The sequence below is a fragment of the Aquarana catesbeiana genome, linkage group LG03, assembly GCF_042186555.1.
Source record: "Aquarana catesbeiana isolate 2022-GZ linkage group LG03, ASM4218655v1, whole genome shotgun sequence".
NCBI classification, from domain to species: Eukaryota; Metazoa; Chordata; class Amphibia; order Anura; family Ranidae; genus Aquarana; species Aquarana catesbeiana.
The window spans coordinates 710,056,354-710,200,532 of record NC_133326.1 but is presented as its reverse complement, the minus strand read 5'-3'; the positions used below and the strand labels follow the sequence as shown (position 1 = coordinate 710,200,532).

Genomic DNA, 144,179 nt, shown 5'->3' with positions numbered 1-144,179 from the left:
TATCTGTGGTTGCTCCTTAGTAAGTACGGTCCAACGGGTGGTTTTGTTGATCGGCTGAAAGTCTTGTATAAGGTTTCAGAAAGCTTTCCTCTAGTTAGTGGTTGAGCAATCCTTTGAGGTTGGCTCCAGGGTTGTCCCACAAGTCCCCTGCTCTGTGCGTTTGCAATCGACCCCTTCATTAGTAGGCTAGAGAACAGCATGTTGTGTGGGGTACCAGTGGGGCTCTTGGGTGAGCCGCCTTTAACGGTTGCTGCCTATGCGGATGATGTGTCGGTGATTGTCACTGGGATGGATGATGCCGAGGAGGTGGTCTCTAACATCATGGTAATCTGAAGCATCAGGCTCCAAGATCAATCAGGAAAAAAAGAGTGAAGTTTTCTGGATGGGAAAGGAAGGCGAGAGAGAAAAATAGGAAAGGCTGCACACAAACATGAACAATCCAACATGGTTTATTGTTCAACAAAGTCAAAATGACTGCCAACAAGACCCAGGAGAGGTGAAGCATTTCACACTGTCAATAGTGCTATGTTGGAGGAGGGAGCCCTTTTAAGGCTACATGCATCAGTTGCACCATAGGTTTGAAGAAGCACTATTGACAGTGTGAAACGCGTCACCTCTCCTGGGCCCTGCGATTTTGTCTTGTTGGCTGTCATTTGACTTTTTGTTGAACAATAAACCACGTTGGATCATTCATGTTGGTGTGCAACCTTTTCTATTTTTTTCACTGTCAGCGGTAGCGAGCCGATTCTTGCACCTAGAATATCCGAATCACACTGATTTGCTCACCTGAAACTGCGGTTTTCTCTTTGGAAGGAGGGTGAGGGGTTTGATCTCCCAAAATCCTTTCCAGTGCCCCAGAAAAAAAATAGGATACTAGGCATTGAATTTGGACCCGGCGATTATGGCCTCAAACTGTGAAGGCAGGCTGGAAAATTGCCAATACTAAGGTGGTCAGACTAAACAAAATAACTGCTCCATCTGAAGTCTGCTGCAAGTGAACCAGCATCAGGTGACTAAAGGTGGTCAGCTGGAAGAGATGGCAGTTATCTCTGAGAGAAAGGGTTGATCTGATTAAGACTTACCTGATTCCGATCTTGTATGTCAACTTTGTCTGCATCTTGCTAGGGTCAGTAGTGTGTTCTTCCGAATGCTGTGGGGGAACAGACAACCTCATCAAGAGGAATGTCACCTACTTAGCCAGGAGGGAGGCTAGCTTAGGTATGGTCAACCCCATTCTTTTAGTTTCACTGCTATTTCTCAAGTTTAACATTGGTAATATGCTTGCAGTGGAACCTCCTGAATGGGCAGGCATATTTAGATCTTAGTTTAGGCATTTTTTACCACTTTGCGAAGAAGGTGGCAAAGTGAAGAATCTCAGGGGTCATCGTGGTCAGCTTCCAGCCTATGTCATTCCGTGCCTGAAGTTAATGCGACAGTGGTGATTGTTGGCTGAAGATCTCAGATCAGTTCCCGTGAAATTCCTTATAAGCCAAGTCTTGAGCGAAGTCTTTCATGACCCACTTGCCTTAAGGGATTGCCCAGGCCCAATTTTGAGGGAAGGATTAAGACTGATTATTTTGATAGAGTCCCCCTTAAATTTATCTGGCCTGGTTGTGCTTTCACAGGAGGCTCTATGTTCGGGGCAATTTGAAATACTGCAGTGAGATGTGCAGGTGAGGAGGCAGCTATGGACCATTTTCTGCTTCGTTGCCCTTTTAACATAGGGGGTGTACAAACAGGTGAGCCCTCGGTGTTCCTTTCTGCTCTAGGCTGGGTTATGCCGAGTGAGTGTAGGGAGCATTCAATACTGGTGGGGTTTTTTGTTTGGATACACTTTATGTTAGCCTAGTAGTCCATTATTTCAACGCATGGTGTCAGGTCACCACTCGGCATAAAATCCTTTCTGTTCAGGTAGTGTTGTGTGACATTCTGCAAGAGGTGAGGAAGATTTGGGTGCTTGAGAGAGATAAGCGGTGGTCAGGAGGCTTGGCTTAAGGCGTGAAGGGGTTTCAAGCATCCCTGACTACCAGGAGTCTCTTTCCCAGGTGTGGCTGTCTGTCTCTTATCCTAGATTTTTTAATTTATGATGGTTTGCTAAATGGCTGCGTACATAGGTGATGGGCTGTGCCTCTTAGGCCCTCTCTGCTGCTTTATGTAAAATAGTTGTCAGAATTTTTTTTTTTTGGTAGTGGATCATGTATATATTCTGAATATGGATATGTATTTTTGATTTCTGTTGAAGTATTGTACTATGGTTTTGTTTTTTTACTTTTATATCAAATTTGTTGCTTGATTCTTTTTAAATAAAAGTTCAGCAGAGTTCTCCAGCAGTGCAGAGTATTTCAGGAGAGGCATTATAATGGACCAGGACGTGGCGTGAAATGAGCCGAGGGGCTCTTTGGGCTCATCCAAGCCAAATATGCACCAACTCCAAAAAAAGCAGTAGCCACACTCAGATTTCCGGTCTGACAATTAACTTTGATATAACACCATCTGCACAAACTCCTCCCACTGATGCATTTGCTCCCAATTGATCTTAAAAAGTAGAATGCCGGGATTTAAAAAAAAAAAAGAAAAAAAAAATCCTTCAATAGTAATGTCAGGGTATTTATAACTGAAATATTTAACAGTGTTATATTTATGGAAATAAGCAAAAATCTATGATTTAGGAGATTTCCACAAAGCATCCAAATGACTAAATTTGTTTGTTTATCTGCGCCACGTTGAAGATGAAGGAATACAATATTGTGCAAAAATATTTTATGTTTATTTCCTAAAATCAGTGCAAAATAATATCAAAATATAACTGGTGATAAACACAATATAATTCCAAAAATCAATATGGGTAGTACAGGTTCGAATAGCCACAAGCTCTAGTTTCAAAATGCCAACGTCTTAAAACTTGATAAATGGTTAACATTTTCTCAATGACTCCGCAACTTAAGAAAACAAACAAGTGTTGAAATCAACACGTGATCTCTCTCTCAAACAGATCTTGCCAGCTCAACTTAAAAAACAAAACAAAACAACACACACGGACAGAATGTTATATCGTATATCAACTTGGTACTTAACCAAGTCTATATTTAAAAGGTAAAAAAACAAATTCACTGATGAATATGTTTAAAGCTACATTATATTATTATTATTACTTCTTCAGGTACTTGTATATAGGGATGGGCGAATGGTTCGGCCTGCGCATAAGTTCGGGCCGAACTTTGGTTGTTCGGATGTTCTGCGAACACCGAATATGCAGTGTTCGGGGCAAATTCGAAAGCTGCCGGAACATCATTAAAGTTTATGGGACATTAACATGAAAAATCAAAAGTGTTCATCTTAAAGGCTTTTATGCAAGTTAGTCATAAAAAGTGTTTGGGGACACGGGTCCTGCCCCAGGGGACATGTATCAATGCAATTTTTTTTTTTTTTTTTAAACTGCTGTTTTTTTGGGAGCAGTGATTTTTTTTTTTTAGTGCTTAAAGAGAAATAAAAATGAAATACTCCTTTAAATATCATGCCTGGGGGGTGTCTATAGTATGCCTGTAAAGTGGCACATTTTTCCCATGTTTAGAACAGTACCACAGCAAAATGACATTTCTAAAAAGGAAAAATTGTCATTTAAAACTGATCGCAGCTGTAATGAATGGTTGGGTCTCGGCAATAAAGATAAAAAAAAAAAAAAAAAAAAAAAAAAAAAAGCGTAGGGGGTCCCCCTCAAAATCCATACCAGACCCTTATCCAAGCACGCAACCTGGCAGGCCACAGGAAAAAAAGAGGGGGGATGAGAGGGCGCCCCCCCCTCCTGAACCGTACCAGGCCACATGCCCTCAACATGGTGAGGGCACTTTGGGGTAGCCCCCCAAAGCACCTTGTCCCTATGTTGATGGGGACAAGGGCCTCATCCCCACAACCTTTGCCCAGTGGTTGTGTGGGTATCCGGGGGGCTTATCGGAATCTGGAAGCCCCCCTTTAACAAGGGGACCCCCGGATCTCAGCCTCCCCCCTGTGTGAATGTACCCCTACCATTTCACAAAAAAAAAAAAGTCAAAAGACTGGCTTTTGACAATTCCTTTAGTAATGTCTTCTTTCCCCTGCTCCTTCCATCTTCTTCTGGTCTTTGGTTTTCTCCATCTTCTTCCCCCGCTTCTTCCTCCATGTTCCTCTGGTTGCTTCTTCCTCGCTTCGTCCCCTGGACGGTCTGCCTCAATAGGAGGCTCCCGCCATGTGACGCTTCTGTGCTTGTGACAGTTCTTATGTAACTGAGGGTAGGGCCACCCGGTGACCTCGCCCCCTCTGAGGCCACGAGGATTTCCCTATAGCTTTCCCGTGGCGTCAGAGGGGGGTGGGGTCCCCCAATGGGTGGCCCCACCCTCAGTTACATAAGAACTGTCACAAGCACAGAAGCGTCACGTGGCGGGAGCCTCCCATTGAGGTGGATCGTCCGGGAGGACGAAGCGAGGAAGAAGAAGCAAACCTAAGAAAGACCAGAAGAAGATGGAGGAAGAAGCGGGGTGAAGAAGACATTATAATAAAGGAATTGTCAAAAGCCGGCTATTGTCTTTACCATTGGACACTTTTGTGAAATGGTACCCCATTACCAATTCACATGGGGGGAGAAGGCTGGGATCTAGGGGTCCCCTTGTTAAAGGGGGCTTCCAGATTCCGATAAGCTCCTGCCCACATACTCCCACAACCACTGGGCAAGGGTTGTGGGGATGAGGCCCTTGTCCCCATCAACATGGGGACAAGGTGCTTTGGGGGGCTACCCCAAAGCACCCTCCGCATGTTGTGGGTATGTGACCTGGTATGGTTCAGGAGGAGGGGGGCGCTCTCGTCCCCCCTCTTTTCCTGCGGCCTGCCAGGTTGCGTACTCGTATAGATTTTAGGGGGACCCCCACACAATTTTAAAATTTTGGTTCGGGGTTCCCCTTAATATTCATACCAGACCCAAAAGGGCCTGGTAATGGACTGGGGGGGCGGGGGGATTCCATGCTCTTTTTTTCAATGATTTTTTATTTATATTGCCGAGACCCGACAATTCATTACACCCGCGATCAGTTTTCAATGTCAATTTTTCCTTTAGAAATGTCACTTTGCTGTTGTATTGTTCTAAACACAGGAAAAATGTGCCACTTTACAGGCATACTATAGACACCCCCCAGGCATGATATTTAAAGGAATATTTCATTTTTATTTCACTTTAACATGAAAAAAAAAAAAAGGCAGTTTAAAATTTTTTTTTGCATTGATACATGTCCCCTGGGGCAGGACACGGGTCCCCAAACACAACTTGCATTCAAGCCTTTAAAATGAGCACTTTTGATTATTCATGTTCTTGTCCCATAGATTTTAACGCTGTTTGTGTGTTCTGCCGAATTTTTCGCCTGTTCAGTATGTTCTGGTGCGAACCAAACCGGGAGGTGTTCGGCCCATCCCTACTTGTATAGCGCTGTCAATTTATGCAGCGCTTTACACACACACACTAATATTTATTTATTTTACATTCACATCAGTCCCTACCCTCAAGGAGCTCACAATCTAAAAGGTCCCCAACTCACATTCATACAAACTAGGGCCAATTTAGACAGGAACCAATTAACCTACTAGCAGGTCTTTGGAGTGTGGGAGGAAATCCATGCAGACGCAGAGGACATGCAAACTCCAGGCAGGTGGTGTCGTGGTTGGGATTCAAACCAGCGAACCTTTTTACTGCTAGGAGAAAGTGCTAATGTTGGGAGAAGCTTAGATTTTCCCTATAAGAATATAATTTCTCTGCGCTTATAAGCGCAAAAAGCTCTTATATAATGCCGGGAAAGCGTGCTTTTCCTTTCTCTCCAAGTAACAAACAGATGCTGGTATCACCTCAAGCTCAGTATATTCTCTATGACTTCAGAATCAGCCAGACACTTGTATTCATTTCACAAGAACCAAAAACACACATGCATATATCCAAATAGAAATGCAGTAGTGACGTGTGCAAAACCATGCGGCAAGCACATGGTTTCGAACACAACCGTGCACACAGAGGCGGTTCTCTAATTAGGCGATGGCCTAAGGCCCCGCACTCTTAGGGGCCTCGCAATCACCTAATTTGCCTAATTGCAGAGCCACCTCTGCTGACAATGCCGCTGCGGTGGCGCTGCGCTCCGGCCACTCGGCCAGCAGAGCTGCCTGTGAGCTCCGTGGAGAGAGAAGACGGAGCCGTGGCTGTGTCTTGGGGAGAAGGCGTGGCAAGCACTGTGTTGTCCGGGGGAGGAGAAGGGGAGGCGACTCATTACAGCAGCCGGAGCAAAATGACAATACAAATATTCCCGCTGCTCCATAGCCGCAGATCGCCCCCCCTCACCTCCCACTCAAGTGCTCCACTGAGTGATCCCAGCACACCCGGAGGAGTCATCCGGCGCCTGACTGGTAAGCAGAGGGGGAGTGGAGGGTCCCGCCCGGGAGGAAGCCTCACCAGGGCTGTACTGGAGCCGATAGAAGGGGGAGGGAAGAGAGAAGAGCTGAAGAGGTGTCCAGGCCGCCCTGGGGCTGTCAGTCAGTGCGGGGGTGTCGGGATTCGGGGCTCCAGCTGCAGGGAGAGGCACATCTACCATGCCACAACCCCTTCTGCAGCCAGCCACCACTATCATTAGAGAGAGCCAACACCTCATCCCTGCTCCTCCAACATCCCTCAGCCACAGCCACTTGCCTTTATTTCCACCCCCTGCCCCATACCCTCCACTCCCTTCTTCCGGATAATCAGTGCCACAGTCAAGGCAGCTCAGTCCTGTGCCAGTGTGCCAACCTATGATTGACAGCCCCTGACCCCTCCCTCCACCCTGCCCTTACCCCACATATGCAGGGCTCCACTGCGGGTTTGGGACATCCCAGCCCAGTCCAGTGCTGATCCTCAGCCATGGTGGGCCGGGTGCTCTTCATCCTGCTCTGGCAATGCCTGCTGATTGGCTTCTCCGCTGCTATCTCCTTCACTGACACCAGCACCGAGATAGAGAGCACTGACATAGAGAACACTGACACCAGATAGAGAGCACTGACAGAGAACACTGACAGAGAACACTGACACCAGCACCGACATAGAGAACACTGACACCAGCACTGACAGAGAACACTGACACCAGCACCGACATAGAGAGCACTGACACCGGCACCGAGATAGAGAGCACTGACATAGAGAACACTGACACCAGCACTGACAAAGAACACTGACACCAGCACTTTAAAGTTCCTAATGCAATTTATACAGATAATTTTTTTATCGATGTAATTATTTTTCCCATTATGGGCGTGTTTGGGCCTCATGTCTAGGTTTTGCCTAAGGTCTCACAAAGCCTAGAGCCGCCTCTGTGTGCACATTCCCACTGCTACCATTGATGCAAGCCATACTCTATTATGGCCCAGTGAGCTAAAATTTTGTCTGGTTATACTATAGTTCGCATAGACGCAGACCTGCTTACTTAGGAGTTTGAATGCGATCGCCATGGAGTGGCCAGTTCCCTGGTGAGGCATAAACAAATATCCTTAAAAGAGCAAACAGATCCGCTGTGTCCACGGGAAGGTTTCCGCATCCAATGGTCTTCCACCAGTGTCTGTATGTGTGAATACCCTCACATGAGTGTATTACAGCAAAACTGACACTGGGGGACATCTGACAACATACAGTAATAAAAATTTCCACAACAGCTCCTCCTCTGTCATATGCTCCCATGTGTCCCTCGATGATTCTTGATCTTCTTACACCTGGAAAGAAATCCAGTCCTTACAGTCTATAAAAAAGGCAAACACGGCTTGACATGTAGACTCTGTTCTTCAGGAGGAATGACTTATAGGGAGGACACGACATGGTGAGCTGTACTAATCGCCGGTCGGTCTGGGATCCTCGGTCTTATACGTTGGCTGGGCTTCGGGTGTCTCATCTCGATGAGGAAGATGTGGTCATATGCTCAGGCTCTGTTCACTCGTCCAATCAGGCAACAGGAGCACCTCATCATGACATAGAAGGAATAGAAATAAAAAACATCATGAATATATATACCCCTACTTCCTTCGACCATGATCCGATGGAAAATAAAAAAAAAAAATCCTCCAAGTTTCCCAAGCCCTTCAAAGGATTCCAACCTTCACTAGCTATAGCTCTGGCTTTGCCTTGCAGGGATCTAACCTTATCCATATGGGCCTGAACTTTGTCACTGGTATCCTCAATCCAGGTACAACAATCTTTACTTATGAATTCCCAGAAACCCCCCCTTGGACTGTGGGAACTTCCTTGTAGCTTCAACAGTTACATGAAACATCCCATCCTCAATGGATGAGAAATTGTTCGATCATTTCATAAGCTCAAGCCCCCACCGTGTACAAGCAATTCCCTTCCAACTGTCCCTGCCATTCTTACCTTCTCTCGCACCATCAGATCCTCGCGACATAAGATACTGGGGCAAGTTTCACCAGCACACATGAACCTCTTGCCTTAGGGAAATTACCTTATAAGCTGTAGATCCGCATTAATACCAAACTAAAGTTGAAGCACACTTGTGGGCTATCTAGTTGTCCTGATACCAAAGCTGGCAAGAACCAGAGCCATTGTTAAAATAATAATTAATTTTACCCTCTAGAAATGTATTGTTAAGTTCTATTGACAAGTGTCTGGATTTTACTAGTTTGTCAAAACTCATACCAACATACATACATACATACATACATATACATATACATACATACATATATAGTATCTCTCATGTACTGCCGTCATTGCTGGGGCACTAGAGCTCTGTGGGAGACTCAGTAGACCCAACCATGTGTCCTGTTCGCTTTCTTAGCTAGTTGGAAAATACACTTTAAAAATTATAAATGAACAAAGATACTCCTCATCCTTTGGTGTAGTTGAGCAGCTTCTTTCAGTGGCTGGCCTGGTCTCGACCCACAAGCTTCTTTACAATGACCCAGTCACCTGGTTAGAAAGAATGTAAAGTGGCTATTGTGTCAGGGTCCAGGAGGGACTCATGAACCCTGTGGTGGACCTTTTGAAGTTCATATTACAGTGACTGCACCTACCCCATCAGCCGAGAATGTCGACAGCTGCTGAGGAAAGTATAACTCTGGTTTTGGTTGACCTCCAAACAAGCCTCATATGGCAATAACCCAGACATGTGGGAACTTAATGAATGTGGTCACTGCATCTTACCATCAGGGTGTAATACCTGGAACCATTGGAAAAAAAAAAAAAAAAAAAAAAAAAGACGTTTATGGGAGCGTCCTTCAGCGGACTGCTGATTCAAAATCCATCAAAGGAAAAAAAGTTGTGGAACCTGTCGTTCCTACTAGGTCACAAACTTGGCTAGAATTAGAGCTGTTACTATTATTGGTTTGAAAATTGTGATTCTAAACGTGCAGGGTTTAGAATGGTGCAAAAACAAAAACTCTATGAAAAACAGTGAAATAGCCTATGATACTTTTACCTTCTTATACACCTGCTTTCTATGTACATACACATTCAGAAACTCCTTGGACCTGAAAAGATACTTATAAACAAACGTTATTACTCTATCCTTCATATTTAACCTGCAAAGAATGGTAAGCAATACAACATCCGTGTACATTGGTAAATGGTCACTTGACATTCCTCAAAACCGATAATAACTAAACCCTCTGCAACCCTTACTTTCAGTGCTTACTAAAATACAACACCCGCGACATGTAAGAGTGCTATCGCAGTAGGTTCAAACATATTCTTGTTACCACACAAACATTTAAATACAAAATGTGGGGGGAGATATTTAATAGTTCCCAAAACAAAAATGGGGGAAAAAAAAAAAAAAAAAAACCCCACACAGATGGAATGCTCACTCTTTGATAGAAAAACAAAAAACAAACAAACACACACACACACATTGGGAGAAACATGAGAGCAGCTTGAAATCTTTGCATGGACCTGCCACAAAGTTCGAAAGCAGGCCTGAAAATTTTTAAACACAAATGTGTACTACACATCCATCAACTCTCTCATTACAGATTTCTGAAGCCACAGCTGAACTACTTCTAAGGTATTTTTATTCTGGGGTCTCGTACCTCCAGACATCAAAACTACTTTCCAAAAAGGAATACACCTTACTGTACCCTCTGACCATATCTGCCAATCTTTAAGGGGTCTAATGGCCTTAGCACCATACTCAGATTTCATGTATTGTGCAGCTGTCTGAGTGGGGTGCATGGATGACCCATGAACTCTGCGTCCAGAGAACCCTGCGCTTTATTTTCAGAGCGGTTATGGTTTGCGCCTTTATCACCATAATCGACCCCTGCATCCCGATTATTGTACACAGCCTGAGCGGGGCTCCTAGCGCACTACTCCTCACGTTTATGCTAATACAATCGTGCACTGGAATTCCGATTTAACACGGCCTCAACCGGTCTCACGATATACAGCCTTGTTTTGTCCGACAACTACAAAAAAACACCATGAAATCCTCCGCTATTCAAAACAATCTTATGGCTTCTATCTGTACCTAGATATTACAACAATAACTTGGATGCCTCCTGTTTGCTCTGTACTCAAAACTGCACAACATAAAATGTTAATTAAATTTAAAAATCAAAAATGATTGTCATTCCAAACACGAGTCAAAAGGGAACCAACACCCCCCCAGCTCCTCCCACCAACTTCCTGTTGCACACCTCCAAAGAACTTCCTTTTGTACATCACATCTTGTAAAGATCATCCTGTCTTCTCAGCTCTAAAAACCCATCTAACTGGTTTATTTACATATCAATGTACGGGGTGGGGGGAGCCTTGAATAGCTTCAATATTATAAACACCACACACACACACATATATATATATATATATATATATATATATATATATATATATATATATATATATATATATATCTCTCTTTTGTCCAGGAGAGGGTGGAATACACCCCCATATTGCAAATGGGAGGAAAACTCCATTGACTCACATATTCCCCTGGGAAATCAAACCACAAGTTGAGACCGAAATACCACACAACAGTGCAACAAAAGCCAAAACTGAAACTCCTCTGCAGGATATACAATACAAGCCTCAAAATAATGAATTGCCCTGGAAGGGACTCCAAAATATTTAAAAACACACATCACTAAAAAGTACAAAAAAAACTCAGTTAAAGCTATTACATTCAGTGCAAAGTAGACCGCATGGCTAACACACAAAGGAACTGGAGCAGCTGACTCACAGGCCAAACAGCACAAAATCCCCAAACCGTGCCTCCCAAAATGGCCGCTGATCACGGCCACAAACAAAATGGAATAGAAAATGGATAAAACAACATCAATAATAACCGATGACAAAAGGGCCACACTAAAACACCAACACTAGAAATGCAATTGTTGATCCCACCAAAATCAGGACTTCACTAGAATTTTTCCACAAAGACTGACTACACACTTGAGAATGCACACTTAACCATAGGCACACACTTTAGGCTACATCAACCAGGACCCATACTAATATAGACATATTTAACTAAACAATATATCCAAAAACACCAAAGTTACATAAAACATGAAATAACACGCCTCAAAACATACACTCTTGTTCCACATATAAACACAATACTTGGTTCTGAGAGTTAGCATGGGGGGGGGGGGTGGAGTTCTGTTGACCTTCTATTACCTAGAAGCCTGAGACCCCCCACAGGGTGTAAACAGCTCCTATTGTGATGTCCCAACAATGCATGACCGCTTGAATATGTGGCAGGCATGTCAACTTAAAACCAAAGCCTTTAAAAATATTACACTTATGGGGACATGCGTCTTGGCCCCATACAAAGGGGGGAAAAAAATTAATAAATAAACCCAAAAACACAATTCATACATTTCTATTTCTCATATACATCACAAACACAACATACAGTTACACAGCCTGCTCAGTCACACAGCATTCACTTTAGGTTTGTATTAAATGGGATCTATAGAGGATTTAAATATAGGTGCTTCCCCAATTAAATAGACCTACTTAAAATGACAAAAATATAACCTACAATAAAAGTTCCGTCATTATACAGAAAGCGACAAAAAAAAAAAAAAAAAACCCACACACCACATAATGTTCTTTGCCTTGCAGCTCTTACCTCATTCAGCGCACCGAGAATCAAGATCCTGAACACAGAACAGCAAAAATGTACAAAAAAAAAAAAAAAAAAAAATTTACTTGAAGTATGGTTGTCTTACCATAGGCCGACCTTTGCTGATCCGGAGGTATCTTCACCCTCGAGGTCCGCTGAATTAGGAAGATCTGTTGGCCTCCTACCTGGCTCGCCATGAATGTTAGGGAAAAAAAAAAAAAAAAGTCTAAGCTCCCTATGAGCATATAATTTCTCTGCGCTTAAAAGCACAAAAAGCTCTTATATAATGCTGGGAAAGCGCGCCTTACTTTCTCGCCAAGTAACACAAACAGATGCTGGTATCACCTCGAGCTCAGTATATCCTCCCCAGGTAGCCGAGCTGCTTTTATTTATACTAAAACACATCGATAACAAAAAGAGGCTGCCGACTTCAGAATCAGCCAGACACTTGTATTCATTCAAAAGAACCAATGACACGCATGCATATATTCAAATAGAAAACGCAGTAGTGACGTGTGCAGACAGTGGTGTGCAAAACCATGCTAACAATGACGCAAGCCACTCTATTATGGCCCAGTGGGCCATAATTTTGTCTGGTTATACTATAGTTCCCATAGACGCAGACCTGCTTACTTAGGAGTTTAAATGCGATCGCCAAGGAGTGGCCAGTTCCCTGGTGAGGCATAAACAAACATCCTTAAAAGAGCAAACAGATCCGCTGTGTCCACGGGAAGGTTTCCGCATCCAATGGTCTTCCACCAGCGTCTGTATGTGCGAATATCCTCACATGAGTGTATTACAGCAAAACTGACACTTAGGGACATCTGACAACATACATTAGTAAAAATTTCCACAACACTAACCACTACACCACTGTGCTGCCCATCACAAATAAACCATTGATAAGACTTAGAACTCAGCAGGTTGAGATATAGAAAATATGCATCTCTCTTTATTTGGAACTGAAGAATTTCATACTGCAGTTAGAAGAAAAAAAAAAAACACCACACACAAACACACTTTTCCAATAACTAGGCTATAAAGATTCAGTGGTTTAGCTATGTATAGGCTGAAATAATTCAATTACCAATAGGCAAAAGAAAATTATATACTTTACCAGAAATAAGACTATTCTGCTTGAGATATATCAACCGTGCATTTCTAGGACACCCTTTCCTTTCATCGACCTTTCCGTCCTCCTGCTCTATGTACATCCCTTTTATCCGCCCCAGAAAGTGGGTGTGTATTTGCCTTACACGTAACTAATGACATCAATTGATGTGTTATTTACCATGGTAACCCGGTCTAGGAGGCTATTTTGGACTTTTAACATAATTATCAACAGGGGGCAGTGTTGTATTAAAATTATCTTGGAAGGTATCTTAACCTGTCAAAAATCTGGTTGAATAACCTTTTGACTTTAAAAAAAAAAAAGGAACACAAACTATGATAAGATGTCATTAATATGTCAGGCTTCTCTGGACTTCTGTCTCCTCGTGGTATATATGGCCTTAGTAAGTCTGAGCAAAGCAATTAACTTTCCCTCTACATAACTTGAAAAATGAGAAAAATTTGTGACTGGATATATAATAGCCATTATATATGTAATTTCACACATATAATTCCTACTCATTTAAAACAATTAATCATGTTACAAATATGCCATCCTTCTCTAATATTATATTTCAATGGGTTATAACAAACAAAATAAAGAAATAATTGTGGTACATTATAAAAAGATATAAACCCTAAATGAGACACAAGTATGCATATACTTGCCCTATTATAATGTAATAATATAATAGGAATTATTGCTAATATAATTATTTGCAATGAATAAAGGCATTTCGTAAAAATTGCTTTAGAAAAACCCCTTCACTCAGTCATGAAAGGAGGAAAAAAAAAAAATTACCACACACACACATACTTGTTCATTTGAAATACAAGAGATCTACTTATTATAATGTAAGCATTTATCCCTTTTAGTCTCATCTCGTTTGGTTGACAGGAATTCAAAATTTACTAGAGAAACTAAGATTAAGCTCTAAAAAAAAAAAAAAAATCTTCTTGCAATAAGACCTTGTTTAAAACCATGCCTATAAAGTGAAAATTAAATTTAACCCCAATAGTACTGACAGTACACCCCCTACATAAAACACTAAAAACAGTTATTTGTGAAAGACCTTACCATTGAAGAGAAAAATCTGATTGAATTTGACGGCTTTTCAGCAAAATCCTCAGACTACTACAGAAGAACTACAGAGATCAAAAGAACATGGATGGCATAGTTAGTGAAGGTAGGCGATCAGCAACAAAGACATGGAAAAAAGTTTCCCCAGAGTTCTACTTTAATTGTAGAGACTAGAGGTGTGGTTCTTACTTCCTTGGCATTGGTGAATGTATTCTGTTAAACATAAAAGTCAGGATTGGGTAATCCACACAAATGTGACTATCAACCGTGCAGCGTGATAGTGTAATAACCAAATGTAGAAAAATAAAGACAATATTATGGTAAGTCCATGACCATATAAGTGTCCAATTACGTGGACATTATGGTCATATAAATGTCCAACAAAAGTGAACGGTATGGGTGTTAGACGGGTGAAAGAATTCTCAGGGGTGCTACGTGGTTCACAGAGGTGGTGTTCCAGTACTCAGTATCCACAGCAAAGAATATATGGAGCAAATACACTTACCGGAACAGGTGGACACGTTTGCCATACGGCTAGGTGTCATACAGGCTTATGGATCAATCAATCCAAATAGGTGCTCGATGAAGAGGCGTATACGGCCGGTTCCACTGGTTCCTTTGCAGCAATGGTAAACGGCCTGGGGGCAGCAGATGTTCCAAATCCAGTTGTAGACACTTCTCCAACAGGTGTATATTGAGGAGATACACCTTTCACATAACCACCATAGGGACATGGAAAAGGAAGAAAAGGCCCCACATAGTGCTTAAATCCGAGTAAAACAGGTTTATTTCAAACCAAACAGGGTAAAAATCCAAATAACAGCAGCCAGGATAAAAGTGATCACAATGAAAAATAGCGCGGTACCAGGAACAAATAGTCAATCGCAACCCAACATGTTTCGGACTAGAGGTCCTTCTACTGGGGCATATTGTCTTTTGTCTGGTATCACGCTTGTATTTATGGACACATAAATGGTTTAAAATCAGCATCAGCTGTCAAACTATAATCAGCTGTGAGAGACCGCTATAGAGCGGACCCCGCAGCCAATAAACATCCATGGAAATGGGAATGATATGCACTTGCTCAGCCACCCAATCACGAGTAGCCAAAGTACATCCTATCAGCTGTGAGGGACCGCTATAGGGCGGACCTCACAGCCAATGATAATCTAGGTGAAATAGGAGTGGCTTGTGGTAGTGCAGCAGCCCAATCACGAGCCGCCAAGCACACCACCTGACGCCACATTACAGGAAATCGTCACCGCGCTCTGGCTCTTGTGCTCCAAGCCTCAATTCCGTTCTAGGAAGAGGCAAGTGTGGATACATAGTGTGGAGCGGCGCAGCTCAGCCCACCTATCGCGCTCCAGCGTCATTGCATAGAGGAGCCGAGCACAGGTGACTGGACGGCTGAATGTGACACCGGAAATATTAAAAAGAGGCACGGATGTGCTGGCAAAAGCAAGATTGTTGTCAGGATCGAAATAAAAGGCATAAAAAACATATTAGAAACACAAGGACATAAATTTCTAAACTCATACACTCTTTGTCAAGACTTATAAGCATATAGAAAAAGGAACTTTTATCTCACATTGAGTGCACATCTTAACAGTATTTTAAAAAACAACTTTGGCTTGGGACATATAAGTCATCAATAATCGATCTATCTCAGCATCTAAAACCGATCTTGAGTAAAGTATAAATGTATAGAAAATTATGTATCTGATAACTATGTGAGACCCCAAAAAGGGGAAGAAGCTGAAATTGCTGAACCCGTAATCAATAAGGTGTATGTGAATCATGGCCTACTTATTCAAATTATGCTGAATAAGAATGGATGGGTAATATAATAAAGGGGGTTTCTCAACTTGAAACTTTTTGGATGTTCCAGCTAAAAAGTTATTTCCCTCATGGGTTGAACGTTGAATGGGACCTGAATGCTTTCATCAACAAATCATGATTTATTGTAGATTTGGCCCCCCCCTTTTCACGGTGCATTCAGGTTTAGTTACACTCACCTCCGTTGTTCCATTTTACACCCACTAATATTTACCTTTATTATATTACCCATCCATTCTTATTCAGCATAATTTGAATAAGTAAGCCATGATTCACATACACCTTATTGATTACGGGTTCAGCAATTTCAGCTTCTTCCCCTTTTTGGGGTCTCACATAGTTATCAGATACATAATTTTCTATACATTTATACTTTACTCAAGATCGGTTTTAGATGCTGAGATAGATCGATTATTGATGACTAGGGATGAGCTTCGTGTTCGAGTCGAACCCATGTTCGACTCGAACATCGGCTGTTCGATCGTTCGCCGAATTGCGAACGTTATGGGCCGTTCGCGCTAAATTCGTGTGGCGCGTCACGGCCCATAATTCACTGCGGCATCGCAGTGCATTGCTGGCTGATGATTGGCCAAGCATGCACTATGACCCGCATGCTTGGCCAATCACAGCGCCGTCAGTAGAGAGAGCTGTAATTGGCCAAAGCCAGGGTGGCTTTGGCCAATTATGGCTCAGGGGATTTAGTACACACCCCACACTATATAAGGCCGCCTGCACGGCGGCCCTGTGTAGTGTGTGTTCCGGTGTGCTGAGAGATAGAGAGAGAGAGAGACAGTGTCATTTGATTTGAGTTAGATAGATTAGGCAGAACAGTCAGTCAGTTAGCTGCACTTACAGTGTATTGTGTATATATATGCATCCCAGGTGTTGCATATATATATATACACTGTATTCAGTTTAGCTAGATCCGTTCCTGTTATCTTCTATCTAGACTATTTACATTTAATGCAGTGCGTCCTGCTCACAGTGTTCAGCTAGATCCGTTCCTGCTATTTACATTTAGTGCAGTGCGTCCTGCTCACAGTGTTCAGCTAGATCCGTTCCTGTTATCTTCTAGACTATTTACATTTAGTGCAGTGCGTCCTGCTCACAGTGTTCAGCTAGATCCGTTCCTGCAATTTACATTTAGTGCAGTGCGTCCTGCTCACAGTGTTCAGCTAGATCCGTTCCTGCTATTTACATTTAGTGCAGTGCGTCCTGCTCACAGTGTTCAGCTAGATCCGTTCCTGCTATTTACATTTAGTGCAGTGCGTCCTGCTCACAGTGTTCAGCTAGATCCGTTCCTGCTATTTACATTTAGTGCAGTGCGTCCTGCTCACAGTGTTCAGCTAGATCCGTTCCTGCTATTTACATTTAGTGCAGTGCGTCCTGCTCACAGTGTTCAGCTAGATCCGTTCCTGTTATCTTCCTACTGACAGGCAGGCTTGTCTGGTTACAGTATATAAAGCTACCTGAAGAAAATTACAGGTGTTCTATTTGATCCTATTAGTACCACGGTCAGGCAGCTAGACTATTTACATTTAGTACAGTGCGTCCTGCTCACAGTGTACAGCTAGATCCGTTCCTGTTATCTTCCTACTGACAGGCAGGCTTGTCTGGTTACAGTATATAAAGCTACCTGAAGAAAATTACAGGTGTTCTATTTGATCCTATTAGTACCACGGTCAGGCAGCTAGACTATTTACATTTAGTACAGTGCGTCCTGCTCACAGTGTACAGCTAGATCCGTTCCTGTTATCTTCCTACTGACAGGCAGGCTTGTCTGGTTACAGTATATAAAGCTACTTGAAGAAAATTACAGGTGTTCTATCCCAGCTTAGTGCAGCTACAGGCCATTAGTATGTCTGGAAGGCCAAGAAGGAGAGGCAGACAGTCACAAGCCAATAAGAGAGGGCAAGCAGGCTCTGTGTCTAGTGCTGGTCGTGGAGACGGTGCATCCTCATCAGCACGTGGCCATGGGACACGCTTGGCCTTTTTTTCGGCAGCTGGCCATGTTGAGCCGCAACATGCGGAAGACTTGGTCGAGTGGATGACCAAGCCGTCCTCATCCTCCTCATCCTCTCTCACCCATGCCAGGGTGCTTTGTCTGGCAAAGCAGCGGCCTCTTCCCTCAGCTCAATGTCATCAGTGACTCCTTCCCTAGCTCCACCATGTCCTCATGAGGATTCCCTCGAACTGTTTGACCACAGTGTTGGGTACATGCTCCAGGAGGATGCCCAGCGTTTGGAAGGCTCTGATGACGATACTGAGCTCGATGAAGGCAGTAACATGAGCGCGGACAGAGGGGGTGCCCAAGAAGGACAGCAATCTGGCAGTCATGCTCCCCCTGCTGCAGCATACTGCCAGGTTTGCTCCAGTGATGAGGAGGGAGGGGATGATGAGGTCACTGACTCAACGTGGGTGCCTGATAGGAGAGAGGAGGAGGAGGAGGAGGAGGAGGAGGAGGCGGCAGCACATCACCAACGAGGCAGGATGCCCTCCAGGGGCCAGCCTAAGGGCAGCACATTGACTGCATCACACCCCAAAGCTCCACATGTGCAGGGCGCTGCAGTCTCTGCGCGTTATTCAAAAAGTTCTTTGGTGTGGGCCTTTTTTGAGACGAGTGCATCAGATCGCACCGCTGCTATTTGCAACATATGTCTCAAGCGTATCTCGCGTGGCCAAAATATCTCCCGCTTGGGTACCACATGCTTGACCAGACATATGTTGACCTGCCATGCAGTTCGTTGGCAAGCGTATCTAAAAGACCCACACCAAAGAACAAAGAGGATCTCTCCTTGCTCCTCATCAGCTGAGATTTCCAACCCCACTAGACCTTCAGTCCTCTCTGAGACCTGCAGTGAGAGGAATGAAGGTGTAGAATTAGGTGTGTCACAGCCAAGTACTTGTGGGCAATCTGCTTTTGGTACACCGACGTCAGATTGTACCAGGCAAATTTCCCTGCCCCAGCTGCTGCACCGCCGAAAGAAGTTTGCTCCCAGCCATCCACATGCCCAGCGGTTGAATGCTAGCTTGGCAAAATTGCTAGCACTTCAACTGCTGCCTTTTCAGTTGGTAGACTCTGCCCCCTTCCGTGAGTTTGTGGAATGTGCGGTTCCTCAGTGGCAGGTACCCAAACGCCACTTTTTCTCACGGAAGGCGATTCCGGCTCTCTACCGGCATGTGGAAGGCAATGTCCATGCCTCGCTGGACAGGGCGGTCAGCGGTAAGGTGCATATTACCGCTGACTCATGGTCCAGCAGGCATGGACAGGGACGTTACCTAAGTTTCACGGCGCATTGGGTGACTCTGCTGGCAGCTGGGAAGGATGCAGGACAAGGTGCAGTAGTGTTGGAGGTTGTTCCGCCACCACGCCTCCAAAATGCTGATTGTGACACACCTCTCTCCTCCACCCCCTCCTCTTCTTCTTCCTCCATGGCCTCTTCCTCGGAACCAGCGGTGCTCCGTAGGCGTTCAAGGGGCTACGCAAGTACGCAGGCCAAAAGATGCCATGCGGTGCTTGAGCTGGTGTGCTTGGGGGACAGGAGCCACACTGGGGCAGAGGTTCTGTCAGCTCTGCAGGGGCAGGTTCAGAGGTGGTTGACGCCACGCCAACTTAAGGCAGGAATGGTGGTTTGCGACAATGGCACCAACCTCCTCTCTGCCCTCCGACAGGGACAAATGACCCATGTGCCCTGTTTGGCTCACGTCCTTAACTTGGTGGTGCAGCGGTTCTTGGGCAGGTACCCGGGCTTACAGGATGTCCTGAGGCAGGCCAGGAAAGTCTGTGTGCATTTCCGCCGGTCATATAATGCCAGTGCTCGGCTGACGGACCTCCAAAAGGAGTTTAACCTGCCCAAGAACCGCCTAATCTGTGACATGCCCACCAGGTGGAACTCAACGTTGGCCATGCTGCAGCGGCTGCACACGCAGCAGAGGGCCATCAATGAGTACCTGTGCGACTATGGCACCAGGACAGGGTCAGGGGAGCTTGGTTTTTTTTCCCCACGCCAGTGGGCCATGATCAGGGATGCATGCACTGTCCTGTCACCATTCGAGGAGGCCACGAGGATGGTGAGCAGTGACAGTGCATGCATCAGTGACACTGTCCCCCTTGTCCACCTGTTGGAGCACACGCTGCGTGGAATAATGGACAGGGCACTTGAGGCAGAACAGAGGCAGGAAGAGGAGGACTTCCTTAGCTCTCAAGGCCCCCTTTATCCAGACAGTGTTCCTGCGTGCCCGCCGATCACACAGGAAGAGGACGAGGAGGAAGAGGAGGAGGAGGAAGATTGTGTCAGTATGGAGGTGGAGCCTGGCACTCAGCATCAGCAGCAGTCTTTAAGGGATCAGTCCCAAGAAACACATGGACTTGTACGTGGCTGGGAGGAGGTGGCTGCGGACCATGTCGTTCTTAGTGACCCAGAGGACTCCGGACCGAATGCCTCAGCAAACCTACGCTGCATGGCCTCCCTGATCCTGCAAAGCCTGCGTAAGGATCCTCGTATTCGTGGTATCAAGGAGAAGGACCAATACTGGCTGGCAACCCTCCTTGATCCACGTTACAAGGGTAAGGTTGCGGACCTTATCTTGCCATCGCAGAGGGAGCAGAGGATGAAACATCTTCGGGAGGCCTTGCAGAAAGGTCTGTGCAACGCGTTCCCAGAGACTGGGAGGTTACAAACTCCTGTTTCTGGACAACGTGTTGCTGAGGCTTCGGTCAGTCAAAGAAGGAGCGGTGGAGAAGGTGGCCGTCTGACCGATGCGTTCAGACAATTTTTTGGTCCGCAGCCCCAAGGTATGATCGGTTCCAGCAACCATCGCCAGCGTCTGTTTTACATGGTGCAGGAATACCTAGGGGCAAGATCAGACTTGGACACCTTTCCCACCGAAAATCCTCTGGGTTACTGGGTCTTGAGGATGGATCACTGGCCAGAGCTTGCACAGTATGCAATTGAGCTACTGGCCTGTCCTGCATCCAGCGTTCTTTCGGAACGCACATTCAGTGCTGCTGGAGGCGTGGTAACCGATCACAGGGTGCGTCTGTCCACCGACTCGGTCGATCGGCTGACCTTCATAAAAATGAATGAGTCTTGGATCACCACCAGCTACCAAGCACCTGATGCTGATGTAACCGAATAATTTTTTTTTGAAATCTCAGATCCCTTCAAAGACTGCCTATGCTGATGCTGAGTGACTATCCCTGAGTAATTATCCTCTTCCTCCTCAATCATCACGCTGATAGCTTGTAAGAACATTTTTGGTTCTGGGCGCCACCACCAGTGCCTAAGGCACAATTTTTCAGCCCCTGTTTAACAGGGGCGTGTAATTACAATTTTTGATGTAATACTTTGCAGCAGGGCTCGTTCCTGCATTCCAACTAGAGTGTCTGTGAGGGGTTGCAGTGTTGTGGCACCAGCACCAGTGCCTAAGGCCCAATTTTTCTGCCCCTGTCTAACAGGGGCGTGTAATTACAATTTTTGAAGCAATAATTTGCAGCAGGGCTCGTTCCTGCGTTCCAACTAGAGTGTCTGTGAGGGGTTGCAGTGTTGTGGCACCAGCACCAGTGCCTAAGGCCTAATTTTTCAGCTCCTGTTCAACAGGGGCATGTAATTACAATTCTTGATCTAATATTTCACAGCAGGGCCCTGTGAGGGCTTACAGTGTTGTGGCCACAGCAACACCTAAGGCCCAAATTTCTGCTGAGTATATAGGGCAGGACCCTACTTTCAAACATCTAACTTACAAACGACTCCTACTTGCAAACGGAAGGAGACAACAGGAAGTGAGATGAAATCTACCCCTAGGAAGGGAAATTCTCTCCTGTAAGAGTTAATATGGGAAAACAATTTCTCCTTTCCACTGATGCTTTCCAATCCTTGTTCCACAAAAAAACCCAAATTTTCAAAAAACATTTTTCATTGGGACAAAAAAGTGAGGTGAAATCTTCTGAAGAGGAGGAAAGACAGCAAAACAAATGTCACAGGGGTGATAACCCTTCCCTATGTTTTCCAAAAAGCTTAGAAAAGATTTTTTGGCTGGAGCTAAACACGTTAAAAATGTTCAAAATTACAAACAGATTCTACTTAACAACAAACCTACAGTCCCTGTCTTGTTTGCACCGCCTGTATACTGCTGTTCAGAGTATATAGGGCCTGGTGGCCCCACACCTTTCCTTATTTTAATTTGGGTGCGGGGTTCCCCTTAATATCCATACAAGACCCAAAGGGCCTGGTAATGGACTGGGGGGTACCCATGCCGTTTGTCTCACTGATTTTCATCCATATTGCCATGACCCGACATGACATTAAACCCGCAAGCAGTTTTAAATGAGATTTTTTCCTTTAAAAATGACATTTGGTGCAGGGACTGTTCTAAACATGGGAAACACGCGTCACTTTACAGGCATACTATAGACACCCCCCAGGTACGATATTTAAAGGAATATTTCACTTTTTTTTTTTTACTTTAAGCATCATTAAAATCACTGCTCCCGAAAAAACGGCCGTTTTTAAAAGTTTTTTTTGCATTGATACATGTCCCCTGGGGTAGGACCCGGGTCCCCAAACCCTTTTTAGGACAATACCATGCAAATTAGCCTTTAAAATGAGCACTTTTGATTTCGAACGTTCGAGTCCCATAGACGTCAATGGGGTTCTAACGTTCGTGCGAACTTTCGGTCCGTTCGCGGGTTCTGGTGCGAACCGAACCGGGGGGTGTTCGGCTCATCCCTATTGATGACTTATATGTCCCAAGCCAAAGTTGTTTTTTAAAATACTGTTAAGATGTGCACTCAATGTGAGATAAAAGTTCCTTTTTCTATATGCTTATAAGTCTTGACAAAGAGTGTATGAGTTTAGCAATTTATGTCCTTGTGTTTCTAATATGTTTTTTATGCCTTTTATTTCGATCCTGACCACAGTCTTGCTTTGCCAGCACATCCGTGCCTCTTTTTATTATTTCCGGTGTCACATTCAGCCGTCCAGTCACCTGTGCTCGGCTCCTCTATGCAATGACGCTGGAGCACGATAGGTGGGTGGAGCTACGCCGCTCCACACTATGTATCCACACTTGCCTCTTCCTAGAACGGAATTGAGGCTTGGAGCACAAGAGCCAGAGCGCGGTGACGATTTCCTGTAATGTGGCGTCAGGTGGTCTGCTCGTGATTGGGCTGCTGCACTACCACAAGCCACTCCTCTTTTCACAGTAGCGCAACTACACTGTTGTTTTATATTTTGTCAATGTATTCTGTTGCTGAATGGAGGGAAGGAGAGAAGAGTTTGAGGAAAAAAAAAAAAAAAGGAGCAGAGTATTTCAGGAGAGGAGAGTTATAGAGGAAAGAGAGTTTAGGATAAAAATTCACTCATTAAAAAGGTGACAAAACCTGAGCACAAGGATAAGAAGTCATCCACAGCCAGCCCCTATCTCCCTCATTGTTCTCAGCTCCTCTCACACCACTTCCTGGTCACACTGATGAAACCTGGGTGGAGCTTGATGAGGTCACAGTGTGACCAGGAAGTAGTGAGAGTTGCTGAGAACAATGAGGGAGATAGAGGCTGGCTGTGGATGACTTCTTATCCTTGTGCTCAGGTTTTGTCACCTTTTTAATAGGAGTGAATTTTTATCCTAAACTCTTCTCCTTCCTCTACAACTCTCAGCACATTTGGTGATTTTATACCGGCACAATGGAGACAGCAGGTTGTAGAACAGTCCGTGCCGGCAGAGGTGGCAATCTTGTCATTGGTAATAGGGGGAGGTAACTTAAGGTTTCCACTTCTCAGACCAATTCATTTTTACCATCAATCTCTAGATACTTGTAACAATCTCATCATGCCATGCTCTAAGGCCCCTTTCACACTGGGCGCTTTCCAGGCACTATAGAGCCTGCAAAGTGCCCTGAAACAGTCGCTGCTGTCCTTCCAATATGAAAGCCCCGAGGGCTTTCACACTGGAGTGGCGTGCTTGCAGGACGGTAAAAAAATTCCTGCTAGCAGAATCTTTGGAGCGAGGTTTATCCTTTTTCGGCCTCTAGCAGGGGTTACAACCACCCCACTAGCAGCCGAATAGCACCAGTAAAATGGCGCTAAATATAGCGCCGTTTTACTGCCGACGCCCCCCACCGCCCCAGTGTGAAAGGGGCCTTAGAGAAGGACACCGGAGGATGGACAAGACAGCACTTAGAAGACAAACTGGGCCGAGTCAGGCTACTTGTCCAGTCTGAAGACAGAAAAAAAAAAACAAAAAAAAAAAACCCCAGCATGTCTTATAAACTGAGTGCCATGGATGTTCCCTTACATTTTTAAAATTAAGTTTTTTTTATACAAATGAAAACACACACATGGATCAGATTAAAAAAGGTTTCCATTTTTATTGTTAGATTATAAAACCATTGCACATTCTTTTGAACCATTAAAATCAGAACTGTTGATATGGTGGGGGGTAAAGGGGATATTTGGCTCATCCAAGCCGAATATGCGCCAACTCAAAAAAAAAAAAAACGCAAGCAATAGCCACACTTAGATTTCTGGTGTGACAAATAACTTATTGATACAACACCATCTGCACAAACTCCTCCCTCTGATGGGTTTGCTCCCAATAGAACTTCATTGTAGAGAATAAAGGTATAGTTACTGCCTTAGGGTTGGTGAATGTATTCTGTTGTTGATAGAGAGAAATATAAATATATATATATATATATATATACACACACACACACACACACTTTTTTTCCCACTGACCTGGTCAGTCAGCAGATGAAGAAATACAACTTCATTCAAAACTACCAATCTGAATACTTGTTCAATTATCTAGGGAGCATTGAATCAGAATGACAGCCAGGGAACTAGTATTCTTTAGAAGTAGTTAAAAATGGCGGCCACCATACTTCCTCCATACAGATTCCTAGAATACAATTGTGCAGGATGCAGACAGGTTAGTGTGTGATGATATATTAGCAGTATGTGTCTCCTTTTTATGTCCTGTACATCCTGGGGAAGGTGAGAGCTCTATGCTGCTCTGTACACACACACCGGGTTATACCACTCCTCTTCCCCTCCCCCAACCTGCTCTATTGTCACCCTTCTCCCGATCTCCATGAGTCCCCCCAGTACAGACGGAGCTCATCACCCTCCCCACCATCTACCAGACCTCACTTCTGTCCTTCCCAGTCCCCTCCCCCCACATGGAGTCATGTGACCTCTCCTAGACGTAGAGGTGACCACATGCTAACACGGCGGAGCTCATCCTTACTCTGTACTGATGGATCATCTCCACCCTCTGTCTGATCATGGCTGCACATAGCACCACCATGAGGCAGAGGGGGAAGAACATAGGTGGAAGGGGAATTGCTGATATATGGTAACTTCCTGGAAACTTCTTTGGCAAAATTAAAGTAGAAAAAAAAAGGCAATTTTTTTTCTCATTTTGGAGAGAGTAAGGGAGGGTATATTTCATTACCATCTGTTTTACATTGGGGAGACTTGCCCTTCCTCTCCAATAACCAAAACAGGAAATCCCTCCAAAGTGAGGAAATCCCTGGTTGTCACCAGAACTAGCGTCCCCATTTGAAGTTTTCCCTTCTATTCCAGTTCTTGTAGCAACTCGGAATTTGGGATTTTTTCACTTTGGGTGAGAACATTAACCAGGACAAATAGAGAGGGTGGCTTCCTCTAAATGGGATGGAGACAACAATAAAAATCCGACAGGGGCTCTAATCCCTCTCCTCTATTCAAAACTAAAAAGATGTGCCTTTAGTTAAACATACATACTCATGAAAATACTCGGTATCAGTATAGTCTCACCCCTTGCTATAATTAGTTATTCCAGCCAATCATAGTGATCTGAGAGGGAGTGATGGAGAAGTCTCCGAAATATATTTATCATAGAAAACCCTGTGGGACTATTAACATAATAGATGCTCTATCCCTTTAATAATAAATAAATAAAAAAATATTGCAATCAACATAGTAAAACAATTGCCTTAGAAATGAGGTTCCCTTTTATTGGTTGAACTAGATGGACTTGTGTCTTTTTTAAACCAGACTATGTAACTACATAAGTGCATATCCCTTTAAGTATGAAGCCATATGAATGGAAGGTCATTAGTGAAGCCAAAACAATTGTTTATCCAAGTAATGTGATGTGATGTGCCAAAATCACTCCACTCCAGGGCTATCCTCATTGTATTACACCCACCGAGTGCTCAGGCCTCCTTCTCATTCCCCCACATATCTTTATACAACCTCTCCATACACATATCCCAGCATGGAGGGGCTCAGTAAAGGTGGTGGTGAAGGTGTGGAGGTGTAGGATTGGGTCACACATATCATAAAAGGAGATCCGCCCGGCCTCATAATCCAGATATATCCGGACTCTGTTACTGGAGACATTGGGGGGTAAGGAGATCACTTCACTGTTATGCATCACTCCATACCGATCACCATTCCAGCCCAAACCCCAGGACTTGTTATTATATCCAATTACTGACTGCAATCCTCCTCTCCTGTCTATACTGGGGTAACACATCCCAACTATCCACCAATTTGAACCCCTGAAATCCACTTCCCAGTAATGTCTCCCTGAGCGAAAACTTCGAGTGCTCAACACCTGAGCACAACTCTGAAATCTCTCTGGTTTTTCTGGACGATTCTGGTGTCCATCTGTCCTGGATACAGTTTTCCTGTCACCTGATACATGTAGTTTATTATGAGCTGTGTTTACATCCAGTATTATGTCTGCAGCTTCCTGTATATAGAAGTATACATTTATCTCTGTTATTATATCAGATAAACCTGTGTGTAATGTGTGCGATATCCCAGCCAGATCCAGTCCCCCTCGAACATGGAGGAGCTTCTCATGTCTCTCTCTGTCCTCATTATCTCCATCCTCAGTATCACACAAGTCACCTGTGTTTGATTTCTGCAAGACAGTCAGTGGATCCGTCATGTTACACAGCTCCTCAATGTGACGCATCTTCCTGGACAGCTCCTCCTTCTTTATTTCCAGATCCTGGATGGAGACGGAGATTCGCTCTGCCGACCCGGAGATCTCCCTCAGGAATCTCTTCTCCAGTTCTTCCAGACGTCTCCTGAGATCTCTAAACTGGGCAGTGACCCTCTCGGTGTCACCAGCTGCTTTTTCTTCTACTTTCTTCCTGTGTTCCTGCAGACTCTGGACTCTTTCCTCCATCTCCTCTCTCTTCGTCAGAAGTTCCGCCAGAACATTCCTCAGGGTCTTCTTTTTCTTCTCAGAAGCCTCATCCAGTGACTCCATCTCATGTCCTTTATGCTTTCTAGTCACACAAAATTTACAGATAAAGGCATCATCCTTGGTGCAGTAATACTCCAGGATCTTCTTATGGACGGAGCATTTCCTGCTCTCCATGGACAAGGTGGGGTCAGTTAAGATGTGTTCTGGGGACTTTTTGTGGTCTCTCAGGTGTTTATCATACAGAGAAAACTCACAGGAGTAGACAGGATCTAACAGCAGGTACAGGAGAGTCAACACAGTAAGTACAGAAGACCCCGGACTCCTCCTGATCTGGCTGAGCAGACAGGAAATTCTCCACTATGTTACGTAATGTTATGTTCCTCTGCAGTGCAGGCCGATCCTGAAGCTTCTCTCTGCATTCAGGACAGGAATATCCTCCAGACCCCTTCTGTGTATCCAGCACACAATCAATACAGACCCGGCAGAAGTTGTGTCCACATTTCAGGTGCTGTATAAAATCTTCAGATGGAATGTTGCAGCTCAGCTTTCAGATCAGCAGACACCAGCACTGAAAGCAGAAGAGAAATTAAAGTGAAAGTCTGACACTTGGAAAGAACTCAGTTTAAGCGGAGTTCCACCCAAAAGTAGAACTTCCGCCCATTTGTCTCCCTCCCCCCCCTCCGGTGCCACATTTGGCACAGCTCGGCTTCCTACTCCTTCCCCCTCCGTCGAGCCAGTAGGAGAGCGCAGTGGTGCCTCGCATGTGCGCAGTAGGGACCCGGTGTGAAGCCTTACTACACTGCAGGGTCCTCTTACCCGCAATGGCGGCAGCAGCACCCGACAGCTTATGGAAACAGCTGCTCTGCCGACATCGCTGGACTCCAGGACAGGCAAGTGTCCTATTATTAAAAAAGGTCAGCAGCTGCAGTTGGTGTAGCTGCTGGCTTTTAAAATTTTTGCCGGGGTGGGCGGACCTACTCTAAGTCTTTAATATCTAAACAGGGTGAGGCTGATTTTTGACTTGTACTTTATTCCTAGGATTAGTTACATGGTAGATAATAAAAGTCTCTCATACAGAAAAGTTAACTTTCCAGGGAAAATAAATAAAATATACACTCTAATGGGGTGTAATCTAAAAAGCTTAATGCAGAGTGAGGCATGGAAGGGAAATTGCATTTGGCTGGGGGGCAGCAATTTTAATAACAAAGTGAAAATAAAGTGTGACATGGGGTAGTTAGCTCTCGTGGTAGAGGTGTTTATAAAGTGAATCCATGGCAGCCAGGAACTGTATTTAAGTGCCTGGTAACCCACTTTAATTAAAATGGGCAGAAAGCAAAACCACAGTCCAACATACATTTTCCAACGCTGGGGATCTTCTCTAGCTTCAGCAGAAAACACACTAGAAAATGCCAAGCCACCTGGCTCATAAGCTCACTCAGCCTCAACCAGTGGCGACGCCAGTAACACTAAAGAAATGACACTTTGATACAAAGTAAAGTAGTGAATGTACAGCTTGTATAACAGTGTAAATTTGCTTTACCCTCAAAATAACGCAACACACAGCCATTAATGTCTAAACCGCTGGCAACAAAAGTGAGTACACCCCTAAGTGAAAATGTCCAAATGGGACCCAAAGTGTCAATATTTTGTGTGGCCACCATTAATTTTCCAGCACTGCCTTAACCCTCTTTGGCATGGAGTTCACCAGAGCTTCACAGGTTGCCACTGGAGTCCTCTTCTACTCCTCCATGACAACATCACGGAGCTGGTGGATGTTAGAGACCTTGCGCTCCACCTTCCATTTCAGGATGCCCCACAGATGCTCAATAGGGTTTAGGTCTGGGGACATGCTTGGCCAATCCATCATCTTTACCCCCAGCTTTTTTAGCAAGGCAGTGGTCACCTTGGAGGTGTGGAAAGGAACACCTAGGGCTGCCCCAAACATGCCCCTGGTATATGAGGAGTTAGGACTAACTCAGTACCCAAGGATTGAGCCAAAGTTATGATAAAAACAAGAAAAAGACAGTTGATTTGTACATATAATTGCTAAACAGATGGTTACAACTGTGCATGATTGATACAAATGGTTCCAGAAAGATAAATAAACCCCATGGATGGTGTGGATAACTGGGATGTAGATCTGGACGCAGTCCTCTACATGTTTCGTGGCTACAGTCGCTTCTTCAGGAGGAACAAGGCAAGTACAGTCTCATAATTGTACTACTGTACTATCATAAGTAGTAACACAAAGGGGAAACAGGTATACACTGCTATAGAACACTTAATATCATGTATATGAATGAACGCGTTTCTTAGCAGTGAAACCAATGAAGCACAAAGCAGCACCTGTTGAGGTACCCGAAGGTAATCCCCCCCCACAGCGGACACGGGAAACACTTGAAGGAGCGGATGCTATGATTTTAAAAGGGTAGAATATAAGGGGGGGGGGCATTGGATATACAACCAATTCTGATGTATTCTTCATCCATACTCATTTCCTTTATTTGCGCTGCTACAGTGGATATGGTGGCAACCTCTGCAGCTTGAGGAGTTTTTTTTTCCCCCATGGCAGGCATGAGTCTCTCCAGGATGGGGACGGTCTCCGCTTGGTCAGGGAGCGCTCCCTCCCTCCTACCTGGATGATGGCCACACAGGCCGCCTTTTCTTTTTGGTCTCACACGTGCGCGGGTTCCCACGCATGTGCAATGTGGAGACGGACCTGGTGACGTCAGACGTGAGCCCGGTTGGAGACACTTAAGGGTGCACACAGCAGTCCCTACTCAGACGGCTGCAGCTTGGGGGTGAACAGGAGCAGAGACCCTTGATGGTAGGGTCATTTCATTCTACACTAGGTCATTCTAATTGCTGAAACGGGAGCCTTTATGCCTGCCGGCGACACCCACCAATGTGGAGAGGCTTGCTGCTGCAGACTTGGACTTCATGCACTTCTATCCATGACCATACATGGCTTTATTGTTCATGTACCCATATGCTTGCTGTTATTTCAGGAGCTGCGATCTGGCTATGACCAATTCCTCCTGGAATTTTGAGCGTAGCCATCATCCACCTGAAAAATTACAACTGCAAGTCTGCATTATGTTCATGTGTTGACGCTGCCATCTGCCTTTGATCCCCAGGACAACTTATTTGACATTTATTCTACTGATCTCTTCTATTTTTGCTCTTTCCAGACTTAAAACTCCCCCCCAACCCTCCTTACATCTTCTTTCCCCCCTCTTGTTCTTTTTTCCTACCCGCTCACCCTTTCATTTCTCCACCCCCTACTTCTGATTATGCAATTATGAGACTGTACTTACCTTGTAGATGACATTGATTGACTCCTCCCGAGAAAGTGACTGTAGGCATGAAACATGTAGGAGGACTGTGTCAAAATCAACATCCCAGTTCCCCACACCATCTACGGGGTTTACTTATCTTTTTGGAACCATTAGTATCAATCATGCACAGTTGTAACCAACGGTTTGCCAACTATTATATGTACATTTTTTTTTTAACAATGTCTTTTTCTTAATAAAAATTGTTATTTTATCATAACTTTGGCTCAATCCTTGGGTACCGAGATAGTCTTAACTCCTCAAATACCAGGGGCATGTTTGGGGCAGCCCTAGGTATTCCTTTCCAATATCCTACTAAGGATGATGGTACATACCCCTATCTTCAGTTTAATTTGATCGAGGCTACTTTTCATATTCATCTAGGAGGCGTGTTTGGGATTGTTATGTTGGAATACTGCCCTGCGGCCAAGTCTCCGAAGGGAGGGGGATCATGCTCTGCTTCATGTCACAGTACAAGTTGGCCTTTATGGTTCCCTCAGTGAACTGTAGCTCCACAGTGCTGGCAGCAGAGGCAAGACACTTGTCTTTGTACTCCTCACCTGGTTGCCGCCACACACGCTTGACACCATCTGAACCAAATAAGTTTATCTTGGTCTCATCAGACCACAGGACATGGTTCCAGTAATCCATGTCCTTAGTCTGTTTGTCTTCAGCAAACTGGTTGCAGTCTTTCTTTTGCATCATCTTTAGAAGAGGCTTCCTTCTGGGAGGACAGCCATGTAGACCAATTTGATGCAGTGTGTGGCATATAGTCTGAGCACTGACAGGCTGACCCCCCACCCCTTCAACCTCTGCAGAAATGCTGGCAGCACTCATACATCTATTTCCCAAAGACAACCTCTGGATATGACACTAAACACGTGCACTCAACTTCTTTGGTCGACCATGGTGAGGCCTGTTCTGAGTGGAACCTGTCCTATTAAACCGCTGTATGGTCTTGGCCACCGTGCTGCAGCTCAGTTTCAGGGTCTTGGCAATCTTCTTACTGCCTAGACCATCTTTACGTAGAGTAACTATTATTTTTTTAAATCTTCAGAGGAGTTCTTTGCCATGAGGTGCCATGTTGAACTTCCAGTGACCAGTATGAGTAAGTGAGAGCGATAACACCAAATGTAACACCTGCTGCCCATTCACACCTGAGACCTTGTAACACTAACGAGGGAAAATGGATAACTGGGCCCAATTTGGACATTTTCACTTTTGTTACCAACGGTTTAGACATTAATGGCTGTGTGTTGAGTTATTTTAAGGGGACAGCAGATTTACACTCACTATTTTACATTGTGGCAAAGTGTCATTTCTTGAGTGTTGTCACAGGAAAAGATCCAATAAAATATTTACAAAAAGTGAGGTGTGTGTTACATACATACACAAGTTTTGCCAATAGTGAGATCGCTATGCATGGCAGTGAAGGCCTACACAATCCCTGCATAGGTTAAAGTTCAAGCCTCACATCCATGAGGAAGGGCGCCACCAGAAAAGAAGTGAGCCAAGAAGCAGGTTTTTCAAAAGGCTAAGGTTGTAATCTTTTCTTCAAGCCAACCCAGAACACTTCAGCGACGCAAGGCAATTTTTTAAAAAATTAGTATACACTATCCAATTGTAAAAGACCTGGGACACCTTTGGGTGCCCAAAGGAGAATAGTACAGTGGGTGAACAATGGGTGTGACGTAACCACTTTTGGACCAGCTCGCGACGACATACGTCAGCTCTTTGAAAAGGAATACCGTTGCTATGGCAGCAGATAGCTGTTATAACCCCGGTAGCCTCTTCTTCAATGGGTGGTCAGCTTTCTGATAAAAGTGGTCTCCACCGCTTACCGGACTCATGGAGACAAACGCGTCCTTCCCCATGCTTGGCTAGCTGCCGAGTGAGGGGGAAGATGGCCCTCACTCGACTCCATAGTATTGATTGGCGGAAGCGACATCAAATGTCACTTCCGACCAATGCTCTTAAAAGAGAAAAAAAAAAAAAATTGCTTTTTTTTTTAACCCTTTCATGACTAAGCCCATTTCTGACATTTGGTGTTTACAAGTTAAAATCCCTATTTTTTGCTAGAAAATTACTTAGAACCCCCAAATTAATATTAATATAAATATTTTATCTCTTTTTTTTTAGCAGAGAATGTAGAGAATAAAATGGCGATTGTTGGAATATTTTGTGTCACATGGTATTTGTGCAGCGGGACAAAAAAGGGACACTTTCATGAATTAAAAAAAAAAACAAAACAAAAAACAAAATCAGTATAGTTATCCTAATTTTTTTGTATAATGTGAAAGATGATGTTATGCCGAGTAAATAGATACCAAACATGTCAGGCTTTATAATTGCACGCACTCGTGGAACGGCGACAAACTTTGGTACCTAAAAATCTCCATAGGTGACGCTTTAAATTTTTTTTATGGTTACCAGGTTAGAGTTACAGAGGAGGTCTAGGGCTAGCATTATTGCTCTTGCTCTGATGATCGCGGCGATACCTCACATGTGTGATTTCAACACCTTACATATGCGGGCGCGACTTCCGTATGCATTTTCTTTGCTGCACGAGCTCGCGGGGACGGGGGCGCTTTGAAAATTTTTTTTTCTCTTATTAATTTTTTATTATTAAATTGTGTTTTAAACATCCCTTGTGACAGTAATATGTGGTTACAGGTACTCTTTATGGGGGGGGATCTAAAAGACCCCCAATCCCTCCTTTGCACTTCAAAGTATTCAGAACACAGATAACGGTGTATCTGAATGCTGTATATTTTTTAAAATCCGGCGCCATTGGCAGCCGAGTAAACAGGAAGTGACGTCGCTTCCATGTTTACATTCAGGAGACTGGAACGTAGCCGTTTCCGGCTTCCTGCCAGTCTGTCTCTAGCCGCCGGAAGCGGCAGATCGTGTCTCGGGCGTCCCGGTGGGTCGGGAAGAGCGGCGGGAGGGACGTCCACTCCTGCTTCTCCCGGGATAACAATCGAGCGGCTTTTAGCCACAGCGGTTGTTATCCCTGGAAAGCCGATCGCTGGCTCAAAAAAAAAAAAAAAAAAAACGGTACTGGATGATGCCTACAGCTGCGGGCATTGTCCCGGTATAACCCCCGAAAGCTGAGGCCACACATCTGCGTACGCTCGGTGGGAAGGGATTAAGTTGCATTTTAGTGTAAATATGAGATGTGAGGTCTTTTTGACCCCAGATCATATATTTAAGGAGGTCCTGTCATGCTTTTTTTCTATTACAAGGGATGTTTACATTCCTTGTAATAGGAATAAGAGTGAAAAAAAAAAAAAAAAAAAAAAAAATTAAGCTAACTTTACGGTTTTTTAATTTAAAAAGAAAGTGCATCTCCCCCCCCCCCCCCAAAAGTGCGCTTGTAAGACCGCTGCGCAAATACGGTGTGACAGAAAGTATTGTAACCACCACCATTTTATTCTCTAGGATGTTAGAGGAAAAAAAGAATAGATTTTAACTTGTAAACTCCAAGTCTGAGAAATAGGCCCGGTCCTTAACCACTTCCTGCCTGGCCTATAGCAAAATGACGGCCGGGCGGTGGTTCAGTTATCCTGACTGGGCATCAAATGACGTCCAGCAGGATAACAGCCGCCACGCGCCCGTGGGGGCGCGCATCGCGGCGATCAGTGGTGCGTTGAGTCAGTCTGACACACCACTACACCGATACCGGTAAAGAGCCTCCGATGGAGGCTCTTTACCACATGATCAGCCGTGTCCAATCATGGCTGATCACTATGTAAACAGGAAGAGCCGTTGATTGACAGACGTGAGTAGAGGAGAGCCGATGGGCGGCTCTCCTGACAGGGGGGGGTCTGCGTTGATTGTTTATCATGGATGCCCACACTGGACCACCAGGGAAGCCCCCAGCATGTGGATGGCCAGGTATGTACTCCATGGCCAGCCACATAAAAAAAAAAAAAAAAAAAATATGCCCAATACATGCCAATCAGTGCCCACAAATGGACACTGACTGGCAACAGTATGGATTAGTACAGACAAGTGATGCCCAGCAATGCCACCCATCAGTGCCCATCCAGTGAAGAAGAAAACTTATTTACAAAAAATGAACAGAAACAAAGAAGAACATTTTTTTCCTCTTTCTAAATTTTTGGTCTTTTATTTGTTGCGCTAAAAATTAAAATAATTTGTTTTGGTACAGTGTAGCATGACCGCGCAATTGTCATTCAAATTGCGACAGCGCTGAAAGCTGAAAATTGGCCTGGACAGGAAGGTGTATAAGTGCCTGGTATTGAAGTGGTTAAATAAACCAAAAGCATTCTTGTACCCATAGAATCTGAACTTAAACTAAAATTAAAAAATGGACAGTGGCAGCAGCACATTGGACATGCCAATAGGGAAGAGGTTGGGGGTCAGTAGGGCAGAGGTTGGTGTCAGTCAGTGGGGCAGCACAGGGATGGAATGAGCCGCTCATAATGGGTACAGCAGGTATATAGACCTCAAAACTCCACACAGGGATGGTGAGAGCACCTTATAATGGGCACAGCAGGTGTACAGACCTGAGTACTCAGTACAGGGATGGTGGGAACCCCCTCATAATGGGCACAGCAGGTGTACAGACCCAAGTAATCAGTACAGGGATGGTGGGAACCCCCTCATAATGGGCACAGCAGGCGTACAGACCTGGGAACTCAGCACAGGGATGATGGGAACCCCTCATAATGGGCACAGTGGGTGCAGAGATCCCACTACAGGGATGATGGGAACACTTTATAATGGGGTACAGACCAGGAAACTCAGCACAGGAATGGTGGGAACCCCCTCATAATAATAGGCACAGCAGGTGTACAGACCCGAGGACTCAGCACAGGGATTATGGGAACCTCTCAGGATGGGCACAGCAGGTACCCAGTGTCAGCAGGAGACTACATAGGGACTAGCGGGGAGAAGCCAGAATCTTAGGCAGTGTTATCCACAGGTGGTCAGATCACCAACAGAAGAAAGAAACTTAAAGAGAGCCGACACACCCTGCACAGCACTGATATCAGCTCCAGTAATAGCATATGTACCAGGACACCGATCACTCACCTACAACCTCTGCTTCCAACCCACCACACTGGGACATGCGTCATGTGACTCCCCTCCTAATTTCAGCCCTGGCTTCACCTGCAGTACCACGCTGCATCTCTTACCAGTCTCTATGACTGTGTTGTCCAGTTCTCCTGGATACTTGGCTCTCTAGCCTTTAGTTGCAGTGCCCTGCTGCAGCATGGCCCACCTCTGGTCTATAGATTGGGGTTACTCCTGACACCCCGATAGGAACTGACCTGATTCCCGAAAGATCTGCTGTCTCCTGGTCACCTCTGACCCCTTGATGAGACCCTCTGTCTTTGCTCCTTGGGTGTGAACTTCTGTCTCCCTCACTGAGAGCGATCTCCAAACTGGAAGCTCTGAGCTGTCCTCAGACCTGAGTATATAACGACCATACACACCTGTGTGCTCACACAAAGTACAGGCACCTGGCAAACCCTGGACACAGGATTGAAAGTTCTGATCCAAAACTTCAGAATCCAAAGTCAAAAACACAGCTTTCTCCATGCAGGGCCAGTTCACATCACATGCAGTCCAGTGCATTTTTTTTCTGCATCAAAAATGCATGGAAAGTAGGTTATATGGTTTTCAATGGCATAGTTCACACCAGTGCTTGCAGTACCAGTAAAAAAGTAGAACATGCTGCATTTTTCCTGCACTGGACTGTACTGGAATGCTGTAAAATGCACCGGGGGGGGGTGTGGCCTAGCGCATGGAGCCGTAGGACGCACTTTACAGCGGCTCCCGGTCCTGACGGTCTCCACAAGGCTATAACTCAGCCGTTACGCCTCACATCGCCTCCATACCGCACCGATGGGCAAAGGAAAGCCCAAGGAACACCCCAAGCCCTCCAGTGATCATACCCAAAGTGATCTGGGCAAGTTTGTAACCCGGGGTTCCGCGGCCTACAACGCTCAGGGGAAACCCAAGATGGCACCGGCACCTCCGTCCCCCGCCCGCTCTGAGCCCTCAGATGCTATGCAGGTACGCTCCAGAGGCCGCTCTGCCTCACTAGCAGACTTAGAGCCCTCATTGCAGGGCCACCACAGTCCTCACAGCCCCTACTGCCATTCTCAGGCATCCCTGAACTCTGGGGACGGATGGGACATGGAATCGCAGATGCGATCCCTTCACACATACCTGCGATCCCTCCCAACTAAAGCTGATTTTGAGCATTACACCTCCCGTATGGAGAAAACTTACAAACAGGAGATTGCAGAGCTTAAAAGGGATATGAGGACCCGCATAGAGGATGTGGAGCATACCGCTGAAGGTATATGCAATACTTTACAATCCCATGAGGAAACTTTGAACTCCCATACTTTCCTGATACAACAGCTCATGTACCACAAGGATGATATTGAGAACCGTAACAGACGGAACAATATTAGAATCCGTGGTATCCCAGAAATCATTGAGCACAAAGACCTGGCAGGGGCTGTAACTACTATTTTCAATCAGCTGCTCCAACAACCCAATGACACCCACATTGAACTGGACAGAGTGCACAGGACCTCAGGCCCACGAAATCCTGACTCCGCTTTTGTCCGGGACACTTTATGCAGGGTCCACTTTTATAAAGTAAAAGAAAACATCATGCGCGCTGCTAGCACACAGGATTCCATCAGGCTGAATGACACCCCTGTTATGCTACTCCCAGATCTTTCCCGCCAAACGCTAGCCATGAGACGCTCTTTGAAGCCCCTAACTTCACTCCTGCAGGAGAGGCAGATTAGATATCAATGGCGCTTTCCACTTCAATTACGAGTTCACCATGAGGCAAGACGGCCCTCTTCCTCACCCTAGGAGACCTGCCACGATTCCTGAGCACCCTGCAGCTTCCACAGGTTTCTTTGCCAGATTGGCCTCTTCCAACTACCACTCCTGGCCTCCCATTCAATCCGCAATGGCAGAAGTCCGGCAAGCAAAAGCCGCCTGACGATTGATGTCTCCTTGAATATAGTACTTTACCTTTTTTCTTTACCGCCTCCTTCAATGGAGTGGAGCTCATTCACTCACCCCCGGAACAAGGCCCTGACCCTAACACCAGGTTTCCTGGTCTGATGACCTAAAACTGCCCACATGCGATACACGTGGACTTTGTTATTTTTACTGGACATTTTTTCTATGTTCCGTTCTTCGCAATTTCTTCTCACTCCTCACAGTTACAGGTTAATTGCTTTCGCTGTGGGGGGAGGAGGAGGGAGGCGGGTTAGTGTTAATATGGGAAGGTATGCTTATTCCTACATTTTGGATTTTGTTTCCTTTTTTTTTTTTTTTATTTTTTTTTTTATTATAACCATTTTCTCTTTTCAGGTATATACATGCTGCATTAGTGCTTTCCATCCACACTAAGTTTAAATTAAACCTACTTGAGGGAGGGTTTGGCCGCCCCCTCCTGCTGTCCTCTCCCACCTTTACAGCATCACAGGTATCGGCTTAGTACATGCAAGGCCTTCGAGCCCTGTTGGGCACTTCAGTAATAGTGTGGAAGAAAGGCAAATGTGTAAGGCTAAGCCCATCACATAAGATTCATGGTTAAGGTTGTTTGTGAGCGATGTTAATGGGTTACTATTGTTATTTATATGATGAGGACCCTGGGACCGGGAGGCGCTCCGTGCGCTTACCGCGTTTAAACCCCACATAGGACCAATAGTGCTTATTACTGCACTGTTTATGTTACTTAGCATGTTCTTTTTAATCTTATGCGATTATATCTCATGTTTATTTTAAGGGTTACCACTTTGTGGTTTCACTCCTCTCTTTCACTTGTGTTTTTCTAGTTGGCTCCTTCCATCCGACCTTCGGAGGTATTCCGTTTCTACACAGGGGGGATGGTTCCACCTTTCTTGACTTCCTCACTTCTTTCATTCCTTTTCTTTTACTGTACTTACCCTCCCTGTCTCCCTCTTCCCTCTCCCCCCCCCCCCTTCTAAGCAGGCCTTGGGGCACACATGGGTCATTAGGAAACTAGCAGAGGAATCTGTGCACTCTCTCACCCCACCGTTTCCATGTCTACATTTCCTCCTTTAACTGCAGGGGATTTAATATCCCAGAGAAAAGGAGCCAGGTATTATATCACTTTCATAAAGCTAAATCCCAAATTTTACTTCTACAAGAGACGCATTTTAAGAGCTCGGCTATCCCAACCCTGAAGAATCCCCATTACCACCAATGGTACCATAGCACCAACCCTCTTGCTAAGTCCAAAGGGGTGTCAATAGCTTTCCACAAATCCTTTCATCCAGAAGTTCTAGACTCACTGATAGACCCTGCAGGTCGTTTTCTTTTCCTTAAACTAAAATCTAACTCTTCTATTTTCACAGTTGCTAATGTGTATGGACCGAACCAGGACCAGGGGATCATAGACAAATTGCTCTCATTTGGGGGTCCCTGTTTCATCCTAGGTGAAGACCTCAATGTGACCCTTTCGCCGGCTGTGGACACCTCCTCTGGTAAGTCCTCCATCCCGCACTCCACCCTTACACACATAAAATCACTCTTGCACTCTGCCCAACTAGTGGATGTTTGGCGGGTGCAACACCCATTCGAGAGAGACTACAGCTGCTATTCGGTTGCCCATAACTCTTATAGTCATATTGACTACTTTCTAGTGTCCCAATCCCTACTTGATATTCCTCTACAGGCGTCCCTTGGTAATAATCTCTGGTCGGACCACGTCCCCGCACACTTGAGCTTGGCCCATCCACCCAAAACCCACAGGACATTCTCATGGCGCTTAAATAACAACTTATTAAAAGATACCCCTTGTGTGACAGCTATTGAGCAGTCCATCCGGAACTTTGTTCAAGATCACCGCTCAGACAACACTAACCCACTCACTAAATGGGAAGCCCTAAAATGTGTGCTACGGGGAATTTTCATCCAACATGGCGCCCGGCTAAAGAAAGCTAGATCGACCGACATCACTAGACTGTTGTCCTCTATCAACTCCTTGGAAATAGCACACAAGAAAGACCTTGACCAAGGTACCTTTGTAGATCTCTCCAACGCCCGCAGAGAATCTGCGCATCTTAGACGCAACCACCCTTATAGCTAGAGACAAGGTATGAAACCGCCATTACATTCTAGCAAATAAGTGCGGGCAACACCTGGCTAAGGTCCTTCATCCTCGTCCTCCGCATCGCCCCATACCATATATTTGCACTGCTAGCCAACAAAAGATTCGAACTCCCAAGGGCATTGCAGATGCCTTTCAACATTATTACTCTCAACTATATAATCTCTCCACACGACCTACACAGTCTCAAGAGCACAATACACGACTCCCTGACATGGAACGGTACATTTCGGAAACGGCCCTACCACAAATAGATCCTTCTGCTTCTACAGACCTAGACGACCCCTTGACTACGTCGGACTTTTTGTTAGCCATTAAAGGATTGAAACGGGGGAAATGCCCGGGACCTGATGGCTTTTCCCCCAGGTTTTACAAATCATTCGCCCACTCCCTAGCCCCACTTCTTACTGCGGCGTTCAACTCTTTGGATCACGACCACCCCCCTCTAAGTCCCTTCTTTCTGCCACAATCTCAGTCATACCCAAAACAGGAAAAACCCCTCCCAATGTACTAGTTATAGGCCTATTTCTCTCCTTAACTTAGACGTTAAACTCTTTGCAAAGACCTTAGCAAATCGCCTTTCACCCCTCCTACCCTCTATCATACACAGAGACCAGGTGGGCTTTGTCCCTGGTAGGGAGCCCAGGGACAACACCACAAAAACGATCCACCTTATTTCCTACATCCGCAGACACAACCTAAAGGCATGTATCCTCTTTTGACGCCGAGAAGGCATTTGACCGGGTCAACTGGCAGTTTTTTCGCCACTGTCTTAAGCAGATTGGACTCGGTCCCTCATTTATATCCAGGGTGATGGCGCCCTATTCTCATCCCACGGCCTTTGTCCTGGTCAATGGCTCTGCATCCACCTCATTTCAAATCTCAAATGGAACTAGGCAGGGATGTCCTCTATCCCCCCTACTCTTCGTTTTGGTGATGGAACACCCTATGGGTGTTCCCTATGGGAATCAAAGGGCATTCCCTATCTTGGTATTATAATCCCATCCAACTTGTCAGATCTCTACAGTCTTAACTATCTTAACTACCATACGCTTCATCTGGCAACAAGGAATGTCCCGCATCCGTCATACTTTGTTAACATACCCTAAAATACGAGGCGGGGTGGGTCTCCCAGACTTTGAAATGTACCACAGGACTGCCGTCCTCTCTGGGATCCTCGAGTGGTTCCCTCGTCCATTCCCCAAGGCATCCACTTTCAAAGAACAAGATCTCTCCATTTCTGACCTTCGGGCATTGCTTTGGGGATATGGTCAAAAACTGTCTATTTTATCAAACTCTTCCCCATTAACAACTGCAGCACTATATCTGTGGTACAAAAAGGGACTATCAACATTGTTATCCACAGACCCTTCACCACTTACTTCACTTTTTGACCATCCTAATCTCCCCCAGGGCATGGGATCCAACACAGTGGGCTCATATTTACGGGCCACCTGGCCTACGGCAAACTCATTCATACATCCAACTGAGGGTACACCCGCTTTGTCGGGAGACCATGGTAACTGGCTCACAGCTCTACGTATATCCTCTTTTTGCTCTGACCTGCTTTCCTCTGGCCACATACATAGACCTCTGACCGGCAACGAACAGCTGTGCTCTCTCTCGAAAACACCTAAACATTTACTCTCCACTATTTACAAACTACTACACTCACTGACTTACGATCAACTTCCACCTTACACGAGGAGGTGGGCTATGGATCTGGGAAGGGACCTTTCGCTGGTTGACTGGCAAAAGTCATTCCACTTCACACACAAATCCTCCATCTCTTGCTATACACAAGAGAAGAACTTTAAACTTTTGGCTAGGTGGTACAGGGACCCCCAATCACTCCATAGAATTTTTCCATCCACCCCTATGTCTTGTTGGAGATGTGGAGAAACAGATGGAAGCTATCTACATATATGGTGGGATTGCAGTGCCATACAGCCCCTTTGGTCCCAGGTCTTTGCCATATACAGTAGCCGCTACGATAGGCCAATGGTACCCACACCAGAAGTAGCACTGTTATCCATGCTTCCGGGCTCCATACCCTCGCAAAAACGTACCCTACTTCGATTTTTTCTTTTGGCAACTAGACAACATATACCCCTCTTCTGGAAAACCACTACTACGCCTCCTCTGTCCTCATGGGTCTCTATTGTCAACGATATTATGCGAATGGAAGAGATGATAGCCCTAGATAATGATACCTTTGATAAATTCAAAACCTTATGGCTTATCTGGATTGATTATTCTACCTCAGATGCCCTAAAAACCTTGCTAATGCTATCTAACTAAACGGACTCTGCACAGACCCTCCAATGTGCTGAACCAAGGCATGCTCATCTGCCTTGTCCTTCCTCACCCTTACCTATTCTCTCCCCTTGTTTCCCTTCTTCTTTACCTCTTTCTATCCTCTTCTTCTTTTCTCTTTCTTGATTCATGTAACAAGGCCTTAAAACAAATGATTTTTGGTTTATCACAATGTGGATATTTTACAATTTACTACACAGAAATCTAGCCGAACTAACATATACTTAGGTATCTATATTGTACCGGCCTATATTCAAAGTATGTTAACTAGACAGACTGTTTTTTTCATGATACTGATGTATTGAACATACTAATGTATTTTGTTTGGCATTGTTTTACTTTGTAAAACTTAATAAAAATATATTTGACTCTAAAATGCACCGGAACGCACAAAAAGTGCACTGGAACACACATGTCCTTATTTAAGGTTAGGAAAAAAGAGGGAGGAAAATGCACTGGACTGCATCAAAAATGCACCAAAAAATGCAATCAAAAAAGGGAATGCAGAAAAGCATCTGAAAGGCATCTGGACTGCATTTCTATGGTGTGAACTGGCCCTCAGAAACAATAGTCTGGAATGTTGCATCAACACATAATGCAGATTCTGTGTGACATTTTTCTATATTCTCACAGTGATAGTACCTCTTATTGTCACACCCCCCCCCCCCATTTCAAACCGGAGGGCAGGAGACACAAGCTTCTCACTTTTGCGTCTCTGTGCCAGCGATAGGGATGGGCTTCGTGTTCGAGTCGAACCCATGTTCAAATCGAACATCGTGTGTTCGGTCGTTTGCCGAATTACGAACGATATGGGCCGTTCGTGTCAAATTCGAGTGGCGCGTCACGGTCCATAATTCACTGCGGTATCGCAGTGCATTGCTGGCTGATGATTGGCAAAGCATGCACTATGACCTGCATACTTGGCCAACCACAGCGCTGTGTGTACAGAGAGCCGTAATTGGCCAAAGCCAAGGAGGCTTTGGCCAATTATGGCTCAGGGGGTTTAGTACACGCCCCACACTATATAAGGCCGCCTGCACGTCGGCCCTGTGTAGTGTGTTCCGGCGTTGAGAGACAGCGTCATTTGATTTAAGTTAGATAGAGTAGGCAGGTCGAGTCAGTTAGCTGCACTTACAGTGTATTGTGTATATATATATATATGCATCCCAGGTGTTGTGTGTGTATGTATGTATATATGTATATATATATATATATATATATATATATATATACACTGTATTCAGTTTAGCTAGGTGCTGTTCTTCTCTTCCTAATATACTGACAGGCAGGCAGGTGTTTTTACAGTATTTCCAGTTACTGTACTGTGTACCCTGCACAGTTGCACCTACAGTATAGCTACCTGCAGCCAGGTGCTTGTGTAGGCTCTCACACTGGGGCTGCAGGGGAGGCGTTTTTCAGGCACTTTACATGCACTATTTTTAGCCCAAAAGCGCCTTAAAAATGCCTCGGTGTGAAAGTGGCCTTAGTGACACTTTTTGGGGACCAGTGACACTGATGAAGTGATCAGTGCTAAAAAAAAAAAATGCACTAGCTCTTTATAAATGACACTGGCAGGGAAGGAGTTACCATCGGCAATCAAAGGGTTAAATGTTTTCCCTATGTGTGCTGCCTAACTGTAGGCTTTGACTAAAGGAAAACAGATTCGTGTTTCTGAATCTCCATTTTCTCCATTTTCCTCTCTGGCAGAACGGCGGTCTGCCTTGGTTCTGCCTCTGTACTCCGTCTTCCAGGCCCAAAAACCATAAGTCAGTGCCCACTGCATTGAGGTGAACTCCATCCCCCCTGAGGTACCTCCAGGTCTCGGATTCTAGATCCAAATGCCTGATGACCAGGCCCCCATTCCTGATAAAAAAATCTCCCTACCTCCTTGTTGACCTTCATTTGGGCTTTATTTATGCGGTCTACTTATCTGGCCTTTCTCCAAAAAGTACGTGCCACAATGTCTGACCAAATAAATACGGTGCCCGGAAAATCACATCTCAGTCTGAGAAAATCAAACCGAATGTCCCGAATGAGCTCCCTTGAATGCCTAACCCCCAGATCATTTCCCCCCGCGTGGATAACTACAATATCAGGCTCCCTGTCCTATCGTGCAAATTTATGAAACTCCGGAACCACCCTATTCCACATCATACCCCTAACTCCAATCCACCGGACATTACCCACTTCCCAGGGCAAACCTAGCTGTCTATCCGCTGGCCTCACTTCCGCCCTTTTTGCCCCCCAATAAACAAAGGAATGCCCGAGGATCCACACCAGGCATCTGTGACCTGTAACAAACAAATGAGAGACATTGCCCCACCACCAGCACCCGAATACCACCAAACAATACACAAATAATACACAAACAAGAAAGATAAAGTGGCTGAACTGCAGAAAGAACAAAGAGAAACACACACCACATACTTAGAGAAGATGAGGTCTGACATACAGCCTGAACCTGTCTGATTCCCATCTGCCTATCCTTTTAATGACAGCATCCCCCAGGCCCCATCTGGCCGCCTCCGTAGCAGCTCCAATCCAAAATGAATGCGAACCAAACTGACTGGGAATCAATCCCGCCGCCTTAAGACATTTTCGGAAAACCGCAATGAACTGGAAACGTGAAAGGAACGAGCCATCCACGTGCAGCAGGAAAGGTCCCTCCCTAGCAGTCCTTACCGCTGCCAGCTGTGTTACAGCCGTGACCAGGCATAGTCCAGCCTCGACCCCCCTAAACAGCTCCAAAACGGCCCCTCTTCCTTTCTGATCCATTTTTGACTTCCGAATAATAATACTCACCGAGTCCTCATGCAGCGACACATCCTCCTCACCGAGACCCCCACAATGTACTTAGTTGGGCTGACCAGCTCCCCTATGCACAGCGCTCCAAAGAACGCCAATAAAAATGCCGCATGAAACAAACGCTGCTCATATTGCGTAAAGCACACCCGAGGTATAATCTCCACTATCTTCCTTAGCGTCCCAAAAGATACTGGGCGCCTCTGATCCTTAGCCTTGTAACCCTTGCGGTACCCTTTTAAGGCTTGACGCACAATGAAAGACTTTGTGACGTCCACCTCTCCCTGCATTTTGAACCAAAATGCCAAGCCCGCCAACTTACGTTCTACCGATGACACCGAGGCTACTTGAATAAAATTATTTACGAAAAAGTATAATACTAACGTCGACCCATCATCCCGAGGCTCGAGCCCCCCTACCTCTGCCACCAACGAAGTCCATTCCTGCCATGCTCCAGTGTAGGCTCCCCACGTTGCCTCACTCAATGACCTTCGAATCAATCCTGCGGCGACTCCGATGCGATCGCCCACAATCGCTGAGGACAAGGGGTACCATGCTGCTCCGCCTCCGGTGCCAATACATGGAATACCGTCCACTGCGAACGAGACAAAGCATCCGCAATCCTGTTAGAAACCCCCGGAATGTGAACCGCATAGATGAACACATTAAGGCGAAGGCATAACAGCACCAAATGGCGCAGCAATCGCACCACCGGGAGAGAAGAAGCCGACAAATTGTTTATGGTGGTCACCACTCCCAAATTATCACAATGGAAACACTTTTTTATTCTGCAGATAGGCACCCCAAATCTCCACAGCCAGCACTATAGGAAACAATTCCAAAAGTGCCAGGTTGCGTAACCAACCCGCCTCTCTCCATGCATCTGGCCAACCGCCCGCACTCCCCTTCCCCCGGAAGAATGCTCTATAACCTCTTGACCCTGCCGCATCTGTAAATAACTCCATGTCCACATTGCTGACTGGGCCCGACATCCAAAACGATCTCCCATTGTAATCGGCCAGGAAAGCATCCCAGACTCCGAGGTCCGCTCGATGATCCCGTGTCAGACGGATGAAATGCCTAGGGTCACTACCACCAGCCATTGCCAACGAAAGTTGCCGGCAAAATATCCTCCCCATCGGAATAATTCTGCAGGCAAAATTCAATTTGCCCAACAGAGACTGCAATTCCTTGACCCGTACCTTCCTCCTGCTCCCCAAGTCCCTAACTTCCTGCCTCAACGCCGCAAGCAGGAAATCATCCAGGTAATGGATGACGGAGCTTAGACCTGATACGTCACGTACCACCCATTCTACAAAAGAACTGAAGGTCTCGAACAACGCACAGGATATGGAGCATCCCATGGGCAGACAACAGTCGACAAAATACGACCCCTGCCATCTACATCCCAATAAATGCATGCTGTCTGGATGAACTGGAAGCAAACAAAATGCTGCTTCCACATCCACTTTTGCCAACAAAGTGCCCCGTCCGTACCTCCGAACCCAAGTGATTGCGGCATCAAAGGAAGTATAGGTGACCGCGCAGGCCTGCGGGTCAATCCCATCATTCACCGACGCCCCTTTTGGGTAAGAAAGGTGATGAATCAGCCGAAATTTGCCCGGCTCCTTTTTGGGAACAACACTCAAAGGAGACACAATCAATCCTTGCAATGGTGGGGAAGAAAAGGGGCCGCCCATCCTACCCAACGAAACTTCCTTCCGAAGTTCCTCCGTGACCACCTCAGGGAATAGGCGAGCTGACTGCAAATTAGCTGGAATAGGGGGAACTGTATTCAATGAACAGGGAATTCTGAAACCCACAGAGAATCCCTCCCCGAGGAGTCGAGCTGACTCCCGATCCGGATACCTACTTAGGAAAGGAAGCATCCTTCCCACCCTCACCGGAGTCCTCCCTTTTTCCAGACCCTTCTCCTATCTTGTGTTTCCCAGCTTTAAAACACCTGGTGAAGGCATGGCTGCCCCCGCATCCTGAACACTCATGTTTGAATCGACATAACCCCCTGAAACGACAAGAGCTGCCAACAGACCCCCTTTTTTCTATTGGCCGACGCACCTGGGGTGGAAGCACCGCCAGCCCCTCCTGGAAAAAACTGATTCCCGCTCCTGGCCGGGATCATAAGTTTCATCCAAAGCCCTATGTCCTTGTGATCCCAGCGTATAGCAGGACGGACCACCTTACATTGCCGGAACTGCTCGTCATAGCGCAACCAGGCCACGCCGACATACACCCTATACGCCTCCCCTATTGTGTCAAGATAACAGAACAAGGCGGAGCAGCTCGCCGGTTCCTTCTCCCCAACCACACTGGCTAAAATGGCAAATGCCTGCAACCAGTTACTAAACGTGCGAGGGATCAGGCAGTACCTCCGTTTCTCCTCGTCCTCTTTTTTACTGTCATCTGGCTTGACCCGGTCCAGATTAAATTTTTTCAGGGGAAGTAGAGAAAATATCTCTACATACTCCCCTTTCCAAAACCTATCCCGAACTTCCTGCTTAAGGTGTGCTCCCAGGGGCCCTTCGAAGCATACATACACTTCGCTGCGTCCGCCAGCCTTACCTTATCGGCATCCTTGTCCTGGGACTCCTTCTGTTTCTCCGCCGTATCCACCTGACCAGCCGTATGCAGCACATCCCCCGCAGTCCCAACTGTCGAAGGGGTAGAGGAAGTCGGTACAGTCTCCACCGGTCCCACGGACGTATCTCCCCTCGCAGCCGCTCCTCCGAGCCCCCCCACTACCAAGCCTCTGCAGCAAATCCTTGATCCCAAGTAGTACTTCCCTGTTAGACCATCTGTCCCTGGGCCACCCTCCACCCCCCCCCTTGCCCCTGGGCTCCCAAACCTGACAGTAGTGAAGGAGATAAGAAGGGTAACAAAGATTGTGACTCACCAGGCTGCATGGGGTGGAAAACCCCTCCAGCCGCCGGCCCGACTTCCCTCACGGCGTCCCTGGGTTCCTCCACTAGCTCTCCTTCTTCAGCGCTGCTGGCATCCGATCCGGGTTGATCCCGTGTTCCGTCCAGCACAGGCAGCCGCCGCTGCGCCGACCACCCTCTCTCTCCTCTCCCTGCCGTCTCCGAGCGATGTACTGACAGGCTCACGGGCCTGCGCCGCGCCGACCTCTGACCTCCGGCGACGTCATCAGCCTGCGCCCCGGCCCGACCCGGGCGCGCAGGTGCCACCTGTTGTCCGGAGGTGCGCAATGCAGGCTTTCCACGTTCTCGGGCAGACGTGCCCCTCCTCTTCCGCCGGCCATCTGACTCCTTAGGTAAGCCACCGGCCGCATCCTGCTCCAGGCCGGTGCTCACAGCTACTCCTCTCCCACGCCGGGCCAGTGCACCAACAGGCACATCGCTAGTCACACTGGCCGCAGTATCCGGAATCCTGATGATGGAGGATGGGGGGGGCGCGGATCGCCGGGGAGACCCCATCCCCCGCAGACTCCGCCTGAGGTGGGGATTCCTTCCAGGCTCACCCCCATCCGAGGCAGGCGTGCGCTTGGCAGGGAGGCCTGAAGGTTCCGCTTGCGGGCTCCCGTTGCGGCGCTGAGCCTGAGGGGTCCTTTCAGGTGTGAAGCGGTCAGGGGGTTTAGACCTCCTAGCGCGCTGGGGCGCAGGTCCCAAACTGGGGGGACTCTGCTGGACCCCTTGCAGCGAAGCTGAGACTTGACTCTGTATCCATGCCGCTCCATGCACGTCCGCAGCTGCTCTAAGCTGAGCCAAAAGTTGCTGTAGCTCACTCATCATTAATGAGAACTCCACTCCCAAAGTTCAAAGACCTGACCTCTTGACCAGAAGCTCTTGACCAGTTCAGCAGACTGTTGCAGCCCCACCCACTCCTCCTTATTTTATTAACTGCTGGCTCCCCCCCTTTGCACCAAATATTAACCAATAAATAACCATTTAATTAAACCTATATACCACACCTTAACCTGACCTTGCTGGCTTGCCTTATCACCCTGTCATGTCCCCCTCCGCTGACTCATTCCTTCTCAGCTATAGGCTTCTCTGTGTTAATGCTATAAAGCAGAAACAAGGCCAAAAGGTTATTCTGCTGTCTGCAAGATGATCTGGTGTTATTTACCATGCCTACATACCTTTCTGATAAATAAAATAATTACATGATGTCCCTGATGTGCTTCTAACTGCTAGTTTCATATATTTAAATTTGTATTTTAGCTCTTACATGTAGCCCTTCATAATGCTATATTTCAGGAGAGGAGAGTTAGAGGAAAGAGCAGAGTCCTCTAGCAGAGCAGAGTATTTCAGGAGAGGAGTGTTAGATAGAGGAAGAAGCAGCAGCAGTGCAGAGTATTGCAGGAGAGGAGAGTTAGATAGAGGAAGGAGGAGAGTCCTCAAGCAGCACAGGTGTGTCCAGAGGGAGGAGTCTCTCTTGCTGTGATTCTGAAGTTGCTCCAGGTGATCCGAGTGAGAGGGGATTGTGGTGGTGAAATCTCTCCCAGCCCTCCTGGCTCCCTCCTGTGGAAGCCATGGAGGCCAGCCGGGCCTCTCCTGCTGGAAGCTCACACCCATCTCCTGGGCTGACGGGTGACATGCCTGCCCCTATACAAGCCATGGCTGGTGATCTCTCTGCCCCTGGTGAGGATGAGGGCACGGAGTCCATTCGGGAGGGAGTGGTGGCTGGGATTAAAGTCCTGAATAAGGACAGAGACTAGCTGTACAAGCTCAGAGCAGAGTTGAAGCATCTACGAAAGCAGCGAGAGGGCCTGTACAGCCAGAAACGTGGATACATGGATTTTGAAATCCACTTGGCTAATGTCCGGGTGGAACACCAGGAAACCATTGTGGCCATGATCGAAGGCAGCGATGGGCCTTTCAAGGAGAAGTTTTGCAATGACCGAAGGTTTGCAAGCATGATGAAGATGTAGGAGGAGACCCCCAGTTCTGCCCCCCCAGGATGTGGTAAGCAGGCCTAAGCCTTCCCAGGAATCAGGAGGCATGCTAAGAGTAATCCAGGCAATGGAATCTCCAATGCGGGGGGGGGGTCAGCTGGTGTTTAATGATGAGGACATAACTGATGACATTCCTGATAAGGTAAAGCCTATCAAGCCCCAAGCGGTGGATACAATATTTTTTGTGCCATTTAACGCCATGACTAATGCTGACAATGTGCCCAGTGACATTCAGGCTGCTAAGCCTACATGCAACAATGCTGTGCTGATGTTGCTGAACTGCAAAAGTTACATTTAAAAAATTGTCATTACTGCAGAGGAACTACAAATGTCAGCAGAACCTATTAACCCTCCTGTAACTGAATCCAAAGTTGTTTGCCCCACAGCTGCTGAGAGACTCTACAGCACAGCTTCAGATGATCACTGGTATTGCAGCACAAACTGTGACTATACCTGATGGGGAATTGAATGTGTGATGAACAATCTTGCCAACTCAGCTCAAGCAGTTGATAATAATAGTAATGTACAGACTAATGTTACATCAGTGTGGGGCTTTGGCCCTGATAAGCCTTCATTTGCTCAGGTGGTAGGCTGTGCTCCTGGTAGTGTCATCAAGCCAGGGCTACAGTCAAAAGGGAACTTCACTTCCAAGCAGGATTTTCCCCCACTGAGCACCCCAGGATCTGGTCTTGGGTCTCTGGCTTCTGCTAGGGGTCCAAGGTGAAATGTAGTTATCCTTAAATGGGAAGGTGGTGCAATCTCTCCAGCACGGCGTGCAGTGGTAGCCATGATTTTGGAGATGGGTTTTGGGCAAAACGACCTCTATGCCCTAATACATGTAGCTGGGAGTCGGAAATATAGTATTAGCTTCACCAGGCCAGAGGGTCTTGACCTGTTCTGGGAATGATATGAGGCTTGGTGCAGGTCAAGAGCGGAATGGGAAGGTCTGGCACTGGTTGTAGTTTCACAAAGGTCAACAGTGAAAAAGATAACCATGATACTCACCAATGATAGTGTTCCTGCTCAGGATCTAAAGGTCTGGTTAAAGAATTATGGTGAGGTTTTGACAAAGCCAGATAAAATCCTTGATGAACATAGCATCTGGACTGGGGGTTGGTCAGTAACAGTCAGGTTGGGCAGGGATGGGAATGTTGTCCGTCACCTGCCCTCCTCGGCTTTTATAGGGAGGGATAGGATGACCATTTTCTATCCTGGTCAGCCAAAGCTGTGTCACCACTGTGGAGAAAAGGGGCATTTTAGCTCCTCCTGTTCAGCCTTGGTATGTTCAGTTTGTCGGGGTCAGGGTCATATGGCCTAAGATTTCACCCAGATGATAAGGTGCAACCTGTGCCTGCGCCTTGGCCACCCCTACAGCCGATGTCTTAAGGCCTGGCACAATATGGAGAAGGAGGTAATAGATGACCTGTTGAGGCTGGACGGGTTGGAGGGTGAGGCCCCTGGTGTACCATCCTCCTCTGCAGTGACCAACTCTCCTGTTCCTGTTGTCACCCCTCCTGTGTCTGTAAGTATTCCTTCTGTGTCCCCCCAGCCTACTGTACCCACTCCTCTTGTATCAGAACTAGGGTTGTCCCGATACCACTTTTTTAGGACCGAGTACAAGTAACGATACTTTTTTCAAGTACTCACCGATACCGATTACCGATACTTTTTTTTTAATGTCACGTGACAGGTTTTTTTTTTTTGCTATTTTGGGGGGGGTGAACGTTGTATGCGTGTGTTTTTTTTTTTTTTTTACAATTTTTATTTTTTACAATAATATTTTTTTATTCTTTATTGTTTTTTTTTTTTATCAGCCCTTTTGGGAGGCTTTGGTGAGATATCAGGGGTCTTAACAGACCTCTGATATCTCCCCCTTGAGACAGAGAAAGAGACGGAGGATAGAGATTCCCCAGTCCCTTTCTCTGCAGTGTCAGCTGCACTGAGAATGAATGGAGAGAAGACAGCGGCTTCTCTCCATTCATAAACTGACACATAGTAATCACAGGAGATTACAATGTTTCAGTTATGTGAATGGACAGAGTCAGCTGACTCTATCCATACACAAAGGAAGGAGGAGGGGGACGGAGGAACTGAGAACGGAGGGGACAGATAAGGAGAGAGGAACGATGGGGGAGAACGGAGGGGGACAGATAAGGAGAGAGGAACGGAGGGGGACAGATAAGGAGAGAGGAACGGAGGGGGACAGATAAGGAGAGCGGAACGGAGGGGGACAGATAAGGAGAGAGGAACGGAGGGGGACAGATAAGGAGAGAGGAACGGAGGGGGAGAACGGAGGGGGACAGATAAGGAGAGAGGAATGCAGGGGACAGCGGAGAGGCACAGAGGAACGGAGGGGGCACGGAGGAGGATGCAGTGACAGTCAGCTGTGAGCGATTACCGCTGTATGTCACTAAAGCTGGTGAAAGCCGCTGGGGGAGAATCTTGTAACTCCCCCACGCGCCGATCACAGCTGTCTTCCAGGTATCGGCGGAAGCATCGGGAGCATTTGCCCGAGTACAAGTACTTGGGCAAATGCTCGGTATCGGTGCCGATACCAATACTAGTATCGGTATCGGGACAACCCTAATCAGAACCTTCCAAGTCTGTGCCCCTCGAGTCAGTTATCTCTCATGAGTCTACCCCTCCTGAGTCTGACTTAAAGGAAGGTCCCCCCCACTAGGAGTAGTAGAGAGTACCAAAAAGGGTGCTGCTTCCTCCTCTGTAAAGAATTCTTCTGTGAAGACTTCAAAGTAAAAAACAAGAGATGAAAGAATCTCTGAATCCGACCTGCAGTACCTGGAGGAGAGAAGGAAGCTTGGGAGGAGGAAGAGGCAGGCAGTGAGGACAGAACAGGGATGGGAAGCTCCAGTGCCTGTCTCCAATTGTTCCAGGGCCTCCAAGTTGGATATTTCCTCATCTGGGGCTTCTTTGGAGCAAAGTTTGGATTGTGAAATGGAGTTGGAGGAGGCCTCAAGAAAGAAAGAGGCTTCTGGTGATGAGCAGCAGAGGGGAGATGAGAAGCAATCCACCCAATAACCCAAATGGTGGTTTGTAAGTGCTCGTTCTATGGCCTTCTTTTTGTTCAGCCAATTAGATGCTGAAATTTTATTTTTGCAAGTGACTAGGCTCAGCTCCTTGGCCAGATATTCATCTGGTCAAGAGAGAGTGGAGGTATGGTCCATTTTACTGGTCTCTTGCAGCCAAGCCTTGCGGCAGTGCGGCAGTGTTTAAAAACCAGCATGGTAACTGTCCGGTGGGTTATTGAGGTTGTGACAGTAGGAGATGCCGTCACTGTAAAATTGGTAGTTTGTGGGACACAGGGTTAGGGTTGCCACCTCATCCCTTTAAACCCGAACACATATGAATTACACAGGTTCTGAGACTAATTTAGTGCAGATAAGGCACCAAGTGAGTTTAATTATCACCTTAATCAGCCACAGAACCTGTGTAATCAATATGTGTTCGGTTTTAAAGGGATGAGGTGGCAACACTACACAGGGTGTACACATTGGCTTGGTGCAAGACTGCAGAGCATAGATGTGGGCTGGAGAAAACAGCTTTCACAGCTTTCTCCAGGTTTTGGTATTCCAACATGGGGCTCTGTAGTTTGGAGATTCCATAGTGTCTTGTGTGGGATGGGATCTCCAACCCTGTGTCCAGATTTTGTAGATGACCAGCAGGGTGTGTGCTCAGGTGAGCACAGCCCTTATAATGAGGGTATGGGAATACCTCATGGATCCCAGTTGGAGACTGCTCCACACCCAGAGAGACAGGAGGTCTCCAGGAGTCAGAGGGGCTGCAGGAGGCAGCCAGAACATGTGTTACTGCAAGAGGCAGTAAACGGCCTGAGGACTAAGGCCAGAGCTGAGCTGTGGGCGCTAAAGTAAAGCTGTCCACATTGAAGAATCCTGTGCTCTTGTGACCAGAATAAAGAGCAGAGGTACTGCTAAAGAGAGCCAGGTGGGTAGTATTTTCAGTTGTGTGTATTTGCTGGAGAAGAACCCCTGCGTGGGAAACCTTTGTTACAGACTTTTATTTGCCTTTTTAATAAAAATGGGCTACCATGCCCTAAGATATAGTTCCTGATTGGCTTGAATCCCTGACAAATGCATCTACCAAGAGAGCTAATAGTCCCCCATGTTACAAGGTGGAGATTGGGAGATGTATGGTCTTAGACGTCCTTGTGGGAGGGCAGGACCTGCGCCTAATTAAAGTTTATGGGTCGAACACAGAGTAAGACAGGAAATGCCTTTTTACAAGGATCAAGCCATTCTTTTTTACATCCCGGCAAGTGGTCTTTGGAGGGGACTTTAATATAGTATCTAGGCCCAAGGACAGGAAGGGCTTCAAGGACAAGCTGGGATATGATAGCTTTTTTTTTAATAGTATGGTTAGGGATGCTGGTCTTGTGGATGTGCACATTAAGCATCTCCCGGATGACACAGGGCTCACCTTTCATCGCGGTAGTAATCAGAGTAGGATAGGATAGGTTTTTTAAGGAGACCTCTGCTTTCTCGCCCCCAGTGGTGCAGGCGGTGGAGATCACTGTATGCCATCTATGGTCTTGATGCATGACCTACCAATGTTTGCGGAGGAAGCTGGTTATTCTTGTCTCGAGAGAAGATCCTGGGGCAATCTCCGAAGTGAAACTCTTCCTCAGGAAGTGTTAATATGACCGCCATGCCTCTTTGGTTCTGGAGAGGGTCTATGGGAAGTACCACTCGCCTGACCCTTACCAGAACTGCAAACAAGGTGTAGCTGTTAAGACGGTCGTTGGCCTTAATGATAGTACAGGTTCCTTGACAAAGTCCAGATCAGGGATCCTGGAGGTCGTGAGGTTCTTTTATGCTGATCTTCTTGGGAGGAAAGAGTTTGACCAAGACAAGATGTAAACCTTTTTGGACTCTGCTCCACGTATAAATTATGGCGATGTCCCATTGATGAATTTGACAGAGGAGATCACAGTTGAAGGAGGTGATGAGGGCAATTGAACAGCTTGCCATCAAAAAGTCACCTGGAGCGGATGGTTTGACGGCTGAGTTTTTTACCAGTTGCCTAGCTGAGGGGGTGCTTCCTCCTTTCATGAGGCACTCAGCTGTGATTCTTCTTTCAAAAGGCAAAGATCCTTTGATGATTAAGAATAGGTGCCCCATCAGCCTTCTCAATGTCGATTGAAAGGTGCTAGCCAAGATACTTTTCTGGTGCCTATCGTCATTAGCAGAGTCTTTGCTTTCTCACCATCAGCACTGTTCAGTCCAGGGTAGGAGCACTTTCACAGCGGTTTTAGCTGTCCAGGAGGCCTTGCGCAGTGCAGGACTGCAGGCTGGGGAAAGTATCTGCTGGCATTGGATCAGGCAAAGGCTTTTGATCGTGTTAACCATGAGTATCTGTGGTTGCTCCTTAGTAAGTATGGTCTGTCGGGTGGTTTTGTTGATCGGCTGAAAGTCTTGTATAAGGTTTCAGAAAGCTTTCCTCTAGTTAATGGTTGGGCAGTCCTTTGGAGTTTGGCTCCAGGGTTGTCCCCTGAGTCCCCTGAGTCCCCTGCTCTGTGTGTTTGCAATCGACCCCTTCATCAGCAGGCTAGAGAACAGCATGTTGTGTGGGGTTCCAGTCGGGCTCTCAGGTGAGCCGCCTTTAAGGGTTGTTGCCTATGCGGATGATGTGTCAGTGATTGTCACTGGGATGGATGAAGCGGAGGAGGTGGTCTCTTTGACATCACGGTAATCTAAAGCATCAGGCTCCAAGATGAATCAGGAAAAGAGTGAAGTTTTCTGGATGGGAAAGGAAGGTGAGAGAGGAAAATAGGAGAGGCAGCACACTAAATGAACGATCAAACATGGTTTATTGTTCAACAAAATGTCAAATGACAGCCAAGAACCAGCAGAGATAACGCGTTTCACATTGTCAAAAGTGCTATGTTGGAGGAGGGAGCCCCTTTAAGGCTCCATGCTTCAGTTGCACCATAGGTATGAAGAAGCACTATTGACAGTGTGAAACGCGTCACCTCTCCTGGGTCTTGGCTGTCATTTGACTTGCAGGTGCCCTGCAATTTTGTCTTGTTGGCTGTCATTTGACTTTTTGTTGAACAATAAACCACGTTGGATCATTTATGTTGGTATGCAGTCTTTTCTATTTTTCTCACTGTCAGCGGTAGCGAGCCGCTGCTTGCACCTAGCAAATCCGGATCACACTGATTTGCACACCTGAAACGGCGGTTCTCTCTTTGGAAGGAGGGTGAGGGGTTTGATCTCCCAAAATCTTTTCCAGTGCCCCAGGAAAAAATTAGGATACTAGGCATTGAATTTGAACCCAGCGATTATGGCCTCAAACTGGGAAGGCAGGCTGGAAAGTTGCCAATACTAAGGTGGTCAGACGAAACAAAATAACTGCTCCAGGTGAAGTCTGCAAGTAAACCAGCATCAGGTGACTAAGGTGGTTAGCTGGAAGAGATGGTAGTCATCTCTGAGGGAAAGGGTTGATCTGATTAAGACTTACCTGATTCCGCTCTTCTTGTATGTCAACTTTGTCTGCATCTTGCTAGGGTCAGTAGTGTGTTCTTCCAGATGTTGTGGGGGAACAGACAACCTCATCAAGAGGAATGTCACCTACTTATGCAGGAGGGAGGCTGGCTTAGGTATGGTATTCTTTTCGTTTCACTGCTATTTCTCAAGTTTAACATTGGTAATATGCTTGCAGTGGAACCTCCTGAATGGGTAGGCATGTTTAGATCTTGGTTTAGGCCTTCACCACTTTGGGAAGAAGGTAGGAAAGTGAAGAATCTCAGGGGTAATCGTCAGCTTCCAGCCTATGCCATTCCGTGCCTGAAGTTAATGCGGCAGTGGCGATTGTTGGCTGAAGATCAGATCGGTTCCGTGAAATTCCTTATAAGCCGAGTCTTTCATGATCCACTTGCCTTAAGGGATTGCCCAGGTCCAATTTTGAGGGAAGGATTAATTTTGATAGAGTCCCCCTTAAATTTATCTGGCCTGGTTGTGCTTTCACGGGAGGCTCTATGTTCGGGGCAATTTGAAATACTGCAGTGAGATGTGCAGGTGAGGAGGCTGCCATGGACCAATTTCTGCTTCATTGCCCTTTTAACATAGGAGGTGTACAAACAGGTGAGGTGAGCCCTCGGTGCGGTTTTCCGCTCTAGGCTGGGTTATGCTGAGTGAGTGTACGGAGCATTCAATACTGGTGGGGTTTTTTGTTTGGATACACTTTGTTAGCCTAGTAGTCCGTTATTTCACCTGGAACGCATGGTGTCAGGTCACCACTCGGCATAAAATCCTTCCTGTTCAGGTAGTGTTGTGTGACATTCTGCAAGAGGTGGGGAAGATTTGGGTGCTTGAGAGAGAGAGAGAGAGAGACAAGCGTTGGTCAGGAGGCTTGGCTTAAGGCGTGAAGGGGTTTCAAGCCTCCCTGACTAGCAGGAGTCTTTCCCAGGTGTGGCTGTGTCTCTTATCTTAGATTTTTTTTTTAATTTATGATCAATGTTTGATAAAAGGCTGCGTACATAGGTGATGGGCTGTGCCTCTTAGGCCCTCTCTGCTGCTTTATGTAAATAGTTGTCAGAATTTTTTTTTGGTAGTGGACTATGTATATATTCTGAAGATGGATAAGTATTTCTTTGATTTCTTTTGAAGTATTATAGTATAGAAAAAATCCGCGCTTAGGAAAGCAAGGGTTGCAGCCTCCCCTAATTAGTACCCGTAGGGCCCTAATGACGTAGGTAAAGGAAAGTGGGGAAGTGGCGCTACCCTATATGCCAAAACATGGTGACCAGCGTGTATATAAATTGCAAAAAACCCTGTCGCATATGACTAAAGTGTATTTGTGTTTCACCAGTGAATGTGGGTAGCGTGTAGGATATAAACAAGTGTAATAGGTTGGGTATGGGCTAGGCAGTACCCAAACAACCAAAATCACTAATCCACCCCTAGACCCCCATATATCCACACCCCTAATCCAAAATTAAAAAAAAATCAACCTCAGAAACCAAAACTGACATAATCTTGAGTGAAACTAATTGCTAAAGTGTCTATGTGCATTGAAAAATAATTAATCAACCATAAAATAGTGCAGTCAACTTCCACTGTGTTACATACATATATAATTAACCAGTCTGTGATTTAAGTCCATGAATAATATGTTTAAATTAAAAAGCCACCTTGTATTGCATGAAAAGATGGTTATAAACAGAACAAAAAGTGATAAAGTTCCAATTGTAACTTCCAGTGACTTCTGTGTGTAGCAGATATCGTGACTGAGTGCTCCCCCAATGTGTCCCCACTCACCGGAGATGATAACCCCTGCAGGGGCAGTAGACAGAGTGGGTAGCTGTAGTAAAGATCTTCCTCTTAGGTAGCCATAGTGGTTGTTTCCACCATCATCACTTGTACTGTAAAATCATGGATTTCCAGCCCGAGTTATGAACCAGGGTGCCTTGCGGTACTTCTCCACAAACTCTCTGTTCGTTACCGTAAAACACAAAGGACTCCCATAGTGTAGTAGAAAGATTTATTGTATAAAAGCCTACATAAAAACCCGTCCGGCACAAATTGCAAGTATGCAGGGGCGTCTAGGTGCTATGAATGGAAAGCTGTCCGTAGCGTGCGCACCAGCCTGCGCTCCAAAGCCGAGACTTTCAAGTGTGAGGTGAGAGCATGGCTCCGCCTTACACGTTTCGTCATAGGACGTTATCAAAGGCGTAGCCATCACTCCACGCTCCACGTATCTTATAGGCAGGCGGACTCCGTAGTACCTCCCCCCACCTGATGGAGAAATACCATTCGGGAACAGCCAGATGATAGTATCTCCGAGGGGTAAAAGCGGGGCCGCCTGCCTATGTATATGACAGACACTGCTGTTATACATGGCAAGATAAAATTGGTCCACACGTTTATTTACAATCACATGCATCTGTTACCTCATGATTCCACAACATGTGGTTGCACCAAATGTACACTTCTATATGTAGTAAACTTACAGGTGCACATAATAAAGTTAAAAACTATTGGAATAAAATGAAATAAAACTGGATAGAGGGTTTGAAAGGGCGATTCCGAAAGGGAATACTGTAATCAGATTAATAATAAAGACATCTACAAGGGTTGTACGCCAGATAGGATCTACTCAGAGTGAGTAACAGACAAAGGGCTAATCGGACCACTGTATAACGGGCTCTGACTGCATCACAGGCACACCCCCATCCTTAGGGGACCCCCACCCAGAGTAGTATACACCCCATATAACAGCTGGAGGGAACGTTACCCATATGATGTGGTACCATGAGAGTGGTAACACAAGCCCAAAATAAGAGGTAATAATCATAGAAAAAAAAACAAACAACAGAGCAGGTAAAATCCATAATAACTATACATCCAGTACATGGGGGCTGGTTACTGATGACCCTCCTTCAGTAGTAAAAAGGGGAACCCATAACCAACAGGATTAAGTTCTCCCTACTATTCCCCAGTAGTCATAATCATAATGCCTAGTGTTGAGAAAGGCATAATACAGTACCTCCCCTCTAGGCAATACCTGCATGCACTAACCTCCCATACTGTCCACTAGTACAAGTAGATAGGGGTCATTATATCTATCAGTATAATAAGGGAATAATGGGTGTATCATAGGCTGATACCTTAACTTAAATATAGTGAGTAGCCATGATTTTACAGTACAAGTGATGGTGGTGGAAACAACCACTATGGCTACCTAAGAGGAAGATCTTTACTACAGCTACCCACTCTATGTCTACTACCCCTGCAGGGGTTATCATCTCCGGTGAGTGGGGACACATTGGGGGAGCACTCAGTCACGATATCTGCTACACACAGAAGTCACTGGAAGTTACATTTGGAACTTTATCACTTTTTGTTCTGTTTATAACCATCTTTTCATGCAATACGAGGTGGCTTTATAATTTAAACATATTATTCATGGACTTAAATCACAGACTGGTTAATTATATATGTATGTAACACAGTGGAAGTTGACCGCACTATTTTATGGTTGATTAATTATTTTTCAATGCACATAGACACTTTAGCAATTAGTTTCACTCAAGATTATGTCAGTTTTCAGTTTGGTTTCTGAGGTTGATTTTTTAAATTTTGGATTAGGGGTGTGGATATATGGGGGTCTAGGGGTGGATTAGTGATTTTGGTTGTTTGGGTACTGCCCAGCCCATACCCAACCTATTACACTTGTTTATATCCTACACGCTACCCACATTCACTGGTGGAACACAAATACACCTTAGTCATATGCGACAGGGTTTTTTGGTTTTATGCAATTTATATACACGCTGGTCACCATGTTTTGGCATATAGGGTAGCGCCACTTTCCTTTACATAAGTATTATACTATGGTTTTGTAGTTTTACTTTTGTATAAAATTTTTGCTTGATTCTTTTTAAATAAAAGTTCAGAGTATTTCAGGAGAGGAGAGTTATAAAAAGGACCAGGACATGGTGTGAAATGAGCTAAGGGGATCTTTGGGCTCATCCAAGCCAAATATGCACCAACTCAAAAAAAAAAAAAAAAAAACACAACACCACACAGCAGTAGCCAAACTCAGATTTCCAGTCTGACAATTAACTTGGATATAACACCATCTGCACAAACTCCTCCCTCTGATGCATTTGCAATTGATCTTAAAAGTAAAACTCCAGGATGTTCACAAAAATCCCTTAATGGTACTGTCAGGGTATTTATAAGAGCCCTTGCACACTGGGGCGGGGGCGGCGGTAAAACGCCGATATTAATAGCGGCGTTTTACCGTCGGTATGCGGCCGATAGCGGGGCGGTTTTACCCCCCGCTAGCGGCCACGAAAGGGTTAAAAACCACCGCAAAGCGCCTCTGCAGAGGCGCATTGCCGCGCCGTCCCATTGATTTCAATGGGCAGGAGCGGTAAAGGAGCGGTATACACTCCGCTCCTTCACCGCTCCGAAGATGCTGCTAGCAGGACTTTTATTACCGTCCTGCCAGCGCATCGCTCCAGTGTGCAAGCCCTCGGGGCTTTCACACAGGAATACATGCAGCGGCACTTTTGGGGCGGTTTGCAGGCGCTATTATTAGCGCAATAGCGCCTGCAAACCGCCCCAGTGTGCAAGGGCTCTTACTAAAATGTTTAACCGTTTTATAGTTATGGAAATAAGCAAAAATCCATGATTTAGGAGATTTCCACAAAGCATCCAAATGACTAAATTTGTTCATCTGCGCCACGTTGAAAGCGAAGGAATGCAATATTGTGCAAAATTATTATATTTACCAAAATCAGTGTCACATAATATCAAAATAACTGGTGACAAACACAGAATATAATTTCAAAAATCAATATGGGTAGTACAGGTGCAGAAACAAATAACCACAAGCTCTAGTTTCAAAATGCCAATGTCTTAAAACTTGATAACTGCTTAGTAAATGGTTAACGTTTTCTCAAAGACTCCGCAACTTAAGAAAACAAACAAGTGTTGAAATCCACACCTGATCTCTCTCCAACAAACAGATCTTGCCAGCTCAACTTTAAAAACACAGGGACAGAATGTTAACCACTTAAGGACTAGCCTCGTTTTGGATTTTAGGTGTTTACATGTTTAAAACAGGTTTTTCTGCTAGAAAATTACCCCCAAACATTATATATGGTTTTTCTTCTAACACCCTAGAGAATACAATGGCGGTCATTGCAATACTTTTTTTTGCACCGTATTTGCGCAGCGGTCTTATAAGCGCACTTTTTTTGGAAAAAAATCACTTTTTTGAATAAAAAAATAAAACAGTAACGTTATCCCAATTTTTTTTTATATTGTGAAATATAATGTTACGCCAAGTAAATTGATACCCAACATGTCATGCTTGAAAATTGCGCCCGCTCGTGGAATGGCGTCAAATTTTTACCCTCAAAAATCTCCATAGGCGACGTTTAAAAAAATTCTACAGGTTGCATATTTTGCGCTACAGAGGAGGTCTAGGGCTAGAATTATTGCTCTCGCTCTACCGGTCGCTGTGATACCTCACATGTGTGGTTTGACCACCGTTTTCATATGCGGGCGCTACTCGCGTATGCGTTCGCTTCTGCGCGCGAGCTCGTCGGGACAGGGGGGTTTTAAAAATTTTTTTTTTTATTTTTATTATTTATTTTAAAATATTTTATTTATTTTTACACTGTTTAAAAAAAAAAAAAAAAAAAAAATTGTGTCACTTTTATTCCTATTACAAGGAATGTAAACATCCCTTGTAATAGAAAAAAGCATGGCAGGACCTCTTAAATATGAGATCTGGGGGTCAAAAAGACCTCAGATCTCATATTTACACTAAAATGCAATAAAAAAAAAAAAAAAGTCATTTAGAAAAATGACATTTGAAAAAATATGCCTTTAAGAGGCGTGGACAGAAGTGACGTTTTGACATCGCTTCCGCCCAGCAGTATCTTGGAGACGAGTGAGCGCCATCTTGGCCTCACTTGTCTCCAGACACACCAGGCAGAAGGACGTGATTGCCTCCGCCGCTACCGACGGCTCCGGTAAGCGGCGGAGGGCACCGGGAGGGGGGGGGGGGCCCTCTCCTGCCACCGATAAAAGTGATCTCGCGGCGAATCCGCCGCAGGGACCACTTTTATCTGAAAGCCGGCCGCCGCACGAAAACGGGGATACCGGGGTTATGGCAGCTAGCTGCTGCCATAACAACGATATCCCCGTTCAAACTTAGGACGTATATATACGTGCGGCGGTCGGGAAGTGGTTATACCGTATATCAACTTGGTACTTAACCAAGACTATATTTAAAAAAGGTAAAAACAATTCACTGATGAATTATGTTTAAAGCTACATTATTATTATTATTATTATTATTTCAGGTACTTGTATATAGGGATGGGCGAATGGTTCGGCCCGAGCATAAATTTGGGCTGAACTTTGGTTGTTCTGCGAATAATATGCAGTGTTCAGGGCAAATTCAAAAGACGCCGGAACACCGTTAAAGTCTATGGGACATTAACATGAAAAATCAAAAGTGTTCATTTTAAAGGCTTTGTTTTTTTTTTTTTTTTTTTTACAATAACTTGCATAAAAAAAAAAAAAAAGTGTTTGGGGACCCGGGACCTGCCCCAGGGGACATGTATCAATGCAAAAAAGTTTAAAAACTGCCATTTTTTCGGGAACAGTGATTTTTTTTTTTAATGCTTAAAAGTGAAATAAAAATGAAATACTCCTTTAAATATCATGCCTGGGGGGGTGTCTAGAGTATGCGTGTAAAGTGGCGCATTTTTTCCCGTGTTTAGAACAGTACCACAGCAAAATGACATTTCTAAAAGGAAAAAATTGCCATATAAAAAAACTGATCGCAGCTGTAATGAATTGTCAGGTCTCAGCAATATAGATAAAAAAAAAAAAAAAAAAAGCGTAGGGGGATCTCCCTCAAAATCCATACCAGACCCTTATCCAAGCATGCAACCTGGCAGGCCACAGGAAAAGGAGGGGAGGGGACGAGAGAGTGCCACCCCTCCTGAATTGTATCAGGCCACATGCCCTACATGGGGAGGGTGCCATCCACACAACCCTTGCCTGGTGGTTGTGGGGGTATGCGGGGGGGGGGGGGCTTATCTGAATCTGGAAGCCCCCTTTAACAAGGGGACCCCCAGATACCAGCCTCCCCCCCCTGTATGAATTGGTAATGGGGTACATCATACCCCTACCATTTCACAAAAAATGTCAAAAAAAAAAAAAAAAAAAAAAAAAACACAAATAGCTGGCTTTTGACAATTCCTTTAGTAATAATGTCTTCTTCCCCCGCTTCTTCCTCCATGTTCCTCGGCTTCTTCCTCTGACTTCTTCCCTGCTTCGTCCTCCGGAAGATCCACCTCAATGGGAGGCTCCCGTCGTGTGACGCTTCTGTGCTTGTGACATTTCTTCTTTAACCGAGGGCAGACTTCCCTATGGTGTCAGAGGGGTGGCGAGGTCCCCCGTTTATGTAAATGGGGGACCCCGCCCCCCTCTGAGGCCACGGGAAAGCCATAAGGAAGTCCCTGTGGCGTTAGAGGGGGCGAGGTCGCCGGGTGGCCCCGCCCTCAGTTACATAAGAACTGTCACAAGCAGAGAAGTGTCACACGGTGGGAGCCTCCCATTGGGGTGGATCATCCAGAGGACAAAGCCAGGAAGAAGCCAGGGGAAGAAAAAGATGGTGGAAGGAGAAAACCGAAGACAGACAAGAAGACATAATAAAAAGGAATGGTCAAAGGCCAGCTATCGTCTACCATTTGACACTTTTTTGTGAAATGGTACCCCATTACCAATTCACACAGGGGGGGGGGGGGGCCGGGATCTGGGGGTCCCCTTGTAAAAGGGGGCTTCCAGATTCCGATAAGCCCCCACCCGCATACCCCCACAACCACCGGGCAAGGGTTGTGGGGATGAGGCACTTTGGGGGGCTACCCCAATGCACCCTCCCCATGTTGTGGGCATGTGGCCTGGTACGGTTCAGGAGGGGGGGGGCGCTCTCATCCCCCCCCCCCCTCTTTCCCTGCGGCCTGCCAGGTTGCCTACTCGGATAAGGGCCTGGTATGGATTTTAAAATTTTGGTTCGGGGTTCCCCTTAATATTCATACCAGACCCAAAGGGCCTGGTAATGGACTGGGTGGAGGGGGGATTCCATGCTATTTTTTTCAATGATTTTTTATTTATATTGCCGAGACCCGACAATTCATTATAGCCGCGATCAGTTTTCAATGCCAATTTTTCCTTTAGAAATGTCATTTTGCTGTGGTACTGTTCTAAACACGGGAAAAATGCACCACTTTACAGGCATACTATAGACAATTTCACTTTAAGAAAAAAAAAAAACACACACACACACACACACACACACACACCACACCTCCCAAAAAAACAGTAGTTTTTAAAAAAAAATTTTTGCATTGATACATGTCCCCTGGGGCAGGACCCGGGTCCCCAAACACTTTTTATGACAATAACTTGCATTCAAGCCTTTAAAATGAGCACTTTTGATTATTCATGTTCGTGTCCCATAGACTAACAGTATTCGTGTGTTCTGCTGCGAACCAAACTGGGGAGCGTTTGACCCATCCCTACTTCTATAGCGCCAATTTACGCAGCGCTTTACATATACAAAATCAGTCCCTACCCTCAGGGAGCTTACAATCTAAAAGTCCCCAACTCACATTCATACAAACAAGGGCCAATTTAGACAGGATCCAATTAACCTACCATCATGTCTTTGGAGTGTGGGAGGAAACCCACAGAGGACATGCAAACTTCAGGCAGGTGGTGTCGTGGTTGGAATTCGAACCAGCGAACCTTTTTACTGCTAGGTGAAATTGCTAATGTTAGGGAAAATCTAAGCATATAATTTCTCTGCGCTTAAAAGCACAAAAAGCTCTTATATAATGCCGGGAAAGCGCACCTTTCTTTCTCTCCAAGAAAGACAAACAGATGCTGGTACCACCTCAAGCTCAGTATATCCTCCCCAGGTAGCCAAGCTGCATTTATATTAAACACAATAACAAAAGAGGCTGCCGACTTCAGAATCAGCCAGACACTTGTATTCATTCAAAAGAACCAATGACACACATGCATATATTTAAATAGAAATGCAGTAGTGATGTGTGCAGACGGTGGTGTGCAAAACCATGCAGCAAGCACATGGTTTCAAACACCGTATGCACATTCCCACTGCTACTAATGATGCAAGCCACACTCTATTATGGCCCAGTGGGCCATAATTTTGTGTGCTTTTACTATAGTTCCCATAGACGCAGACCTGCTTACTTAGGAGTTTGAATGCGATTGCCATGGAGTGGCCAGTTCCCTGTTGAGGCATAAACAAACATCCTTAAAAGAGCAAACAGATCCGCCATGTCCACGGGAAGGTTTCCACATCCAATGGTCTTCCACCAGTGTCTGTATGTGCGAATACCCTCACTTGAGTGTATTACAGCAAAACTGACACTGGGGGACATCTGACAGCATACATTAAATAAAAATTTCCACAACAGCTCCTCTTTGTCATATGCTCCCATGTGTCCCTCGATGAATCTTGATCTTCTTACACCTGGAAATGAATCCAGTCCTTACAGTCCATATAAAAAGGAAACACGGCTTGACATGTAGACTCTGTTCTTCAGGAGGAACGACTTATAGGGAGGACACAACATGGTGAGCTGTAGTAATCGCCGGTCGGTCTGGGATCCTCGGTCTTGTATGTGGGCTGGGCTTCGGGGCATCTCATCTCGGTGAGGAAGATGTGGTCATCTGCTCGGGCTGGGTTCACTCGTCCAATCAGGCAACAGGAGCACCTCATCACGACATATAGAAGGAAAAGAAATAAAATCATCATGAGTGTATATACCCCTACTTCCTTCAGCCATGATCCGATGGAAAAATAAAAAAAAAAATCCAAGTTTCCCAAGCCCTTCAAAGGATTCCAACCTTCACTAGCTATAGCTCTGGCTTTGTCTTGCAGGGATCTAACCTTACCCATATGGGCCTGATATTGTCACTGGTATCCAGGGGCGGACTGACAACTCATGGGGCCCCCGGGCAATGGGGGGGGGGGGGGAATCATGGGGCCCCCTTTGTCCCCACCCACGAGCCACACCCTCACAAAGCCCCACGTATATATTGCACTGCTACATTACATGCATTGGTCACAGAATTTCTCTACTGTATGTTAAAAATAAATGTTTAAAGAGTTAAGAAAATAAAGAAAAATAAACTCACATTAACCATGTACATTTACTGAGGGACTGCATCTCCTGTGAGCAGAATCACGTACCAGGTACTTGATTCTGCACTTGCGGGTCTGCGTGCTGTTTGACCTGCTGCGATTGGACACACCGAGAGCCAATCAGCGGGTCCAGAGGACCAGATGTCCGCCAGGCCCCGATGATTGTTTCCAACAGAGGCAGAACGGTGGTCTGCCAATGTAAACAAGTCCCCAGAGAGCCTTCCCCACTTACATCAGGGTCCCCAGAGAGCCCCCTCCTTACATCATGGTCCCCAGAGAGCCTCCCCCCCATACATCAGGGTTCCCAGACTTAAGCCACCCCGAGGTTCTCCTGTACACTTTCAACCCCCAGCACAGGGGGAGGTAGCAATCAGCAGCTCTATGGTACCTGTGGACTGCAGGATCTCACTGGGGCTTGTAGTTCTCTTCCTGATTTTGTACAGTGGATAGGGGAGGGGCCTATGACCCGGGAAGCAGTCGGCAACAGTGAAAAAGCAGAGCAACTCACTTGTACACTGAAGAGTGAAACTTGTAACTGCCCGGGTCAGAGGCCCCTCCCCTTTCCACTGTGTACACTCTGAAGGAGAAATACAAGCCCCAAGGAGATGCCGAGAGCACCATAGAGCTGCCGATCGCTGCCTCTTACTGCATTCAAACTAAAAGCCAGAGGTGCAGGGGGCAGATGCTGTGTCTTGGGCTCACCCCCCCACAGCGGCAGAACGGCTCCTCCGCAGCCCTGCCAGCAGCATACCCCTAGATCCGACAAGCATCTTTTTAAGAGCTTCTCACGGGCCCCCCTACTGGCCACGGGCCCTTGGTCGGCATACGAATGGTCAGTCTACCCCTGCTGGTATCCTCAATCCAGGTATAACAATCTTTCCCTTTGAATTCCCAGAACCCCCCCCCCCCGGACTGTGGGAACTTCCTTGTAGCTTCAACAGTTACATGAAACATCCCATCCTCAATGGATGAGAAATTGTTCAATTGTTTCATAAGCTCAAGCCCCCACCATGTACAAGCAATTCCCTTCCAACTGTCCCTGCCATTCGTACCTTCTCTTGCGCCATCAGATTCTCACAAGCGGCCGTGACATAAGATCCTGGGATGAGTTTCACCAGCACACATGAACCTCTTGCCTTAGGGAAATTACCTTATAAGCTGTAGATCCGCATTAATACCAAACTAAAGTTGAAGCACACTTGTGGACTATCTAGTTGTCCCGATACCAAAGCTGGCAAGAACCAGAGCTATTAAATTAATTTTACTCTCTAGAAATGTATTGTTAAGTTCTATTGACAAGTGTCTGTTTGGATTTTACTAGTTTGTCAAAACTCCTCATCCCAATATGAACATCCTATATATCATCATGTACCGCTGTCATTGCTGGGGCACTAGAGCTCAGTGGGAGACTCAGTAGACCCAACCATGTGTCCTGTTCACTTTTAAGTAGTTGGAAAATACACATAAAAAATATAAATGAACAAAGATACTCCTCATCCTTTAATGCAGTTGAGCAGCTTCTTGCAGTGGCTGGCCTGGTCTCGTCCCTCAAGCTTCTTTACAATGACCCAGTCACCTGGTTAGAAAGAATGTAAAGTGGTTATTGTGTCAGGGTCCAGGAGGGACTCATGAACCCTGTGGTGGACCTTTGAAGTTCATATTACAGTGACTGCACCTACCCCATCAGCCGAGAATGTTGACAGCTGCTGAAGATTGATAGATTAGATAGATATCTCTATTCATACATTTCCATTTCTCATATACATCACAAACACAACATACAGTTATACAGCCTGCTCAGTCAAACAGCATTCACTTTAGGTTTGTATTAAATGGGACCTATAGAGGATTTAAATATAGGTGCTTCCCCAATTAATAGACCTACTTACAATGACAAAAATAAAACCTACAATAAAAGTTCCATCACTATACAGAAAGCGACAAAAAAAATAAAAAATTGACAGTTACTTACCGATAACTGTTTTTCTAGGATATCTTCCAGGACGGCATAACCTGAGAGATGACTGGTCCACCTGACAGGAAACAATCAACATACAAGGTTAAAAGGCCCCTCCCTTCCCCCTGCACCTCAGTTCTCCCAAAGTAATAGGTTAACCAGGTGACAGACAGCTCCATAACTGACAGGGCCTGTAGGTCGCTCACCCTTCTGGCCGTGGTTATAGCCAACAGAAACGCTAACTTAAGAGTCAAAAACTTAACTGAAATCTCTTGCGCTGGTTCGAAGGGTGCTTTCGTCAGCGCCTCCAAAACCAGAGATAAATTCCATGGAGGAAATACATTCACCCTGACAGGGGTTACCCTCTCCCTTGCCAGAAGAAATCTCTTAAATCAGAGTTCTAGTACGAGCCTCTGATCCAAAAATACAGATAACGCTGCTATCTGTACTCTCAAGGTGTTTGGGGAAATCCCCTGATCCACACCTGCTTGCAAAAATTCCAGTACCACTAGTACTGAAGGGTAAGACACCTCCTTATCACGGCACCACTGGGAGAAGCAATTCCACACCTTGGAGTAGATCCTCCTGGTGACCAGCTTCCTGCTGCCCAAGAGGGTCTCAATTACCCTATCAGAGCACCCCTTGCCCCTAAGGATCTCCTCCTCAAGAACCATGCCGTCAGTTTGAGGAATCCTGGGTCGGGGTGGAGGACTGGCCCCTGTAGGAGAAGATCTCGTCTGATTGGAAGATGGAGCGGAGGAGAAATTGACCACTTTTTCAGAGTGGCAAACCAGGTCCTTTTTGGCCACCATGGGGCTAGAAGGATCTGTCCGCAATCTGAGCGGGACAATTTTTGTAAGACCCATGGTATTAAGACTAGTGGGGGAAAGGTGTATGCTAGACGGAAGTCCCAGTCCTGAGACAGAGCGTCCACTCCCTGGGATCCCCCTTCTCTGTTGAGAGAAAAAACGATCCACTTTTTTGTTCCCTCTGTGGGCAAAAAGATCTATATCCGGAATCCCGAACTTGTGAGACTTATCTGGAGAAAGACCTCCTGATTTAACTCCCATTCCCCTTGGAGGATGGGTTGCTGGCTTAAGAGCCACCACATTGGCGGTTCCTCTTATGCGAGCCGCCGATATGGACTGAAGATTCTCTTCGGCCCAGTTTAAGATGTTCAGGACTAGACTCAGTAGTTTCCTGGATCTGGTGCCCCCCTGACGATTTAGGTAAGAGACCTTTGTCACATTGTCTGACAGGACTTGGATCTCTAAGCCCTGAATCCTGTCTCCAAAAGGATACTAACGCCTGGCCCACCGCCAGGAGTTCCCTGTGGTTGGAGGATGCCCCTGCCTGAGAAGGCGTCCAGGCCCCCTGTGCCTGGATGTCCCCCAGGTGCGTGCCCCAACCCCAAGCTCTTGCATCGGTAGCGATTCTTGTGGGATTCCACTGGTCCCAGGGTAGACCCACCCTGAGCTTGTCCTGATCCAGCCACCAATCTAGGGAGGTCCTTACTCTTGTTGGAATAGACACCCTTGCATCCAATGACTGCAAGAGAGGAGTATCGTGAGGCCTCCTGCTTTTCCCTGGAGCGCTGAGTGTCTATCTCCTATACACCGATGATCGGCACCATTTTGTTGGAGAGCCTCTGTCTGAGGGAGGATTTTGGCCTCTAGTGTCCGAATCCGCCATTTTGGCATAGACCGGAAGTTGGAAGTTACAGCGCCCGGAACTGGAAACGCCGCCATCTTACTCCACCCTGGGATGCCTGCTCCATACACAGGAGCTTCAGCATTCCCTATGAAGTCCAGGACCTCCACCAGCCCTACAAGGCACCAAGGTACCGACCTGGTTGGCGTCCTCTACCCCCTCTGCGGCCTAGACACCAGCCTGAGCTCCAGCTCCTTCATCACCTCCGTACCTGACTGGGTGGAAGGAAAAAGCATGAGGTATGTGCTCACAGGAGTTCTGGGATACCCCTCTGTACCTCTCTCCCCCGGCCATTGGGGGGACCCCCTGAGAAGGACAGGGCCATGGCTGGACCCGCCACCCTCCCTGGCTTTGGCGTCCAGCCCTGGGGGGGGGGGTTGGGGTTGGAAGAGACCATCCACTACCAGCTTCAGATCTGAGAAAAAAAAAAAACCAAAACGTTTCGCTGCCGGGAAACACAATCAAGAACTGAGGTGCAGGGGGAAGGGAGGGGCCTTTTAACCTTGCATGTTGATTGTGTTTCATGTCTGGTGGACCAGTTATCTCTCAGGTTATGCCATCCTGGAAGATGACTAGAGAAAAACCCACACACCACATAAGGTTCTTTGCCTTGCAGCTCTTACCTCATTCAGCACACAGAGAATCAAGATCCCAAACACAGAACAGCAAAAATGTACAAAAAAAATACTTTATATATGGTTATCTTATCATAGGCCGACCTTTGGTGGTCTGGAGGTATCTTCCCCCTCCCCCCGAGGTCCGCTGAATTAGGAAGATCTGTTGGCCTCCTACCTGGCTCGCCATAAATGTTAGAAAAAAAAAAAAAAAAGTCTAAGCTTCTCCCTATGAGCATATAATTTCTCTGCGCTTAAGAGCACAAAAAGCTCTTGCCAGGAAAATGCACCTTACTTTCTCTCCAAATAACACAAACAGATGCTGGTATCACCTCAAGCTCAGTATATCCTCCCCAGGTAGCCGAGCTGCTTTTAATTTATACTAAAACACATCGATAACAGAAGAGGCTGCCGACTTCAGAATCAGCCAGACACTTGTATTCATTCAAAAGAACGAATGAGACACATGCATATATTCAAATAGAAACGCAGTAGTGGCGTGTGCAAAACCAAGCACATGGTTTCGAACACAACCATGTGCACACTCCCACTGCTACCAATGATGCGAGCCACTATTATGGCCCAGTGGGCCATAATTTTGTCTGGTTATACTATAGTTCCCATAGACGCAGACCTGCTTACTTAGGAGTTTGAATGTGATCGCCATGGAGTGGCCGGTTCCCTGTTGAGGCATAAACAAACATCCTTAAAAGAGCAAACAGATCCAAAGTGTCCACGGGAAGGTTTCTGCATCCAATGGTCTTCCACCATAGTCTGTATGTGCGAATACCCTCACATGAGTGTATTACAGCAAAACTAACACTGGGGGACATCTGATAACATACATTAGTAAAAATTTCCACAACACTAACCACTACGCTGCCCATCACAAATAAACCATTGATAAGAATTTGACCTCAGGTTTGTTGATATATGCATTTCCTCTATTTGGAACAGAAGAATTTCATACTGCAGTTAGAAAGGGGAAAAAAAAAAAAAAAAAAAAAAAACCCACACACACACACACACACACTTTTCCAATAACTATGCTTTAGCTATGTATATGCTCAAATAATTCAATTACCAATAGGCAGAAGAAAATTATACTTTACCAGAAATATAAGACCATTCTATTTGCCATCATCCTTTCCCTTTCTCTCCTCCTGATAGATAGATCTATCTCCATATCCCTTTTATCCCTCATCCCCCCCCCCCCCCCTAGAAAGTGGGTGTGTATTTGCCTTACACGTAACTGACGGGTTATTTACCATGGCAACCCAGTCTAGGAGGCCATTTTGGACTTTTAATAATTATCAACAGGGGGCAGTGTTGTATTAAAAATTATCTTGGAATGTTTCTTAACCTGTCAAAAAAAAAAAAAAAAAAAAAACAAAAACACAAACATCTTTTGAAAAAGGAACACAAACTATGATAAGATGTCATTTATATGTCAGGCTTCTCCAGACTTCTGTCTCTTCATGGGATATCTGGCCTGAGCAAAGCAATTAACTTTCCCTCTATATAAACTTGAAAATGAGATAATTTGTGACTGGATATATAACCACCATTATATATGTAATTTCACACATAGAATTCCTACTCATTTAAAACTATTCACCATGTTACAAATATGCCATCCTTCTCTAATATTTCAGTGGGCTATAATATAATGAATTGTGGTACATTATAAATTATATAAACCCAATGAGAGACATCTAATTAAGTATGCATATACTTACCCTATTATAAAGGTAAAATTATTATAATAGGAATTGCTAATATAATTATTTGCAATGAATATAAGGCATTTTGTAAAAATAGCTTTAGAAAAGCCCATTCTCTGTCATGAAAAAAAAAGACGAAAAAGAAATATATATATATACACATACACACACACACACACACACATGTTCATTGTCCATTTCAATTATGAGACATGTACTCATTATATTGTAAACATTAGCTCTTAGTCTCACTCTTATCTCATTTGGTTGACAGGAATTCAAAATTTATGATCTAAAAGAAACTAAGATAAAGCGCAAAAAAAAAAAAAAAAAAAAAAAATTCTTGCAAGAATCATTTAAAACCCATTTCTAGAAATGAATTATTTTTAACCCCAATAGTTCTGACAGTACACCCCCTACATAAAACGCTAAACAGTTATTTGTGAAAGTACTTACCATTGGAATGAAAATCTAATGGAATTAAATTAACAGCTTTTCAGCAAAATCATCAGGCTACCACAGAGATCAAAAGAACATGGATGGCATAGTTAGTGAAGGTAGGCAATCAGCAACAAAGACATGGAAAAAAAAAAAAAAAAAAAAAGTTTTCCCCAGAGTTCTACTTTAATTGTAGAGACTAGAGGTGTGGTTCTTACTTCCTTGGCATTGGTGAATGTATTCTGTTGCTGAATGGAGGGAAGGGGAGAAGAGTTTGACAAAAAGGAGCAGAGTCTTTCAGGAGAGGAGAGTTAGAGAGGAAGGAGAAGAGTTTAGGATAAAATTTCACTCATATTAAAAAGGCGACATATTAAAAAGTGATCCAGAGCCGTCCTCCATCTCCCTCATTGTTCTCAGCACCTCACACTGATGAAACCTGGGTGGAGCTTGATGAGGTCACAACAGTGTGACCAGGAAGTGGTGTGAGGAGCTGAGAACAATGAGGGAGATAGAGGACAGCTCTGGATGACTTAACCTTGTGCTCAGGTTGTCACCTTTTTAATACCAGTGAATTTTTATCCTAAACTCTTCTCCTTCCTCTATAACTCTCCTAGGTACCCCCCCCCCCCCCTCCCTCTCCAGTCATCTTCCCTATGGAGATCCCCATCACAGGTCTGTGGAGATTTCCTTCCTCATTCCCATGGATCCTTCTGCTCCGGGGTGCCAGAACCTTCTGTGCTTCCCCTGTTCTGAGTTTGTAGTCTCCCAGTTCTGTTTATTTACCCTGTCAGCACATTTGGTGATTTTATAAACGGCACAATGGAGGCAACAGGTTGTAGAACAGTCTGTGCCGGCAGAGGTGGCAATTTTTTCATTGGTAATAGGGGAGGGAAGGGACTTAAGGTTTCTACTTCTCCGACCCCCAATTCATTTTTTACCATCAATCTCTAGATACTTGTAACAATCTCATCATGCCATGCTCTAAGGCCCCTTTCACACTGGGGCGCTTTCCAGGCACTATAGCGCCTGCAAAGCACCCTGAAACAGCTGCTGCTGTCTCTCCAATATGAAAGCCAGGAGGGCTTTCACACTGGAGTGGTGCGCTTGCAGGACAGTAAAAAATGTCCTGCTAGCAGAATCTTTGGAGCGGTGTTTACACTGCTCCTGCCCATTGAAATCAATGGAGTAGCGCAGCTATACTGCCGGCATAGAGCTGCTGCAGCAGTGCTTTGAGGGCGGTTTTATTCTTTCAGCCACTAGCAGGGGTTAAAACTGCCCCACTAGCAGCCGAATAGCACCAGTAAAGCGGCGCTAAATATAGCGCCGCTTTACTGCTGACGCCCCCCACCGCCCCAGTGTGAAAGGGACCTTAGAGAAGGACACCGGAGGATGGACAAGACAGCACTTAGAAGACAAACTGGGCCAAGTCAGCCTACTTGTCCAGTCTGAAGACAGAAAAAAAAACCCAGCATGTCTTATAAACTGAGTGCCATGGATGCTCCCTTACATTTCTAAAATAAAGTTTTTTATACAAATGAAAACACACACATGGATCAGATTAAAAAAAGGTTTCCATTTTTATTGTTAGATTATAAAACCATTGTACATTCTTTTGAACCATTAAAATCAGAACTGTGGATATGGGGGGGGGGGGGGGGTGCAGGGGATATTTGGCTCATCCAAGCTGAGTATGCACCAAAAAAAAAAAAAAAAAAAAAAAAAAAAAGTAAATTAGCAGTAGGTGTCTCCTTTTTATGTCCTGTACATGCCGGGTTATACCACTCCTCTTCCTCTGCCCCTCCCCCAACCTGCCCTATTGTCACCCCTCCACGATTCCTACCAGTACATAACGGAGCTCATCACCCTCCCCACCATCTACCAGACCTCAATTCTGTCCTTCCCAGTCCCCTCCCCCCACATGAGGTCATGTGACCTCTCCTAGATGTAGAGGTGACCGCATCCTATCCCATCACAATGGCCGTACTGCATTCTCTGTACCAAGGATGAGCTCCGCCGTGTTTGCACAGCCACGTGCAGCGCCCCGCCAGGAAGTCGGCACTGTGCTGATCACAGGCAGCGAGACATTTCCCGATCTCTGCAGCCACGCATTGGGACAAGGTCTCGCTGCCTGTAATTAGCACAGCGCCGTGCCCGACTTCTTGGCGGGCGCTGCACGTGGGCTGTGCAAACACGGCGGAGCTCATCCTTACTCTGTACTGATGGATCATCTCCACCCTCTGTCTGATCATGGCTGCACATAGCGCCACCATGAGGCAGAGGGGGAAGAACATAGGTGGAAGGGGAATTGCTGATATATGGTAACTTCCTGGAAACTTCTTTGAAAAATTAAAAGTAGAACAAAAAAAAGGCAATTTTTTCCTCATTTTGGAGAGCGTAAGGAGGGTATATTTCATTACCATCTGTTTTCCATTGGGGAGACTTGCCCTTACTCTCCAAAAACCAAAACAGGAAGTGACAGGAAATCCCTCCAAAGTGAGGAAATCCCTGGTTGTCACCAGAACTACTGTCCCCATTTGAAGTTTTCCCTTCTATTCCAGTTCTGGTAGCAACTCGGAATTCTCACTTTGGGTGAGAACATTCACCAGGACAAATAGAGAGGGTGGCTTCCTCTAAATTGATTTTTATTGTTGTCTCCATCCCAACAGGGGCTCTAATCCCTCTCCACTATTCAAAACTATAAAAAAAGACGTGCCTTTAGTTAAACATAGATACTCATGAAAATACTCGGCATCAGTATAGCCTCACCCCTTGCTATAATTACAGTTATTCCAGCCAATCACAGTGATCCGAGAGGGAGTGATGGGGAAGTCTCAGAAATATATTTATCATAGAAAACCCTGTGGGACTATTAACATAACAGATGCCCTCTTTAAAAAAAGAAAAAAAAATTGCAATCATTATAAAAATGTAAAACAATTGCATTAGAAATGAGGTTCCCTTTTATTGGTTGAACTAGATGGACTTGTGTCTTTTATTGGTTGAACTAGATGGACTTGTGTCTTTTAACCAGACTATGTAACTACATAAGTGCATATCCCTTTAAGTATGAAGCCATATGAATGGAAGGTCATTAGTGAAGCCAAAACAATTGTTTATCCAAGTAATGTGATGTGCCAAAATCACTCCACTCCAGTGCTAACCTCATTGTATTACACCCACCGAGTGCTCAGGCCTCCTTCTCATTTCCCCCCACATATCTTTATAAAACCTCTCCATACACATATCCCAGCATGGAGGGGCTCAGTGAAGGTGGTGGTGAAGGTGTGGAGGTGTAGGATCGGGTCACACAGATCATAAAAGGAGATCTGCCCGGCCTCATAATCCAGATATATCCTGATTCTGTTACTGGAGACATTGGGGGGTAAGGAGATCACTTCACTGTTCTGCATCAATCCATACCGATCACCGTTCCAGCCCAAACCCCAGGACTTGTTATTATATCCAATTACTGACTGCAATCCTCCTCTCCTGTCTATACTGGGGTAACACATCCCAACTATCCACCAATTTGAACCCCTGAAATCCACTTCCCAGTAATGTCTCCCTGAGCGAAAACTTCGAGTGCTCAACACCTGAGCACAACTCTGAAATCTCTCTGGTTTTTCTGGACGATTCTGGTCTCTATCTGTCCTGGTTACAGTTTTCCTGTCACCTGATACATGTAGTTTATTATGAGCTGTGTTTACATCCAGTATTATGTCTGCAGCTTCCTGTATATAGAAGTATACATTTATCTCTGTTATTATATCAGATAAACCTGTGTGTAATGTGTGTGATAACCCAGCCAGATCCAGACCCCCTCCATCATGGAGGAGTTTCTCATGTCTCTCTCTGTCCTCATTATCTCCATCCTCAGTATCACCCAAGTCACCCGTTTCTGATTCCTGTAAGACAGTCAGTGGATCCATCATGTTACACAGCTCCTCAATGTGACGTATCTTCCTGGACAGCTCTTCCTTCTTTATTTCCAGATCCCGGATTGAGACGGAGATTCGCTCTGCCGACCCGGAGATCTCTCTCAGGAATCTCTTCTCCAGTTCTTCCAGACGTCTCCTAAGATCTCTAAACTGGGCAGTGACTCTCTCGGTGTCACCAGCTGCTTTTTCTTCAACTTTCCTCCTGTGTTCCTGCAGACTCTGGACTCTTTCCTCCATCTCCTCTCTCTGTGTCAGAAGTTCCTGCAGAACATTCCTCAGGGTCTTTTTCTTCTCAGAAGCCTCATCCAGTGACTCCAACTCATGTCCTTTATGCTTTCTAGTCACACAAAATTTACAGATACAGGCATCATCCTCAGTGCAGTAATACTCCAGGATCTTCTTATGGACTGAGGATTTGCTGCTCTCCATGAACAAGGTGGGGTCAGTTAAGACGTGTTCTGAGGACTTTTTGTGGTCTCTCAGGTGTTTATCACACAGAGAAACCTCACAGAGTAGACAGGATCTAACAGCAGGTACAGGAGCGTGAACACAGTAATTACAGAAGACACCGGACTCCTCCTGATCTGGCTGAGGAGACATGAAATTCTCCATTATGTTATGTAGTGTTATGTTCCTCTGCAGTGCAGGCTGATCCTGAAACTTCTCTCTGCAGTCAGGACAGGAATATCCTCCAGACCCCTCCTGTGTATCCAGCACACGATCAATATAGAGCCAGCAGAAGTTGTGTCCACATCTCAGGTGCTGTATAAAAATGTTCAGATGGAATGTTGCAGCTCAGCTCTCAGATCAGCAGACACCAGCACTGAAAGCAGAAGAGAGAAATTAAAGTGAAATTCTGACACTTGGAAAGAACTCAGTTTAAGCTCATTTGTGTCCCCCCCCCCCCCCCCCCCCCGCCTCCGGTGCCACATTTGGCACAGCTTGGCTCCCTACTCCTTCCCCTCCGCCGAGCCAGTAGGAGAGCGCAGTGGTGCCTCACACATGTGCAGTAGGGACCCGGTGTGAAGCCTTAACACTACACTGCAGGGTTCTCTTACCCGCAATGGCGGCAGCAGCACCCAACAGCTTATGGAAACAGCTGCTCTGCCGACATCACTGGACTCCAGGACAGGTAAGTGTCCTATTATTAAAAAGGTCAGCAGCTGGTGTAGCTGCTGGCTTTTCATTTTTGCCAGGGTGACCGGACCTACTCTAAGTTTAATATCTAAACAGGGTGAGGCTGCTTTTTGACTTGTACTTTATTCATAGGATTAGTTATATGGTGGATAATAAAAGTCTCATACAGAAAATTTTACTTTCCAGGGAAAATAAATAAAATATACACTCTAATGGGGTGTGATCTAAGAAGCTTAATGCAGAGTGAGGCTCGGAAGGGAAATTGCATTTGGCTGGGGGGGCAGCAATTTTAATAGCAAAGTGAAAAACCTGTTAGGCTTACTGGTAATGGTATTTCCAGGAACCTTCCAGGACAGCTACTTGAGATGATTGGCTCCGCCCTCTACAGAAAAAAACAAATCAGATACAATTTAAAAGGCCCCTCCCTTTCCTCTGACCCCCAGTCGTTTAGAAGATCAAGTAACCTCTACCGAAGGTGCACTCAGCAGAGAAGAAAAAAAAAAAAAAAAAAAAAGGGGGGGGGGGGGGGGGGAAATAGACACTGTCCTGGAAGGTTCCTGTAAATACCGTTATCGGTAAGTCTAACGGGGGTCCCCCCCCCCTCACCTTCCAGGACAGCTACTTGAGGATAAGCAAGATTTTATACCTTAGGGCGGGACGACAGCCTGAAGCACTTTACCACAAAAGGAAAGGTCCTGGCTGGAAAGCATCTGAACTCTTATGCTTGACAAATGCATGAGAGGAGGACCAGACGGCAGCTTTAGAGATTTCTTCCCATGATGTGGCCATGGATCTCGTTGAATGGGCCCCAATTCTAGAAGGAGCGGGTGCAACCTGATGCTTTACATGCCTCACAGATAGATCCCCTAATCCACCTAGCAATAGAACTTTTAGATGCATTGGACCCCTTCTTGGGGCCACTGAACAAAACTAACAGTTGGGAGGAACTACTAAACCCACTGGTCTTTTCTAGATAAAGCAGAAGACATCTCTTTACGTCTAAAAGACCAAACCTTTCCTTATCCGCATTTTTGGGAGAGGTGCAGAAACTAGGGAGGGAGTGGATCAGGTCTAATCACTACCCTGTCCCCCAAAATCCTCAGGAAGGGATCTTTACAGGAAAGACTCTCGAACAGAAATCCTTCTCCCTGACGCAATAGCCAAAAGGAAGGACAACTTCAAAAGAAATAATTTTCAGGGAAGCCTCATGCAAAGGCTCAAAAGGAGCCCTTGTTAGTGCATTTAATACCAATGACAGATCACAGGGAGGAACATGTTTGATGACCCTGGGAGTATGTCTAGATCTGGCTAAAAAGGAACCTCCTGACTAAGGGATCTTCTGCTAGTCTTCTCTCTGTAAATAAAGTTAGGGCAGCAATCTGAACCCTAAGGGTGCTGACAGAGCCCCTTTTCCACTCCCCCTGCAAAAAATCTAATATACAGGGGGTGGAAAAAGAATCTAAACCAGTTTTAATTTGCCAGGAAATAAGTGTTCCAAACTTTCTCATAGATTCTTCTTATGACCAACTTACAGCTGTCCAGGATAGTTTGAATAACCCTCTCTGAACACCCCTTTAACTGTAGGATGCGCCGCTCAGCCTCCAGGCCGTCAAATGGAGAGTCTGAGGGTTTGGATGTGTAACGACACCCCGAGTATGAAAGGGGTTAAAGTCGTTTAGGACATTTCAAACCCAAAAACACAAAGGCAGCTACCGAACACTCCAATCAGCCAAACAAGGAACCCATACAAATAATCCACCCCAAAAAACGAGACGCGGCTCTGTCTTCAGGTTCCAAGCAGGAATGAATCTTTATTCCAAAAAACACGTTATACAGATCCCACTTCAAAACATTTCCCCCCCCACCCTTGGAAAACAGGGCGGGTTAAACTGTCCAATGACAATGGACACACAGGTCAGGTGTGCTTAACTTCTCATCAGTAAACAGTCTTAACAGGGGGGCAGCTGGAGGAATCCCCCCTCCCTCTTTCCTCACAGCAATACACATCCTGTGATCCAAGGCAAACACAATAGAACATTGGAATACAGCCCCACCCAAAACTAGCACAGCAAACAGTACACAATAAATAAATTATATATATATATATATATATATATATATATATATATATATATATATACATACACACACACACACACACACACATACAGCATTGAGTCTGACTAGCACAGATCATAGTGGGGTTCTCATTCACCCTGTGCCCCTATTAGTGACTCCCATCACAATGGCATATCCAGAGTCCCCAGAGTCTGTGTGTCTTGGGGGACATGGACCTGAATCTAAAGTAATGCCACCTCCAGGGTCCCCAGGCATACAGCTCACAAAGAGCACCGTCCCCCCAAATGCCAGGGCCCATAATCGGTTTGCAGGAGGCTGGCATTCAGTCCCCTCCAAAAGCCTCTTTTCCGGCTAGGTCTGTCACAGGATGCAACACCGTTCCCTGATGGAGCAGATCCTTCCGAACTGGTAAGTGCCAGGCAGGATACACAGATAGGGCCTTCAGAGAGGAGAACCAACTCCTCCTGGGCCACCAGGGGGCAATCAGAACAACTTCTGCCCTGAATAAATTTTCCGAACCACTAGGGGCAAAAGGGGAAAAGGAGGGAAGGAATAAGCCAGGTTGAAGTCCCATGGGAAGGACAGAGCATCCATCCAAGGACTCCGTTTCTCTCTCCAGAGAGAAGAACGCCGGAAGTTCTTGTTGAGACTGGAGGCAAAAAGATCCACGGGGGGGACCCCATCTTAGCACCACCTCCTGGAACGTGCCTTGATGTAGTTCCCAACCGCTGGAACTGATGCTCACCCTGCTCAAAAAGTCCGCCAGCACATTTTCTGACCCCTTGATGTGAACTGCCTTTACTGAAGTGACAGATCTCCACTCAGGACAGAAGCTGCTGTGTTAATGACAGAGGCGATTCTGCACGAGTGCCCCCTTGCTTGTTCAGGTACGCCACTGTTGTAGCATTGTCTGAAAATAATAGGTCTTTTGACTAGACCCTCTCTCCCAGAGATATAAGTGCTTTCCTCACAGCCAGAAGTTCCCTGAAATTGGAGGAGCGACCTGCTTCCTCTGGCAACCAGGCTCCTTGTGCTTGCCAGTCCTGTGAGTGAGCACCCCAACCCCACAGACTGGCGTCTGTGGTAATTTTGACCGGGGAATGTTGTGTCCAATCCTTCCCTCTGCAGATGTTCCTGCTGCTCCCACCAGGCGAGATCTAGAAAATTCCCTTCTGGTAGTTTTACCAGCTGATCCAGAGAATCTTTCCTGCGATCCCAATAAAGCAAAAGAAAAGCCTGAAGGGGTCTGGAGTGCAATTGGGCCCAAGGCACCCCTGGAATGGCTGCCATCATAAGACCCAGCAACTGCATGATCCGCCAAAGGGAGGTCTGAGGGAGCAGTTTGAAGGCCCGCACAGAGAAGAGTTTTCACAATTTTCTCTTCGGGAAGGAAAATCTTTAGGGCAACAGAGTCTATTAGATAACCCAGGAAAAGAATGCTCTGTGAGGGTACCAGGCAAGACTTCTGCTGGTTGACCTTCCACCCTAATTTTTGAAAGGTCCGCAAAACCAACTGTAGGTCTTGAATAAAGGGACTCTGTCCCGAGCAAAAATACTCTAGATATGGGACGATTGATACACTTTGAATCGAACCGAAAAAAGGCCATGACTTCAGTCATGATTTTTGTAAAAATCCTCGGTGCTGCTAAGAGACCAAAAGGAAGGGCATTGAACTGCCAGTGAGATGGCTCGTTTCCCACGAGAACTGCAAACTTGAGGAACCTTCGTTGGTTCTGGCAGATTGGTACATGAAGATAAGCGTCCTGAAGGTTCAGGGTCAGTATGAAGACCTTTGGCAACAACAGATTTCTTACCGAATAAATGTTCTCCATTCGGAAACGTCTATAAACTGTGTATTTTTTCAGGACGCTTAAATTTATGACCATACGAAAGCCGCCGGAAGCTTTCTTGGCCAGAAAGACGCGAGAATAAAATACCTGGAACTTCTGAATTTCTGGGACAGGAGAAATAACTACCTCTGTCTCCCACACAGAAATCAAATTTAACATGGCTTGCCGTCTCTCGGCAGGTGGGTAAGAAAAAAAAAAAAAAAAAAAAAAAAAAAAAAAACACTTCTGGAGGAGGAAGATTTTGGAATTCCAACCTGTAACCTTTTTCCAGAGTTTGAAGGATAAAGGAATTGGTGGAAATCTCTGCCCATTCCTTGATGAAATTGCACAATCTTCCCCCATACCCCTAACCTGGCGTTACTGGGTATTTTTGGAAGGGGCTGAAGGAGCCTTCTTTATTAAAAAGGACCATTTCTTTTTAGTCTGTTGCCTTTAAAATTAGCCTCGTTTTGGAACTTATTCCTTTGGGAAGAAGGGAATCGTTTACTTTTCTCAGAGGAACAAGTTAAGACCTCTTCTAAAGAACCAAACAAGAGTTTTCCTTCGAAGGGAATGCCACAGAGATTATTCTTGGGAGTAAGGTCACCTTCCCAAGATTTAAGCCAGATAGCTCGCCTAGCTGAATTAATGAGAGAAGAAGCTCTGGCTGTGGATTTCACTGAATCTGCTGCTGCATCAGCTAAGAAGGCGACTGACTTGGCAATGAGTGGGAGGGATTCCCTAATCTCTTCTTTGGGGGTGTCAGATGCCAGAAGATCATCAGGACGCTGAACCCATACGTCTAAATTTCTAGCCACACAGGTCGATGCTACCGCTGGGCCTAAAGAAAAATCTGAAGCATCCCAGGCCCTATGTAGCAATGAGTCGGCCTTTCTATCCATTTGACCTTTAAGGACCCCAGAATCTTCAAAAGACCTGATCTTTTGGACACCTGTGACATAGGGGCATCTAATCTAGGACACTTAAAGAAAACATCCTCAATTTCAGACTGTAAAGGAAATCTTTTGTGTCCTCTGGATTGGAACAACCTTTTTTCAGGTTCTTTCCATTCAGACAGAATCATGTCCCTAAGGGACTGGTGTACCGGAAAGGTTTTAGATTTCCGTCCATGTAGGCCCCTATACATTTTATCCTGTACAGATTGGGCTTGTTGTGGCATCTCAATCTGCTGTGAGGTATATATTGCTTTTAGTAGTTCATCAATATCCTCAACTGGAAAAAGATACTTAGATGAGCTACCTGTATCCTCCTCTGATGCAGACTTTTCATCAGATGGAGACTGGATTCTCACCTTCTTCCAGATCAGAGGTATCGCGTGAACTAATAGTCTCAGATACTAAAAAGGGAAGGGACCTGGCAGAGGTTGAAGGATCTTGAGCTATGGGTCTAGATGAGGGAGGGCCTAGACTAGTAACCCTGTCATTAAGTGACCGAAAAGAGTCCACTACCTCCTTAGAAGTCATTAACTCCTTAAAGGAGGAAGACTCTGAACTAGTTTTGGGTGGAATACAATCCTCACAAAATAGCTTTTTATAACTATAAGGTTCCATACAAAAAAAAAAAAAAAAAAAAAAAGTCCCTTGCTGTAGCTATCCACAGACAAGGGCTTACCTTGGTGGCAGTATGGGACCCGGATGCTGCCGCTGGTTCAATACGAGTGGACGTTCCATCCTCGGACCTGTCCTCAAGCTCCATGAAGCAAGCGGAGAACGGTCGTAGAGAAGACTACTGCTGTACCGCAAAACTGCACTTAGAATGGCGTTTCTAGCAGGCCATTCCCTTGCAGCATGTCCTCAGTGTCTCCACGCCATGCTCCTTTTAAAAACTCGGCGTCCGGAAGTGCGTCATGTGACTTCCGGTGCCATCACGGTACACCGAAATGAAGCATTTAGGAGGACACAGTTCCACACAGCAGCGCTGGGGAAAAAAAGGGAAGGGAGTTGCCACCATTTACATAGGCAAGTAACCCTTAGAAATAGGGAACCCTTCTGGTACAGACCATCATCCAGGACTTGGCCACAATTAGTCCTGGATGAAACCATAGAAGGGGGGGGTCCACCAACCACTGTTACCAGACCTTAAGAAAAAAAAAAAAAAAAAAAAAAAAAAAAACCCAACTCCTGGAGGGTCTGGAAACACAAAACAACTGAGGGTCAGAGGAAAGGGAGGGGCCTTTTAAATTGTATCCGATTTGTGTTTCCTGTAGAGGGCGGAGCCAATCATCTCAATTAGCTGTCCTGGAAGGTGAGGGGGAAAATAAAGGGTGACATGGGGTAGTTAGCTCTCGTGGCAGAGGTGTTTATAAAGTGAATCCATGGCAGCCAGGAACTGTATTTAAGTGACTGGTAACCCACTTTAATTAAAATAGGCAGAAAGCAAAACCACAGTCCAACATACATTTTCCAATGCTGGGGATCTTCTCTAGCTTCAGCAGAAAACACACTAGAAAATGCCAAGCCACCTGGCTCATTAGCTCACTCAGCCTCAACTAGTGGCAACGCCAGTAACACTAAAGAAATTACATTTTGCTACAGTAAAGTAGTGAGTGTACAGCCTGTATAACAGTGTAAATTAGCTTTAACCTTAAAATAACACACAGTCATTAATGTCTAAACCGCTGGCAACAAAAGTGAGTATACCACTAAGTGAAAATGTCCAAATGGGACCTAAAGTATCAATATTTTGTGTGGCCACCATTAATTTTCCAGCACTGCCTTAACCCTCTTTGGCATGGAGTTCACCAGAGCGTCACAGGTTGCCACTGGAGTCCTCTTCCCCTCCTCCATGGAGGACATCACGGAGCTGGTGGATGTTAGAGACCTTGCGCTCCTCCACCTTCCATTTGAGGATGCCCCACAGATGCTCAATAGGGTTTAGGTCTGGAGACATGCTTGGCCAGTCCATCACCTTTACCCTCAGCTTCTTTAGCAAGGCAATGGTCACCTTGGAGGCGTGGAAAGGAACACCTAGGGCTGCCCCAAACATGCCCCTGGTATATGAGTTGGGACTATAACTCAGTACCCAAGGATTGAGTCAAAAGTTATGATAAAAATGAAAAAAGTTAATTTGTACATATAATAATTGGTAAACAGTTGGTTACAACTGTGCATGATTGATACAAATGGTTCCAGAAAGATAAGTAAACCCCATGGATGGTGTGGGGAACTGGGATGTAGATCTGGTCACAGTCCTCTACATGTTTCATGGCTACAGCCGCTTCCTCAGGAGGAACAACGCAAGTACAGTCTCATAATTGCATAATTATAAGTAGTATTGAGTAACACAAAGGGGAAAACAGGTATACACTATGATAGAACACTTAATATCATGTATATGAATGAACGTGTTTCTTTGCAGTGGAAACCAATGAAGCACAAAGCAGCTCCTGTTGAGGTACCTGAAGGTAATCCCCCCCACAGCGAACACTTGAAGGAATGGATGCTATGATTTTAAAGGGTATCATATAATAATGGGTGGAAGTAATTTCTGTTAACAGAACATATTGTGTTGCCTGTTTCTGTGAAGGGGAAAAAAAAAAAAAAAAAAAAAAGAAGGAGGGAGAGGAACAAAGGGGGAAGGAGGGGGGATTGGATATACAACCAATTCTGATGTATTCTTCATCCATACTCATTTCCTTTTTCCATACTCATTTGCTACAGTGGATACGGTGGCAACATCTGCAGCTTGAGTCCCCCCCCACCCTGGGCAGGCATGAGTCTCTCCAGGATGGAGATGGTCTCCACCTGGTCAGGGAGCGCTCCCTTCTTCCTACCTGGAAGATAGCCACACGCGTGCGCGGGTTCTCACGCATGTGCAGTGTGGAGAGACGGACCTGGTGACGTCAGACCTGAGAGGACATGAGCTGGATTGGAGACACTTAAGGGTGCACACAGCAGTCCCTAGTCAGATGGCTGTAGCTCGGGGGTGAACAGGAGCAGAGACCCTTCATGGTAGGGTCAATTTCATTCTACACTATGTCATTCTATTTGCTTAAACGGGAGTCTTTATGCCTGCCGGCAACACCCACCAATGTGGAGAGGCTTGCTGCTGCAGACTTGGACTCCATGCACTTCTATCCATGACCGTACATGGCTTTATTGTTCATGTACCCGTATGCTTGCTGTTATTTCAGGGGCTGCGATCTGGCTATGACCAATTCCTCCTGGAATTTTGAGCGTAGCCATCATCCACCTGAAAATTTACAACTGCAAGTCTGCATTATGTTCATGTGATGACACTGCCATCTACCTTCGATCCCCAGGTTTACACATAATACCTGAATTAGGTGGGTTCAACTTATTTGACATTAATTCTACTGATCTCTATTTTTGCTCTTTTCAACCTCTTTCCAGACTTAAAACTCCCCCCAACCCTCCCTCTTGTTTTTTCCTACCCCCTCACCCTTTCATTTCTCCACCCCCCCCCCCCAACTTATGATTATGCATAGGCGTGCGCAGGGGGTGTGCATGGGCACACCCTAATCACCCCAAGTACATTAACATTATGGGAAATATCTCCCTCTGACCAGTTCTGCAATAAAGTGCTACTATACCTCTCTTTCACTGCATCGGCTCTGCCATAAAAGAGTGTGTAATATACATATACACATGCGCATGTGTGTTTGAGCTTTGGGGTGCACACTCTAATGCAATAGGCTGCGCACACCTATGTGATTATGCAATTATGATACTGTACTTACCTTGTAGATGACATTGATTGACTCCTCCCTAGAAAGTGACTTTAGGCATGAAACATGTAGGAGGACTGTCAAAAATCAACATCCCAGTTCCCCACACCATCTATGGGGTTTACTTATCTTATTGGAACCATTAGTATCAATCATGCACAGTTGTAACCAACGGTTTACCAACTATTATATGTACAATTTTTTTTTTAACAATGTCTTTTTCTTAATAAAAATTGTTATTTTATCATAACTTTGGCTCAATCCTTGGGTACCGAGATAGTCTTAACTCCTCAAATACCAGGGGTATGTTTGGGGCAGCCCTAGGTATTCCTTTCCAATATCCTACTAAGGATGATGGTACATACCCCCATCTTCAGATTAATTTGATCAAGGCTACTTTTCATATTCATCTTGGAGGGGTGTTTGGGATCGTTATGTTGGAATACTGCCCTGCGGCCAAGTCTCCGAAGGGAGGGGGATCATGCTCTGCTTCATGTCACAGTACATGTTGGCATTCATGGTTCCCTCAATGAACTGTAGCTCCCCAGTGCTGGCAGCAGAGGCAAAACACTTGTCTTTGTAATCCTCACCTGGTTGCCCCCACACACGCTTGACACCATCTGAACCAAATAAGTTTATCTTGGTCTCATCAGACCACAGGACATGGTTCCAGTAAGCCATGTCCTTCGTCTGCTTTTCTTCAGCAAACTGGTTGCGGGCTTTCTTGTGCATCATCTTTAGAAGAGGCTTCCTTCTGGGATGACAGCCATGTAGACCAATTTGATGCAGTGTGCGGCATATGGTCTGAGCACTGACAGGCTGACCCCCCACCCCTTTAACCTCTGCAGCAATGCTGTCAGCACTCATATGTCTATTTCCCAAAAGACAACCTCTGGATAAGACGCTGAGCACGTGACCTCAACTTCTTTGGTCGACCATGGCAAGGCCTGTTCTGAGTGGAACCTGTCCTGTTAAACCGCTGTATGGTCTTAGCCACCGTGCTGTAGCTCAGTTCAGGGTCTTAGCAATCTTCTTATAGCCTAGATCATCTTTACATAGAGTAACTATTATTTTTTAAATCTTCAGAGAGGTCTTTGCCATGAGGTGCCATGTTGAACTTCCAGTGACCAGTATGAGAAAGTGAGAGCGATAACACCAAATTTATCACACCTGCTCCCCATTCACACCTGAGACCTTGACCTTGTAACACTAACGAGGGAAAATGGATAACTGGGCCCAATTTAGACATTTTCACTTTTGTTACCAACAGTTTAGACATTAATGGCTGTGTGTTGAGTTATTTTGAGGGGACAGCAAATTTACACTGTTATACAAGCTGTACACTCACTACTTTACATTGTAGCAAAGTGTCATTTCTTGAGTGATGTCACAGGAAAAGATCCAATAAAATATTTACAAAAAGTGAGAGGTGTGTGATATTTTCTATATTTATCTATTCAAGTTTTGCCAATAGTGAAATCGCTACGCATGCAGTGAAGGCCTACACAATCCCTGCATAGGTTAAAGTTCAAGCCTCACAGCCATGAGGAAGGGCGCCACCAGAAAAGAAGTGAGCCAAGAAGCAGGTCTTTCAAAAGGCTAAGGTTGTCATCTTTTCTTCAAGCCAACCCAGAACACTTTAGCGACGCAAGGCAATTTTTTAAAAATTAGTATACACTATCCAATTGTAAAATACCTGGGACACCTTTGGGTGCCCAAAGGAGAATAGTACAGTGGGTGAACAATGGGTGTGGCTTAACCACTTTCAGACTGGCTCACGACGATATACGTCAGCTCTTTGAAGAGCAATACCATTGTTATGGCAGCAGATAGCTGCTTTAACCCCGGTATCCTCTTCAGCGGGTGGTTGGCTTTCTGATAAAAGTGGTCTCTGTGGCAGATTCGCCACAAGATCACTTTTATCGGGGGCGGGAGAGGGCCACCTCCAGTGGTCTCCGCCGCTTACTGGATCCACGGAGGCGAACGAGTCCTTCCCCATGCTTGGCTAGCTGCCAAGAGAGGGGGAATGTGGCCCTCACTCGACTCCATAGTATTGATTGGCAGAAGCGACGTCAAATGTCACTTCCGTCCAATGCTCTTAATAAAAAAAAAAAAAAAAAAAAAAAAAAAAAAAAAAAAAAAATAATAATATCACTTTTTTTTTTTTTTAAACACTTTCATGACTAAGCCCATTTCTGACATTTGGTGTTTAGAAGTTATAATCCCTATTTTTTGCTAGAAAATTACTTAGAACCCCAAACATAATAAATAAAATATAGTAGAGAATCTAGAAAATAAAATGGCAATTGTTGGAATAATTTATGTCACACGGTATTTGTGCAGCGGTGTTTTAAACGCAACTTTTTGGGAAGAGGGACACTCATGAATTTTAAACACAAAACAGTAAGGTTATCCCAGTTTTTGTATAATGTGAATGGGGTTACGCCGAGTAAATCAATACCAAACATGTCACGCTTTCTAATTGCACGCACTCGTGGAATGGAGACAAACTTTGGTACCTAAAAATCTCCATAGGTGACGCTTTAAATTTTTTTTTTTTTATTATGGTTACCAGGTTAGAGTTACAGAGGAGGTGCTAGAAGTATTGCTCTCGCTCTGATGATCGAGGCGATACCTCACACCGCTTACATATGCGGGTGCGACTCCTGTATGCATTTTCTTTGCTGCGCGAGTTCGCGGTGACGCTTTGAAATTTTTCTTCTTTTTTTTTTAATATAAATATAAATAACACAAAATGATCACTTTTATTGCTGTCACAAGGAATGTAAACATCCCTTGTGACAGTAATAGGTGGTGACAGGTACTCTTTATGGAGGGATCGGGGGGGTGTCTAAAAGACCTCCAATCCCTCCTTTGCACTTCAAAGTATTCAGAACACAGATAAAAAAAAACTGTATCTGAATACTGTGCATTTTTTTTTTTTTTTTTTTTTTAAATCTGGCGCCATTGGCAGCTGTGTAAACAGGAAGTGACGTCGCTTCCGTGTTTACATTCAGGAAACTGGAATGTAGCCGGCTTCGTGGCAGTCTGTCTCTACCTGCCGGAAGCGGCAGATAGTGTCTCCGGTGTCCAGGTGGGACGGGAGGCCAGGAAAGAGCGGCGGGGGGGGGGGGGGGGGGGGGGGGGGGTTTGGGACATCCTCTCCTGCTCCTCCGGGATAACAATCAAGCGGCTTTTAGCCACATCGGTTGTTATCCCTGGAAAGCCAATATCGCCGGCTCAAAACTTACTTTATGGTTTTTTAATATAAAAACAAAGTGAATTTTTTTCCCCCAAAAGTGCAAGACCACTGCGCATATACGGTGTGACAGAAAGTACTGTAACCACCACCATTTTATTCTCTAGGATGTTAGAGGAATGAAAAAATTCACACACACACACACACACACACACACACACACACACACACCTTAACCACTTCCCGCCTGGCCTATAGCAAAATGACCGTCAGGCAGTGGTTCAGTTATCCTGACTGGGCATCAAATGACGTCCAGCAGGACAACAGCCGCCACGCGCCCGTGGGGGAACGCATCGCGGCGATCAGTGGTGCGTTGAGTCAGTCTGACACACCGCTACACCAAACCCAGTAAAGAGCCTCCGACAGAGGCTCTTTACCACGTGATCAGCCGTGTCCAATCACGGCTGATCACGATGTAAACAGGAGGAGCCGTTGATTGGCTTTTCCTCAATCGGGTCTGACAGACGCCAGTAGAGGAGAGCCGATCGGCGGCTCTGCGTTGATCGTTTATCCCCCCCACGGATGCCCACACTGGACCACCAGGGAAGCTCCCAGCATGTGGATGGCCAGGTATGTACCCCATGGCCATCCACAAATAAAATGTGGAATACATGCCAATCAGTGCCCACAAATGGGCACTGACTGGCAACATTATGGATCAGTACAGACAGTGATGCCCAGCAACAAAAAAAAAAAAAAAAAAATTGGTTTGGGTAGTGTTGTATGACCGCGCAATTGTCATTCAAATTGCAACAGCACTGAAAGCTGAAAATTGGCCTGGACAGGAAGGCGTATAAGTGCCTGGTATTGAAGTAGTTAAATAAACCAAAAGCATTCTTGTACCCATAGAATCTGAAATTAAACTTAACTAAAATGGACAGTGGCAGCAGCACATTGGACAAGCCAATAGGGAAGAGGTTGGGGGTCAGTAGGGCAGAGGTTGGAATGAGCCTCTCATAATGGCTACAGCAGGTATATAGACCTCAAAACTCCACACAGGGATGGTGGGAGCACCTTATAATGGGTACAGCGGGTGTACAGACCCAAGTACTCAGTACAGGGATGTTGGGAACCCCTCATAAAATGGACACAGCAAGCATACAGACCTGGGAACTCAGTAAAGGGATGGTGGAAACTATGGGCATAGCGGGTGTACAGACCCGGGAACTCAGCACAGGGATGGTGGGAACCCCTCATAATGGGCACAGTGGGTGTAGAGATCCGGGAACTCAGCACAGGGATGATGGTAACCCCTTATATAGGGCACAGCAGGTGTACAGACCAGGAAACTCAGCACAGGGATGGTGGGAACCCCCTCATAATAGGCACAGCTTGTGTACAGACCCGAGGTCTCAGCACAGGGATCATGGGAACCTCTCACAATGGGCACAACAGGTACCTAGTGTCAGCAGTAGCCAGGAGACTACATAGGGACTAGTGGGCAGCGGCCGGAATCTTGGGCAGTGTTATCCACAGGTGGTCAGATCACCAACAGAAGAAAAGAAACCTAAAGAGAGCCAACACACCCTGCACAGCACTGATATCAGCTCCAGTAACAGCATGTGTACCAGGACACCGATCACTCACCTACAACCTCTGCTTCCAACCTACCACACTGTGACATGTGTCATGTGACTCCCCTCCTAATTTCAGCCTTGGCTTCACCTGCAGTACCACGCTGCATCTCTTACCAGTCTCTGTGACTGTGTTGTCCAGTTCTCCTGGATACTTGGCTCTCTAGTTGCAGTGCCCTGCTGCAGCATGGCCCACCTCTGGTCTATAGATTGAGGTTACTCCTGACACCCCGATAGGAACTGACCTGATTCCTGGAAGATTTGCTGTCTCTTGGCCACCTCTGACCCCTTGATGAGACCCTCTGTCTTTGCTCCTTGGGTGAGCAAGTCCGTGTCCCTCACTGGGAGTGATCTCCAAACTGGAAGTTCTGAGCTGTCCTCAGACCTGAGTATATAACGACCATACACACCTGTGTGCTCACACAGATTAGAGGCACCTGGTAAACCCTGGACACAGGATTGAAAGTTCTGATCCAAAACTTCAGAATCCAAAGTCAAAAACACAGCTTTCTCCATTCAGGGCCAGTTCACACCACATGCAGTCCAGTGCATTTTTTTTCTGCATCAAAAATGCACGGACAGTAGGTTATATGGTTTTCAATGGCATAGTTCACTCCAGTGCGTTCCAGTTCCAGAAAAAAAAAGTAGAACATGCTGCATTTTTCCTGCACTGGACTGTACTGGAATGTACTGAAACGCACCGGAACGCACAAAAAGTGCACTGGAACACACATGTCCTTATTTAAGGTTGGGAAAAAAGAGGGAGGAAAATGCACTGAACTGCATCAAAAATGCACAAAAAAATGCAATAAAAAAGGGGAATGCAGAAAAGCATCTGAAAGGCATCTAGACTGCATTTCTATGATGTGAACTGGCCCTCAGAAACAATAGTCTGGAATGTTGCATCAACACCTAATGCAAATCCTGTCCCATTTTTCTATATTGTCACAGTGACAGGGCCTCTTAGTGTCACATCCCGCCCCCTCCCATTTCCAACCAGTGAGGAGACACAAGCTCCTCACTTTTGCGTCTCTGTGCCAGCCACCCCCTAACTCAGTCACTTTCTGCCTATCACGACCTTCCCTTGCACTGTTAAAGGGGCACTCTGCTTCACTGGAGTTAACTAAAACTCCCCAAGTCTTCTTTCTGATGTGCTTCTACAAGCACTTTTTCTGTGACCTTAACAAGGTCCCACCACCTTTCCCCAACTTCAGGTCCTTAAGCTGTAGGCAACCTCCTGTGTTTAACACAGAGACACTTTTCTTCTCCTTTGTACCCACTTCAACCACTCCCGATGTACCTTTGGATTCATTAACCCTTTTATGGTTACCTTTGGCAACCAACACCTCATTCATAGAATTGCTCAGTAATGTTTCACATTTTCCACATATCATTTTTACCACCTCTATTTGAGCCAATTCCTCCACTGGTTTACCCATTTCAATGTCAGAACACCCAGTACCATCAGTATTGCCTTTCAAAGTGTCTCTGTGTTCCTCAACTTGTACCTTATTGTTGGTGACAGACAGATTTTCTGCTACTGCCGCATCCAATCCTTCTCATGAGGTTTAGCAGGTGAGACAGTATCTGCGCCATTTACTAACAACTGCTCAGCCTCACCTCAGACCGCACCAGCAGAAGTGTTCTCTGTCACCGCATCAGGTGGTGGGACCTCTGATGTCTCCAGCAGCTCTGCGTCTCTGTGCCAGCGACCACCTAACTCAGTCACTTTCTGCCTATCACTGCCTTCCCTTGCACTGTTAAAGGGGCACTCTGCTCCACTGGAGTTAACTAAAACTCCCCAAGTCTTCTTTCTGGTGTGCTTCCACAAGCACTTCTTCTGTGACCTTAACAAGGTCCCACCACCTTTCCCCAACTTCAGGTCCTTAAGCTGTAGGCAACCTCCTGTGTTTAACACAGAGACACTTTTCTTATCCTTTCTACCCACTTCAACCACTCTCGGTGTATCTTTGGATTCATTAACCCTTTTATGGTTATCTTTGGCAACTAACACCTCATTCACAGAATCCCTCAGTAATGTTTCACATTTTCCACTTATCATTTTTACCACCTCTATCTGAGCCAAATCCCCCACTGGTTTACCCATCTCAATGTAATAGAACCCAGTGCCATCAGTACTGCATTTCAAAGTATCTCCGGGTTCCTCAACTTCTACGGTACCTCCTTATCGGTGACAGTCAGAATCTCTGCAACTGCCGCATCCATTCTGGGCCCTTCCTTCTCATGAGGTCTAGCAGGTGAGACAGTATCTGCACCATTTACTAACAACTGCTCAGCCTCAACTTGGACCACACCAGCAGGCGGTGAGACCTCTGATGTCTCCAGCAGCTCTCCAGAGCGCCTTCCATACCAAACATTAACCTTCCTGGCGGTAATCCTGAGTGTGGCTCGGGGTGAATTTTCACTACACTCGGGATCGCATCGCAGGATCCAGGCAAAGTTACTTACCTTGTCCCCAGGATCCTGCAATGACCTCCCGCTGTGTCCGCGGGCTGTGTCTTCCGCCCGATGTACTGTTTTCTGGGCTCTGTTCCCTGCGAGCGTCATGACGCTTGGGGGCGGAGCCCGGCGCCAAATTCAAACCATGCAAAAAACATAACACATACAGTACTGTATCAAATCAATTCACCTCCCTTTTGTCCCTAGTGCTTTGTCCAGTGCCCTGCATGCACTTTTGTATTATATATTCTGTTCTTTCTGCCTGGAATCCAGGCATTGTCCATGGCATCCAAAAAGCATCCCTTTGCGTCAAAAGCGGTTTTAGACCAGCTAGAAAACAGTGATAGTGAATAAAGCTCCATACACACTATTAGATTTTCTGCAGATTTTTGTCTTCAGATTTACCAAAACCATGTAGGGCAAGGGCCTGCCTGACTGCATACAAACTGAAACTTTTATGCCGCGTACACACGATCGGACATTCCGACAACTAAACCGTGGATTTTTTTCCGACGGATGTTGACTCAAACTTGTCTTGCCTACACACGGTCGCACAAATGTTGTCGGAAATTCCGATCGCCAAGAATGCGGTGACGTACAACATGTACGACGGCACTATTAAAAAGGAAGTTCAATAGCCAGTGCGCCACCCTTTGGGCTCCTTCTGCTAATCTCGTGTTTATCTCGTGTTAGTAGAAGTTTGGTGAGAGACGATTCGCGCTTTTCAGCATCGTGCCTGTTTAGTTTGTTACCTCTCTTCAGTTTGTGCTTGTGGGTTTGTACCTGTTCTTCAGGGCGTGTTGTCAGTTCGCATTGATTTTTCAGTGCGTTCTTGTCCGCTCGTTTCTGATTTTCAGCTCGCTCTTCTCAGGCCTTTCTGTTTTTCAGTGCGTTCTGTTTAGTTCGTTCTGACCAGCCGACCATTTTGAAGCCATGTTACGGGTACGTACTAGAGTTTGTGCTGTGTGGGGGCTTGGTGTTGGAGTTCTTTCTTTGACCCAAGTCCAGTCCATGAACAGGGCGAGGAGGAGTTCATGGATGAAGAATTGGTTGCTCCAGCGTGACCAATTCTCTCATATGCCTTTGTTGAGGGAGATCCATGAGAATAATCCTGAGGATTTCAGGAATTATCTCCGGATGACAGACCCCATTTTTCACCGTCTGTTGGCTTTGCTGTCCCCCTATATTACCAGGCAGGACACCTGCATGCAGCAAGCCATCACTCCCGAGCAGAGGCTAGTTGCCACGTTGCAGTACTTGGCCACGGGGAGAAGTCTGCAGGACATCAAGTTTTTCACAGGCATCTCCCCCCAGGCTCTGGGAATCATTATTCCAGAGACCTGTTCTGCCATCATTCAGGTCCTGCAGAAGGACTATATTAAAGCGGTGTTCCAGACGTTTTTTTTTTTTTTTTAATGTCAGAAACTACAAACACTGTAGCTGCTGACTTTTAATAAGGGCACTTACCTGTCCAGCGAGCACGCAATGTCGGCCCCCCTCGAGGCCAATCCATCCATCGGATCGGGTGCTGGTGCCGCCATTGCAACTAAGGGAAACAGGCAGTGGAGCCTTGAGGCTTCACTGACCATTTCCTACTGCGCATGCGCGAGTCGCGCAGCGCTTTGTGAATGGCCCCGACACACACAGGCACCAGAATACAACGGGGGAGAGGAGGAAGTGACGGATCGGCTCCGCGGACTAGGAAGAGGCAGATTAGGAAGACTGCCTAGCAACAGAGGTTTCTGATAAGTAAAAAAAAATTTTTTTTCTATGTTTTTTAATTTATTCCAAAGAAAATTTTAATGTATAAATGTTTTTTAGGGTGGACCTCCGCTTTAAGGTAAGTTTTCTCCTTTAACATCACATTCAATGTATTTAATGTTTGCTAATGTATTGTATGTCTTTCATCATTCCCTAATTACCATGATTGTAATATGCTGTGAATGTCCCCTTTGTCCTCATGCATGCTGGAACTTTTTAAAGTTCCTTTTTTGTCCTTCATGCCTATTTGCCTTCACTAACCTCCCCAGCATGCTATCCTGGGCCCATACACACCTAGCCTAGTCACTTAACAATGTATTTTGTCAGCTCCATTGTAGTGCTTTACCATACCTTCCAACTGTCCCTGATTTCGAGGGACTGTCCCTGATTTGGAGCAATGTCCTTCTGTCCCTCATTCCCCCTCATTTGTCCCTCATTTTGGTCGGATCTATATAGTTGTATATAAAATGCACTTATCTTTCAAAAAGTGTTTCCCAGTGCTAAACCTTTCACCCAATTTCTAAATTGCTGCATTTGTACATGTTAAAAGCCAATATAAAGGAATAGTAGTGGTAAAAAAAGCACATGTGGATTTAATTAACCTTTTTTTTGGGTTAATTCTCCTTTAAGGGGGTGTGACAGGGGGCGTGTCCTGTGCCTACATACATTTGCTAGTAGGTGTCCCTCATTCCCATCTCAAAATGTTGGGAGGTATGCTTTACCCTAAACATCCCCTAAAATGTGTACAAATGTTATTTGTGTCCTTAAATTCAGGCAGAGAGCCAGAGGCTTTTTTTTGGGTCCCAAACTCATTTGGAACACTCCCTCCCCCCAACCGCTAAGTCAACCGATACCAATCCTCTATCTGCTGACTTTGCCAACCCCATACACACTATACCTACCTCTTTTGTTTTTTTTTTTTTTTTAAAGATATTTTTATTGATTTTTTGTTTCAATACAAACCAGTTGTACAAAAAGCACAACGATAAACTGTCACCAAATAAATCACAATTAAACATTGGTATACCTTGTCAAGTATATTGTCTACATATGAGGGGGGGGGAGAAAAGGAACCAAACAGTTGGCTGATGGTAATTCGATCTGAGATTGATTACACAGTTATATATAATTAGGTATTAACAAGTAAGAGTTATAGTAGTTCACACATGTATGGTGTTCATTCTGGCACGACATGAGAATGTAATAGACCAAGCACATACTATATAGAGAGGGTCATGGGGCTAGCCAGCCACCTGTCCCATATTTTATGGAACATTTTTTTTCGTTTCCTAAGTTCAAAGGTGAGTTTATATAATGGTATGACATCATTAATTAATTTAAGCCATAGGGATTTCAAAGGTGTTTGTATACCTTTCCAGGATAGTAGTATAGACTTTCTAACATAGAAATAAAGGATACGTAATAGTCTCTTAGCCTGTTTGGGTATCTGTAGATCACCAAAGACCCCCAGTAAACCATTTTTCGGGTGAATAATATTGGGGAGTCCCAGGGCAGAGGAAATGAAAGAACCCACTTCTTTCCAAAAGTCCTGAACCACCGGACAGGTCCAGAAGCAATGTAGGAAATCAGCATCTTCTCCACAGCCCCTGAAACATTCAGCATTGGGTTTCAATCCCATCCTACACAGCCTAGCCGGAGTAAGATGAGATTGGTGAAAAATCTTAATCTGTATAACCCTGTCTCTAGAGGAGATAACAGTGTTTTTGTATGTGTCAGTAAATTCAGTCCAGTCTTCCTCCGTAAGTGAAATGTCCATGTCTGCCCATTTATTTTGCGCTTTGCTGAATCTGGGGTTAAAATCTGCCATTAGGGCAGCATAGTAAGCAGAGACAAGTTTAGTAGGATCGGGGTTTCTTAGCAGTATTTCCAATGGAGGCAGGTCTATGGGGTCGTTTAGGGAGCCAAACTGAGCACGGATAGCATGTCTAAGCTGGTAATAGTGGAATAGGTAGGAGTTTGGTAAATTAAAGTCGAGTCTTAGCTGTTGAAAAGTTTTAAATCCCTGGTCGTTGTATAGATGGCATAAATACTTCACCCCCCTAGAGTACCAATGTTCAGCGTCGGGTAAAGAGCTAAGTTCCTGTAGAGTGGGGTTAAACCACAGGGGGTTGTTCGGGGACGCCGACCAAGCATGTCGAGAGATTTTTTTAACTATGTGTTGAAAGATTGAAAGTGTAGTTGCCAGCATGGAGGTACCTGGTCTATTTGGGACTTTGCCTCTATAAATGATGTTATGAAGAGTTTCCATAGAAGTCGCGATGGCACCCTCAGTGGTGGTACATGCATTTGCCAGAGCTGGATGTAACCAGTCGTGTATATGCACCAGTTGAGACGCCAAATAATAAAGAAAGAAATTTGGAAATGCCAAGCCGGCCATGCAAGACGGCAGCCTTAGTGTCTCAAGTGCCACTCTGGGGGATCCCCCCCTCCACAGGAACTTCACACATATTGTATCAATACGTTTAAAAATAGATTTAGGAATTACACATGGGGAATTAGCCATAACATATAGCAGTTTTGGGAGATACACCATTTTGAGGAGGTTTGCTCTACCCATAAGGTCAAGGGGCAGTTCCATCCATTGTTTAGTTTGCTCCTGTAAGCGATTCAATATGGGATCTAAGTTATTAATGATATATGTGGATAGGGGCGATTGTACTAGGACTCCAAGGTATCGAAAGGAGGACACCACCTGTAGTCTGGAATCCGGATGAATCTGGGGGATCGCTGCTGTATCCAGTGGGAAGAGACTTGATTTGTCCCAATTCACCCGGAAACCGGAGAAATCTCCGAATATGTTAATTTCAGCCAGCAAAGACTGGAGTGACCCGCCAGTATCCGCTAGGTATACTAATGTGTCGTCTGCATAGAGTGAAATTCGCTCTTCTATAGTGGCAATAGGAAGCCCTTTAATAGATGGAGATGAGCGAATACGTACCGCTAGGGGCTCCATGGCTAGGGCGAACAGGAGTGGGGACAGCGGGCACCCCTGTCTTGTACCTCTCGTAATGGGAAATGTCTCTGTAACCGATGAGTTAACTCGAACCTTAGCCTGGGGGGAGGTATAAAGGAGTCTTATCCATGCCACCACACGTGGGCCAAAACCATACAACCGCAACACCCGAAAAAGATACGGCCATTCCACACTGTCGAATGCCTTGCAAGTGTCTAAAGACACTATGGCCCGCGTTGGGGGGCAGTCATGTGGATACTGCAAATTGTGAAACAATCTACGAATATTCATTCTAGTGGATCTTCCCGGTATAAAGCCCCCCTGGTCACTGTTAACCAGAGTAGTGATTACATTATTTAAGCGATTTGCAAGCACCTTAGCCAGTATCTTGACATCCACATTGATAAGGGATATTGGTCGGTACGATTCACATTTAAGTGGATCCTTCCTAGGTTTCAGCAGAAGTATGATCAAGGCCTCACGCATAGTGGGGGGTAGGATCCCAGCATCCAAAGCTTTATTATATGTACGTAATAAATGTGGGCATAGTAATTCTCTAAACTGTTTATACCATTCAGTGGGGTAACCATCTAACCCGGGAGTCTTATGGGCCGGCATTTGTGAGATGGCTGCAGCAATCTCTTCCACTGAAATGGGCGCCTCCAACTCATCCCTCCCCTCAGAGGACAAGGAGGGGAGGGATATGTCAGCGAGGTATGCATCTAGCTGGGTTTCAGAGTACTCAGCCCTAGATGTATAAAGGTCTTTGTAAAATTTAAGAAATGCCTCCACAATATCTCCAGGAACATCACTAATTTGGCCCTGTATGGTTTGGATACGTGGGATGGATACCGGAGGTCGGTCCGGTCGAGTGAGAAATGCCAGGAGACGCCCAGCCTTGTTGCCGTGTTCAAACGCTTTCTGAGTAGTATGTAATAATCTTTTTTGTGTAAGGTCTAGTAAACGAATTTCGTATTCTCTACGCCTCTGTAGCCATACCTTTCTCTTATCGGGGGACGGGTCAGTGGCGTAGCTAGACTCTGCCTGTACCATAGCCGTCTCCAGCTCTGTAGTAAGCTGTTGGTTGTTTTTCCTCAAAACCCCAGTGATGGACATAAAGGTACCCCTCAGTGTGGCCTTAAAGGCTTCCCATTCTGTAGAGGGGTCTGTCGTTCCCACATTGTCTCTCCAGTAATCCACAATACCCCTCCTGCAAGTCACCTGCACCATCTCGTCCTCCAGCCAATAAGAGTTTAGTCTCCAAATGGTCTGACTTGGGCCTGGAAGAATGCCCAGGCACACAGAGAGAGGGGCGTGATCTGAAACCCCTCTGGGCAGATATGTAACCGCAGAGACAAGGGGGAGTGTTTCTTTAGGGGCAAAGGCCATATCGATCCTAGACATGGTGTGAAAAGAGTCTGAATGACATGAAAATTGTTTATCGTCAGGGTGTTTCCACCGCCAAAGTTCTGTAAGGTCATGAATCTGTACCCAGTCTAGAAGGGAGGGAAAGGATCTACCTCCACCTCCCAGACGGTCCATGGCTGGATCCAGTACTGCATTAAAATCTCCTATGTAGAGTAAAGGTCCTGGGGGCCTATTCAGCAAATAGAGTGACAGTTTGGATAACATTTCAACCGAGAATGGGGGAGGAATGTAAACGTTTACCAGAGTGAGTGTCACAGTATAAATTTGTAGGGAGAGGATAACAAATCTCCCATTTGGGTCAGTCTTAATTTGTATAATTTCAGCTGGAAGGGATTTGGCTAGTAGAATAGAAACCCCCCTGGAGTAATTTGTATGGGTGGCATGGTAACATTGAGCCAGCCATGGACGCCTGAGGGCCCTCACCCTATCATCAGTCATGTGAGTCTCCTGGAGACAAATGATGTGGGGACTATGTTTTTTAAGGACTGAAAAGACCAGAGATCTTTTTTGAGGTGCATTCATACCTCTAGTGTTCCATGACACTATTTTCAGTGACCTGGGCATTTTAAAGCAGATTCTATACCATAATCACATAGATATGTAAATACTTTCGTCCTCAATACCTCACATGCCGTGCCAGACCACCCCCACTCAATCACATCTATATTGCATTGTAAATAATTTTTGCAGAAATATACACTATTAATCAGCAAGGTAGAGAATACCACACAGCTACTCTGAGCAGCAATAAAAATAGAAAAAAAGAGGAAAAAACAGAAAAAGGAAAAAAATTGAAAAAAAGTGAACCCAAACAGAACATTCCCTAAAAACCCGTGCCCCCCACCCCGCTCGGCCTTCCCCAACTTAGCGAGCCTTGGATCCCTGAACCTGGTTAAATCCCTCCTACCCTTTAAGTAAAAAAAAGGGAACATGCTCGAGGGATAAACTTTCCCGTGGCCACGCCACTGACTGGTGAGGGGGGGTACTGTGGAGACCGGTGTGGCTCCTAACCGAAAAGAAAAAAAAAGAGTTAATTGTGTGTGTCCCAGTTCAGGATATTCATTACTGCAGAAAAAAAAAAAAAAACACAGTAAGCCGTTCAAGGGAGAAAATAAAAAGGATCATATGTAGAGAGAAAAATCAAATGTTATCCTGGGACTTATAGTGCAGGTGTTGAAGGTAGACAATCATCCCATATTTGTTAGGCACTTTGTAGATAAGGGATCATGGTGCTGCTACAGGACGGGGAGCATCAGGGAATTAATGGACCTGCTGTCTGTTATTTCTTCTTCTGTCAGTGGGTCCGTAGCGGTCATTCAGCCAGGCCATGGCTTCTTTAGGACTGGTGAAGAATTGAGCTTTACCATCATGGATAATACGGAGCTTGGCAGGAAAAAGCATGGCGTATTTCAGACCTTCTTCACGCAGCCGATTCTTCACTGCTGAGAAGGAGATACGTTGGCGTTGAATGTCAGCCGAAAAGTCGGGATAAATTGAAATGGTATTGCCGTTGTATTTAAGTGGACCCTTTTCTCTTGCAATGCGCAGGATAGCCACCTTGTCTTGGAAGTTAAGAATGCGTGCTATTAGGGAACGTGGAGGTGCCCCTTCAGGGGGAGGACGTGGAGGGGTACGGTGTGCTCTTTCAATCACATAGGAGAACGAGGGTGCGTCAGTGCCAAAAATGTCCCTTAACCATGTGTAAAGGAATTTTTCAGGGTGTGTGCCTTCTGCACGCTCAGGGAATCCTACAAAGCGAAGGTTGTTTCGTCTGGAACGATTTTCCAAATCATCAACTTTAGCGCGGAGGGCCGCCATTTCTCCAGTATGATCGCGCACTTTAACAGAAAGGGGATGTACATTATCTTCTATAGAACTAATGCGCTCTTCCATGTCTCCAGCCCTGTCACGAAGGTTTTGGACATCCTGTTTCAGGAGAGAAAAGTCCATCCTTATAGAGGCTATCTGGGACGTAAGTGAGGCTTTGCAATCTTGTATTGCTAGCATAATGGAGGCTAGTGTTGGTTCAGCAGAGGGAGAAGCTTCCTCTGGGTCATTATCAGAAAAATGTTGGGAGTCCTGTGCTGAGTAGGGGCTAGGGAGTCGCTGGGGGGCTATTTGTGACTGAAATATAGCTGGAGTTGAAGCACTCACCCCACTTGCAGAGCTCCGATCAGCAGGAGGGCCTGTCTGCAGCGTGTCTGACTGAGGAGTCTGTGTCCCGGCGCCATCTTGCCTCCGAAAGCCCGCCAGCCGGTCCGACGTAGATGTGGCCCAGGCCGGACCGTATTTCACCATATTTGCCAGCCTGTCGGGTGCCCACAGCTGTGGGGAGCAATTAGAGACCCTCGGTGAAAGGATAGGACACAGGATGCCTGTAGGATGGCGGTTAGAAGCCGGAGCGGTGTGTCTATGCGTCCGCTCGCTCCACCATCAAGCCACGCCCCTATACCTACCTCTTTTGTGGTCAGATTTATGGATGAATTCACCAAAGCATGTAATGCAAGGGCCTGCCTGAATACTTTCAAATGGCACTGTTTCAAGTTTTGTTCTCCTATTATCTTGATAGGTAATTGCAGAATGTAAAATTGTGCTTCATTTTGTACAGTGTGTATTCATATTTTTGTATTATGACACTTCTTACCTGTTCAATAGGCTGCCAATAGTGTAAGTAAGGAGGGGCTGGCCAAAGCAAAGTTTTTTTCTTGTTTGACTCCACAGTTTCCTTCAAACCCACAGGAATGGCAGACTGTGGCATCCCAGTTTGCCCAGCGATGGGACTTTCCTAACTGCGGAGGGGCAATCGATGGGAAACACGTCCACATCGTCCCACCCCCCAACTCGGGGTCATACTATTACAACTACAAGGGGTTCAATAGTATTGTGATGTTGGCGGTGGTGTCAGGGACATACAGGTTTTTATATGTGGACGTGGGGAAGAATGGCTGGATGTCGGATGGTGGAGTCATCGCCCAGACGGAGTTTTACAGACGGCTCCAGAATGGTGGCTTGGGCTTGCCACCTGCAGATGACAATGTGGCTGGTCTTCCATTTGTGTTCGTCGCTGATGAAGCGTTTGGTCTAGGCTAACATCTGATGAGGCCATTTCCCATGAGGACCCTCACCCTGGACCAGAGGGTTTTTAACTACCGGCTGCCCAGAGCCAGAAGAATGGTGGAGAATGCTTTCGGCATAATGGCCAGCCGGTTCCGTCTATTTCTGACACCAATCCACATGGTGGAATATAAACTCAACCACATTGTGCTTGCCTGCTGCATTATGCACAATTTTCTACGTAAAAATGCTATGAACTATATGGCCTCAGTTGGGCCTGAGGCCGGATTTCCTGATCCTTCAACCCTGACGACACTTAAAGCTGGCCGTCCTGGCTTGCCCCCCCAAAGCGCCCACAAAGTCAGACAAAAATATCTGGAGTACTTTGCGGGTAGGGGGGCCATTGATATGCCAGCAAATGTGTGAAACATTTTTTAAATACATTTTTATTTTAAACTGAACTAATATTTCATTTGATTTACTGCTTGTGTTTCTTTTAGCTCCTAGGTTCTCCAATGGGATTTTCTTTTTGCCCATTTTCTTCAATAGTGCAAACGTAATTTATTTGAGGTGACAATCTCTTCTTCAGTTAACTATTATGTTGTGGGTCTGCTACACACACACATTGTTTTTGTTGTTAATGTATGTAATGCATTAATGATAAAAATAATCATCCTTTTCAGCACCATGAATTATTGTTTTGAGTCCCTAAAATGGCCTGATTGGGGCCAATTTTAGAGCACTGTGTGGGTTATTTACTAAAGGCAAATCCACTTTGCACTTAAAGTGCACTTGAAAGTGCACTGAAACTGCACTGAAAGTGCACTTGTAGTGCCAAGTGGATTTGCCTTTAGTAAATAACCCCCATTCAGAGGCGTATCTAGTGAAAATGGCGCCTATGGCAAGCACTGAAACTGCGCCCCTGTCAAAACATTCGAAACCCATCTTTCAGATAACCTTAACAAAAAAAAAAAAACAGCTAACAAAACTACAACATCACCACCCATAAATGCGGCATTACCAGTACCCAAAAATGCAGTAACATCAGCACCTAAAAATGTGGCCTCACCAGCACCCATAAATGCAGTAACATCAGCACCCATAAATGCAGCATTACCAGCACCCATGAATGCAGTAACATCAGCACCCATAAATGCAGCCTCACCAGCACCCAAAAATGCAGTAACATCAGCACCCATAAATGCGGCATTACCAGCATCCATAAATGCAGTAACATCAGCACCCATAAATGGGGCCTCACCAGCACCCAAAAGTGCAGTATCATCAGCACCCATAAATGCGGCCTCACCAGCACCCAAAAGTGCAGTAACATCAGCACCTAAAAATGAGGCCTCACCAGCACCCAAAAATACAGTAACATCAGCACCCATAAATGCGGCCTCACCAGCACCCAAAAATACAGTAACATCAGCACCCATAAATGCGGCCTCACCAGCACCCAAAGGTGCAGTAACATCAGCACCCATAAATGCGGCCTCACCAGCACCCAAAGGTGCAGTAACATCAGCACCTAAAAACGAGGCCTCACCAGCACCCATAAATGCAGTAACATCAGCACCCATAAATGCGGCCTCACCAGCACCCATAAATTCACTAACACCAGCACCCAAAAATGCTGCGCCAGCACCTCTGACACTGTACAGAGGTAGAGAGGGAGTAGGATCACCAGCGGCCGGGTGCTCTAGGCTGCCTAGTTTGCCTAGTGGTAGCGCCAGCCCCGTCTGCTTGGCACACACGCAGAATCACACATGATGACTTTAAGACCCCTTTCACACTGGGGGCGTTTTTCAGGCGCTACAGCGCTAAAAATAGCGCCTGCATAGCGCTTGAAAAAAAGCCTCAGCTGCAAACCCAATGTGAAAGCTCGAGTGCTTTCACACTGGGGCGCTGCGCTGGCAGGGCGTCACAAAAAAGTCCTGCCAGCAGCTTCTTTGCAGCGCTGTAGGAGCGGTGAATACACCACTCCTACACAGCTCCCGCCCATTGAAATCAATGGGGCAGCGCTGCCATACCACCGGAAAAGCACTGCTGCAGCGGTGTTTTGCGGGCGGTTTTAACCTCTTTTCTACCGCTAGCGGGGGTTAAAACCGCCCCGCTAGCGGCCGAATAGTGCCGCTAAAACGATGGTAAAGCGGCGCTAAAAATAGTGCCGCTTTACCGCTGATGCCCGGGGCAGGCTCAGTGTGAAAGGGGTCCAAGTCATCATCATGTGTGATTGTGTGCCAGGCCCAAGCAGAAGCAAGCAGCCAATCAAATATAGTGCTTAATATGGATTAAATAAATATGCTTAGCCATTGATATCATAAATAAAGTGTAATAAAGTGATTTGTGCAACAGCAGGTACTACTAACACAAATCACTTTATTTCACTTTATTTATGATATCTATGGCTTAGCATATTTATTTAATCCAAATAGTTTGAGCACTAGATTTGATTGCTTGCTTTGCAGTTGGCACTGGTTACAAGTTACTGGTACACTGTACAAATGCTGCATGCACATGATGATCAAGATCGTGGTGACAATTACTGTCTGTACTAATACCTGCTGCTGCCTGGGGGGGGGGTTTCAATTACTTTTCTTCTCTCTAGTGACGTCTCTCTCCTCCTAGTCTCCAGCCTCCGTTCAGGTTCCCCTCACCGGCTTCACCGACCACGTCACGGCACGTCACACAGATCCGGGAGACCCCCAAGATAAGAAGATGAAGCAGACAGCAGTTGCGCAGAGGAAGGTAGGCGGAGCTTTAGGCTCCGCCTCCGCCAGTTACCCTATGGCTACGGGCGTTCACTCTGACCAGAGCCAACTCAACGGCCGCAATGGGGGTGCCTGTCGCTTTCCTCCTCACTAGCTAATGAAGTGCTGTGCCAGCGCCGCGCTCCTGCAGGCCGGCCGTGGCGCTGGGGACTAGATTGTGCGGGAGGTGGCCGCGAGAGGACGGGTGGGACTTTTTTTTGTGTGCAGGGGTGGCTTTTTTGCCGCCCCCCCCCCCCCCCCATGGCGCCCATGGCACTTGCCATGCCTGCCATACCCTAGATACGCCTCTGCCCCCATTGTCACTGTAAACACCAACTTACTCCAAAAACTGGTATTGAGCATTGAAAGAAGAAGCCACACATTGTTGAATAGAAAAGATTTTACTCCGTGCACATTCACATGTGCGTTAGAAAAGGGTTTTTGAACAAACCAACATCTTTGGTTTACAACATTTTTATGTTTGACTTTAGAAATATCCAGCTGTTTGGGTTAAATAGGCATGTTTCAAACCATAACATACACAACTCAGGAACTTACTTCAACTTAGTTCAACTTTGAAAAAGTGAAGGCAATATGAGACATTAGTATGTCAAAACTGTGTTGTTCTTGCCTTCATCAGATGGGGTGATGTCACCTCTGTAAAAGCCAAATTTTGAAGATGCACACAAATTGGGAGTCAAAATGGGGATTTCCCTCCTGATCCCATGCCTAATGTCAACATGTGCTATCTCCCATCATGGGGGATCAATGGACGTGTTTTGGGGATACAACCCCTTCCTCTCATCTACTTGAGTTGCGAGGAAGGGGTTGCACCCACAAAACATGTACATTGATATCCCGTGATGGCAGATAGCACATGTTGACACACTTGTGTGCATCTTCAAAATTTAGTTTTTAAAATACTTTAAAACTTGATTTAAAAGAAAAAAAAATCTATGACAAAACAGTACAAATTTTGTGTGTTTTAGATTCTGCCTAAAACATCAATGATTTCCTTCATTTTTTGTTGAACATTATCATTCCTTTAGCTTCTCTAAATCCCGATTGCACACCATTATCTCCCCGATGAGGATGTGTGCACTTGCACTGGTGAAATGAGTTTCTTCTTCCACAACATCCACATCACCTTAAATAAAAAAACAAACCGTGTATTATAAATATGCAGGCATACATCTATTACCTGAAGCTGTGGTCTCAGACACTGACCTGTTGTGGTCACTATTTCGACCACTTCATGAACCTCGGAATCCACATCCTCAGGTTGTGGTGTGGTGTCTTCACCTTCTTTATGAGGTGTGGGGTTCCTGGTGTCCTCAGATTTCCCAATTCTTTTCTCCCCTATGTGAATTAAAAAATGGGTATACTTAGCATACAGATATTTGAGGCCAGAAATAGGAATATGAAACATTGCTTGGAAGTCATTCATTCATTTATTCAAGTGTCGTACAATTGTCTGTTTTGGCAGACTTCCAAGCTGAAGACATGATTTTTTCCCTTTCTTAAAGCTGAAATACTTACCTTTTTTGGTCAAGTTTCACACATGGAGACAGCCTAGTATCCACTGGAGCACCTCTGTGGGACACCCTAAAAAGTTTGTTCTGGTGTCCCACACTAGTGCTCCTGCGTCCAGATGTGTAAACAGCTGCTGAGTGTCCTCTCCTTACACTGAATCAAGTTTGCATTTCATTCTAGTTACAAACCCATCCAGATAACAAACTTCTTTTAATACAAATAGACATGAACAAATGTAGTTAACCTGCATCTGCCAAAACATTGTATTAGTGGGCGAACGGACGATGTTTATTACGAACGATTACTGTGGCCAGGAACCTGAAACTTGCCATTTTAACAACAGTAAAGAAAAGCACATGGAGCAGCATGCAAGTAATAATAATAATAGTAACACAGGACAAATACTTACTTTTTAGAAGCACTTTCCTGATCCTTCTGTACTCATCATGCTCCCTCAGTTTCAGGTCTGACCAGCGTTTCCTTAATTGCTCCTTGGATCGTTGTACCCCAAAATTCCTGTGCAGACTTTTCACAACTTTAGTAAATAAGGTCAGGGGCGGGCGGAGTTTCACGCATGCGCAGTGTATTTAAAGCGTAACATGCGTGCTTTGTACGTACAATCTGTGAGCGGAGGAAGGAGTAGCAGAAGCGCCGATCGTGATAACGAAGGTACAATTTTAACTAGGGGCATCAGTGGCCTATACTGCTTATAGATTGAGGCCTATATTGGAACAAGATTATGAGAGTTTAGCCTGACATTAAGGTTTGTCTTGTGTTGTGTCTTGCAGATAAAATGGATAGATTCAACGATCATGATTTTCTCCCCAGCTTCATTGATATGCACAGGGAGCTGCCCTGTCTGTGGCAGGTGAAACACCCTTTTTATAATAATAAAATAAAGAGGAAGGCAGCGACTGTTGAAATTGGTGAAGCCGGTGATCCCCGCGGCAAACATCAACTATTTGAAGTGCAAAATTGGTGGCCTGAGGAGCACATATAATAGGGAGCGCAAGAAGGTCCAGGATTCCCAGAGATCAGGAGCAGAAGCAGATGACATTTATGTGCCCAGGCTGTGGTACTATGACAGACTGCGATTTTTGTCAGACCAGACTGAAATCAGGCAACTTACTCTCAACCTTTCCTTCCACTCTTCCTTTCACCTCAGCTGAGACTTCCGACGTCCAACCTGGTCCTTCCACCCAGAAAGAAGTGGAGGAGCCCAGCTTGAGTCAGGTATAGCATTTTTCTACATATTTCTTGTCAAACAAATTAATGATGTTAACTAGATGTTATTATTGATCACTAATTTCTGATTTAACCCTTTCATGACTAAGCCTATTTTTGACATTTGGTGTTTACAAGTTAAAATCCGTATTTTTTGCTAGAAAATTACTTAAAGCCCCCAAACATTATATATATATATTTTTTAGCAGAGAATCTAGAGAATAAAATGGCGATTGTTGCAATATTTTATATCACGCGGTATTTGTGCAGCGGTGTTTTAAACGCAACTTTTTTGGGAAAAGGGACACTTTCATGAATTTTAAAAAACCAAACAGTAAAGTTAGCCCAATGTTTTTGTATAATGTAAAAGATGATGTTACGCTGAGTAAATAGATACCAAACATGTCATGCTTTATAATTGCACGCACTCGTGGAATGGCGACAAACTACAGTACCTAAAAATCTCCATAGGCGACGCTTTAAAATTTTTTTACGAGTTACAGAGGAGGTCTAGTTCTGGAATTATTGCTCTCGCTCTGACGATTGCGGCGATTCCTCACATGTGTGAATTGAACACCGTTTACATATGTGGGCGCGACTTCCGTATGCGTTTTCTATTAATAAATTGTGTTTTAAAAAAAAAAAATTTGATCACTTTTATTGCTGTCACAAGGAATGTAAACATCCCTTGTGACAGTAATAGGTGGTAACAGGTACTCTTTATGGAGACCCCCGATCCCTTCTTTGCACTTCAAAGTATTCAGATCGCCATTTTCGGCAATTCTGAATACTGTATTTTTTTTTAAACTGGCGCCATTGGCAGCCGAGTAAACGGGAAGTGACGTCATGACGTTGCTTTCGTGCTTACGTTTAGGCACTCACGGCTTCGTTCCAGACTGTTACTAGCCGCCGGAGGTGGCAGATTGGTGATGGGGCTTCCCGATGGAACGGGAGGCCCGGTAAGAGCAGCGGGAGGCTTTTAGCCGCATCGGTTGTTATACCTGGATAGCCGATCGCCGGCTCTAAAAAACAGTACCGGGATGATGTCTGCAGCTGCGGGCATCATCCCGGTATAACCCCGGAAAGCCGAGTACGCACATCTGCGTATGCTCGGAGGGAAGGGGTTAACAAAGTGGTTTACATATCAATAGACAGTAGTAGCCAAAAATGATTGGGACAAGAATGAAAAATGCTGGGGTCAGAATGAAAGTCTTTTCTATTTGTTAACATTCAATTTGCAGCAGTCATGAGCTCAAAATTGTGTGTGATTGATGACCAAAAAACTAAAACTATGTCCCTTTTTCATACACAGGAAAGCCTCAGCCAGGAGGAGACTGTTTAAAGTGGAAGCCAGGAGGTGGCGGGGGTAAGTGGCAGCCAGGAGGTGGCGGGGGAAAGTGGCAGCCAGGAGGTGGCTGGGCCCAGTAGCCTGACCGAATCCCAGGTTCCTCCCGTCCGCCTTCCAACAAAAAGGCCCAGTAAGGGGAGGAACGTGGAGGAGGTAGCACTTGGTTTGATTTGGCAGGCTACTGCGGGCCCTCAGAACCCCCCCCCAATCTTCAAGAGGCCTATGCCTGCATGGCAGCCAGTAAGATGCAGGAAATGGAGGTGGGCCAACGTCTCATTTGTGAGGAAGTGATCGTTCAGGCCCTAAATAAGGGGGTGAGGAGCGAACTCACAAACAAAAGTCATGTTTGTGAGTTCGACCATCCTCCTCCTCCACCTCCTGCCACAACTCCAACACCACATCCATAGGCTGGAAGGAAGCATGGAAGGAAGACAAGAGTGTGATGGCCTGATTTCAGTCTGGTCTGACAAAAGACGCAGGCTGTTGTAAGACCACAGCCTGGGGACATATATGTCATCTGCTGTCACCCTGTCCACCTTTAGGAGATCCCTGAAAACTCATTTATTCAGGGAAGCCTATCCCACACCCACATAACTGTCCCTGAGCCACCCCCATCAACTCATTCTTGCAGCTATTACCTTTTGTACCACTACCCCTCCCTTTAGAATGTAAGCTCTACGAGCAGGGCCCTCCTGTACCTTTTGTATTGAACTGTACTGTAATTGTGTTGTCCCCCTTATACATTGTAAAGCGCTGCGTAAACTGTTGGCGCTATATAAATCTCGTATAATAATAATAATAATAATCTGCTGCTGTTCCTGATCTCTTGGAGTCCTGGACCGGATTGTGCTCCCTATTAAATGGACTCCTCAGGCTACCAATTTTGCCTGTCAAATAGTTGTTGTGTGCCCTGGGGTACAAAGGCTTCACCAATTTCAACAGTTTATCCAGCGTTGCCTTCCTCTTTATTTTGTTATGACCCCTAATAAATGTCTATTTTTTTTCACAAATACTTGGCTATGTGTTTTACTTCAAAAAGGACAGTTTGTTTGTGAGTAGGCATGTACATTTTAAAAATACAATGTCAAATTAACAAGGGACACCAACACCAACCTTCTTGAGGTTAAAAAATACAAGATAATAATGGTGTTGTGGTAACTTGACACACAAAATGACAACAAATATTATGGAGATCACTAGAAGAAAAAATATTAAAAAAAAAAAAATCAGGAGATCTTGATAAAAAAAATAAATAAAAAAAGTAGATCACTATAAAAAATAATTCTAAACATTATTCTGGAGATCTGGCGAAAAAAAAAAGTAAAGATTATTCAGGAGATCACGAGAAATAATAAAGAAATCAGTTTGTCAGAACTCTGTGTGAATATCAGCAGCAAAACAACTTCATTATTCTAGCATTATAAAGAAGAAGAGAATGCGCTGCATTAAAAGATTAAAAAGTTTGCAGCGTGACGAATGTGCTATCTCCATTATGAACGCTAGTTTTACCAGACCGAGCGCTTCCGTCTCCTACTTGATTCAGAGCATGTGTGAATTTTGTGCTTCGGAATTGTCTGCACATGCTCGGAATTTCCGACAACAAATTTTGTTGTCGGAAAATTTGAGAACCAGCTCTCAAACATTTGTTGTCGGAAATTCCCACAGCAAATGTCCGATGGAGCCTACACACGGTCGGAATTTCCGACAACAAGCTCACATCGAACATTTGTTGTCGGAAATTCCGATTATGTGTACGCGGCATAAGACTGCCACTGAGCTTTGTGCTTTGAAGTTGTTCTCTGTGCACCATCTGTTAAAACACTTAAAATACTCTCTGGTAGATGTTACGTGTCTCAACTTTCCTGCTTTTCAGCAGTGTATCTATTAACCACTTCAGCCCCGGAGCATTTGGCTGGCCAAAGACCAGAGCACTTTTTGCGATTTGGCACTGCATCGCTTTAACTGACAATTGGTCATGCGATGTGGTTCCCAAAGAAAATTGACGTCCTTTTTTTCCCACAAATAGAGTTTTCTTTTGGTGGTATTTGATCGCCTCTGCTGTTTTTATTTTTTGCGCTATAAACAAAAAAAGAGTGACAATTTTGAAAAAAACGCATTATTTTTTACTATAATAAATATCCCCCAAAAATATATAAAAAAAACAATTTTTTTCCTCAGTTTAGGCCGATACGTATTTTTCTACATATTTTTGGTAAAAAAAATCGCAATAAGTGTATATTGATTGGTTTGGGCAAAAGTTATAGCGTCTACAAAATAGGGGATAGATTTATGGCATTTTTATTAACCACTTCAGCCCCGGAAGGTTTTACCCCCTTCCTGACCAGAGCACTTTTTACAATTCGGCACTGCGTCGCTTTAACTGCTAATTGCGCGGTCATGCAATGCTGTACCCAAACGAAATTTGCGTCCTTTTCTTCCCACAAATAGAGCTTTCTTTTGATGGTATTTGATCACCTCTGCCGTTTTTATTTTTTGCGCTATACACGGAAAAAGACAGAAAATTTTGAAAAAAAATGATATTTTCTACTTTTTGTTCTAAAAAAAATCCAATAAACTCAATTTTAGTCATACATTTAGGCCAAAATGTATTCAGCCACATGTCTTTGGTAGAAAAAATGTCAATAAGTGTATATTTATTGGTTTGCGCAAAAGTTATAGCGCCTACAAACTAGGGTACATTTTCTGGAATTTACACAGCCTTTAATTTATGACTGCCTATGTCGTTTCTTGAGGTGCTAAAATGGCAGGGCAGTACAAAACCCCCACAAATGACCCCATTTTGGAAAGTAGACACCCCAAGGAATTTGCTGAGAGGCATGTTGAGCCCATTGAATATTCATTTTTTTTGTCCCAAGTGATTGAATAATGACAAAAAAAAAAAAAAAATTACAAAAAGTTGTCACTAAATGATATATTGCTCACACAGGCCATGGGCATATGTGGAATTGCACCCCAAAATACATTTAGCTGCTTCTCCTGAGTACGGGGATACCACATGTGTGGGACTTTTTGGGAGCCTAGCCGCATACGGGGCCCCGAAAACCAATCACTGCCTTCAGGATTTCTAAGGGCGTACATTTTTGATTTTACTCCTCACTACCTATCACAGTTTTGAAGGCCATAAAATGCCCAGATGGCATAAACCCCTCCCAAATGACCCCATTTTGGAAAGTAGACACCCCAAGCTATTTGCTTTGAGGCATGTTGAGTCCATGGAATGTTTTATATTTTGACACAAGTTGCGGGAAAGTGACAAATTTTTTTTTTTTTTTTTTTTGCACAAAGTTGTCACTAAATGATATATTGCTCACACAGGCCATGGGCATATGTGGAATTGCACCCCAAAATACATTTAGCTGCTTCTCCTGAGTACGGGGATACCACATGTGTGGGACTTTTTGGGAGCCTAGCCGCGTACGGGACCCCGAAAACCAATCACCGCCTTCAGGATTTCTAAGGGTGTACATTTTTGATTTTACTCCTCACTACCTATCACAGTTTCGGAGGCCATGGAATGCCCAGGTGGCACAAACCCCCCCCAAATGACCCCATTTTGGAAAGTAGACATCCCAAGCTATTTGCTGAGAGGCATGGTGAGTATTTTGCAGCTCTCATTTGTTTTTGAAAATAAAGAAAGACGAGAAAAAAAAATTTTTTTTTTCTTTTTTCAATTTTCAAAACTTTGTGACAAAAAGTGAGGTCTGCAAAATACTCACTATACCTCTCATCAAATAGCTTGGGGTGTCTACTTTCCAAAATGGGGTCATTTGGGGGGGGTTTGTGCCACCTGGGCTTTCCATGGCCTCCGAAACTGTGATAGGCAGTGAAGAGTGAAATCAAAAATTCACGCCCTTAGAAAGCCTGAAGGCGGTGCTTGGTTTTCGGGGTCCCGTACACGGCTAGGCTCCCAAAAAGTCTCACACATGGGGTATCCCCGTACTCAGGAGAAGCAGCAGAATGTATTTTGGGGTGTAATTTCACATATTCCCATGGCATGTTTGAGCAATATATCATTTAGTGACAACTTTGCGCAAAAAAAATAAAAAAAAATAAAAAATTGTCTCTTTCCCGCAACTTGTGTCACAATATAAAATATTCCATGGACTCGACATGCCTCTCAGCAAATAGCTTGGGGTGTCTACTTTCCAAAATGGGGTCATTTGGGGGGGTTTTGAACTGTCCTGGCATTTTATGCACAACATTTAGAAGCTTATGTCACACATCACTCACTCTTCTAACCACTTGAAGACAAAGCCCTTTCTGACACTTTCTGATTACATAAAAAAAAATTTTTTTTTGCAAGAAAATTACTTTGAACCCCCAAACATTATATATTTTTTTAAAGCAAATGCCCTACAGATTAAAATGGTGGGTGTTTCATTTTTTTTTTTCACACAGTATTTGCGCAGCGATTTTTCAAACGCATTTTTTGGGGAAAAAACACACTTTTTTAAATTTTAATGCACTAAAACACACTATATTGCCCAAATGTTTGATGAAATAAAAAAGATGATCTTAGGCCGAGTACATGGATACCAAACATGACATGCTTTAAAATTGCGCACAAACGTGCAGTGGCGACAAACTAAATACATTTTTAAAAGCCTTTAAAAGCCCTTACAGGTTACCACTTTAGATTTACAGAGGAGGTCTACTGCTAAAATTACTGCCCTCGATCTGACGTTCGCGGTGATACCTCACATGCATGGTGCAATTGCTGTTTACATTTGACGCCAGACCGACGCTTGCATTCGCCTTAGCGCGAGAGCAGGGGGGACAGGGGTGCTTTTTTTTTTTTTTTTTTTCTTTATTATTATTATTTTTTTATCTTTTTTTTAAACTGTTCCTTTCATTTTTTTTTTTTTAAATCATTTTTATTGTTATCTCAGGGAATGTAAATATCCCCTATCATAGCAATAGGTAGTGACAGGTACTCTTTTTTGCAAAAATTGGGGTCTATTAGACCCTAGATTTCTCCTCTGCCCTCAAAGCATCTGACCACACCAAGATCGGTGTGATAAAATGCTTTCCCAATTTCCCAATGGCGCTGTTTACATCCGGCGAAATCTAAGTCATAAAATGCTTGTAGCTTCCGGTTTCTTAGGCCATAGAGATGTTTGGAGCCACTCTGGTCTCTGATCAGCTCTATGGTCAGCTGGCTGAATCACCGGCTGCATTCTCAGGTTCCCTGTCGAGACAGGAGAGCCAGAGAAAAACACGGAAGACGTTGGGGGGGGGCATTCCCTCCCACTGCTTGTAAAAGCAGTCTAGAGGCTAATTAGCTGCTAGGATTGCTTTTACATGAAAGCCGATCGCTGGCTGAAAAGAATGATACCAAGATGATACCTAAACCTGCAGGCATCATTCTGGTATAACCACTCAAAGTCGTGAATGGCGTACCTGAAGACAAAAAAATGGTTAACAATAAAGCACAGTAAATGGTAAGGTATAAAAAATTGCATATCTGAAAAGCAAACATGATAAAACATAATAACAATAAAACATTGCAGAATAGAATACAGTAAAAAAGAACAGAACAATAGAGAGAGAGAATAGAGAGAGAAAGAACAATAAAACGACAACTATTTTTTTTTTATTTTATATTTTTGTATGTGTTTTTTTTTTTTTTTTTACACTTTTTTTGTAACTAACTTTTATAACGGTAACCGGTTCCAGGTTCGGGTCTCTCAAAATGCGATGGCATCTTGGGAGACCCTGTGAAAGTGTGCCTAGTCTGTACAATGCTGTACCCTACGCTAATACTCAGCTAGTGCATGGTAGCGTTCAAAACATTCACCAATGCAAAGACCAGGATTGTCAGGACAGGAGGGACAATACTAGCGGGTGTCACGCCTATATCCGCGCTTGCTGCAGACACGACATCTTTTTTGGGGGTTCGTTGGGTAGGGGTACTCGGGAGGACATAAAGAAAATGCCTCTCATGCAGCCGACTGCATTTGGTTGGGGATGTGAATGGGGGAAGTACGGGCGCTGCAGAAGCGGTGGGTTCCCAATTAGGATTGGCGAATGCAGCAGGAAGGGCACTATGGGCACGACGGGCCTGTGTTTGTCTTTTTGGTGGCAGCGGGACACTACTTGTGCTTGCCACCTCACCAGCTTGAACTGCACTTATGGGACTCGCCACGTCACCAAGTTTTACTGCAGTGCTGGTTTGACTACGACCGGGGTGTACTAGGCCGCTGGTGCTTGCCAGTTCACCAAAACGCTACCAAAAAAACTGTTAGCGATCGCAGGGATCAGGCCTGACTCTGCGAACGCTGCAGTTATGCGTTTAGTGTTTTGTAAGTGTCAGTGATCGATCGATACTGCACTTGGGTGGGCTGGGCTGGGCCGGGCGGAGGGGCAAAACGCAGGTGCTAGCAGGTATCTGGGCTGATCCCGCTAACACTGCGTTTGTGGGAACCCTAAACTGCTGGGGACACTAGTATAGATCTGATCGGATCAGATATTGATCCGTTCAGATACTATACCACTAAGGGAGGTGTACGGTGCGTGCGTGGGTGTTAGCGCGACCGGCGCTAACCTGACGCTGCCTGGGGCTGGTGCTTGCCAGTTCACCAAAACGCTACCAAAAAAACTGTTAGCGATCGCAGGGATCAGGCCTGACTCTGCGAACGCTGCAGTTATGCGTTTAGTGTTTTGTAAGTGACAGTGATCGATCGATACTGCACTTGGGTGGGCTGGGCCGGGCCGGGCGGAGGGGCAAAACGCAGGTGCTAGCAGGTATCTGGGCTGATCCCGCTAACACTGCGTTTGTGGGAACCCTAAACTGCTGGGGACGCTAGTATAGATCTGATCGGATCAGATATTGATCCGTTCAGATACTATACCACTAAGGGAGGCGTATGCTGCGTGCGTGGGTGTTAGCGGTACTGGCGCTAACCTGACGCTGCCTGGGGCTGGCGCTTGCCAGTTCACCAAAACGCTACCAAGAAACCTGTTAGCGATCGCAGGGATCAGGCCTGACTCTGTGAACGCTGCAGTTATGCGTTTAGTGTTTTGTAAGTGACAGTGATCGATCGATACTGCACTTAGGTGGGCTGGGCCGGGCAGAGGGGAAAAACGCAGGTGCTAGCGGGTATCTGGGCTGATCCCGCTAACACTGCGTTTTTGGGAACCCTAAACTGCTGGGGACGCTAGTATAGATCTGATCGGATCAGATATTGATCCGTACAGATACTATACCACTAAGGGAGGCGTATGCTGCGTGCGTGGGTGTTAGCGGTACTGGCGCTAATCTGACGCTGCCTGGGGCGACGCATATCACCGCCGGGCGATCAGGGGGCTAAACCTTTATTCGGTAATAAACGGCGGGTTCCCTGACACTATAAAAAATAAACAAACTAACCAGCGTCACCCGTAACGGTTATACGGTGATCAGTGGTGAAAGGGTTAACTAGGGGGCAATCAAGGGGTTAAAACATTTATTAGGTAGTATATGGGGGTCCCTGTCGCTATAAAACGTTGACGGCGACCCTAAATATTTAGGTCCCTAACTAGCGTCACCAGCGACACTAATACAGCGATCAGAAAAATGATCGCTTAGCGACACTGGTGACAGGGGGTGATCAAGGGGTTAAAACTTTATTAGGGGGGGTTAGGGGGGTATCCTAGACCTACAGGGGGGTAATACTAACTGCCCTAACACTGTAACTGTCACAAACTGACACCAATACAGTAATCAGAAAAAAAAAAAAAAATACTGCTTGCTGTCAGTTTGTGACAGGGGGGGGGTGATTGGGGGGGATCGGGGGGCGATCAGGGGGGGATCGGGGGTGTAAAGTATGCCTGGCATGTTCTACTGTGTGTGTGTGTGTTGTGCACTTACATGTCTTCTCTCCTCGGCGCTGGACGGAAACTGCCAAAGCCGAGGAGAGATGACATCACATCCTCTGCCTGTGTGAAACTACACACAGGCAGGGGAGGATTCCGATTGGCTGGGAGCGATCGCGAGGGGGGGGCACGATCGGATGGTCTCCCCCTCGCCTCCCGACGCTCCCAGTCAAATGCCGACCGCCGCTGGCACCGGGGGGGGGTCCGATCGGACCCCCCCGCCCGCGGGAGGCAGATCACGTACAGGTACGTGATTCTGCCTGCCCGTGCCATTCTGCAGACGTATATCTGCGTTAGGCGGTCGGCAAGTGGTTAATAATTTTCTTTTACTAGTAATGGCGGTGATCAACGATTTTTATCGTGACTGCGACATTATGGCGGACAGATCGGACACTTTTGGTGCTATTTTGGGACCATTCACATTTATACAGCGATCAGTGCGATTAAAAATGCACTGATTACTGTGTAAATGTGACTGGCAGTGAAGGGGTTCACCAGGAGGTGGCGCTGCAGGGGTTAAGTGTGTCCTAGGGAGTGTTTCTAACTGTGGGGGGGAGGGGCTGTGTGTGACACAACACTGATCACCGCTCCCAATTACAGGGAGCTGTGATCAGTGACAGTGTCACTAGGCAGAAAGGGGAAATGCTTTTTTACCTTAGCATTTCCCCGTTCTTCCTCTCTGTGGGACCCGCAGTTGGACTCACGGAGCTCGCGGCGGAGTACAATAACGTGATTTCGCGCAGCGGAGCCAACCTGCTGCAGGAAAACTGCGGCGGCTGGTCCGCAAGCGGTTAAACCGCTTGAGAACCCTTTTGCTTATAGCAGTTGCTCCTCAGATACCAGGCGGCCTAGATATGCCTTTTACTCGCAATGGTGCCATAACTTCCGCCAAAATTTTTGTAAAAATTCTGGGTGAAGAGGAAAGGCCGAAGGGTAGAGCTCGGAATTGAAGGTGCATGGTTTCCTTTTTTTGTTTTTATTGCTAACCTTAGAAATTTCTGACAACTTTGATGTATTGGTATGTGTAGGTAGACGTCTTTTAAGTCTAGGGAAACCATATAACAGTTTGGAGGTAATAGAGCCTTCACTGAGTATATAGAATCCATTCTGAATCTCTTGTAAGTTAAGGATAGATTTAAGGCTTTGAGGTTGAGGATTAGTCTGACCTTTCCCGAGGGTTTTTGTACTCCGAATATGTGGGAGTAGAAGCCATGTCCTCTCTCTTTCTTTGGTACCTTGGTGATTAGTCCTTGTTTTCTAAGATCTGTTATGGCTCTCATTAACCCTCTGGCCTTTTCTCTATTTTTTGGAAGCTTGGTGGTATAAAGTCTGCTTGGGGGTGATCTTGAGAACCCTAGATGATACCCATCTCTTATCGTTCTCAAAATAAACCGATTGGAGGATATCTTCTCCTATTGTGAGAGGAAGGCCCCCAGTCTTCCTCTCACTGTGACTAATTTGTCATTGTTTATTCCGGGTTTGCTCAGGACTAGGGATGAGCTTCGAGTTCGAGTCGAACTCATGTTCGACTCGAACATTGGCTGTTCGCAAGTTCGCCGAACAGCGAACAATTTAGGGTGTTCGCGACAAATTCGAATGCCGCGGAACACCCTTTAAAAGTCTATGGGAGAAATCAAAAGTGCTAATTTTAAAGGCTTATATGCAAGTTATTGTCATAAAAAGTGTTTGGGGACCTGGGTCCTGCCCAAGGGGACATGGATCAATGCAAAAAAAAGTTTTAAAAACGGCCGTTTTTTCAGGAGCAGTGATTTTAATAATGCTTAAAGTCAAACAATAAAAGTGTAATATCCCTTTAAATTTCGTAGCTGGGGGTGTCTATAGTATGCCTGTAAAGGGGCGCATGTTTCCTGTGTTTAGAACAGTCTGACAGCAAAATGACATTTCGAAGGAAAAAACCCATTTAAAACTACTCGCGGCTATTGCACTGCCGCTCCGACAATACACATAGAAGTTCATTGATAAAAACAACATGGGAATTCCCCACAGGGGAACCCCGAACCAAAATAAAAAAAAAAAATGACATGGGGGTCCCCCTAAATTCCATACCAGGCCCTTCAGGTCTGGTATAGATATTAAGGGGAACCCCGGCCAAAATTAAAAAAAAAATGACGTGGGGGTTTCCCTAAATTCCATACCAGGGTCTGGTATGGATTTTAAGGGGAACCCCACGTCAAAAAAAAAAAAAAAACGGCATGGGGTCCCCTCAAAAATCCATACCAGACCCTTATTCGAGCACGCAACCTGGCAGGCTGCAGGAAAAGAGGGGGGGACGAGAGTGCGCCCCCCCCTCCTGAACCGTACCAGGCCACATGCCCTCAACATTGGGAGGGTGCTTTGGGGTAGCCCCCCAAAACACCTTGTCCCCATGTTGATGAGGACAAGGGCCTCATCCCCACAACCCTGGCCGGTGGTTGTGGGGGTCTGCGGGTGGGGGGCTTATCGGAATCTGGAAGCCCCCTTTAACAAGGGGACCCCCAGATCCCAGCCCCCCCCCGTGTGAAATGGTAAGGGGGTACTTACCCCTACCATTTCACTAAAAAACTGTCAAAAATGTTAAAAATGACAAGAGACAGTTTTTGACAATTCCTTTATTTAAATGCTTCTTATTTCTTCTATCTTCCTTCATCTTCTTCTTCTTCTGGTTCTGGTTCTGGTGCGCGGAGGAGGGATGGAGGAACCGCTAGGAGGGAGCCTTAGATAAGATCTTTGTCTCTGAAAAGGTATCAAGCTGCTGTGACCGGAGAACACAGGACTTGTATGCTGGACAAGATCGGTACGGAAGAAGTAGCAGTAAAGGGGCAAAGAGTAGATCAGCTTTCTGTGACCAGGGACACAGAACTGCCAAGTAGCAACAGGTCAGTATGAACTGAACAAGGAAAGAGAAGCTATCAAGAGTAGTGCTGAATTCTGTGGCTGGGGAACGCAGCATTGACAGTAAAGGACTGGCTGGGAACAGTAGTCCACCTATTACCATGTGTCAGGCCAACGGGAGCAGGTACCGTGATATCTCTGGTCTGGTTAGCACATTGGTAATACCTTCCAAAAGACTGTGTGGCTGTCTGTTTCATTGGGGAGAGGCTGTGGTTCTTGATTCGCAGAGGCAATACCATTACAGTCTGCAAGGTGGAATTATTCAGAGTGATTCTTTCTTGTTCCAATGGAAGTGGTGAACATACCGCTACATTTGGAGGTCCCACTGAGATCTGCCTTCACAGTTAACCTGCTGGCCGTCGCCCCTAGAAACCGTCAACAGCTGGGGGAGACTTTGCCTGTTTTGCCAAGTTTGGGATACACCGAGGGAAAAGGACTGTGTGTTTGCTTCTTAAAGTGACTTTGTTACAGGTCATTGCCCATAGCAACCAAACCAAGCTTGTTGCCAAGTGCTGTTTCCCATAGCAACCGTCCAGGATCAGCGCAGCCTGCGCACCTCCTGCACCCAGTTGTACCAACGGACACTCACAAATGTAACAAATTCTGCAACTCAGTGACTGTAACCATGTGCTGTTGTCTATGGCAACCATGGCGGGCGATCGCGTCCCAATGGATTACAAATATGTCCGACGCTTTGCATGGCGCGGGCATCATCCACTGTTTGCAAACAGCTTTATTGTCCTGCTAAACACAGTTGAGAGTGGGGAGTGAGATTGTGGATGTCTACTGTTGCCCTTAGTAACATGGACACAAGAGGTTGTCGTTGACGGGGTTCTGCATGTGTCAGTCTCTTACGGTAGGACATTACAATGGAGACACTCTCCTGTGTCAATTGTGACTGCTGCCAAGTTAGCCTGCAATTCAACAGAGTCTGCCGCCAGGTGTCGCTCTGGTGCACTCTGAAAATGCATGGTTACAGTTCCTCGCATGCTGAACCAACAAGTGGGGGGTGGAGCCACGCCCCAGAGGAGAAGTTAACAAGTATTCAGCATGCTACGCGCCAGACATGAGACAAGGGAAGATGGAGGAAGGTGGTCAGAGCACAACCGTCATGCAGTGGTCGCCTGATACGCAGGGCCAGGTGCTAATTGATACCGGCATCCGATTGGAGATGACCGGAGGACTGGCCTTGGGAGTGATCGCAGGGGTGGAGCGGCTGTGTATGCTTTGTCCGGGATGTCCCAGACTGACGGCTGGAGTCAGCGCCTGGGCTCGCAGTGGGCACTGCGGGAACCCACTGACTTGTCTGGGACCGGTGCAGCCCGGAGCGGGCCATACGTCACCCACCCCTGCGGTGAAGGAGCTCTCATCTGGCTTGTCTATTTCGGAGTTCTCAGAGGCCAAGGCCGAAGAGGATGTCGAGGAGACCCACGGCCTGGCCAGGGGCCCGGAGGATGCCAGTGTTAGTGGACAGCCTCCGGAGGAGATCCCTGAGGAGCCGGCCATAAGTAAGTCCTTTGCGGTGACTGTTCGGAAGGAGCCTAGGCTGCAGGAGGGGGATCCCTCGGGTGAACCGGACAAGGTGAGTAAGGGCCGGGCTGTGGACTGGGGTTCTCCCCAAATGCTGGAGAAGTATGAATCCGTGGAGAACCTATTTGAATGGTCCTCCCCAGAGGAAGGTTCATCCAGTGATGAGGAGCCGTGGGTTCTAGGGAATTTCTCATCTCCTGGGGCTTCAACAAAAGCACCGGAGGAATCACCGTGCCCAGCGCAAACCCCAGTCCAACCTCACAGACTTTCTACCAGATCGCCAAGTGCTTTTTCTGAAGGAGCATACATGTATCGACAATGGGTCAGCAGGGCCCCTGACTCCTGCGTTTTGCCTGGCAGAGGGAGGCCCAAAGAATTGCCTAGGCTCTCTCAGGTTCCAGAGGGAGGTACAGCGGAGGGTTGCTCTAGAGAGGGGCCTGGACTACCCCTATGTTCCTGATCATGTTATGGAAGTTGTTGAAAACTCCCAGGAGCAGTGGGAGAATGACATGATCTGGGACTACTTACATTTCCCAAAACCAAAGCAGCTGCTGGAGAGTGAAGTCTGGGTCGGTTTCAAGGACATACATCGAGAATGGAAGCTTGGGCGGGCTATCTATAAGGACAGCTGTCTCAGCTTCTCCACTCCAGGAGGGGCGGAGCCACCACGTGCATCGGCGCCATGCCTTGTGCACAGTGATAGACAGCCGCACTCAGCGGTGTCTTTCTTCCTGGCACACAATGTGTCACTCCAGGCGGGGGCAGGGATCTCTGTTGCGCTCTGCCGCCAACCTGGCGGGCGCACGGAAGGTCCCCTCCCCCATTTGCCAATCGCATGACGTTAGGGGCGGAGGCACATGGCGGATGTCCGGGTATTTAGGCGGGGGTTTTGGCACGGCATACTTCCTCCTCAGCTGGGTTCTTTCTACACATCCACTAGATAGTACATTGGTAAGCATTATGTTCACCACTATATTTCTATCACATATCATCCTTTCAACGCACTTACTAGCCACCTACATGTGGAGTGTCATTCGTATATACTTTCACTCCTTTACCCAATTCACTTCTTTTACATCTCTTTTTGCCCTATTTTTCCTGCTGTGTTTATTCACATTCATTTCTCTCCCCTTTTCTGTCTTTTTCTACATCACCTCTTACCCCTCTTTCCACTACACTCTCACAATTCACTGCATACTGATTTTCCCTTATGCCTTGCAGGATATTCTTATATTCTATATACTCCAGTACAGCATCTCTATACTTTTACAACACTTTGATACCAAATAATTGAGTTATATATATAGCTATTTTTACAATCTCTTATACTGAGTATACTATATAAAGCTATATTACTATATATAAAGCTATATTACCATATTATGAGCTACTTAGGATACCATAACCATTGTTACACCTACTACCTTTATATATACATTCATAAATCCTTTCATTCTGAATATACCCTGCATGACTTGGGGGCAACACCTTTGGCCCTCTTTCCTCTTCTTTCCCTTTTTTTTCTCTTTCCCTTTCTCTCTTTTCTTCTCTTCTTCTCCTCTGTTTTTCTTTTCTAGCATTAGTGGACACCTCTGCACCCCTTACACCAGAGCATACCACTTGATACTCTTTGTTATATCCATTCTTGTATATTCACATACTTGCATATATACATTTATACTCATTCAATTTATTCCAGTGAGCAAGCTCTGTAATGACTCTGGGTGACATTTGGGTCCAGCCCTCTCTTCTTCTTTTCCATCTCCTTGCCGTGCCTGCCCTACGCCTGACCATGGTCCTCCATGCTTTGACCTTCGTCCCTTCAGCTCCCGTGGGACATGCTTTCCGACCGCCCTTGCCGGGGCTTGGCCCCTGAAGCCAATTGCCTGACAAGTAAGTATGGGATCATTAGCTCTGGCTTCGCATTTTTGTCCAATCATAACCTATACTTGAATCTACTTTTTTATCTGTTGTTACAGACATCAGATATACACATCAGCCCCTGATGATGCGAGGAGAGCTCGCAAAACGCATCGGGTTAGAGATGTATTATGTATATCTGTACTCATTTTACTTTGATCAATGTTATCTTGGCTATGTTTTTAGGACCATTATGTCATGTTGCCGTTCTTATGTATTGCCATCTAGATGTATGACCTGTATTGTATGACAATGATTCCAATAAATTTAATATATTTTTTATACTATTCTATTCAATTACTTGTGATCATCATGGACACCTCATTCAAAGTCCCATGGGCGAACCTTTTTCTTTTTATGTGCAAATTAGGGATGGAGGTGCCTCATGTTAGGGAGCAGTCTTCAGCCTCTTTCTTTTTTCATCTATAAGGACAGAGTGCTGGTTGTGAAAGCAGGACAGAACACCCGCAGCTACTCCATCTCGGTCAGAAGTGAGGGGGACAGTCGGAAGAGGTTTCCGGACCCGAGGTACTACCTGTAAGCTGGGACTGCTGTTTGTGTTGCCACAGGTGGGATATTGTACCCTTTTTGGACTGCTGGATTGCAGCCGGGTTAAGGTGGGCTTCCACAAGGACTGTCTTTTAATGCAGGATGTCCGCCACTCAGGGTGCCTGACAAGGACAATGTCATGGACACTGGAGCGTGCTGTCTCTGCTCAACCCTTTTCTACTTACTCAAGAAAAAGGAGTCCTTGTTTAGGAGCCAAACAGAAAGTTAATTTGCTTACGGGCACATGTGTTTAATTACTGGTGTGTCTGTCTAGGCTGCACTCTGCAGGAGGTCTCTTAGACTCCTTTTGAGGTAGTGACAGCTCTAGCAGGGAACCACATGCCACTTCTCTGTGTTTGTTCTGTCACCAGACAGGGGATTATAACCCCCTCTGTTTGGTGAAGTGTTGATTTCAGTTAAGTTTTATAGTTAGTTGTGTGTTTGTTATGTCTTCTTTTAGGAAAATCCTGGGATGTGACGGCTGTACATCTCCACCGTTGGAACAGATGAAGACCTGTGGTTAGCATAGTATTCTTCCCCAGGGAGCAGTGCTCTCGTTCCCCTTGTATGTCACATTAAATGTAGGGATGTGCAGTTAGAATGTATAGAGTGTGCAAATGTACATGGTCACAGTGTATATGTGTCATTTTATACTTTTATACAATGTTACCCCTTCCAAGTTTGTTTCCTTATTCCCCATCCAACTAAATTGATATGAGATGCCTTTCCTCCTTAGTTAAGGAGGTATCTTGCAAATTCCCTTTCCTACAACTGAGGACAGTTGTGATTTTAGTGGGGGTGGGGGTGAATGTAGCAGCCTCTACCTGAAGGTAGGTGCTAGATTAGTATTTTTCTATGGCTCAGGGTCCAAGTGCAGGTAAATTTAGTCAGGCCTGTGTTTTAGGCTGGGCCTGGTTGTTTTAATTTGGGACTGGGAGTGTTTGGTGTAGTGGGAGGTGTGGCCACCTGTGCTCTGACTCAGAAGCGCCTCCCCTGCTTTCAGACAGATTATTCTGGAAGGGGGGGTTGGACCTGAGGTTTGAGTGTAAGGAGCTCTGACCAATTACCTTTTGGTGCAGGGGCCAGGCCTCCCATATAAGCTGAGGTCTCATGCTGGCAGGGAGGAGTTCTGAAGTGCAGGAAAATACAGCATGGAATGTTGAGTTGCTGGTCCAGGCATCCCCACGCGGGAATGTGCCGAGCGCGGAGGAGGGATGGAGGGACTACTATGAGGGAGCATTAGATAAGGTCTTCGTCTCTGAAAACGTATCAAGCTGCTGTGACCGGAGAACACAGGACTTGTATGCTGGACAAGATCGGTACGGAAGAAGTAGCGGTAAAGCGGCAGAGAGTAGTTCAACTTTCTGTGACCGGGGACACAGAACTGCCAAGTAGCAACAGGTCAGTGTGAACTGAACAGGGAAAGAGAAGCTATCAAGAGTAGTGCAGAATGCTGTGGCCGGGGAATGCAGCATTGACAGTAAAGGACTGGCTGGGAACAGTAGTCCACCTATTACCATGTGTCAGGCCAATGTGGGGGAGGTATCGTGATATCTCTGGTCTGGTTAGCACATTGGTAATACCTTCCAAAAGACTGTATGGCTGTCTGTTTCATTGAGCCATCGGGGAGAGGCTGTGTAGGCTTCTGGCTCTTTGATTCGCAGAGGCAATACCATTACGGTCTGCAAGGTGGAATTATTCAGAGTGATTTTTTTCTTGTTCCAATGGAAGTGAAGAAATAATATGTCAGTAGTTTTGCAGTGAAGGATTTGTACCAGAAAAGAAGAAGCAATAGTCTGCAGAGAAGTTATTCAAAGGAAGGAGACTGAGGAAGCAAGGTTTGCATCCAGTTGTGAAAGGCCAAGGCCACTGAATAACGTCTTACAATAAGCTAAATGCTATGGGCATCTTATATCGTCCCTTCTCCCATCCAAGTTGTGTCCTGCAATAAACGTAACAAAACCGTGCAAATGACTGTTCATTGTCTTAACTGATATATGGGAGTCTGGCAGCAGGGTGATTGGCGGATTGCTAAGTAACCAAGTGGTGAACATACCGCTACACATCTATTTCCCAAAGACAACCTCTAGATATGACGCTGATCACCTGCATTCAACTTCTTTGGTCGACCATGGCGAGGCCTGTTCTGAGGGGAACCTGTCCTGTTAAACCGCTGTATGGTCTTGGCCACCGTGCTGCAGCTCAGTTTCAGGGTCTTGGCAATCTTCTTATAGCCTAGGCCATCTTCATGTAGAGCAACAATTCTTTTTTTCATATCCTCAGGATTATGGACACAGCTGAGGAATTGCAAAGCACATAGTGATCCAACCACAGTATACACTTCTCACAGTTACATATTGCATTCAGAAATTGCTAAGCCCCCATTCACATTCACATTGACTGCGGCTTTGACATCGTGCGACTTCACCTGAAATCTCATGATTTCAAAGTGGCATCTCAGTGCAACTTCATGTGTGACTTTGAAGACATCTGTGGGGCTCTATGCACAGATGTCTATTGAAGTCGCCAAAAGTAATTCATGTACCTTTTCAAATCGAAGCGGCACTGCAAAGTTAGTGTTGCATCGATTTGAACACTGCCATTCCCAGCAATAGAGTCCAAATAGACATGTGCAATTTGTTGCGTTCTGAATTTGTTTTTCGACAAATTAATTAATTCGGAAATATTCGAATTAACGAAAACCCATTTGACAAATTTTTCCGAAAATGAAAATTTAAAAAATTGAAAATTCGGGAATTAGAAAATTTGGAAATTTAAAAATTTGAAAATTTTAAAATTTGAAAATTCGGAAATTTAAAAATTCTAAATGGGAAAATCCAAAAATATGAAAATCCGAAGATAAGAATGAAATTCCAAAAATTCAAAAGAACGAAAATCCGAAAATTCTAAAATCCAAAAATGTGAAAATCCGAAATAGCTAACGAACTAATGAAAATAACTATTACTAACTATTAAATTATAGGTATTGGATTTTCCTTTAAAATTTAATTTGGCTGTTGGTGAACGTAATGAATACGAATTTATCCGAAGTTACAAATTATCCAAAATAATGAATGCCGCATCTAATCAAATGGACCTTAACAAATTATTAATAATAATAAGAAGAATAAGGTTTTATTATTATTATTAATATTATTATTTATTATTATTAATTTGTTACGTTCCATTCCTTTAGATGCAGCATTTGTTTTTTTGGATAATTCGTAACTTCGGATAAATTTGTATTCGTTGCGTTCACTAACAGCCAAATTTGAAAGGAAATTCCAATAACTATAATTTAATAGTTAGTAATAGTTATTATTAGTTATTTTGGATTTTCGAATTTCCGAATCTTCGAATTTCAAATTTCCGAATTTTCTAATTACAAATTTTCAAATTTCAAAATTTTTAATTCTCTGATTTTCGAATTTCGATCATAACGAATGACCCCCCCCCAAAAAAAATGAAATCGAATGAAACGAAAAGGAACACATTTTTTGGCAGTGCACATGTCTAGGTCTGACTTGTCATGCGATTTTACCAGACTGTCTTTTTCTGTGTTTAGATAGGGTGCATATCTTTTCAGAACCTCCGTTCAAAAGTATCGGCTTCCGAAGGTGTGTGATCTGTTCTCCATTCCTCTCCATCTTCTGTGATAGGACAGGGGCTGCCTGTATGAAACCATGAGGAGGATTCCAAACCAGCGATAAGCCAACCACACAACATGGAAACAAAGGAGACAGGAGGACCACATTGACCACTTCCTCATGGAGGAGCTCTGCTCCTTCCACTGCTCTGGGGGTGGGACAAATGACTAGAGGGAGCGCGCAGGCAAAGGGAGAGAAGAGCTGCTATGAATCATGGGACACGGGAATTCGTGAATCATGCGACACAGGAAGTCATGAATCATGGGACACAGGAAATCATGAATCATGGAATACAGGAAGTCATGAATCATTGGACACAAGAAGTCAGTGAGAGGAGATTCCTAACCACTTCCCTACCGCCCTATTGTAGAATGACATAAGGTGGCTCAGTTATCCTAAGTGGGCGTCATATGACGACCAGCAGGATAAGCCACTCGTGCATGCCCCCGGGGGGGTGCACAGAGTGACGATCGGTGGTGTGTGACGCTCTGACACATCAAATCTCCGATCGTGGTAAAGAGCCTATGATGTAGGCTCTTAACCACGTGTCCAATCACAGCAGTATTCAGGAAGTGCTGGTAATCGGCTTTCCTCCATTCGCGCTAACAAAATGCGAGCAGAGGAGCTCTCCTGACAGGGGTGTCTGTGGTGATTATCAGCGCAGCCCCCATCAGAGGTGCCAATCGCACATGCTAATTAGTGCCCATCAGATGCCAATCAGTGCCCATCAGTAATGCCTGTCAGTGACTTCACATCAGTGTTGCCTATCAGTGCCATCTATTAGTGCCCACCAGTGCTGCATATCAGTGCCACCTATCAGTGTTCATCAGTGCCGCCTATCAGTGCCCATCAGTGCCACATATCAGTGTCACCTATCAGTACCAGTCAGTGCCGCCTATCAGTGCCCATGAGTGCCACCTATCAGTGCCCATGAGTGCCACCTATCAGTGCCCGTCAGTGCTGCCTATCAGTGCCCATCAGTGCTGCCTATGAGTGCCCATCAGTGTTGCATATCAGTGCGACCTATCAGTGCCCATCAGTGCCGCCTCATCAGTGTCCATCATTGCAGCCAATCAGTGCCCATCAGTGAAGGAGAAAACTGAATTTTATAACAGAAATAATAAACTTTTTTTTTTTTATATCCAGGATATCCCTGTACTTGGCTGCATTCATCTTTCCCTCGATTGTAACCAGTCGTCCTGTCCCTACAGCTGAAAAACACCCCCACAGCATGATGCTGCCACCACCAAGCTTCACTGTTGGGACTGTATTGGACAGGTGATGAGCAGTGCCTGGTTTTCTCCACACATACCGCTTAGAATTAGGGCCAAAAAGTTCTATCTTGGTCTAATCAGACCAAAGAATCTTATTTCTCACCATCTTGGAGTCCTTCAGGTGTTTTTTAGCAAACTCCATGCGGCTTTCATGTGTCTTGCACTGAGGAGAGGCTTCCGTCGGGCCACTCTGCCATAAAGCCCCGACTGGTGTAGGGCTGCAGTGATGGTTGACTTTCTACAACTTTCTCCCATCTCCCGACTGCATCTCTGGAGCTCAGCCACAGTGATCTTTGGGTTCTTCTTTACCTCTCTCACCAAGGCTCTTCTCCCCCGATAGCTCAGTTTGGCCGGACAGCCAGCTCTAGGAAGGGTCCTAGTCGTCCCAAACGTCTTCCATTTAAGGATTATGGAGGCCACTGTGCTCTAAGGAACCTTAAGTGCAGCAGAATTTTTTTGTAACCTTGGCCAGATCTGTGACTTGCCACAATTCTGTCTCTGAGCTCTTCAGGCAGTTCCTTTGAACTCATGATTCTCATTTGCTCTGACATGCACTGTGAGCTGTAAGGTCTTATATAGACAGGTGTGTGACTTTGCTAATCAAGTCCAATCAGTATAATCAAACACAGCTGGACTCAAATGAAGGTGTAGAACCATCTCAAGGATGATCATAAGAAATGGACAGCACCTTAGTTAAATATATAAGTGTCACAGTAAAGGGTCTGAATACTTAGGACCATGTGATATTTCAGTTTTTCTTTTTTAATAAATCTGCAAAAATGTCAACAATTCTGTGTTTTTCTGTCAATATGGGCTGCTGTGCGTATATTAATGAGGAAAAAAATGAACTTAAATGATTTTAGCAAATGGCTGCAATATAACAAAGAGTGAAAAATTTAAGGGGGTCTGGATACTTTCCGTCTCCACTGTATATATATATTTATATTTTAAATTTGACAACTTTGTTTTTTTTAAAAAAAAGTAATTTTAATTTCTGCATTTTACAAAAACATGTGGCAAAAAATGAAAACTTCAAAAGACTCACCATGCTTTTTAAAAATATCTTGGGATGTTTTTTTTTTCAAAATGTGGTAATTATGTGATTGTTCTACTGTCCTGGTGTTCCAGGGACTTCAAATGTGAGGTAGTTGGGTAATTAGATTCCCGATTTACTCCCCTTGAAAGTTTTAAGTTACTCCTTGGTGTTTTGGCAGCAAAAAAGTCTCACACATGTGGTATCCCCAAACTCAGGAGAAATAGCAGAGAGTGTTTTGGGGTGTAATTGTAAGTATGCCTATGCTGTGTTTGAGAAAGATCTCATTAATTGACAAGTGTGTGTAAAAAATACATTTCCATTCTCTTTCTTCATTTTCCAAAAATCTGTGTAAAAAAAAATATGAATTTCAAAAGACTCCCCATGCATTTAATGAAATATTTTGGAGAGTCTATTTTGGAAAATATGTTCATTTTGTGGGTGTCTCTCCTGTCCCGGCACTTTAGGGCCTTGAGAAATGTGATAGGAAGTCAGGCAATCAGGTGCATATTTTATGCTTCCTGCAAGCCTGAAGGTGCTCTTTGGATTTGGGCCCCTCTATGCATCTAGGTAGCAAAAAAATTCTCACACATGTGCTACCCCCATACTCAGGAGAAGTAGAGGAATGTGCTTTTGGGTGTAATTGTAAGGATGCCCATAATGTGTATGAGAAATACCTTGTTAAAATGACTGTGAAATAAAATCAAGTTTTATTTATTTTCTTAATTTCCAAAATAAGTGGCAAAAAAAAATCACAACTTCAAAAAAACTCGCCATGCTTCTAACTAAATTCCATTGAGTGTCTTCTGTGTCCTGGCATTTTAGGGTTTCAAGAAATGAGATAGGCAGTTGGTACATTAAGATTGCAAGATTGATCAATTGTCAAATATATACCATATATTACCAAATATATACCATAGTTTGTAGACTCTGTAACTCTCAAACAGTCTAAATAATATACACTGATTTTTGGTTTATAACAAAGAATTGTGGAAAAATAAATTTGCCCTAAATTTATGAAGAACGATTTTTGTAAAATTTTATAGCAGAAACTAAGGGAAAAGGTTTTTTTTTTTTACAAAATGTTCATTTTTTTTCTTTTATAGTATATAGTAAAAAAATAAAAAACCAGTGGCGATTAAATACCACCAAAAGAAATCTCTGTCTGTCTCAAAAATGATATAAAATTAATTTGGGTACAGTGTTGTATGACTGAGTGTTAGTCAAAAATATGAGAGCGCTGAAGACGAAAAAGTGGCTCGGAATAGAAGGGGGTTTAATATGTCGGTCTTCAAGTTGGTAAATAAAATGTCTCATGTATTGGACTGTGGTAGAGGATACTGTTTCCCATTCATCTTCTTCTTTTCTTCTTTTGGATATATCTTTGATGTATGATTTAAGAATATATATATATATATATATATATATATATATATATATATATATATATATATATATACCGTATTTATCGGCGTATAACACGCGCTGGCGTATAACACGCACCCCAAGTTTAGGAGGGAATTTTAAAGAAAAAAACTTTTAGGAGGGAAGTTTAAGGAAGAAAAATTACATTTAAATGCCCATCAATGCAGCCTTATCAGTGTCCATCTGTAGTCTTGTCAGTGTCCATCTGTAGCCAGTGTCAGTGTAGCCTTGTCAGTGTCCATCTGTAGCCTTGTCCCTGTGTCATTTGCAAACTTGTAGCTACACTGCCGTTTAAAAATGGCACCGCCGTTCTCGGTGGCTCTCAGACGCACTTGGCCATTTTCGGCGGCTTTCGGCCACTCTCGGTGGCTTTCGGATGCAGCGGGACTGCGAGAGGCACCGAAAGCCGCCAAGAATGGCCGAGAGCCGCCGAGAAAGGTCGAAAGCGGCCGAGAGCTGCCGAGAATGGCCAAAAGGCTAACAATCGGCGGGGGATCGGCGTATAACACGCACCCACCATTTTCCCCTGATTTTAAGGGGAAAAAAAGTGCGTGTTATATGCCAATAAATAAGGTATATATATATATATATATATTATATATACACAGTATATGATCAGCTTCACCTGTTTCTATGCCCATCTCTAATATTCATAATCTATGGTACAGAGGTGACTGTTTATTGAGGTTATCAGTCATAGTGGTACACGGCTAACGTTGTATTGTTTTTATTTTCTTAGAGGATAATTGGCTAATAAAGATATATTTTTTCTTATTATGTTTATCCTGATATTAATACTTTACGTGTTTTAATTGAATTTTTTTGTAATTTTTGACTTTGGAGTCAGGGTTTGTGTATTTTTTTCTTCTCTTTTTTTATGTCCCCATAGGCATATTTTTAGGAAGCCATGTACAGTACCCTACTTGCTCCCCCACCAGTCATCTGTCTGAATTGTATTGAGAAGCACAGAGACCCAGTGATGATGCCGAGTCTACATTTAAGGTATGTAATGAATCCAGAAAGATTTTATTTATACATTTTGTTAACATGTTGATGTGGAGGGAGGAGGAACCCAGAATGGAAAAATATAAGCAAATAAAATGTAATGACCTCACATGTATGCCCCAATGAGGTGTGTAAACCTGTTCTTCCATTATTAGCACTTTCTTTACCCACTGGAATTTGTTCTGACCTTTAAAGATTTAGTTTGTTGAGTTTGTCCCCCAGCCAAATTTTCCCCGTCCTTCCCTGATACAGGCCTAAGCCATCACTTCATTGTTACCATGTATGTATAAACCCAACTGGCAATGTCAGTACATCAATAGGATAGAAGAACACCGCATGAATCTGATCAGTAATTCTAGAAATGTTCATAGAAGACAAATAACTCCTGGGGGCCTACGTACAATTTACCAACCCACCAGACAGCTCTTTATGAAGGAGATAATGGAGGATGTGCTGTAATTTGGTAATGGACGGGTAGAATTTCCATGGACCTCACATAGACATCAAGAATAATAACTGAGGAACAGAAAATCATCTATCCAAGCCGGAGCTCCTCATAAATCATTAATGAAGATTGATGAGACTGTGATGGGAGATGCTGGATGTTGGCACCATTTGTTTTACTTTTATCATATGTGTAACAGAGAAATGTTTGCTGAAAAGTCCATATAGAGATCGAGATTGTAAAAATCTTTGTCTTGCTGTAATAGAAAACTTTTATATGGACACTTACCTCCAGACCATCTCTCTTCATTAATGGATATCATCTGTAATAATCACAATCACTATATTACACTGTCCTCATCCACAACCTTCCCTTAGAAAGGCTCAGATAACTTTGTATTTTTCCCATGACCAACGATTATCCCATAGACCAAGTTGTAGGTCATACTGAGATCTGTAGATGTATAGTAAATGGTGATATACATGGATCCAGCTCTAATGGAAGCTCATATGAATCAGGGATCCAATGTATCACTTGTGAATTGTCCCTTAGAAACCATAATGTCAAAGATAAAATATTGTGTGCTCCTTGTTATTATGTCAATTTTGATCTTGCAATGTATGGAAAATGTCAATACAACTTTTGCTTCATTAGCTAACATTACCCAACCTTGGTTGGAGTCGGTCATTGCTAAAAAGGCTCAGACCTCCTGACAATGGATGGAACCCTCCTTGGTATTAGGGATCGGTGACTGAAACACACTCACTTTTATTACCATCATCCTCCTGACCCGTGTGACAATGCACACCACTGGGACCTCTCAGAAAGGACACCAGAGGATGGATATGAAACCATCTGGACTGCTGACTGGACCAGTGAGGTCAGACAAGTCATACCTAAATGAAACAGGCTGAGCTGAGTGGAATAAAACTTCAATGGGTCCATGTCTACTGAGGACCACACCAACCTCATTCCAGAAAATGAGAAGAGCACCTTGGCACTCTACTCTCTATTACTAGACCAGCTAGTGCTGGGCTGTCTTATTGGAAAGCCCAGAATTCTCTGTAACACAATGTCATGGAAGAGATCTGTATTAAATGTTTATTTTTAGAATTAAAATTTCACACAAGTCATAAGAAAAATGACATAAAAGATCAGTTTCCCCCAAAATTAATAAAATGAATCAAAAGACATATTAAGGATTATCATTCAGCATTTTGTATTTGGGTAAATTGAAAATAAACAACACAACAAGAAATTCCCCGGCTTTAGAGAGAGTAAGGGAGGGTTATAACTCATGTTAGAATTTTATTACCATCTGTTTTCCATTGGGGAGATTTCCCTTCACTTCTTGTCCAATAACCAAAACAGGAAGTGACAGGAAATCCCTCCAAAGTGAGGAAATGAACTAGTCTCCCCATTGGAAGTTTTCCTCTCTATTCCAGCTCTGGTAACAACTCGGAATTTGGGATTTTCTTTTACTTTTGGTGATAACATTCACCAGCACAGAGAGGGGGGCTCTCTCTAAATGGGACGGAGACAGCAATAAAAACCTGACAGGGGCTCTATTCCCTCTCCACAATAGATAGGTAGATAGATCACATCCCCCTCGCTAGGGTTGCACCAATGCAGTTTTTTATCGGCGAGTACCGATACTTTCGGTCAAGTACTCGCTGATAACAAGAACCGATAATTTGTGGTGAGTTTTGCATCTATGGAAAATGAATGGGCGCAAATCGCACTGCAAACAATCGCATGCAATTCGAACTGGAATGCGGTGCGATTTCCCCACCGCTCCTGTGTGAACCCAAGCTTGTCATAATGATTTCAGCCTGGGCTCGCACAGGAGCAGTGCGGCAAACTGCATGCAATTTGCACAGGAATCGCACCACATTTTTGCAGTGTGATTTTCACCCGTTCATTTTGTATGGACGCAAATTGCACCACAAATTATTGTTACTGGTGCATCCCCACCCCTCGCTATAATTAGAGGTTTTCCAGCCAATCACAGTGATCTGAGAGGGAGCGATGGAGAAGTCTCATAGAAATATATTTATTATAGAAAACCCTGCGGGACTAATAACATATAATAGGTGTTCTATCCCTCTAAAACAATGAAACCTTAAGTATATTTTAAGTATATAAATGTATATAAAATTACAATCATCATAGTAAAGAAAAAAAAATTGAATACAATCACATTAGAACTCAGAGCAAGAAATAAGTGCAAATCCCTTTAAGTATGAAGCCATATGAATGGAAGTTCATTAGTGAAGCCAAAACAATTGTTTATCAAAGTAATGTGATGTGCCAAAATCACTCCACTCCAGTGCTAACCTCATTGTATTACATCCACCGAGTGCTCAGGCCTCCTTCCCCTTCTCATTCCCCCCCCACACATCTTTATACGACCTCTCCATACCCATAACCCAGCATGGAGGGGCTCAGTGAAGGTGGTGGTGAAGGTGTGGAGATGTCGGATCGGGTCACACAGATCATAAAAGGAGATCCGTCCGGCCTCATAATCCAGATATATCCTGACTCTGTTACTGGAGATTTTGGTGGATAAGCGGATCCCTTTCCTGTCATGTGTCACCCAATACTGTTTACCTTTAATGAACAAACCCCAGGACTTATTATTCCATCCAATCAGTGACTGCACTTCTCTTCCCCTGTCTATACTGGGGTAACACATCCCAGCTATCCAGTAATCTGATACCCCGAAATCCACTTCCCAGTAATGTCTCCCTGAGGAGAAACTCTGACTGCTCAACACCTGAGGATAACGCTGAAATCTCTCTGGTGTTTCTGGACGATTCTGGTTTCTACATGACTTGAATACAGTTTTCCTGTCATCTGATATATGGAGATCATTATGAGCTGTATTTACATCCAGTATTATATCTGCAGCTCCCTGTATATAGAAGGATACGTTATTATATCAGATAATGTGTGTAATGTGTGCGATATCTCAGCCACATCCAGACCCCCTCCATCATGGAGGAGCTTCTCATGTCTCCCTCTGTCCTCATTATCTCCATCCTCAGTATCACACAAGTCACCTGTGTCTGATTCCTGTAAGACAGTCAGTGGATCCGTCATGTTACACAGCTCCTCAATGTGACGTATCTTCCTGGACAGCTCCTACTTCTTTATTTCCAGATCCCGGATAGAAATGGAGACCCTCTCTGCCCTCCCGGAGATTTCCCTCAGGAAATTTCTTCTCCAGGTCCTCCAGACGTCTCCTGAGATCTCCAAACAGGACACTGACTCTCTTGGTGTCACCAAGATGTGTTCTGGGGACTTTTTGTGGACTCTCAGGTGTTTATCACACATAGAAACCTCGCAGTGCAGACAGGATCTAACAGCAGGTATAGGAGAGTCCACACAGTAAGTACAGAAGACCCCGGACTCGTGATCTGGCTGAGCAGACAGGAAATTCTCCACTATGTTACGTAGTGTTATGTTCCTCTGCAGTGCAGGCCGATCCTGAAACTTCTCTCTGCATTCAGGACAGGAATATCCTCCAGACCCCCCCTGTCTTTCCAGCACACGATCAATACAGACCCGGCAGAAGTTGCTTCTACATCTCAGGTTTACAGGATCTGTATAAATGCTCAGACAGACGGAACATTCCAGCTCAGCTCTTAGATCAGCAGACGTCTTCACTGACAGTAGAAGAGAGAAACTAAAGTGAAAATCTCTGACTCCGAGGAAGATTGCAGTTGGGAGGGGTCACATCTTCCTACACAGGGCGAGGCTGGGCTGTGACTTGTACTTTATTCATAGGATTCATTATATGGAGAGACACCAATATTGGAAGAATCTCATCCATAACAATGTGCCTGTCTCTTTGGTTCCTTTGGTGAAAATTAGGGCCTGTGTAAACAAATTTCATTCAGAACAGATTTTCTTTCCATGCAAGTGAATAGGAATGCAAAAACAGATTAATCCTGTCCAGGGGCGTAGGGAGGGAGTGGCTAGGGGGGTCTGAAGCCCCGAACGTGACCCCGAAAAGCCCCGAGTCTATGGAATGCTGCATTCCATTGTTACCCCCGAGCGCCGGCCGCCGGGACCGATCTGATTGTTGGTGCGGCCGAAAGTGTCCGAGTGCGGCCGAAAGTAGCCGAGTCCCCGAGTGCCATAGCAGCCGAGTGCGGCCGAAAGTAGCCGAGTCTTCGAGTGCCATAGCGGCAGAGTGCGGCCGAAAGTAGCTGAGTGAGTCCCCGAGTGCCATAGCGGCCGAGTGCGGCCGAAAGTGGGCGAGTGCAGCCGAAAGCAGCCAAGTCCCCGAGTGCCATAGCGGCCAAGTGCAGCCGAAAGTGGCGGAGTGCCGCAGCTCCCGCCTTCTGGAGCGGGACGTGTGACGTGACGTCCATTTTAGCCTGCAGGCTCCAGAAGGCGGGAACACTACATCCCCGCTCGGGCGGGCGGCTCTCTTCTCCTCTCCTCCTCGGCTCCTCTCTGACAGCGACAAGTGACTGACTGCCTGCTGTGACCGCACACCACGGCTGATCTGAGGTAGGTCAGACACACAGTTTGTGTATGTAGGTCAGTGTATGTAGGTCAGGCAGGTCAGTGTATGTAGGTCAGGCAGGTCAGCGGTCAGTGTATGTAGGTCAGGCAGGTCAGTGTATGTAGGTCAGGCAGGTCAGTGTATGTAGGTCAGGCAGGTCAGTGTATGTAGGTCAGTGTATGTAGGTCAGGCAGGTCAGTGGTCAGTGTATGTAGGTCAGTGTATGTAGGTCAGTGGTCAGTGTATGTAGGTCAGTGGTCAGTGTATGTAGGTCAGTGTATGTAGGTCAGTGGTCAGTGTATGTAGGTCAGTGTATGTAGGTCAGTGGTCAGTGTATGTAGGTCAGGCAGGTTGGTGTAATGTTCAGTGTCAGGCAGGTGTGTTTACTGCTGGTCAGCATTGATGGGCACTGGTAAGTCACACAACCCCACCACCCAGCCCAAAAAAAAAGCCGCGCCAACCACCACATACACTAAGCTACTAAGCTGTTCCTTGTAGTTCAACAGACCAGAAAGCAAATTGGTTTGGTATTTGTAGTTCCACAGTCATAACATGCAAAGCTGTTTTGTTTATTGCAGTTCCAGAAACAGGCGCTCTGTTCTGACCATGTTCCTGCACAGGTCTGAGTACTATAGACATCGGCCGGCCTCACCTGCTGAATAATATAATCAGATCACAGCTAGTACCTGCTAAGCTTGTCTATCTGTCATTCCACAGCCAATCAGAGTGGCTGCATCCTTCCAGAGAGGCTCAGATCAGCAGACACAATCGCTGACAGCAGAAAGCAAAGTGACAGTGAAAGTCTCTGACACCGGGGAAGAATGCAGTCAAGTGTTTAATATTTACCAACATGGGGCAAGGCTCACCTTGGAGTCATGTTTTTTTTAAGAGGGTGTAATTACAATTCATAGGAAAATAGTGAGTTACATTACGGAGTAGGGTAGACAGTCTGAGAGAAGATGAGTGAGACTCTGGAACTGGCCCCCATGGGACTTGGTGGAGCCCTTTCTACAGATATGTAGTGTTTCCAGTAATTGGTATTTCCCAGCTGGGGTGTACCTGAAGAGAAGGTGAGCCGAACACCCCCCCAGAACCTGCGAACGGACCAAAAGTTCACGCGAACTTTAGAACCCTATTGAAGTCTATGGGACTCGAACGTTCGAAATCTAAAGTGCTAATTTTAAAGGCTAATATGCAAGTTATTGTCCTAAAAAGGGTTTGGGGACTCGGGTCCTGCCCCAGGGGACATGTATCAATGCAAAAAAAAGTTTTAAAAACGGTTGTTTTTTCGGGAGCAGTGATTTTAATGATGCTTAAAGTGAAAAAAAAAGGTGAAATATTCCTTTAAATATTGTACCTGGGGGGTGTCTATAGTATGCCTGTAAAGTGGCGCGTGTTTCCCGTGCTTAGAACAGTCCCTGCGCAAAATGACATTTTTAAAGGAATAAAAGTCATTTAAAACTGCTTGCGGCTTTAATGTAATGTCGGGTCCCGGCAATATGGATGAAAATCAGTTCGACAAATGACATGGGTACCCCCCCAGTCCATTACCAGGCCCTTTGGTTCCCCTATGGATATTAAGGGGAACCCCGCACCCAAATTAAAAAAAGGAAAGGCGTGGGGCCCGCAGGCCCTATATACTCTGAACAGCAGTATACAGGCGGCGGTGCAAACAAGACAGGGACTGTAGGTTTGTTGTTAAGTAGAATCTGTTTGTAATTTTGAACTGGTACATTTTTTAAGTGTAGCTCCAGCCAAAAAATCTATTTTTAAGCTTTTTGGAAAACATAGGGAAGGGTTATCACCCCTGTGACATTTGTTTTGCTGTCTGTGCTCCTCTTCAGAAGATTTCACCTCACTTTCTGTCCCAATGACAAATGTGTTTTGAAAATTTGGGGGTTTTAGTGAAACAAGGATTGTTGATAAAGCATCAGTGAAGAGGGGACACGTTTTTCCCATATTAACACTTACAAGAGAGAATTTCCCTTCTTAGGGGTAGATTTCATCTCACTTCCTGCTGTCTCCTTCCGTTTGCAAGTAGGAATCGTTTGTAAGTTGGATGTTTGAAAGTAGGGGCCTGCCCTATATACTCTGCAGAAATTGGGGCCTTAGGTGTTGGTGTTGCCACAACACTGTAAGTCCTCACAGTTACTCTTGGTGGGCGCAGGAACGGGCCCTGCTGTGAAATATTATACCAAGAATTGTAATTACATGCACCTGTTGAACAGGGGCGGAAAAATTGGGCCTTTGGTGGTGGTGTTGCCACAACACTGTAAGCCCTCACAGTTATTCTTGGTAGGTGCAGGAATGGGCCCTGCTGTGAAATATTAGATCAAGAATTGTAATTACATGTCCTTTTTGAACAGGGGCAGAAAAATTGGGCCTTAGGCATTGGTGCCACAACACTGCAACCCCTCACAGATGCTATAGTTGGAGTGCAGGAATGAGCCCTGCTGCAAAGTATTGCATCATAAATTGTAATTACACGCCCCTGTTAAACACGGGCAGAAAAATTGCTACAACACTGAACCCCCTCACAGATGCTATAGTTGGAGCGCAGGAATGAGCCCTGCTGCAAAGTATTGCATCAAAATTTGTAATTATACGCCCCTGTTAAACAGGGGCTGAAAAATTGGGCCTTGGGCACTGGTGCTGGTGCCACAACACTGCATCCTCTCACAGATACTATAGTTGGAGCACAGGAATGAGCCCTGCTGCAATGTATTGCATCAAAAATTGTAATTACATGCCCCTGTTAAACAGGGGCAGAAAAATTGGGCCTTGGCCACTGGTGGCGGTGTCCAGAAGCAAAAATGTTCTTACAAGCTATCAGCATGAAAATTGAGGAGGAAGAGGATTGTGACTCAGCATAACAGGATAGTCACTCAGCATCAACATAGGCAGTCTGGAAGGGATCTCACATTAAAAAAAAAATCAATTGGTTACATCAGCATCAGGTGCTTGGTAGCTGGTGATCCAAGACTGATTCCTTTTTATGAAGGTCAGCCGATCGACCGATTCGGTGGACAGAAGCACCCTGTGATCAGTTACAAAGCCTCCAGCAGCACTGAATGTGCGTTCCGAAAGAACGCTGGATGCAGGACAGGCCAGTAGCTCAATTGCATACTGTGCAAGCTGGCCAGTGATCCATCCTCAAGACCCAGTAACCCTGAGGATCCAAGTCTGCTCTTGCCCCTAGGTAATCCTGCACCATGTGAATCAGATACTGGCGATGATTGCTGGAACCGATCAGACCTTGGGGCTGCGGACTAAAAAATTTTCTAAATGCATCGTTTAGACGGCCACCTTCTCCACCGCTCCTTCTGTGACTGACCGAAGCTTCAGCAACACGTTGTCCAGGAGGACCAGGAAATTGTAACCTCCCAGGCTCTGGAAACGCGTTGCACAAACATTTCTGCAAGGCCTCCTGAAGATGTTTCATCCTCTGCTCCCTCTGCGATGGCAAGACAATGTCCGCAACCTTACCCTTATAACGTGGATCAAGGAGGGTTGCCAGCCAGTAATCATCCCTCCCCTTGATACCACGAATACGAGGATCCTTCTGCAGGCTTTGCAGGATCAGGGAGGCCATGCAGCATAGGTTTGCTGAGGCATTCGGTCCAGAGTCCTCTGGGTCACTAAGGCTCTGGAAACACCTTAGTGATCCGCAGCCACCTCCTCCCAGCCACGTACAAGTCCATGGGTTTCTTGGGACTGTAAATGATCCCGTGAAGACTGCTGCTGATGCTGAGTGCCAGGCTCCACCTCCATGCTGACACAATCCTCCTCCTCATCCTCTTTCTGTGTGATCGGCGGGCACGCAGGAACACTGTCTGGATAAAGGGGGCCTTGAGAGGTAAGGAAGTCCTCCTCTTCCTCCCTCTGTTCTGCCTCAAGTGCCCTGTCCATTATTCCACGCAGCGTGTGCTCCAACAGGTGGACAAGAGGGACAGTGTCACTGATGCATGCACTGTCACTGCTCACCATCCTCGTGGCCTCCTCAAATGGTGACAGGACAGTGCATGCATCCCTGATCATAGCCCACTGGCGTGGGGAAAAAAAACAAGGTCCCCTGACCCTGTCCTGGTGCCATAGTTGCATAGGTACTCATTGCTGGCCCTCTGCTGCGTGTGCAGCCATGGAGCATGGCCAACGTTGAGTTCCACCTGGTGGGCATGTCACAGATTAGGCGGTTCTTGGGCAGGTTAAATTCCTTTTGGTAAACAATCAAGGGGTTAATATGGCGCACAATGGAGGTATCCGAGTGCATATAACTAAAAATGGTGGGGGGAAGGGGGTGGGTTGGGGGTTCCTGAGAGGGGGAACTTGGTGGTGGTAGTTAATGTTTCATAACAAGTTCAGGTATTAGTCCATGTCAGGATAAAATGATGCTGAATAAATGGAAGGCAGCCAGTCTATAAAAGCTAGAAGAAGCTCTGGAACAATAAAAAAGAAAGAAGGACGGTGCCCTCTAAGTGCAGCATGTATGTTAAAAATATTTATTATAATAGATAAAACACTCACATCTAGCAACTCAAATGTGAGTGTTTTTATCTATTGTAATAAATATTTTTAACATACATGATGCACTTAGAGGGCGCCGGCCTTCTTTCTTTTTTAAATTCCTTTTGGAGGTCAGCCAGCCAAGCACTGGCATTATATGACCTGCAGAAATGCACAGAGACTTTCCTGGCCTGCCTCAGGACATCCTGTAAGCCCGGGTACCTGTCCAAGAACCGCTGCACCACCAAGTTAAGGACGTGAGCCAAACAGGGCACATGGGTCAAGTTGTCCCTGTTGGAGGGCGGAGAGGAGGTTGGTCCCATTGTCGCAAACCACCATACCTGCCTTAAGCTAGTGTGGCGTCAACCACCTCTGAACCTGCCCCTGCAGTTCTGACAGAATCTCTGCCCCAGTGTGGCTCCTGTCCCCCAAGCACACCAGCTCAAGCACTCACAAGCACACCAGCTCAAGCACCGCATGGCATCTTTTTGCCTGCGTGCTTGCGTAGCCCCTTGAACACCTACGGAGCACTGCTGGTTCCGAGGACAAATCAGCACAGGAAGAGGCCATGGAGGAAGTAGAAGAGGAGGGGGTGGAGGAGAGAGATGTGGCAGAATCACCACTAGTAGAACTTTGGAGGCGTGATGGCGGAACAACCTCCAACACTACTGCACCCTGTCCTGCATCCTTCCCAGCTGCCAGAAGAGTCACCCAGTGCCTGGGGAAAGATAGGTAACATCCCTGTCCATGCCTGCTGGACCATGAGTCAGCGGTAACATGCACCTTACTGCTGAGCGCCCTGTCCAGCGAGTCCAAGACATTGCCTTCCACATGCCGGTAGAGAGCCGGAATCGTCTTCCGTGAGAAAAAGTGGCATTTGGGAACCTGCCACTGAGGAACTGCACATTCCACAAACTAACGGAAGGGGGCAGATTCTACCAACTAAAAAGGCAGCAGTTGAAGTGCTAGCAATTTAGCCAAGCTAGCATTCAACCGCTGGGCATGTGGATAGCTAGGAATGAACTTCTTTCGGCGGTGCAGCAGCTGGGGCAGGGAAATTTGCCTGGAACAATCTGACGTCGGTGTACAGATAGCAGATTGCCCGCAAGTACTTGGCTGTGACACACCTAATTCTACACCTTCATTCCTCTCAGTGCAGGTTTCAGAGAGGACTGAAGGTATAGTGGGGTTGGAGATCCCAGCTGATGAGGAGCAAGGAGAGGTCCGCTTTGTTCTTTGGTGTGGGTCTTTTAGGTAGGCTTACCAAAGAACTGCATGGCAGGTCGACATATGTCTGGTCAAGCATGTGGTGCCCAAGCGGGTGATGTTTTGGCCACACGAGATACGCTTGAGACATATGTTGCAAATAGCAGTGGTGGGATCTGATGCACTTGTCTCAAAAAAGGCCCACACCAAAGAACTTTTGGAATAACGCGCAGAGACAGCAGCGCCC

General features: G+C 45.4%; 2 protein-coding genes across 3 annotated transcripts; both read right to left on the bottom strand.

The window, feature by feature from the left end:
• Positions 1 to 75,219: 75,219 nt before the first annotated feature.
• On the bottom strand, positions 75,220 to 137,428 carry LOC141133635 (tripartite motif-containing protein 16-like). 2 transcript variants are annotated; one of them, XM_073623129.1, is made up of 3 exons: positions 136,770 to 137,428; positions 126,985 to 127,175; positions 75,220 to 77,814 (listed from the first exon to the last, which is right to left on the bottom strand). In XM_073623129.1, the coding sequence occupies exon 3, from the start codon at positions 77,601 to 77,603 to the stop codon at positions 76,254 to 76,256; it is 1,350 nt and encodes a 449-aa protein (XP_073479230.1). In that variant the 5' UTR covers positions 77,604 to 77,814; positions 126,985 to 127,175; positions 136,770 to 137,428; the 3' UTR covers positions 75,220 to 76,253. The 2 variants fall into 2 exon arrangements, with proteins under 2 accessions (XP_073479230.1, XP_073479228.1); XM_073623127.1 differs by lacking the exon at positions 126,985 to 127,175.
• LOC141134350 (E3 ubiquitin-protein ligase TRIM39-like) lies at positions 134,791 to 136,648 on the bottom strand (the record flags this gene model as incomplete). The annotated part of the gene is made up of 1 exon (XM_073623920.1): positions 134,791 to 136,648. A coding segment is annotated over one exon (603 nt), but the record flags the coding sequence as incomplete, so codon positions are not given.
• Positions 137,429 to 144,179: the final 6,751 nt, after the last annotated feature.

Coding starts and splice junctions, on each gene's coding strand:
- LOC141133635 (XM_073623129.1), bottom strand. CDS start 77,603: ATGGAGAATTTCATGTCTCCTCAGCCAGATCAGGAGGAGTCCGGTGTC.